Raw genomic sequence first — 138,105 nt, forward strand, 5'->3', positions numbered from 1 at the left:
CAAACAGGGGTGCAACCATACTGGATCTGGTCCACACTAATATGGGCGAATACTGCACGTCACCTAGTGTAATGTCTTCTATGGTAAGGTCAGACTAGAAAATTATCTCCTTTGAAGTAAAAATAAAACCTGGAACCGCCACTAACCATGGAATATTCAGGAACTACTGTAAGGCTAACTTCCTGCTATTAAGTGATAAACTAACAAAATTTCAAGCCCCCATCAACTCCGAGAACACTTATGCCTATGCAGAACTGTTAACAGAAACCCTATACAAGCATGTTAACAGCTACATAGAGCCAGCTGTACCCACCAGGAAAAAATACAGAACTAACTCAAAAAACAAGTCACCCTGATAGAATCACAAAATTAATGGGCTGTATAACAGAAGGAAGAAAATTATGGCAAAAATTAGGAGGTGCAGCACCCAGCAAATGAAAGCACTCTCATCCAACTATGACATAGTAAACCTCCAGACACTGGACCCAACACAACTTGGTTTCATCGAGGGCAAGTCATGCCTACTCAGTCTGGTGGACTTCTTTTGAGAAGCTCACCAGAGTAATGGATGAGGGCAAAATGATTCACACCGCCTATCTTGACCTGGCCAAGGCACTTGACACAACACCCCACTTGGGTATTGTTGACAAACTGAAGAAGTTAAGAACAAACCCTTATGTCACCCAGTGGATAGAGAACTGGCTGACAGACAAAATGTAGGAAGTTAGAATTAGGGAGGCCTCCTCTATAAAGAGGCCATTCACAAGCACAGTCCCTCAGGGATTGGTCCTGGGATCACTCCTTTTTGGCATTTACTTCTCTGAAGTCAAGGCCAATGTCTAAGGTTTCTGGCTGACTAAATTTGCAGATGATTGCAAACTAGGAAATGTCATTGAATCCCACACTGACACAAATATTCTTCAGGAAGGACTGACACAGACAATCAACTGATGTCAGAGCTATGGTCTAAAACTAAATGCCATGAAATGCATAATAGTATCCTTCAGGAAGCCATCCAACCATGGTAACTATCACATTGACAACACACCCCTAAGAGGTGACCCAGTAGTCAGGGACTTGGGGACACACAGAGATAGTCATCTAGCCTTTCACCATCACGTGTACAGTGGTGAGGAAATCATTCTAAGTTGCACAACTTATAAACAAAAGAATGGCATCTAGATCCAAGTAAGTCATTGTTCCACTGTATTTGGCATTCATCAGACCTATCATTGAGTACAATGCCCCCTGTGGTATGTACCTAACCAGGCATATCTAACAATTGGAATGCCCACAGAGATTTCTTATTAACAGAATACAGGGCATTAGTAACATGTTCTGTGTGGACCACCTCAAGGCCCTATCCCTGTCCCCTACAGGCTGTTGAAGGGAGATCTATGCCCGGCATGCAAGGCATTGTTAAACTCCACTCTGATGGACCTCCTGCATATCTGCAAGACAAAACACCAGAATTACTCATTCTAAAGACTTAAATCTTGCCTGCAATATAAATAGAATCTGCTGGAGAGACAAGTATGTATCATACAGACTACCTCATCTCTGAAACAGGCTCCCCATCCATGTGAAGCAGAGTTCCTCCATAACCCAATTCAAGTGTAACTTGGACAATTGGATAGGGAACAGGAAATTCATCCATGGTTTGGCACCTATATCTCTAATGGATACAGGCAGCCTATAAATTGTTCATCTCACAAGCCCCTGCTTACACTTATCAAGGTACCAGAACATGCGTCCATCTACCTACTTAACTGAATAAACTACTGAAAACTTCAACAAGCTATCTTTATTCCTCCCACAGTGAGGTTATCGAAGATTGAAAGTCTCCTAGATCTGCTAGCTAAAGTGATTTTATCTGGACTAATCCTTAATACTCTGTTTCTTGTTAGACCTGTCACCCTCTCGTTCACAGGTGGGATACCAGACTTCACTAGAGCCCTCTGGATTACCTCTGTTAACTTGTCAGAGATTTGTGATGTATGGCTAGGCTTAAAAAAAGCCCTTGTGGTCATTAGCCTAGTAAACACCTATGAACCTAAATAAATAAGAAAATGTAAAAACCTTGCAGTCTGCAATAGGTTATCACTGAAGCTAGACATTTTATGAACACACTTAGAGCAACGGATAACCCAAAGGGTAATGCAGAAAACTGATGATGTAATCAAGACAGAAAAACCTTAAAAAAGTTTGAAATCTGAGGGTATATGAATGTGATGCTAAACATCCTTTAAATCTAGAGTTTCCAAAAAAAATGAATGGAGTAATAAGTGGTAGCAGGGTATGAAGGAATAATATTTTGAACTTTTGGGACTTTCACAAATTGATTGAGAAAGGAAGGATCTGGGACTGATCTCCATGAGGCTTCTTTATTTTGTACCAGAAACATTCTTGAGTAAAAATAGTTCCCTGTCTATGAAAGGGGAACAGTGTATTTGACCTCCTGAGTCAGCAAATGTTGGATGACACAAAGGAAGAAGGAAGTTTTATCTAGTAAATTAATCCCCTGAAAAGAATGGACTTCCGCTGCCTTCTGTATGCCAGATAGATTACCCATAGAACCCATCTGCCTGATACTGTCTGTTGCCAGAAAGAAATGGAGAGACAAATTTTGCAAAGATTTAAATGCCTGCCAGGGTGGGAGGGGTTGTCATTTGAAAATAATCATTCAGGCTTGTTGGGCTTTTCTGTTTTTTGTGAGCCCCCTTCTTTATGGAGATCCCCTGCTATTGTTTTTTATGGTCTGGTTGCCAGAGTGTTGCTGGGTCTGCTTATTTTGCTTTCTGCAAAATGGTCCTGAGGTAGTTGTGAAAGTTTTCCTTTCTCACTACACTTTTTTATGACCTCAGCAGTAAATACGTGTCACCCTTGATCCAGTTTTCCTCTCTCACCACACTTTGTTTTTGGACCATCTACTGCTGAGGTCATAAAAAAATCTTCCTATCCAAGTGAAAATTTAAAATTTCAGCTTTAACATCCTCAGGAAAATTTTGAAAATGTAATCATATAAACCTTGTCATAACAGTTCCATTAGCACCTGCTCTGGAAGGAACATTAGTTAAATCATAAGCAAATTTCATAAAATATTTGGCCACTTGAGAAACAGAAGCAGTAACTACATGCAGAGAAAGTTTCCTCTCAGAAGAGGAAAAAGTAGCTATAATGCTCCTTATACTATCTAATGAAGCAAGCAAAAAAGTTAACATGTGGACCTTACAATTATGGATTCTAAAAACAAGTTTGGCAAAGCTATAATTTTTTGCATATCTATCAAAGATATGACAATGTGAGGTATTGTTAGCTATGCCAGGAGAAGTAGGGCAGTAACGTATGCCAGCACAGCTAGCTGGAATTTTGTAAAGAATTATATGTCATTTGTATATCAAACTAATTTATACAGATGCTTTTGTTGAAAATGTATTTGTAAAGTTGCTTGTGTTAAACATGCTATCAACAGTGTATCCTGCTGGACAGAAAAGAAAAATGCATTTATATCAGACTGTACTGCTGTAAATGAGGAGATGTATATATGATAATAGAGGATACTGGCAGAGAAAAGGTTTATCTCATTCTAGCTAACTTTGAAAAATAGTGTGAAATTAAATTACTTAATTTAGGCCATAAAGATTGTATATTACAGTTCTGATTGCAGCCAGAGACAAAATGTCTGGGAAAACAAGTACAAAGAAGTTTTTATATTGTCTTTAGCAGTGAACTAATTGCTAGTCTGGAGGGGTAGAAGTTTGAAATTGTTTTATGACTTCCAGAAGCTGCAACAGATATTAACCAAGCTCTATGTGTGTGTAATATTGACACGTGTGCAAGATTCTGGGTCAGTTGCAAGAAAAGGGGGTAGTATGAGAATTAGAAGTCAGATGACCAGATGTATGTAATGTCATTCTGTAACCCAGGGCAAAAATTATGTTGTAATACTAGATGTGACTGAAGTCTCAGAGTAGTCTGTTTTCAGAACCTGCCAAAGAAGGACCCCTCACCTACTTCATATTGACTAAGAAATAGTAATTATTTAGATCAGTCAGGAAAATATAGTGAGATTTGTTAAGTATTGTTTTTCTGTATGAATCTATTCATCTGTGTTATTTTAATATTTCCTGTGATTGAAACTCTGGTGTTTATTGTAAGTAGATATTTAGTATTTTCATGTTCTTTTATTAATTATTATTATTAAATATAGTTACACTTTTCATTGTGGGTTGTCCTTTATAGAATATTTTACCCTTTAAGAGTAATTACATCTATTTGGTGATTCTGTGGACATTCCTGAAAGCCTTACTGCACTGGCCAAACACTTCCACTGGTATTAATATTAATTTCACTCAGTCTATATATGGGTACCCTTGTAAGAGCCTTAGAGTAACTGGCTTTGGAGGGTCTGGTGGAAGTAACTACCTTATAGTCAGAAGGGGCATAGCTAGTAAATCTGTTCCAGCCTTTCTCGTGTGTGTGTGTGTGTGTGTGTGTGTGTGTGTGTGTGTGTGTGTGTGTGTGTGTGTGTGTGTGTGTGTGTGTGTGTAAATCAAATCTCAAAATGTGTGTATCAGCTGCTTGGAGCAGGGAAGTAAAGCACTGGTTTCACAAAGAGGGTGCTGGGGGGCTTGGCTTGGACACTCGGCTGATGTCTCAACTCTACAGCTGTGCCAGTGAGGAGTTTTACTGGCACCTGGAGAGAGAAATCCAAACCCTGGATTGAGTGTGTTCCCCGTGTACTCTTAAGGGAAATTGTGCTTGATGCAGATGAAGAGAGCTGCATCTGGAACTACTGTGTATCTATTTTTGTTCCAAGTGAATGTTACTCTCCAGTATAAGTGGTGAAAATTTAGGTTCCTTGGTTACTGGTCCAGAGGGGAGACATCACAAAAGGCTCTGCAGTCCTTATCTGGGGGAGATGGATTAGCATTTACCAAATTATTACCTGCAACAGGATTTGCTAATGAAATCACTATGGGCTGGTGTGGGATTAGAAAATAAAAATTTGTAAAAATTGGGGAATTTTATACAATCTGCCACCTTAGGTGCTGCTGGCTGATCCCCTTTGCATTCTTTGATATCCACCTCCACAAGACTAATACCCTATTCAGTTCCCAATCTAAAGACATCAATCTCCATTGTAACACCTCTTGACTTGTCAAGTTTATAACCCAGTATATCCCATGATTATGTAATAGACCACCACTATAAATCAAAGTTCATAGTAAATCCCCATCTGCCTTTAAAACTAACCAAAATGCTCTGGCCTTCATGGCATAAAGCGATAGTACACTATTACATGAGCAATCTGAGTTTGATGGATTGGGAACTGGAGAAGGTATGATATGGAATGGTAGACCTGAGTGGCATATGCTAGCTCACCCATCTCAGGGCAGTGGACTGAGGTTTTGTCTATATTTGGGATACACCCTGGCAAAGGTTGGAGCATCAGTCCTGTGGTAATAAAGACAGGTTGCTATATGGTAACAAGGGACATGAGTGGACCGACATTATGAGTACTGATGTTTGTAATGTTGGCTTTATTTACTTCATCAGGATTTCCTTCCCAAGTATAACTAAATCCCCTGCTTCTGGCTGCATATATGATGCCTGCCTCCCAACTCTCACACTTAGGAAAGTGGGGTGGCAAGATCACTAAGGGCAATGTTACATATGTTCTTTCCCTAAACAGGGGTTTGGCAAGATGTTGTCAGCCACATAAGAAGGAGTAAATGAGTTAATGAGGGATAAAGGCAGTTGTCTGTCAGCAGACAAAGATAGGAGCCCCAAATAAATAAATAATCAATCAATCAATCAATCAATGTAGATAACCTGATTTGGAAAGCATACATTTATACCTGACATATGTGACTCTGAACTCCTAACTCTGAGAAATCAATACACTTTGTGCATACCTGGGTGAAGAGGCTAAGATTTCAGATGGCCCAATGGTCATAAGCTTATTAGCAACCTATGAACCTATAGACTTATTTATAAATAGATGTATTGTTTGTGAATTTTGAAATCTACGTCTCATTCACTTAAAACATATTTTACAGTTTGTAGTACCCTACAGGGCTGCTTTCTGGGAGCATATTACTGAGCAGAATTAGTACTCCCTCATCATATATGTAGGTCAGTTATTCCCTGTTACTGCCTAGTGTATATAATGTACATTATATTGTTTTTATTTGTTGTCATGTTGCATTATCTTTTTTTTGTACAATGAATTTTGCATATTTTTAGTACTACTGTAATTAGGTTATGACTGAAATCCAGTTCACAAACCAACAAAATAATTAAAGGAAATGGTCAAACACTATACTGGAAACAGTGTCTCAAGATATGTTCATGTGTTTGTATTTATGGGTTTTTTTACAAATAACTGTGAAGGCTGCCAGTCTAGCCAGAGAGAATTTTATAGATAATTCTATCATTTGTAAATATCAATGTAAGACACAGGCTTGTTGTCTTAAATGTAAAGAAATACTGTTACATGTGGAACTGGAAAAAAATGTGACAGCGCACTCTACTGTAAGAAAGCTAAGTCAAGCATTTCATGACTGTCTTTGATATTTACAATTAGGCTCTGGCTGGGCTAGATGAAGGCTTCCTGCCTATTGTTTTAAGGCTAGAGTTAATGACCAGAATTTGCATACATAAATGTCCTTTATTGCTCTGGTTTCTGCCTAGGTGTAAAAGAATGTAAATGCAGTTACTGTCAGCCTGGGAACCCCAGGAAGGTGTAAAAGAAGGATGTAATGTAAATCAGGACTGCAATTTCAATTTAAACAGAGGGAATCAGAAGGCATTAAGCATTTTGTCTTGACCATTCAACTCACAGCACTGTCTTGCTCATATGGAACGTATCATCATGGAACTCATAAAGAAAGACATTGGTAACCTCCAAACTCTGGATTCCACCCAGTTCGGGTTTGTGAAAGGTGGATCATGCCTCCTGAACCTGATCGACTTCTTTGAGGCAGTCACCAAAGCCGTGGATAAGGGTAAGGTGCTTTACACATCCTATCTTGACCTCACTAAGGCTTTCGACACCATTCCCCATTCTGGAATTATAGCTAAACTCACTAAACTGGGTATAAATCCCTATGTCACAAGATGGGTTGCCAACTGGCTCACTGACATAACCCACACTGTAAAAGTTGCAGACTCCAACTCTGACCTCAAAGCAGTGACAAGTGGAGTACCACAGGGTTACATCCTGGGACCTCTCCTGTTTGGTAACTACTTCTCTAAAGTACAGGCTGACACAGAAGGCCTCTGGCTAATGAAGTTCGCAGATGACTGCAAACTAGGAGCCATAGTCAAGTCCACAAATGATGTGGACATCCTACAGAAGGGCTTTACTGAAACAGATGCCTGGTGTCAGAGACATGGCCACAAGCTCAATGCCAAAAAGTGCAGTGTCATCCCCTTTGGTAAAAACTCTGTACCCATGAACTACCACATAGGCAGCAATCTACTTAACACCGAATGCGTGATAAGAGACCTTGGACCCAGGTGGACAGTAGTCTCTCCTTTGATAGTCACATCGCCACAGTAGTCAGGAAGTCCTTCTACGTGGCACACCTCATCATAAAAGGGTTCTCATCCAGGAAAACAGAGGTCATTGTTCCCCTCTACTCGTCACTCATTAGACCCATTATAGAGTACAACGCCACTTTGGAATGTACCTCACAACACATCTGCAGCAGCTGGAAAGGCCACAGAAGTACCTCACAAAGAGGATTACTGGCCTCAAATTCTTCTGTGTCTCTGCTGGACAGTAGCACAGGAAAATAACTTTCTTTGGTGGCTTAAGCTGTGGAACTTTGCTGGCTAGGCTTATGTAGGCCCTTGGGCCGATAGCCTAGTACCTACCTATGAACCTATGTAAGTTATCTTAGACGTATGTTTTCTTTTAAAAATTGCTAGGAACTAAAAAGATTAGACTAAGTGTTTTTCTGTGATGTCAGAACTGTACTACTGAATTATTGTAAGTATTTCTGTGTGAGCTCTGAACTCTTGACTAGCACTGTATAGTAGAAAGTATTATCTTGTGGTTTTAATTATTTATTATTAAATATTTTAAAACCTTTCAACTGTGGCTGTTTTGTATGGAGAAAAGTTAAACTCTTAAGAGTACATTGCATGTATATAAGGATTCTACCAACTGGATAATAATATTGCACAATAATAATTGGACACCCTTTTAAGGGCCTTTGAGTAGCTGATAATTATTAGTGGGTGGTGGCAGGGTACTACCGTATAGTCTGGGAAAAGGGGGCACAGCTGGAGAACCTGTGCCAGCCTTCCCCAGGAGTCTCTGTGTGATTGTATAAACTCTTCTCAAAGTGTGTGAGTGTGTGTGTGTCAGCTACTTGGGCAGGGACACAAAGCACTGGCTGGACACAGAGGGTGGTAGAGGTTTTAGCTTGCCCACTAGGCTGAGATCTGGACCCTATAGCTGTGCCAGTGGGGAGTATTACTGGGGACCTGGAGAGCAAGGGAGCGACCAGCCCTGGACTGACTGAGATCTCTGTATGCTTCTATGGGAAATTGCACTTTACTGTGTGTATTTGTTATCATTTCCTCATATATGAGATGCCCTCTCTGGTGTTAGTGGTGAGGATTGAGGCTCCTTGATTGCTAGGCCAGAGCACAGGCATCACATTTGTGGTGGCAGTGGGATATCCACATCACATATTAATTAGCTGGCAAATACTAATTGGCTTGTAGTGGTGTGGGTAGAGTGAATCCTGTAGCTTGTGTACAGTGATCTTTGAAGGTGTTTTTGTACTCTAAAACAGCCATGCAGTGAATACTCAGAGTTCAGATCACAATTGTTTTATTTCTTTTGTTAGCTTAGTTAGTCAAAGTGAGCAGGCAGCATGTCAGCAGAGGAGTATGGAAAGCTGACAAAGAGCCAGCTGACAGAGATGTGCCAGGCTAGGGGACTGGTGCATGGAAACCTGACTAAGGCAGACCTGATTGCAGCCTTGGTTACAGCTGCATCAGAAAATAGCAACCAGGAAGACAATCAGACTGGCAGTGGAGATATAATGCCCTCAGAGAATGAACAGTTCAACCTTTCTGCAGTGGACTTAAAAATCCAGCTGGAGCTAAATAGACTTGAGTTGGAGGCCTGGAGTGTGGAATTAGAAGCAGTTGAGAGACTGAGGCATCTAGAGAGTGAGGAGAATGAGAAACTGCTACACCTAGAAGCTGAGGAAAAAGAGGCAGAGGGAGCATGAGAAGGAGATGCTGACTCTTTGCCAGAGTCATGGAGTAATGGGGAAGGGCGTAACTGGACCCCAGAAGCACAAAAGGTCAGTAAATTTCTTCCACAGTTTAAAGAGGGGGATAATTTTGATAGTTTCATTCATATGTTTGCAAGGGTATATAAACAGTATGAAGTTGACCAAGGGCTCTGCGTACGGTTTCTGACCCCCTTACTCCATGGTAAAGCTGTAACAGTATTATCTAAAATGTCTGACGTTGCATGTTTTGATTATACTCCTGTAAAAAAATGTCTATTAGAGTTTTTGCTATCATCTGAAACATATAGGAAAAAGTTTCATGAGCATAGTTGCAAGGCAGATGAAAGTGTGTGTGAATATGTTGCTGAATTGAGCACTTATTTCCATAAGTGGGTGAGTAGATGTCAGGTCGCCACTTCTGAAGGGCTGGCAGAACTTTTGTTGAGGAAACAAGCCCTTAGCACTTTGCCTGAGGGCATGAGGATCTGGTTAGCTGATAGACAATGTACTACTTCAGATGACTTGGGGAAGAAGGTAGACCTATACCTGGCAAGAAGGACAGCCCTGCACAGGAAGGGGACCCCCAGTACTGCTCATGGGTCTAAAGGAACCCATAGGTCCAAAGGAACCCATGGTGGGCAGGACAGACTGCCACAACAGAATCTGCCAGTAGCAGGGGAAGGCACTAGTCCAGGTACACATCCAGAAGCTAGGGTTAAATGTTTTGAATGCAACCAGTGGGGCCATGTGGCATACAGGTCTTCATAGAGGCAAAGTAGGGAACAAAAGGTGAGGAAGCCAGTAAGTGGGAAAGACAAAATGCCAATAGTAGGTTGTCGTGAGACAACAGGGGTACTAAACTACCATCCTGTAGATGTCCTGAGAGGGAAGGATTTGGATGAGGCAGTACCATGTGCTTATGCAGTTACATGCAGTCAGGCTAGGAGACAAGCATGCGGGTCTGGTAGCCTGGGGGAGACCCAGACAGACTGCATACTTGCAGCCAGGACTGGTAAGGTGGTTACTTCAGGGAGGAAGCTACCCTGTAGCAGTGAGACTGAAGGTGAGCCACAGCTGCTTGGGGGTACTAATGGTCCCTTGAACAGAGTGACTGCAAAGGCAGAGGTGAGTAGTGGTACCCAGGCTGACAGTGAGGCACCACCGTCAGTGGATGCCAGACTTCCTGTGGAAGTGGAGCTGGGAAGGGTTACAAGAAGAGAGTTGAGACAGGCTCAGATCTCAGACCCTACATTGCAAGGCCTGAGGCAGGTAGCTAGGGAGGCACCTGATTCTCAAGGAAGGGGGGAATCTGTATACTGAGACAAAGGATTACTATACAGAGAGTGGACCCCTGAGGGAGGGCTAGAAAGTGAGAGAGTACAGCAGTTGATAGTGCCTACAGTCTGGTGCTTCTAGCCATAGCCCATGATATTCCCTGTGCAGGTCATATGGGCATAAAATGTACAAAGAGGCATATTATGCAGAACTTCTATTTGCCTAGAATTTCCAGAGATGTAACAGGGTACTGCAGGACCTGTGAGCAGTGCCAAAAGGTAGGCAAGGCACGAGACAAGATGAGAGCTCCTTTGATACCTTTGCCTATGATTGAGGAGCCATTTCAGAGGGGTAGCTATGGATATTGTGGGTCCTCTGAGTACCCCAAGTTCTACAGGAAAAAAGTATATCCTAGTGGTAGTGGATTATGTTACACAATACCCTGAGGGCAGTGGCTTTGTCCTCCATTGAGGTAGAGGAGGTGGCAAATGCTTTGTTAGAGATTTTCAACAGGGTAGGTTTCCCAAAAGAAATACTGACTGACAGAGGTGCCAATTTCATGTCAGACCTGCTGGCTTGTCTGTGGAAGTCCTGTGGGGTGAAGCACATGAAGACCACCCCCTACCATCCCCAGACTAATGGTCTTGTTGAGAGATTAAACTCTACAATCAAGTCCATGCTACGGGCATTTGCGGATCAGTTTAAGAGGGAGTGGGACAAATATTTGCCCCATCTGTTGTTTGCTTACAGAGAAGTTCCCCAGGAATCCACAGGTTTTTCACCCTTTGAGTTGCTGTATAGGCATAGGGTGAGGGGACCTCTAGATTTAATTTGAGATGAGTGGGAAGGTGAGTGCGAGTCTCACAAGGAGTCTGTTGTGGCATACGTCCTAAACCTCAGGACACGGCTCTGGGAACTCATGGGCTTGGCCCAGGAGAACCTTGCAGAAGCCCAACAACAGAAAAAGGTGTGGTATGACAGGAATGCTCAAGCTAGAGAGTATGCTGTGGGGCAGCAGGTAATGGTTCTCATTCCTGTCAGACACAACAAGCTGCAAACAGCTTGGGAGGGTCCCTACAAGGTGGTAAGACAGGTAAGTGATGTTAACTACATGGTGGAACTGCTAGGCAGATGGCAGGGGCATAAATTGTAAAATGTTAACATGAAACCTTACCATGATAGGGAGGCCCTTGTGCTGAGCATTTGATTGCAGGGGGAGCAAGGGAGTGACCAGCCCTGGACTGACTGTGATCTCTGTGTGCTCTTAAGGGAAATTGCACTTTACTGTTTGTATTTGTTATCCTTTCCTCATATATGAGACACCCTCTCTGGTGTAGTGGTGAGGATTGAGGCTCCTTGATTGCTGAGCCAGGGCACGGGTGTCACAATAATAAACAAGGATTTTGAAATATTACACGGTCAGAAGCCTAGGGTTCAAATATACAAGTGGTAGTCCTTAATGCTTAACCTCCTTCTCATGGGAAAATTGCCAGGTCTTATTATTATGTAAATGGATATTTAGTGCCTACAAATGCAATGATGCAGATAACCATACCAAATCCAAAGTAAAAATGAACATTTTTGTAAGGACATGATCATGTTGTATAAACAAGAGAGTGCCCCTCTACTCATCACTCATCAGACCCATCATAGAGTACAATGCCCCATTTGGGATGTACCTCACAAGACACTTCCAACAGCTGGAAAAAACACAAAAGCACCTCACCAAGAGGATTACTGGCCTCAAACATATGTCTTATGCAGCCCGACTGAAAAAACTCTGGCTGTACTCAGTGGCATATTGCTTACTCAGAGGTGATCTCTGCATGACTTACAAAGCCATGTCCAACTCAGAATTGATGGACATGCTCCACCTAAAGAAATCCAAGTCACTGCGAGCCACGCATTCTAGTGAGCTAAACCTCACCACAACAATAAATAGAACATGCTGGAGGGATAGATTCCTGTCACAGAAACTCCCCATGCTTTGGAACAAAATTCCTAACTACATTAGGCAGAGCCCCTCATTAACACTCTTCAAGAGAAGCCTTGACGACTGGATGGGTAACAGAAAATACACCCCTGGGATCACTTCATTGGCTCTGCTTGACAGAAGCTCAGTTAATTAACCAATGGGGCAGGAAAGCCGACATACTCTGTCTATACTTATAAATGCCCTTGGGCAGATAGCCTAGTACCTACTTATGAGAGAGGAAAGAGCGTGAATAAATGGAAAGCTACTTTAGGTAGGTCTTTCACACCTGAAGAATGACATCAGGACTGCTGTGCATGTATAGATAAGAACTTATCTCATATAAATTAGATGTTCTTTTTTTTTTACCTGTTTGCTGACAAAGTAAGCCCACTGGAAACAGTTGCTCCTTTTTAGGGTCAGACCTGGAGTATTGCCTGCTAAAGTGACATGCTCAGTCACACACTAGTCAAATGAAAGTGAAGGAATCAAAACCTGCACATAACAAGCAGCTAAGATACAGTTCAAAGCTTTCGTGTTCTGTGCTAAATTTATTTATTTAACATTTGTTTTCCAGGAAAGTCTGAATGGGACAGAGCCCATTTTCAGCGGAGGCCTGGGGAGAAATGGTCCAGACGCATGTCTTTGGAATGTGTGAGGAAACCAGAGCACCCAAAGGAAACTCACACGAACACAGGGAGGGCATGCAGACTCTGTACAGAAGGCACCCCAGCTAGAAATTTAACCAGAGAACCTCTTGTTGTGAGGTGACAACACTAACCTCTGCACCCCCCATACAGTTGGCATGAGTTACTTGATAGAATGAAAGAGTATGGCCGAAGATATACACATGCTGCAATATTCATCACCACCTGCAGATTACGTGCACATAGTCTAGTATCACCTTGCAATAGATGGTGGTAGGATAGACTGACTTGAATGTATACAGTAGGCTTTAAGGTCTTCTTTCCTGACTAGAATGGATTTTTGGTTACGAGGGACTAACCCTTCAGAGTATGAATTCATCTGGACAAATGGAGCTCAGAACATTTTCAATCAATCAATTCTAAACTAATGGGTACTAAATTTTTCCAAATGCTGTAATCAATTTAAAACTTGGCCAAATAATAATTTGGCCATGAGAGAATTAACAGAATATTGGAACATTTTTGGTTTTGTGTGAACAGTCCTTAATTTTATGTGAAAGTACACAAGTTTACTTTGTTTTGTTATGAAATTTGTAGCTAATCTTTGTATTAGAATCACATCATATTTTTAGTATATAATTAGTTATTTGACTCCAGTGCTTGTAAATCACACACGCACGCACACACACACACACACACATATATATATATATATATATATATATATATATATATATATATATATAAAAGAGAGAGTTACAGATGCAGGTTAAAATAGCGATCACTCATGAGCAAATGCTTTTACTGCTGTAATTAAGAGTGAATGCAAATATGAGCGAATGTTCTTCTTATTGGTGTTTTAGCCAGCTGCTTTTTATTGCATTGCAGTGGGGTTAGGTAATTAGTTCTTACCCTGCTGTTGTGCAATCTCTGATTTGGTATATATAATTAGCAGAGGCTTTAGGGGAGCAGGGGGAGTTTCCTGCAAAAAAAAAAAAAAAGTTTTATTTACTGTTTTCAATCATTTTAGATTCAATCTAAAATTATCTTGTTTCTTTGTTTCCTCTTCTCTGTGTGTATACATAAACATATACACACACACACACACACACACACATATATATATATATATATATATATATATATATATATATATATACATATATATTGTTTGCTATCAAAGCTTTCTGTGTTTCAAACTACAGAAGTGTCATTTTCAGTGGCAACTTCGCTTATTTGCATTCCCTAGAATACTTGTTCTCCAAGAAGGAAACCTGGGTGAAAATTGGAAACTATGTTCCAGAAATTTAAAATTAAATGGCTCTACCATGAATCCCCAAAGTAAAATATCCCTGTAGAATAGCAGTCAAATGATGTATCCACTGAATCTACAAGTAAGATTAAAAAAAAATGGTGGCATCCTGTGTGACAGTGGCTGCTTCAGCTCAACAGGAAAATGTGCATTATCTGTCTGGTTTTATGTCAAAATCATCAAAAAGAACCAAATCTGGGGCAAACAGAGAAGGAAAACTAAGTTATGACAGAGATAGCTTACAGGAAATTTGACACCTATGCTCACAGTGCAGAAGGACTGATGGGCTGCTGTCTGGAGGGCCTGTGAGGCCTACAGCATTCCACAAATTACAGGAACTAGGAATTATACTCAAACATGGTCCAAATTGCTTTGTTCAAGCAAAGCTGTCTGCAACCCTATGCAGGAAGTGGAAAAGATGTGAAAGAACAAGGAAGCACAGATCTCATGCTGGACTCTCTGCCAGATTAAAAGCTAATCCATACAGGCCTATACTCTCATCCTTGCTACTGGCCAATGTTTGCTCCTTGGATAGCAAACTGGACTATATAACACTGGAGTTAACCACTCATAGCAAGGTGAGAAACAGCTGTGTACTTATGTTTACTGAGACATGGTTAAACTATAATATAAATTATAGTGCAGTCTATGTGGATGACTTACATTATTTACAACAGACGGCACTCTGCGGATAATCAAGGGAAGGGGGTGTCTGCATCTATGTCAGCAATAACTGGTGCACCAACTGTGAAATGGTTACTAAACACTGCTCTGAAAATATCGAGTTTATATCATTGAAATGCAAACCTTTCTATCTGCCAAGGGAGTTCAGTGGTGTGAGCATCACAGTGGTGTATACCCCCCCCCCCCCACAGTGCCAATACCAGCGAGGCACTGAATACACTTTACCAGTCAATCTGTGAGCTACAAAACCAGAATCCAGAGTTTGCTCACAAAATAGGAAGTGATTTTAATTAAACAAATTTGAAAACAGTTTTACCTCATTACTTACAACATGTGGTCTTTGCAACTAGGGGAGAGAACATTCTGGGTAAGAAGAAAAATAACAAAATACAAATATCTTATTTAGTTAATTAATTATTTAATGGTAATTGTTTTATTGATTGCTTGATTGCTGTATGTATATATATAGGGGAAGTTTTATTTAACTTATGTTACTCTTTGAAGGCTTTGTTTGGCCAAGGCGCTAAGTGCAATAAATTCTTCTTTGGATCTGTATTTCGTTGTTTTTCTTTATTTTTGGTCCATTTAGTGGTTTTGTTAATATTCTGGATAAGGTCTACACCAATGTCAAGCTAGCATATAAGGCAGCACCTCATCCACATCTGGGTAAGTCAGATCCTCTCTCCATTATGCTACTACCAGCATATAGGCCATTGTTAATCAAAGAAAAGCCATCCAGGAAACATAAGGGTATGGCCAGACGGAGCAGTCTCAGCATTCCAGGACTGCTTAGAAAGCATGGACTGGAATATATTCAAGGAGGCGGCTACTGTGGACCAGGAAATTAACCTGGATGAATACACAGAGTCTGTGATGGCCTATATATCAAAGTGTGTAGATGATGTGAAAGTCAACAAGAACATCATCACACGAGCGAATCAGAAACCCTGGCTCACAAGTGGAGTGTACGAGCTGTTGAAGGCATGCAGTGCTGCCTTTAGGGAAGCCAGAGTGAAACTAAATAGAGGAATAAGAGAGGCTAAGCAGGCCTATGGACAGAAAATTTGTGGTCACATCTTGGAACTGAGAGACTCCAAGTGTCTGTGGCAAGGTATTCAATCTATACGAGACTACAGGCCCCTACTTTCTCAATGTGATGATAACACAGAGTTTCTCAATGAGCTCAACATATGCTTCAGCAGGTTCGAGAAGTTAAACAATGCAACGGCGATGAAACTGCCCACCAACCAAGATGATGTAGTGCTCTGCCTTCACCCAGTGGATGTTCAAAGGGTGCTGTGATGGGTAAACCCAAGAAAGGCAGCTGGTCCTGAAAATATTTTGGGTCAGGTGCTCAGGGACAGTGCTGACCAATGAACTACTGTTCTCACTGACATATTCAACATCTTTCTGCATCAAGCCACAGTACCCAAGTGCTTCAAGAATACAACCATTGTACCACTGCCCAAGAAGTCTCCACCATCAAGCCTGAATGATTACCACCCAGTAGCTTTTACCTCCACTGTAATGAACTGCTTTGAGAGATTGGTCAAAGACTACTTAACATCAAGTCCTCCTGCAGCACTGGACCTACTCCAATTCTCTTATAGAGCCAATCACTCTACGGCAGGTGCCATCTCACTAACGCTTCACTCATCCTTGGCACACCTGGAGAATAAAAACTGCTATGTCCACATGTTATTTACTGACTTCAACTTGGTCATCCCCCAACATCTGGTTGAGAAACTCTTCCATCTGGGTGTTAGCACTCCTTTATGCAACTGGATTCTGAACATTTTTATTGACAGACCACAAAAGGTATACATAGGCAACAACACCTCGATGAGCATCACACTGAACACTGGAGTACCTCAAAGATGTGTCCTGAGTCCTCTGCTGTTCACCATGCTGACAAATGACTGCATTGCCAAGAACAACACAAACCACATTATTAAGTTTGCGGATGATAATACAGTGGTGGGTCTCATCAGTAATGGTGACAAAAAAGCCTACAGAGATGAGGCGAACCAACTGATTGGCTGGTGTGGCAACAACCTGGCTCTCAATGTGAATAAAATGAAGGAGATAATAGTAAACTTAAGGAAAAGACACAAGGCTCATTCTCCACTCATATTCAAAGGAGAAACAGTGGAAAGGGTGAAGAGGACCAAGCTCCTGGGGTGCATATCGCTGAAGACCTGTCTTGGTCACTAAACACTAATCGCATTGTCAGGAAGGTGCAACAGTGTCCACACTTTCTAAGAAGGTTGAGGAGAACAAAACTACCACCTTCAGTTCTCACAGCCTTCTACAAGGGTACCATCGAAAGCATCCTGACTAGTGATCTCTTTGTGTGGTATGGAAACTGCATGGTTTCAGATATAAAATCTCAACAGAGGGCAGTGAAAGTGGTGGACAGAATTATCAGGTCCACGCTCCCATCTATCCAGGACTTGCACTCTGCTCAGTGCCATGAAAATAGTCAAAGACTGCACTCATCCTGTCCATGGTCTGATCTCATGTTTGTCTTCAGGCAGGAGATACGATAGCTCACTTTGCAAAACTACCATATTTAATATAAGCATTTTCCCACAAGCCATCAGACTTCTGAACTCTAGTAATAACATACACCATGCTAGCTTGACACTGGTGTAGACCTTATCCAGTTACAACTCTGAAGTAATTCACAGAGATATGCAATAACTTTATGAAAGTACAATCTTATACGGTATGTGCAAAATTAACGATGCCAAATTAACATTCTGTGCAATATGCCAAGATAGCATTCCATGCAATTTGAAATCTGTTTGATTCTGATCTGTGTAATATTTTGGGTACCGACAAAGATATGTAAGTGGAATAGTCTTGGTGCATGTCATTGTACTTCTCTGCATAAATGTTTTACTGTTCTTGTTGGATTAGCATTAGAATATGTTGTATTAATATTATCATAAGTTCATAGGTTTGTATGTAGGTAGTAGGCTATCTGTCCAAAGGCATTTATAAGCCTAGCCAGAATGTGCTGGCTTTTGCTGCCCCCTTAGATTAGTTCCCTGTGCCTCTGTCCAGCAGAGCCACTGACATGATCCCCGAGGTAAACTTTCTGTTTCCCATCCACTCGTCAAGATTTCTTTTTGAAGAGTGTTAGTGAGGAGCTCTGCCTAATGTAGATTGGGATCTTGTTCCAAAGCATGGGAAGTCTCTGGAACAAGAATTTATCCCTCCAGCATGTCCTATTTATTGTTGTGGTGAGGTTTAGATCCCTAGAGTGTGTGGCTCGCGGGGATAAGGTTTTCTTTAGGTGAAGCATGTCCATCAATTCTGGGTTGGACATGGCCTTATATGTCAGGCAGAGATCACCTCTGAGTAGGCGGTATGCAACCGAGTACAGCTGTAATTTCTTCAGTTGAGCTGCATAGGGCATCTGTTTGAGGCCAGTGATCCTCTTGGTGAGGTACTTCTGTGGTCTTTCCAGCAGTTGCAGGTGTCTTTTAAGGTACATCTCAAATGGAGCGTTGTACTCTATGATGGGTCTGATGAGTGATGAGTAGAGGGGCACAATGACCTCTTTTGATCTGGATGCGAACCCTTTTGTGATTAGGTGGGCCACGTAGAAGGATTTTCTAACCACTTTGGCAATGTGATTATCAAAGGTGAGATTACTGTCTACTTGAGTCCCCAGATCCCTTATTACGTCTTCTGTATTTAGGGGACTACCACCTATGTGGTAGTTTGTGGGTACTTTGTTTTTTCCAAAGGGGATGACTATGCACTTTTTGGCATTTAGCTTGAGGCCATGATTTTGACACCAGGTATCCATCTCAGTGAGACCCTTTTGGAGGATGTCTGTGTCAGCCAGAGAGTCAGTTATAGCCCCTAGTTTGCAGTCATCTGCAAACTTGGTCAGCCATAGTCATCCTGTGCTTGCCTGTACCTGAGAAGTATATGCCGAACAGGACGGGTCTTAGGACTGAGCCCTGGTGAACTCCACTTGTAACTGATTTAGAGTTGGGCATAGATCCCACAACTCTCACCATGTGGGTTCTGTCCGTGAGCCAGTTGGCAACCCATCTTGTGATGTAGGGGTGTATGTTCAGGCTGGTGAGCTTGTCTATAATACCAGAATGGAGAATGGTGTCAAAGGCCTTTGCGAGGTCTAGGTAGGCTGTGTGTGCCACCTTTCCCTCATCTATAGCCTTGGTAACTGTCTCAAAGAAGTCCACCAGGTTTAGGAGGCATGATCTGTCCTTAACAAAGCTGAACTGGGTGGGGTCCAGTGTTTGGAGGTTCCCAATGTCTCTGTTAATGAGTTCCATGATGATGAGCTCCATAGCCTTGCAGACCAAGCTAGTCAGGCTTATAGGGCGATAGTTCCCAGGGTCTGTTGTGGCTCCACCTTTGTGAAGCGGAATAACCGCTGCTGTGCGCCACTCTATGGGTATGTAGCCTGTGGAGAGGTTGAGTTTGAACAGTGTGTTTAGGTGAGGGGTTAGCTCATCTTTGAGCTCATGTAGGACGCAGCCTGGGACACCATCCAGTCCCATTGATGCTGTGTTTTTGGCTTTGGAGAGGGCTGTTTTAACCTGAGTGTCTGTGATTTCAGGGACTCTACATTCTTCTGGTATGGTTATGGGCCCTCTTGGGGGTGAGAGGGGGGTGAAGTTTGCGTTGAACCTGTCTGCCAGGATGTTGGCAATATCAGTCTGTTCAGTATTTGTTGTATGCAAATTGAGTTCGAAGTAACACAATTTTGTTCAGTTGCACTGTTGTGCAGTCTGAATGACAGTAAAGTTCACTTTAACTGACTTTTTACAGGTGAGAAATCCTCTACACCCTTCATGTGGGGGAGACGTTGCTCCCACATCCTCTACTTATTTATGTTAACCCTGTAGTCACATAACTAGGGTGAGTACCTAGCTTATACAACTATGACCTTGCATAAACCAATATCAAGGCCTTCCAGGAATGGTAAGTTAGGGTGATGGTTTTGGGAAGATTGTTTTCCAGTGGTTATTCATCAAATGGTATATTTTCAGACTACTCCTTACTGCAACTAGATTAGCTGGCAAGTCTGAAAACATTTAGTGTGCTATATTCTTGAATGTTGTTGAGACAAAGCAATGAATGTTTTTAAATCTTTTCTTTTCTTTGTAGAAATAAAAAATAAGAACATTTGCAGAAAATTTCAAAGAATTATTTACAGCCCAGAAGGAATTTAAAGAATGTGTCATTTATTAAACATCTGCTCTTTATAAAGTATTGTGCTGTGTTTTGCAATGTAGTAGGTTTCCATTTTGACCTTGTTTGGCAGGGAATGTCCTGGTGAAAGAAGGCAAGCTACTTTTGTCCTGGATGAAATTTGCTACTACCTGCAGGACCTTTTTTTTCATCAGGACGCACCTACAACAAGCATGCCTGAGGTCATCTACTTTGATTTAACTTCAAAATCTGATTCTGCTGCACCTGCCAAGTAACTATTCTACATTTTTTTGCACTTCAGTATGTTAAAGATAGTTTTAAAGTAATCTGTGTTTTTTTACTGTGGTAGATTTTTGCATTTAGAATTGGTTTAGCTAGTGATCTACTGGTGGGGGAAGGACTACTACTATTGCTCTGAGCTGTAGGAGTGGTGTGCCATTTTATTGGCCTGTAGCTTCTGGTTTGTTTGTTAAAACTTAGTGCGTTTGCAGACATTGTCACTCATACTGGCTATATTGTGTGCTTTCAAAAAAAATGCTTTTGACATATTCAAGTGTTTGTGGCTTCTGGTATTATAAATAACTCCATAAATGCAGTCCACTCTGATGCTTATTCACTGAGTGCTAAACTGAGTTTCTTGTACAAACCAACATTCAAGTGAGCCCAGTTGCACATTTGAATACTATTGCAGATACCTGCTCCCAACTGCTACGGAGTGCACTTGCAGGAAGTAGTCATGTACATCTAGTGTACAGCTCTACTCATAATATAGACATATGTTACACTACCTGATTTCACTGATGTTACTGAGTACACTTGTGCACAGCTGTCACTGAGTACACTTGTGCACAGCTGTCACTGAGTACACTTGTGCACAGCTGTCACTGAGTACACTTGTGCACAGCTGTCGCTGAATACACTGGTCCATAGTAACCTTATATTTGATGTAGTGTTCTACTCTTACTGTAGGCATACTGTGTACTGTCTCATTTAATTTATTTTCTGTTTTTGGCACACCTGAGTCAAATCGATAGTCATTGCTTTTAGTTTATAGGTTCATGGTTATGGACTAGACCAGCTGTCCTTGCAGGCCATTCTAAGCCTCACTAATTTCCCTTTTTTTGCTTAAAATAATCTGTCCCATTTGGTTGTAGACGGGCCTTACTCATCCCATGGTCAGTAATTATATGTTACCCCTAAACACACCATAGATAATATGAGGGGACCCATAAATAGGATAAAGCATTTAGGAGCTGCTTTTGTTGACCAGTAGAGCAGGGGACAGTCCTGGGGAAAATTTTCTGTTTCTCATCCATGCATCTAAGTTGCACTTGGAAATGGACAGGGACGAACTTTGTTTTATGTGTACTGGGAGTCTATTTCAGAATAGTGGTATCCTCTGCAAGATATACCTGTCCCTCAAAACTATTCTTTTGATGTTGCAGAAGAGGTTTAGATCCCTAGACTGAGTATTTCTCATTCCATTTGACTTGCTGATGTAAAGTAAATCTGTCAATAGTGGGTTGGAGTATTCCTGCAATGGATGCAGTAATGGTCTGTTTCATTCCCTTGTTGGGTTTCTGTTTTCTTTTCCATGCTAGATCCACCATGTCTCTCCCTCTGCATTTTCTCATGTGTCGTATGTAATTTGGCTGCAATTTCTGTGTCTGCTTTCTCTTTCAAACGTGACCACTCTACTTTGAATTTCAGCCATGTATTTTTCACTGCTTTATCTCTTCTTGTTTCATGTATGCCACATTCTGTCTCTGCAGAAACTCACACCACTTCTGAGGAATTCAGAAGAGCCTGATTTATTTTAATAGTTACTTATCAGGCTTACTGGATATGGAGTATGAGACAATATTATTTTTATTTATTCATCCCTAATGCTATTGAATGTCTCTCTCTACTGCTGGAGCCTTACTGAGAACTCCAAAAGAATATATTAAGTCTGCTCAGTTTGAGTCCTGGACTTTGATACCCCTGAGTTGGTGAATAGCCAATCTAGAGTCCTGTATGAATACATTCTACAAAGTGCATATCTTGTCTGGACACCAGGGCCGGGCTCACATCCTGACCTTTGAATTGTCTACTTCAAAGGCTAAAATCTTCAAAGAGGACATACTTTCTCTGAAGCATTCTGTAGAAGAATTCTGTTCTTCCTGTAGTTTAGAGATTACCACTTCCTGGATCTGTTTCCTTCACTATCCTGAATGTGTGTGTGTGTGTGTGTGTGTGTGTGTGTGTGTGTGTGTGTGTGTGTGTGTGTGTGTGTGTGTGTGTGTGTGTGTATGTGTATGCATTTTATTATTTTAGGCTGTCTACCTCCTCCTCCAAAAGTAATTTTTTCTCTACATTTTGCTAACTTGTCTTCCTTTCAAATTACCCATCTATGGGTCTCACGATTGTTCCTGTAGCTTCTCTTAGCTTTTATTGTTCATCAGTAACCATCAGTTATTTCTTTTTCCTTTACTGTTTGTATATTCACCATTTGCTGATAACGATCCCATTCCTCATAAACAAACTCAAACCAAGCTCTACTTCAGCTGATGACCTTCCAAGTGACTACCTTAAAATACCAACCAATACCATTGCCTATCCTGTCTCAATCCTTATAAATAAGTCAGTCCAGGAATCCCACGTTCCCTCTCTCTGGAGAAAGTCACATATTATCCCTCTACAAAATGGAAGACATTCAACAGGTGTTATTACTTTAGATCTATAGTAATATTATCCCCTACCCCAAAATAATTGACAAATATATTAAAAAACTATTGCTAAACTGTCTCCTGCAGGAAGAACTCATATTCCCATGCAACACAGCTTCTGTCCTTCCCACAATACTAACACGGCACTTCTAACCTTTATAGATACTGTCAATAAAGCTAAAGATAACGGCAAACTAGACTCCTCCTTATTTCTAGAATTGTCAAAAGCCTTTGACACAGTTTGTCACAGCAAACCTCTAATACAAAATGTCCTCATTAGGTCTGTCTCACCCAACCCTTCTGTGGTTCAAAAGCTACTTGTCCAGTAAGTATCAGTCAATAAAATGGCACTCCTCCCTGTCTACATATCTCTCAGTCACTACTGCTGCATCACAAGGCTCTGCCCTTGGGCCCCTCCTCATTAACATACTCGCCAGTATTCTCCACGCATCCACACGACAGGCCTCCCCATTCATATGCATATCAAACAACCCAGCAGATCTACAAAACATTATTCATTCAGTGTGCTCATAAGGTTTGATTTTGTCATAAATTGTCCATGAAATGCAGTGTGTAATGTTAAGTTTAATGTATGATAATCATTGCAATTTAGTGTAAGCTCCATATATGTGCACGCACGTGTGTGTGTGCTCGTGTTAGGTTTAGCACATTTGATGACATTACTGAACTATGATTTATACTTCACTGCATTTTTAAATCATGAAATGTAACTTAAAACTGCATGTGGGGTGTACTCGGCACCCAGCACTTACTTATGTACTGACTCCATAGCTACATAACCACAGGTAAAAACTATCCTACAATGTAGCATTATTTTCCACAATTATATTACATGCTGTTGTGAGCAATCAGGAGTAAAATAACCCAACAAAATGTTGCTTTTATGTAAGTATGCTTATCAAAATGTAGGATATCCCATATTTTAACTTTCAACAGAAGGAAGTGGGTATATATGAATTCACAGAAAAAATGGTTGAAACTAATTCAAATGAAATGGTATCATTCCCAAAGCATGAAAAATTCTGAATAAAAAACTAAAAACATTTTTTCAGGGGTTCAAGTCTTTCTGCACACCAATACCCTCATCAGTAAATATATTAACTACAAGATTGCACTTTCGTTATTTCTGCTGTTCAGAAATCTCACAATTGAACACACACAGCTTTCAAAACAACAAAGAAGAGACAGAATATAACACCTCATTACTTTTTTGACAAAAGCTAAAATCAATGAACTGAATGATACACAAGTGGATGTCATACCTGGGTATGTACCTTTTAAATGCTAATCAGATGGATATAGTAATTAGCTTTTCATTTAGTGCCCAGACGTTCATGAGAATTCAGCTGTATTATAGACTTCATGGATTTTTTTATCAGCTGCCTCTTTCTGTCTGTTACCTGACAATCCCCTCACCCAGCACACCATAATCCACTGTCCTGCAGTCTCGCACCATTTCCTTTGTGTTTACATTCTTACCTTTTCATCCTACTCAACATTTCAGAGTGCTATGATTATGTTGGGTAATGATGACTTAACACACTGTGTTGGTTAGACCTAAATCCAGAGTTCCATCCTTTCAGGGAGGGTCCTGCTGCAGTTCGTTGAGCCCCTAATGATTCAAGAACTCACTCGGGTCTGACTCCCTCTCTGTCTTGAAGATTGAAATTTCCCAGTCTGGTATTGCAGGTTTAGGTCCCCCATGAGTACTACCATCTTTCTCCTATGCTATTCATTAATTCTGCCTTGTTTCACATCCTCTTATCCTGATTTAATGTAACATTACTCTAACTTAACTGCCAGGGTGTTTAAACTTGGCCTGGTCCTTCCTGATGGTTTTCCTTATTCTTGGTTTGCTGTTCTATCATTCATTATAACCTGAAACATGATGCCATCCTTTATGTAGATTGCTATGCACATCCATAACTCTCTTTTCTGTCACAAATGTCATTACTGTTACTGTCATTAACCAGGCACCTCTGTATCATACACATTCTTGTCAGTAATCTAGGTTTCTGTGATACCTGCAATGTCTACCATTCCGTCCTCTTTTTATTATTATTATTATTATAATTGCATTAAATTTTATATACAGAAACAAATATATTTAATAATAAAACACACCCATTAAAGCCTCTTTTAAGCACTTTCTTTTTTCCGAAAAGATCAATTACCCATTTTTAAGCTTAACTTTCTTTTGCCTCTTTTAAGCACTTTCTTTTTTCCGAAAAGATCAATTACCCATTTTTAAGCTTAACTTTCTTTTTTGAAATCCAGAGTATCTATACATTTTTATGTTAATGCTATAGGCAATAATGTAAAACACCATGCTTTTATCTCCGGGTATTTATATATAAAATGTATATTACATTTCTTAATGTGGTTTAATATTTTATTTATGTTAGTTGAATCTGTTGGATTTTTGGTGCTTATAAATATTTCTTTAACAGCCACTTTATATTATTATTTCAGATTCGTAAATGTTATTTTTTTATATGTTTCCCTTTATTTAACAAAATGGCTTAATGTATTTCTTTCTCATCTGGCAGAATAAACAGAATCTAGATGTAAAGCTATTGTCTTAATAACTAAAGAAAATGTTTTTGGGTCAGGAAATCCTAATCCGCCAAGTTTTCATTCTCTTACATGATGTCCAAAAGCTATTCTAGGTTTGTGTGGGTGCCAGTATATAGTATTTGGGGGTGGGGAATAATTGTTTTGATTAAAGCAATTCATCTTCCATAAAAACAGTATTCTATTTATTTATTATTATTTTAATGATTTTTAATTTTTTATAACTTATCACTGCTATTGCATTAAAACTGCATGTAATCCCAGATATTTATATTATTCTGATTGAACTTGAGACCAAACATCAGTGCATAATATTTTAATATTTTTGTTTGTTAGGGAATATGTGATATTACCTCTTATTAACAGTATCTCAACAGCAACCAACTGAATTTTGAAAATATATTGATCTTTTTTTATCCTACTGTATTATTGTTATGTAATTTGATAAAAGCTCAATAATGAAAAGCAAATAAGAAGCATCCTTGTTTTGTATCCTTGTTTATCTTTGTTAATTGAGAAACAAGAGATCCTTGTTTAGCATATGAGAATTAATTTTGGTAACAATGATTAAAAGATATAAAACTACTTGGAAATCTGACTACCGACCAGTTACAAGTGGAGTCCAACAGGGATCAGTCCTAGGTTCTATCCTGTTTGGCATCTACTTCTCTGAAGTTCAAGCCAATACAAATGAACTATGGCTGACCAAGTTCACTGATGATTGCAAACTAGGTGCCATTATTGATTCACCAACCGATTTAGACATTCTACAAAAAGGCCTCACTGAGACCAATGATTGGTGCCAGAACCATGGCCTAAAGCTCAATGCCAAAAAGTGCATTGTCATTCCCTTTGGGAAAAACTCAGTACCCTTGAACTACCACATCAACAGTAGTCCACTAAACACCAAAGGTGTGATAAGAGATCTGGGGACACAGGTTGACAGCAACCTCTCCTTTGATAACCACATTGCCACTGTGGTCCGAAAGTCCTTCTATGTGGCACATCTCATTACAAAAGGTTTTTCCTCCAGAAAGAAGGAGGTCATAATCCCTCTCTATTAGATATATTATAGAATACAATGCCCCATTTGGCATGTACCTCACTAGACACCTACAACAACTGGAACACCCACACAAATATCTCTCAAAGATGATCTTGGGCCTTAAACACATGCCCTACATGGACAGACTCAAAAAATTCCAGTTATACTGTGTCTCATATCACTTGCTTAGAGACAATCTCTGCTTGACCTACAAAGCCATGTCTGACCCAGAGCTGTTAGATATGCTGCATCTAAAGAAATCCCAATCCCTCCATGCCACATGCTCCAGGGACCTCAACCTCATTACCTCAATAAACAGAACATGCTGGAGGGACAGGTTCCTAACCCAGAGACTCCCCATTCTCTGGAACAAGCTTCCCAGTCACATCAAGCAGAGCACTTCACTGGCCCTCTTCAAGAGAAATCTTGATAAGTGGATGGGCAATGTAAAGTTCACCCCGGGGTTCACTTCAGTGGCCCTTCTCAATAGGGGCACTGGGAACTAACATCGGGAAGCATGATGCCAGGGAATCTTTTGGGCTAGGTTTATATAGGCTCCAGGACCATTAGCCTAGTACACCTATGAATTCATATAAAGAATCTTTGGAAAAAGAATTATTTTAATAAGCAACAACCTTTCTTCAAATGAGAAAAAATATTCCTTTGTGTCATTATTGAAGCAATATCATCAATAGTTTTTATTATAATTACCTCTTATAATAATATCTATATTACCATATAAGTAAATGCCTAAAAATTTAAAGCTCTATTTTAATAAATTATCATTTAAACTATTTTTATTATTATTTACACTTAACTGTTAACAAAGAGTAAAATGCCACTCTTAGTATTACATTTTAATTTTGATATCTATTCATATTTAGCCATAGTTATAACTCCCTCAAAGAATTACAAGTTACTATTATTAATTGTTGAAAAAATATCATCTGCAATAGTAACATTTTGGAGGAATAGCTATTCAAGGTATGAAATCCTTAAATATCATAATTTTTGCTTATAAAATTAGCAAATGGTTCTATAACTAAGGCAAATATAATAGAAGAGAAAGGACATCCTTTATTTACTTTGGTTCCTTGTGAGATGAGAAAACCAGTCTTAACATAAGCTAAAGAATTGTTATCTAATAGTTTTATTGAAGTAATAATTTCATTCAGGAAACCAAAAGTTTTAAGAGATTGAAAATGATAGTACCAATCAACAGTGTCCATCTCAATATCTAAACGTATTATTTTAGTACTAATCGACAATGTCAAAGGCCTTTTCAATATCGAAACTAATTCTTGTTAATCTAGTTTTATTTTTCTTTGCAAACTATAATAGAATTCTTTTAACATTATCTTGAGTTTATCTATTAATTATAAAGCTTATGTGGTCCTTCTGAATTAAATAACTTGCCATACTGTGCAATCTGTTTGAAATAATTGAAAAAAATGTCATAATCTAAATTTAATAATGACGTTCTTCAAGAAAAGCAATTTTCTGAATTGTTATTCGATTTCAGCACTGGAGAAGTTAGTGAATAATGCCAAGAAGGTGGAATATTCTCTCTTTTCTGTATTAAAAAGATAAACATAGCATTATATTTTTGAGAAAGTAATTAGTGGATCTCAGATATCAGACCATCCAAATGATGGGCAGTTAATGTTCTTTAGACTCTTAAGTTGATTTATAATTCCAATAATAGAAATCCCTTTTGTTAGAAAAGTTTTATGATGGGAGTATTTTTTGTCCATATTATCTAATAAAAATTATTTATCAATAGATTATTCATGTTCAATTAATTTTTCATATTTATTAAAGATTGAGACGATATCTTCTCTTTCCAACATTTTTTATATGCACAGGCAGGCAAATTAGACAGGAGGAAAGCTAAATGTTCATCGATCCCAGTTATTCTCGTTAGGGATAACATATAACTATCGACCATGGGATGGGTAATGACAGTTTATAACCAAATGAGATTTTATTTTAAACACAAAAAGGGGAATTGGCTAAACTTAAACTGGCTCACAAGGGCAGCTAGCGTAGCACTTACCTACGAACCTGTGGAGATTGGGAGGCCAAAACCACTTCAAAAACATATATCCAAGTAATACAGGTGCTGTACATTTAAATAATACGCCAGTAGCTGAGATTATTATTGCTTTACTAACATATTAATGCTTTACTAGTGGACGATTTCTATTCAGCTTCACAAATGAAATGCGATAACTTTGCATGTAAATACTAATAGTCTTACACTATTAACTAGACTTAGTGAGGTCAAGTAAATTTCATGCAGCCAAGCCATATTGTAATATTCAACATAGCTCAGAAATATGACTACGGATAACTAAACAATTGCAGTTGTAACTCACATGATATGATGCTTGTCCGCCTAAAGTCCTCATAGATTTTAAGTGTCTGAGTTCGCCAGTATGAATACCTCACTATTACTAGTTTGTAAAGGTGTTCTGCAGTCCATTCCTTAGACAAAAACAGCAACAGAGTTACACATATTTTATTATCTTATATTAATTAATCAATATCTCTTATTTCTCTGTATGGCCATGGGGAAGCCATCCTCAGCCCATTAGATATAGTGTAAAATCTTTAAATACTTCCTTTCATCTTAGCATCCTTTTGTAAATCATTAGCATTCCATAAAATCCTTTCATGTACTTTTCCTACAGAGACATGGTCTCCATTTGCTCAGTGCAGCTGGCTAATGTGCTTACTCATGAATAATAAATTGTATGTAAACAAGTCATATCCAATCAACTTTGTTTAATGCTACCCACCTCCCCTGAAAAATATATATATTTGCATGTTACATAATTTAGAGCAATGCATATAAATGAAATGAAGGATTTCCTTGGCAACTTGCTGTTATAATGAGCAGATGTTTCAAAGCATAAACACTACACAAATAAACAGTGCTTTATATTGTAAAATCATTGTAATATGTAAGGAGAAAGTATTCAGTATGTGCAAAAATGTAATTTTGTAGTTTAAAGTCACATACAAAATCACTCAAAGATATTTTATTTACATATGTTCACAAGCACCTGAGTAATGAAAACCTATGCATGCAATACTGAAAGAAGTAAAAACAGCAATGATGTTACCACAACAGTTTCAATTGCAGAAGTGACAAATAATGAGATTTAAATATTCTAAAATTCAGTTGTGTTTTTTATTTTTATATAATGTTTACAAAGCATTTTTAGAGAGGTAAAGGTTTGCCACTTGTCCACAAACACTAGCTCAAGATTCAGCAAAAAAATCTCGTTCATTTTCCATATGAGACTTAAATATGTAATTTGCTTTTGACTCATTCATTTCTTTACGATGGTTTTCAAGAACCTGTTCAAAATGTTTCCGGGAGCGATCATCCTTGTTGTTGTTTTTGAAGTTGATATATGGGCTTGATTCCTTGATATTCATGTTCTGTGCAAGGTATGGCCAGAGCTTAGAACAAGGCAGTAAACCAACAACAAAGTATAGGGGATCCTCCTTCAGTAAGGCATCAAAACTTGAAATATATTTCTTCATAGCTGGAGAAGGCTCAAGTGTAGGAAAAACCTAAAAAGTACAAACAAACTCATTAGTATCATAGTTGGTCAAAGCATAAAGGCAGCCATACATATTCAGCGAACTGCAAATTGTTATGAAGTGCTTAACACATCAAGAAAACCAAAAGAGATGCAAATAACTCTGTTATATAAATAGTCTGAGATGCCGGTCGCTTGTACAACATAGAAGATTATGAGTGGGATGGGGATTGTAACCACTTTATTATTTGTTCAGTATATGGATGCCAAGAAATTTACCTTGAAAGTGAAGATACTGGATTACTATCAGCTGACCTGCTTATAATTCTTTGTAGTACATGAAAAATGAGATGTGTTTTTCTGGCTTTAAAAGTCAGTAAAGCACTGGGGGAGTGGTTCAGGTTTTGTGTATTCCCTCTGTAATAGGTTCATAGGTTGGTACTGGGCTATCTGCCCGAAGGCATATATTAGCCCAGCCACGTTGTGCGGTATTCACCTCCCCTTTAGTAGTACCCTAGACCCTTGTACTAGCAGCTAGTACCCTTGGCCCATATCTAGTAGTGCTGTTGGTGTGATCCCCGGTGTGAACTTTCTGATACCCATCCACTCATCTAGGTTCCTCTTGAAGAGTGATAGCGAGGGGCTCTGTGTTATGTAGATCGGGACCTTGTTCCATAGTAAGGGAAGTCTCTGCGAAGGGAATCTATCCCTCCAGCATGTTCTATTCATTGTTGTGTTGAGGTTTATATCCCTAGAGCATGTAGCTCGAGTAGATTTGGTTTTGCTAAGATGGAGCATGTTCAACAGTTCTGGGTTGGACATGGCTCTGTGCATTAGACAGAGATCGCCTCTGAGAAGGCGGTATGCAACAGAGAACAGTTTTAGCTTTTTCAATCGTGCTGCATAGGGCAACTGTTTGAGGCCAGTAATCCTCTTGGTTAGGTACCTCTGTGGTCTCTCCAGCTGCTGCTGTTTACTGGTCAGTCCTATCTGCTTTTAGTTCATCTTGTCATTGTTATAGCCTCTCTAGAAAAACACACAAAGCATTCAGTTCACCAAAGCATGCATCATCCTCCAGTAACAAACTGAATATTCTGATGGCCTAATTTTCCATCACATTCTCCTTCACACAGGAAGGAAGGAAACTATCTGTGTATAAGTAAACATTTAAAAACCCTGGGTTCCTATATACAATAGAGGAAAAACATTTTTTTCCTTGTATTGTTTTGATGTTTAAATATATCCCAGTGGCTCGTGTTTTGTATATAAATACCAAAAAGTTGGTGCTTGTGTTCGTTTATCTATATAGCAATAACCCACGCCTGGGTGTGGGTAATGCTAAATTTACCCACGGTTGGCGTGGTTTGGTCCCGAGGGCGAAGCCCGAGGACCAAAAGCCAACCGTGGGTAAATTTAGCATTACCCACACCCAGAAGTGGGTTATTGCTATTATACCATGACATTATTTAAGAAAAGAAACTATTACTTTTCTTAAATAATGGCATAGTATAATGCCTGTTTGCTGCCCTTCCGCAGATGTCTGGCATCCGCGGCAGTTCTGATGTACTGTGCCTGCGCAGTACATCAGAGCTGTGAGCAAAAACGGAGAAAGCAAGATCTCCGTTGTTTTTTAGTGTTTCACTATGCTAAATGAGTTTAACATAGCGAAACAGTTTTAAAATAAGCAACGGAGATGTCCGTTGCTTATTTTAAAACTGTATCGCTATGTTAAACTCATTTAACATAGCAAACATAAAAGCAACGGAGATCTTGCTTTCTCCGTTGCTTTTAAAACACTGTCTCGCTATGTTAAATGGGTTTAACATAGCCAGACAGCTTTAAAATAAGCAACGGAGATCTCCATTGCTTATTTTAAAGCTGTCTCGCTATGTTAAACCCATTTAACATAGCGAGACAGTGTTTTAAAAAAACGAGTTATACTAATGGAAAAAAGTCCGGGCGACCGGACCTTTTTCCATTAGTATAACTCGATTTACAACGGGCACGCTGGCCAATCAGCGTGCACGTTTTGGGGGGGGTCATGGTATAATAAGAAATAACCAAGCACTCTTATCCCTTCTCCATAAAATTAAATCTTCAATGAAATTAACAGTATATCATGATTTTTTTCAAAGCCCACATTTTGTAAAGGCAATTGCTATCCATTTCTGCCATGACTAGGTTCATGAGTCTTATAAATGTCCCCATTGCTACCACTTGAACCTCTAGAAAAATATCAATCATCTTCAATTGTCTGGATGATAGAGTCTTAATTCCTTTTAGTTGCCTGTTTCCTGAGGATGTGCAGCAGTAAGAATGGAGGCAAGAAAGACTGCTACAAGAAAATCATTATATTGGCAAATGAAAACGGGTTTCTAGTTGATACTAAATACTAAGGCACTAGTTGATGTATATTCACTACATATAAAAGTATGAACCAAAAATATACCATATCAATGAAGGACGTTGGTGCTAGTAAATAAATGAGCACAAACAAACCATGTGAATCAGAATTTATTAGGATTGCGCACCATCATCTCTCCCTGAGAATTCATCAGAATAAAATCATCAAATACCCACAGTCATATATATATATATATATATATATATATATATATATATATATATATATACTGAAAAACTTAACCTATTTCAGGTTAATTAAAATTAATTGAATTAATTGTGTATATTAACACACACACTTGTAATTCCAGTTTGAGGAACTTAATTTAAACAATTATTTAAGTGAAATGTGATACATATAAAAAGAAATAACAAAAAGTCCCCACTGCTTATATAAACATCGTGATAAAATTAAAGCAAACTATGCCTAATAAATATTAAAAGTTAAAACTTCCTAATAAACACAGTCAAATAATAAATACGTCAATGTTTCACAACTTTTCAGCCCTTAATTTCAAAACAGGTTTAACTGAAACAGTTTTGTTCAACTCATTCAATTTAAGTTATCAAAGAACTCTTTTCAAATTCAAGTTGGTTCTCCCAAGTCACTACCCCTAGGGTTAAGAGTAATCTAATCAAGAATACCAAAGGTAAAACCTTCAAGTTAGAACATAAAGAAGAATGTCTGTAAAGAGCGCTAACCTTACTTTTAGTTTTAATATCATAGTTGTGCTCATAAATTATTTTTCTTGATGCCTTCTTTGTCTTTCCTATGTAAAATGATGGGCATGTTTTACATTTGGCTAAGTAGACTATCCCTGTAGTAGAGCAATTTCCTTTAATAAGTCTAATATTGTTGTCATTTATAAATACTTGTTCAGCCTCAGCAATATATTTGCACTGTTTGCAATGTCCACATTTCCCTGTTTTTCCATAGGTAGTACTCTCTCTATACATCCCCCCATGTTCAAAAAAATTATTTGAAACTTTACTATTTTGTGTTGACTCCCTACTACTGTGTATATATGAGGGTTAGATCTGATTATGTCTCATTCTCAATAATGGATCTAATGTCATAAAATTAATTATTAAATTCTAATACCATAACTGTTCCAAAGGTGGAGGCGGTGGTGTCACCCTGTTTACTTAGGCCTGTACCCAAGATAGGTTTAAATTTCAGTTCCCTGCTTTCCACAGCTTCACTTGCCACCTTCTTAACCATATATCTTGGTAACTCCCGTCATAAACCATGTTTTATTTAATTTTGATTTCCTCCAAAAATGTGTCCAAGTCCGAAACCATTGTCTGAAACCATTCTAGCCAACCTAATGGCTTGCCCTTTAACCAAACTGATCTTCTGATGATATGGATGTATGGGGAATTTCTACATGTTTTGGGGACTGTTTTGCCCTATATACTGTACTGTTTGACTGCTTGCTTTGTACTGTGTCATTTGCCCTTTGCTTAGGTTAATTACCGGCTTAGCAGCTATAAGCTGCTTTTTGGGACTAGTGGGTCTCTTTTTATGTTGTCACCAACTGCATTACTTTAGTCTGAGTATACAGGGCTCGACTGTTGCACTTTGCTGGCCTAGTCTGCTCTCCAGATGTCCTGTTAAAAGGATGCCAATGAACGTATATCGTTGAAGGCCTTTATTTCTCTTTTAAGGTGGATCAATGGTCCCACTAGAGCCTTTAGCTTAATTACTGGCTTAGCAGCTATTTTTCTTTTCTGTTTGTCTCTATAAGGGCACCACACTGCTCTTATATTGTTCTGAAAACTGTTTTGAAAACTGTTCAGCACAAGTTATTGCACAGCATAAACATTTCATAGTTTATTATGTTAGTCTGTTGAGAACTATATATTGCACTGTTTAGAAATTTTATAGTATTACTTTATCATTTACCCCTTTCTTTCTGCTGCTTATATTTGGCTCTACTGCTGTATAACCCTGTCCTCTCAAATGGACTAGGATCACTGATAGCATGCCAAACTGCTGAATGAATGTTTTGTTTTATTTGATGGAGCCTATATTGCCTAACTTCTATTGTTCATAGCATAATGTCTGCTGCTTTCCATTTTTAATCCCCTAAATCTAATCTTCCTCTACATACTTGCTTCAGCCTCATCTAACCATAGCCTCTCTCCACTACTGTGCTTTGTTACACCTTCCCTTCTCTAAACATCCCTTACCTGCTACCTTCCCCCTCTACATCAGCAATATTAACTAATTCAGTGTTGTCTCCCTCTCCTCTACAGTAATCCATCCCGGGTGCTCCCTCCCTGCTTTAAATGCAAAAGGAATACCTCCGGCCGTCCCCTGAAGACACCCTGAATTGGCCAGCTTGCCTGGTACTTAGAAAAATATTACTGAGAAGACCCCATAACAAGATTGTGTAAATGTATGTTGCTTAACACTAATAAAATGTAGACTTGATGTACTATCAATAGAGTTAGTCTGCCCTCTCGTGCACATTGTAGCAGCCTACCGCAGACCGTTTGCCCTCTCCCCCTCCTGTTATCACTGCCCTAGAACATATTTAAACCTAAGACTGGTCCAACTATCCCTGCTGTTTGCTATCTCCTTCTACCATTAGGTGGCAGCATCTACCAGTATAAATTCTAGATATTCTTTATAATCCCAACAAGTTTTATTTTTTCACAAATGGTTGTGAGTTAATATCCTTAGACTGTAAATATCCCCCCCCCCCCCACTAAACCACTCTCTGTAAAGGCAGCCTTCATTTTCTGGCTGGAAATATTTAGCTCATACCTTCCAACTACAGCCTTTAAACTGCTCTTTGCTGATACTTTTTCTGCCATACTCACCTTTAGTGTTCTTTCCCGCTCCGTTCGCCCTATGGGCTCACTCCGCTCCCCTACCCCCAATTCTCACCCACCCCCAGTACTCCTAGCTTTATTCCTATATTACCCCACCCTCTCAGCCTAATTACCCAATACCAGCTCCCCCCTCATCACTCCTCCCACCTATAGCCGTCCTTCTTAAACTCTATAATCTGTAATCCACCCAATAATTGTAGTCTCCTCCTCTTTCCTTAATTCTCTAGAATACCTCCATCACTTTTTAAACCCTTTCTTCTTCATAGCCTTCTCTATTTTCCTAACCACTCATACCACTCTCTCTTTGCGCCAACATGCTCTCCTCAAGTTATCACACCCTCCAGTCCCCCAGCCTCCTCCTTATGGTTCCTACTTCCCTTATACTATCTCATATTCCACCTATGCTTGTCCAATGCTACCTACAAAGACAGCTACCATACAAACCCACCTTCTCCCTCACTCTTACTCCCATTTCCACTCTATCTCCTTTTCTCTCATTCAGCCCAACCCTTTGCACCTATTTCACCCTAAACTCTTCTCCTCTAAAGTCAAGACACTGTCACCTGTTCCAATCTACAATCTACCAAAATTCATGCCTGACAGACCAGTATGGCTAAAGGATACCTCCTTCAACAACCTAGTCCAAGCTGGTGATATCCATCCTAACCCTGGTCCTACATCCTTTATTAACAACATTCATCCCTTACCCTCTTCCTCCTATCACAACACCCTAAAAATTTTTACAATTGATGCACAAAGCCTAAACAACAAAGTACACCAATTTCAAGCTTGGTTAAGCCATAACCAACCAGATATCTTAGCCATCTCCGAAACCTGGCTTGAGCTCTTTATCTCCAATTATGAGATTCTGCCCCCAAGATTTCATTGACTCAGAAATGACCAAATAAATAAAAAAGGTGGTGGCACTGCTGTAGTCTACTCCAACATTCTTACCTTAATTCCCCTTCAAATTCCAATTCCAGAACACTGAACTAACTGCTGGAATTCTAAAACTAAATAAACCTAAAAATATCTGTATCATTGCCCTATATATCTCTCCTTGTAACAATATCTCTACACTCGAAAATATTCTCCTATGGGCCTCTACTGAAATTAACTATGAAACTTATATCCTTGGTGATGTGAATATTGACTGGAATAAAATCAATTGCCCTACTCCCTCCCTATCCATTAACCTCTACAACTTTACTCAAATAATCCTCTCTATCACTCGACCTAACAAAATAAACCCTCCCGGATCCACTATAGATTGGATCCTAGTCTCAGATCCAACTAAAATAACCAATTCTGGCACAATTCCTGATACCTTTAGCGACCACCTCCCAGCCTTTATGCATCGCTCAACTAGTTTCTCACAAAAACTACACCAGCATCAATACATTCAAACTTGTAACCTCAGTAGCTTCAACCCAACTACTTTCTCAAATACTTTCAAACAAATGAACCGGCAAATAATAAGCATCCTTCCTCTTGACAAGGCTATAGAATACTTCAACTCTGTCTTCCTTGATACTTTAAACTCACTAGTCCCACTAAGAAACAAAAGGATAAAAACTAAAACTGCTCCTTGGCTATCCAAAGAGACAAAACAGATTATGCACCACAGAGACAAACTATGGAAGCTTTACCAAAACAATAAACTGGCCAATACCTTGCTCCAATATAAACAGCTCCGCAACCATGCAAAATGACTAATCACCAAAGACAAAAAATCCTACTATATCAGACTTCAGTCCAATAATAATAAAAACCCAAAAACATTTTGAAACTCAATAAACTCACTCCTCAATCCAGGCTCCAAGAATAATCCCTGTCCTGACCCAAGTAAATCTGACCTCGAGCTAGGCTCTGAATTTAACTCATTTTTCATAAAAACTATTACCACCCTCACCAAGACATTTCCCAATAATAACCCAACTGCTCTACACTCTCCTCCTTCTAACTCACCTCATCTGTTTGAACTCAAACCCATCTCCACTAACTTTATAAAAAAACTTTTGTCCAAACTTAAACCTTGCTCTAACTTTCCCGACAATATTCTCTCTTCCTTCCTAAAATGTGCTGCTGATGGCATTGCTCTCCCAATCAGCATCATTATTAACCGATCCATAAAAGAATCATACGTCCCCAAACTCTGATGCTCAGCTTATATTCATCCTCTTCATAAAGGAGGCAAAAATACCAGCATCTCAAACTTTCACCCCATTGCTTTGCTCTCACCAATCTCCAAAATCCTAGAGAAATGCATCCATCTCCAACATATGCGTTTCCTGACCCAAAACAATCTTCTCACTCCTACCCAGCATGGCTTCTGTCCAGGCTATAGCACAATAACCGCTCTACTCTCTTTCCTAGAAACTGTCAATCAAGCCTGAGATTCAGGACATTTAGTTTCTACTGTTTTACTCAATCTGTCTAAAGCCTTTTATACTGTTTCCCACAAGCAACCTTCTCTGTCATCTCTCATACCTTAATCTCTCACATAATGCTTTATCCTGGTTCTCCAGCTATCTATCAAACAGATCACAGGCAGTCAAATGGAAGAACTCCATCTCTTCCTTCCTACCTACCCCAACTGGCGTACCACAGGGATCTATTCTTGGGCCAGTGCTTTTTAACATCTTCATCAATAACTTTCACACTGGTATTCCTTATGCTAAAATCATTCAATATGCAGACAATTCAGCCTTAGTCTGCTCTGCTTCAAACCTCTCTGAATTGCTGACTAAAACCTAAACTGCCTTCTCAGCAACTGAAAACTGGATGAGCCAAAACCACCTCTCTCTCAATGCAAATAAATCAAAGATTCTACTATTCCTTCCCACAAAGACCCTCTCCTATGATAAAAACAACTATAGTCAAACCAACTCACCTATAGAAGTGGTCCCCTCTGCCAAACTACTTGGCATTACTGTAGATGAGCACCTCAAGTCTGATATTCATATTCAACAAAATATTAAGAAAACCCACCAAAAGCTAGGTATGCTGTATAGGAATAATCACTTTCTCTCCAAATCTATCAGGCAAACTTTGGCCTCGACTTATCTTCTTCCTTCCTTATTATACGGAGCCCCTCTCCTAACCAACCTGCCCTCTTCTATCACCTTTAAACTAGAAAATTGCTACAACAAAATCTCTAAAGTTGCCTCTAAATCTAAAAATACCACCCATCACTGCCTCACCCTACAATCCCTAAACTGGCTTGAACTCCCAAACTGCCTAGACTATCTCCAACTCACTACTGCATATACACTCATATTTCACCCAACAAAATGTCCCACTCTAACTAACATCCTTCCCCCTTATACACCCAACAGAGCTCTCAGATCTGAAAATCAGAACTTAATTACTATCCATAAACCTAAACATCCTGCTGGCCAACTTCTCCTATCTTTCTCACTAGGCAAAAAAATTGAATTCCCTTCCCTCCACACTAAGAACCATATCAAACTCAGAAGACTTCAAAACCCAACTATTCAAACACCTGCCCACTAAATGGAAATGTACCTGCCTTTATCCAACCTAATCAAAGGGGGTTCTCTCTCTGGTTCCCAAGCTCTACAGCTCTCATAGCTATCTTCCTATGAGCCTATCTAAGCTCTCAACAATTTCTATAGCTTCTCTCTTAAGCTCTCAACAACTCCTACAGCTATCCTCACACAGCCCAACCTTGTAAATATTGTAAATAGCATTCTACTGTTGATGCGTGTATGCAAAGCATATTTACATTTTCCTAAAAGGTTTGTATGTAAACTGTTTCCACACCTAACACATATCTGTTTTCCTCAAATCAAACTGTATGATCCCTACCTTCAAGCTTAATGAATTTGTTAACTATGCATGATATTGAATGGATTTATGAATAACTATTCTACATAATATTATCTTTAATATTAACTATCAGTTGTATCTAAATTGTATAATGCATCTTGGAGATTTTCTCCCCGGGCCTCCACTGAAAATGGGTCAATTCAGCCCAGTGGACTTCCCTGGAAATCAAACTGCAAATAAATAAATAATAAATGTGAGCTTGAGTCGTGTAAAGAGGTGTTACTGTACATAGGTTTTCTATAAATACTGGCCTTGAATCCTTGATCTAATTTAAAAATTTGAGCATTATTAAATGAATAAGTAAATCCTGTTGTAGTACTGAGGTACTCCGTGAAATTACTAATGCATTCTTCCGGACCCAACCATAAAATAAAAATGTCATCAAAGTAGCAAAGGTATATTTTACAGAATTTGAAATATTCACACTGAAATACATGTAGAAATTCCCCATACTTATAAAACAAAACTGGACATGCATACTGAACCCATCACTACACCAGAAGCTTGTTTAAAAAATCACCCTCAAAGTGTATAAAATTATTTTCTGTCACTAACAGCATATGGTCCTCAACTAATTTGATATTGTTATTGTGTAAAAATTGCAATTGTAAATGTTCCTCACAGAATAACTCCATACCTTCATCAATGGGTATACTAGTAAACAGATCAATGATGTCAACTGTCAGAAACCTAATGTTACTTTCCCACAAATTATTTTTGAGCCTCTCCAAAAAGTCCCAGGAGTCTTTTAAAAGGTGGCTGTCCATAGAAAATAATGGTTTTAACTGCCTATCAGAAATTACTCCTATGGCATGGGTTTTAGACCCAAGTGCTGATGCAATTGGGGAAAAGGATGGATTTGATATACTTTTGTGAACCTTGGGTATACCTAAAATTGTAAAAATTATGGAATTGCCTTTCTTTAAAAAATAGATTTATCAAGGTCTATTCTTCCATCAATCCTAGGGTCCTCTAACCGGTAATCTATTCTTCTATAAGGTATTAATCTGGTTCCTCAATATCTGTTGGCATGTATTACCATCCTGAGGTATATTTACCATGGCTCCTGAATAGATATGAGAATCAAAAGTACCATACCACAACTTTGTTGGGTTGCAGAAGTCTTATGTTTCTAGTGTTCAAATCATCCATGATTTTTCTTTCATTAGATGTCAAATTCCTATAAGTCAATTTCTTCAACCTCACAATCTTATGTAGGTCTTCTAAGCAGGTTTGCTCAAAAACCTGAATAGTAGGGTGTAGTATGGGGTTAAAGACACTCTTTTTTTCTACAAATTCCTGATGGGATAGTATTCTCATGATGGGTGGCCACTGTGGTGCAGTGGTTTGCATTGCCGCCTCACAGCAAGATGTTCTCTGGTTCGCTTCTTGTCTGGGGTGCCTTCTGTGTGGAGTCTGCATGTCCTCCCTGTGGTCATGTGGGTTTCTTTCTGGTGCTCTAGTTTCATCCCACATCCCAAAAACATGCTGTAGGTGGATTGGACATACTAAAATTGGCCCTAGGTGCAAGTGTGTGCCTTCTGTGGAAAGTTGGGCGCCGGGCTGGCAACTCAACACCATAAAACTCCACTGCCAGTTGTTCTGTGGACCGTTGTTCTGCTGTGGTGACCCCTAACCTGGATAAGTTGAAAGGAGATGATGATTATAGTATTCTCATACTCAATATTCTTGCCCTTAAGTAAAACTGCTAAATTTAACTCTCTTGTAAGCACTTTCAGTTTAACAGAGTTGTCTGCCAGATTGAAATGCCTGTTAGGTACAAATTGAAATTATTTCTGGAAAATAGAGAAATGTTCAGGGGTAACATCAACATTAGCATAGTTAAAGTGTTGTAGCCCTTGTAGCTTAAAATCAAACCCAAATGGGAACTCAAAATCATCTCCTCCTGTTCCCCCTCCCCTGTTGTATCTCTGGTGAAGGGTGTAATATCCCTGGGAGATCTCCTCTATTGTAAAATCCCACATCTGGGGAGGGGCTCATACCATGAAAATGTAATGCCTGGTCAGCTAAACTCTCTGACCTATGTAGTGACAGAAAATTATCTTCTGTAAAGTGTACCATGCCCTCATTGTAGTCTTTTCCAGATTCTTGTTCTAACACATTTACTTCCTCAAATCTTCATCTAGCAGTACTTTATTAAATACTTCATTACCCTGTGTATGAGTGTTGTTGGAATGTTGACAGACTAAATATGCCCTGTTGTTTTTATATTGTTCAACATCGAGTTTCAGGTTTCCTACCTTTTCTCTTAATTAATTCTGCACACTTAAAGTTTTGGAAAAAAACATTCTCATAAAAACTTTTAAATTGACAAAAGAGTAAATCCTTAGTAACACAACTATTTAAACATGTAATTTCTTTACTAACATTTTTAATAACACTTAAATTTCTTTTAATTAATAATTGCATAATTTCAGTACCACAGAGTCAAATAAAGAAACAAAGTCTTTAAAAAACATACATTCTTTAGTAATTCCATTTGGAACCAACTTGATTTCAAATAACTTCTTTGGCAACTTAAATTGAATGCCAGTACACCACCTGGGTTGATTGAAACTTTTTCAGTCAAACCTGTTTTGAAATTAAGGGCGGAAAAGTTGTGAAGCATGGATTTTTTTTATTTATTGTTTGACTGTTTTTTTTTTACGAAGTTTTTACTATTTTTAATATTTATAAAGCATAGTTTGTTTTAATTGCACCATGATATTTGTATAAACAGTGGGACATTTTTGTTATTTATTTATTATATGTATTGCAGTTCACTTAACTGTTTAAATTAAGGTCCTTTATACTGGAAGTACAAGTGTGTGTTTAATATACGCTATCAATTCAATTACTTTTAATTAACAAGAAATTGATTAATAGGTTAAGTTTTTCAGTGTATGTGTGTATATATATATATATATATATATATATATATATAATTGTGGGTATTTGATGATTTTGTTCTGATGAAGTCTCAATCAGACACAAAAGCACTCAATCCTAATAAATTCTGATTCACACATTTTTTTCATGCTCATTTAATTACTAGCACCAACTTCCTTCATTGATACGCTATATTTTTGGTTTTCTAATTGGTGCCAACAATATAAACAGCACCTATTCAGGGCTAGTTGTTCCCTGCTTTTACAGTATTTGTGTGAGTTGCTATTTTATAGCCTTTCTTATTCCACTATCAAAGTTCATTTATTGGTCATTTCTTAATAAGATGCCTCCAAGTAAACTGGTGGCTCATCCTTGGGTTTTCCATAAGGACAGGATTTCTTTGAAAGTGATCCTTTTTTATAACTAAAGTGGTATCCACGTTTACTTTAAGCCACACTATCCATCTCCCCATTTTCTTTCCTGAACCTAAAAATGAGGGAGAAAGGATATTCCATACCTTGGATGTCCACAGATAATTCAGGTACTATCTTGACAGAACTAATTATTTCAGATCTTCTGATCAAGTGTTCATTTCTTGTGAAGGTAAGAAGAATGGATAACTGTGTCAAAACAGACAATTTCCAAATGGCTGTCTAGAGCTGTTCCCTTTTGTTATACTCACCATAACAAATCTTTTCCAGGTGGGTTCAAGGCCCACTATACCAGGGCCTTGGCTTCATCTATAGCTTTTTGGAAAGGGATGGATTCTAAACGTATTCTAAATGCTGCTACTTGGTCTGCTGTACTTACTTTTACAAAGCACTATAAGCTTGATTCTTTCTATAGGTCTTGATCAAGTTTTGCTAGGACGATTTTCCAGGGACCCCTGGATCCTTCTCCCTCCTTCACCCAAACATAGTTAGCTATGGTAATGTACCCATATAGCTAAGGGGATACACACAAATAATTCCAAAAAGCTGCACATTGATCGTAAACTGGCATACAGCTATCCTTCCTGGAGAAACAGTGACATAATCCATGAAATGTAAATGAGCATTAAACAAAAGGGCAATTCCATTGAAAATGTCCTCTTCAAAGGACCGCAAAATACTTCCATAACAACAGTTTTGAACTGGTTGGACAGAAGTTAGCTTCCTGATATCTAATAAACTATATCAGAGCAGACATCATTACAAAACTGTATTACAATAATCTGTTTTTTATTACTTGCAATACTGCTCACATTTTAAATACAAAAAACAGTATTAACATTTCTCTTTCTCTTTCTTACTGGTATTTTTCACTCATTTAACTTTCATCTTTTAATGCTGGTACCAATAGGAATTGATTTATCATTTCCGTCATTCATAATAGCTCTATATTATCACTAACAACCATTCTTTGTTTGTCTGTCTCATCCAATTCTAATACCTCATTAACAATATCCTCATCATCTTTTTTTTTTTTTCCTTACAAAATTAGTGGTAGTAATAAACTGTTCCTCTGTGGTAATCTGTGCTGTAGTTAAAGATTTCTCTTCCTCTATTGCCATTATCCACAGACAATCAAACCAAAAATGACCTACAGTTTTACATTTTCTACAATACTTTTCTCAATTCATAATAGAATGACCAAACTCACCACATTCCTGGCACTTCCTTTTATCACAGTCAATTAAATGGTGTAGGGTTCTACAAAAAAAATTTTCAGTTGCCTTTTATATCGCAGATAAACTTTATAGTCCTTTATTGTAGCAATGTTAGGAATGTGCTTTAATTACCCTGTTCATTCCTCAAAGTTGCTAAGACATCCCACCCACAGCCCACACATTCCTATCATCAAATCTTTTAGTAATATCGTGAACTATATGGCAACAAGAATGAAAAAAAACAATTTATTTATTATTTATTTTATTTTATTTTACATTTGTTGACTGGGTTAGTCTGGCTGAGCTGGTAGCTCTTTTTCAGCAGAGACCAGGGGAGAAAAGCTCCTCGGTGTGCTACAGAGATAAATGACAATGTACAATAAGGTTACATAGATACATTTCAATTAAGTTACTTAGGTTCTTTAAAATTTTACAGTTTAGTAAGTCGCAGCAGTTACAACATTAAGTAAAAAAAAAAAACAGTTTTTGAAATGTACACAGAAACAGTTAGGATCTATTAGTACAGTAGTAATACAGATATAGGGGTAGAATAGAGGGGTGGGGAATTTTGATTTTGAGAGGCTTAGGACGAGTGGTCATGGTGGATAAGTACAGAGGCAAGTCCAGTTTTTCTTTAGGTACTCCCGAGTGGCAGATTTGAATTGTATAGGTTGATTTAGTAACCTAATTTCAAGAGGGAGTTTGTTCCAGAAAGTTGCTGGGTTATAACTATAAAGTAATTGACCTATTTTGGTTTTAGATTTGTAAATTTGAAGCAAGTCTTGGTCTGATCTGCGAAGTAGTCTAGATGGCAAGTATTTGATAATAATAGAGGAAAGACTAGGACAGAATGAAGGAGTGTATAGGATGGAGTGGATAAGGTGGAGCTGGTGTATTTTAAGGAGGTGTGGAAATTCAAGCCAGTCTAGTTGCTTAAGGGATATGCAGTGATGGGATTTATAGGATTGATTAGCTGCAAATTTAGTGACCTTGTTATAGGTAGTTTCCAGATTGGTGAGGAGACCAGAACTGAGATCTGTGAAAACTTGGCAGCTGTATAAGAGAGCGGGGAGAAGATAAGCATGGGAGAGGGTTATTCTGGCTCTGTTTGTTAGGGATTTCTTGTTTCGGTAAAGGTGTCCTAGTTTCTGGTGAGTTTTTTTAATACTATTAGTGATGTAAATATCAAATTTTAGCTGGTCATCTATGGTGGTCTGTTTAGCATCTTTTCTTCAACATCTGCAGTTCAAAACTGCACAATAAAATCCTAATTTATTATTTAGTCCCACAAAATCATAGTCAGTCAATGGTGAGCAGAGTTCCTCTGAATCATATTGAGCCAGAAAGTATTCTGCAGCTGCAGAAGTTTCTAAAGTCAAATCTCAAAATGTGTCTTTTCTCAAATGTAGAAAAACATGCACATCAGTCACTTTTGTACCCAAAGGTGTAATAACTTTGTCCCATACCTTATACCTTTTGAAGATAGTGTCCTTTTAGAGAGAATACGTACTTTCAGCAACTTATATATCCTGGATATCACTTTTGTCGATTCTTTTGACCAGGACTTTACAGCACTTGCATAAGTTCAATAACTTTGAAGCTGAAGATTAGAAGTCACTTTAGCTGCATCCATCCCATCGGACTGCCAAACAGAAGTACCAGGTATATAAAAAGTAATATATCCTCCAACATAATTTCCAGTCATGCATCATCCTGCGCATATATTCATTCAATATTTGGCTCCAAGAGACTTCTACAAAATCCTTAGTTTCAGCTTCATTCATCATATGAGTACATTTAGCATTTGGAAATGCACCTGGTGCTAGTCAGATAACAGAGACTTCATTTTTGATGGATACTGTATTTGCTTCCACATCAACAATAACAGCATCAGTCTCTTCCCTTTCCATACTGCAGCTGCATGGCATGCTGCAGAACCCAGAATCAAAAGGAGTAATGGAAATTACCAATGACCGCACCAAAGTCCCCCTAGTGGCATAAATACCACCTTGGGTAACTCCTAAAAAGAGGCCAGTAACTTAGTAAGACTAACCTGGTCATCACAGGATTAAAAAAATAATAATAAAAAGTTGTTTGTATTTTTCTTATTTGCTCCACAAGGCACTTGTCCTGCATATTCAACTATTGCCATTATTTCACTTTCTACTGTCCTCTTTTAATCTAAACAAAGGGTCTCCACTGAGAATGAATCACCAAACTGATTGCTAAATTATGAGCTGAACATTATAGAGGGCCTATTTATTTGCTGTGACAACAGCATATAACTTCAGACTAAACTAGAGGCTCTGCTGTGTGAATTTTTGATTGGCTCATATACTGACATATGAGCCAATTAAAATTCACAAAGCAAAGTAACTTCTGCTTAATGCAGAACTCCCTGCTATTCCACACAAATGAAAGACCTTTTTTGGGTCTTTTTGGTCTTCACATAACGTGAAAGACCTTTTTTTTTTTTTCTTTTGTCCTTACATGGTCCTTCAGAAATCTACCAACCCTGGTGTAACACCCATAATCAAGGAGCCTCAATTCTCACCACTATCACCAGTGAAAGGCATCCACATTGGGAGGATAACAAGTACACACACAGTAAAGTGCAATTTCCCTTAAGAGCACACAGAGATCACAGTCAGTCTGGGGCTGATATCTCCCTTTCTCTTCAGATCCTCAATAAGACTCCACACTGGCACAGCTATAGAGTTTAGATCTCAGCCGAGTAGTCAAGCCAAAACCCCCAGTACAGTGTTATCTCTGTCCAACCAGTGCTTTGTGTCCCTGCCCAAGTAGCTGACACACACGCACTTTGAGATTTGGTTTATATACAAATATACAGACGCTCCTGGGGAAGGCTGGCACAGGTTCTCCAGCTATGCCCCCTCCTGCACAGGCTATAAGATAGTAATCACCACCACCAACTACTCTTATAAGCTACTTATAAGGCCCTTTCCAAAGGATGACCAATTCCACTGTGTAAGGTTATTATTATTATTCAATTAGTAAGTGTGACGAACACCAAGACTATTGGAGTGGATTTGTACAGTATCACCAAATACATGCAAGTACTCTAGAGCTTAAATTATCTCTACACAAAACAGCCACAGTTAAAAGGTTTAAAAATATTTAATAATAAATAATAAAAATGCAAGACAATACTTATTACTTCAACATAATTACATTACAGAGTTCAGAAATCACAGGAAATACTTTAAAACAATATTGTAGGACAGTCTGACATAAATATAGAAAACAGCTAGATGAATCTGGCTAAAGTCCTATCTAACTCTAAGAGAAATCACTGTTCTAAATTCTACTTACATACAGAGCAAGGAAGTGCTGATGAGTGGATGTTCTTACTAGAGCCGAGACAAGACACAAAATGCTCTCTTCTTTCTTTCTGAGATAGCCCTTAAATTGATAATACACAGTACTGCTGAGTCATTTCAGATTACATCATTTTTGACACTTCTCTGATTTTAAGTTTCCCAGGCTCACAGAACTCAAAATGTAACAAATCTTTGTAATCTCACACCTGCCAGAAAGCCACAGCAATAAAGGACACTTTACGTGTAAAATCTAGTAATTATCACTGTCTCAAAACAATAGAAAGAATTTCCTAGCCCAGACATCCTGTCTCCGAGTTTGAGATCAAACACAATTGTAAAATTCTTTACTTAACAGCTTTCTTCCAGCAGGGTGCATTGTGGTTGCATTTTTGAAGCTCAGTACAACATATAGTTTAATCATAATGTATAGTTCTCTTTACATTTGTAAAACAAGCCTGTGGATTATATATTAATATTTACAAAGGCATAGAATTATTTACAAAATTCTATCTAGCTAGGCTGTCAGCCTTTCAGTTTATCACACCTGGGTACATATAATATCCACAGTGGGGAGGGAAGCTATAATTTGCTCATCCACATATTCCTTTCTGACCATACAGTTCCACTACTATGTGAAAAATAAGTAATTACCAATTCATGTCAAGGAGTATTGCCATAATATTAGTGTATATTAAAAAAATGGATGTTTGCAATATTTTATAATTGCAGGTAGCAGTGTTTATCATTTGAGTAGGCTAGATTTTCAGCGGGATGGTTAAAACTCATTGAGAATAGATGTATACATTTGCGTAGGCCAGATTCTCAGGAAAATGGTCAAAACCAGAGGCCACAGTAGAGTACCTTTTTTTTAGGATGGAGGGAACAGAGAAGAAAGTTTGAATATTTCCTGGTGGAAAGTGAGAGGCAGAGGTGCACCCATGGATATGATAATGAACAGGAACTTTGGGGTGATACAGTTGGAGGAGCTTGGTATATCGGAACAGAATTAGCATCAGACAAAAGAACTAAGTGGCCATTAAAGAGGAGTGAGAGTAGGAAATGAGCATTTAGAAAAGTAGTCATTGGAGAAAGTATGAGATGGTAAATTATCTACTTTGTTGACTTGTTTTTAAGCTGGAGCATGAAATAATAATCAACTGCCTGGGCATGTTGCTGAATGTTATACCAGCAGGAACACATGCAGCCACATGCTTTTTCTACTTCCTGTGCTTGATCCAGGGGTTCAATTCTGCATTTTGAGTAGGCACCACTGACACCCCATTACATAGTATTATTGTTCACAGTGTGAAATAGCTAGGAAAAGACTGACCGGGAAAAAAGAATTGGCTATTGTCCTCTAATGCCTCAAATTCCAGTCCTTCCCATTCCAATAGCAGATTACCACATATATGCGCACAGAAACCCACACAACTGTACATATTATTTCCTAGCTGTGGGGGCACATATATAAACACTAAATTACCTTTAATAATATCACTGCAGTCACTTTGCAGATATTAATATATCTCACACTGCTCTAGATATTACCAGGTCTGAAAGTGAAGGGAAAATATAAAAAGTTAATTAAGTATAGCTGGTGTAACTAAAGTAATAAGTAAGTAAGACAAAAGAATTGAAAAACTGGGACAAGAGAGCTGCCGAACCATAAGTAATAAATTGTACAAGTTACTTTAAAATCATTAAACCATCAAATTACAAAGATTGTTGATAATTCTGTCTACTAATAAAAGCTGCATTTGAAATCAGAAATTATGAAATTGTTGTAAATTATATTATACCCGTACAAGAGTATAGATTATTAATAATATGGAAACTTTATAAAATAACTTACATGAGTAAGCTGGAAAGAGTAGAATGGAAATATGCCAAGGACATCAAGTGATTTGAAAGTTTAAGTTACTTTGAAATATTAAAATATTTGAACTTGTGCAGTGTCTCATATTTAAGAGGTATCTTATCTGGTATATAGGGCATTTATGGGGTCTGAATGGAGATATAAGTCAGCAAATAAAGGAGAGTATTATTGCTGAAATTAAATTCATCCTCAAGACCTGGTGAGTACCTTCGCGAGGCGGTCCCTGTTTTTCACAAAATCCCACCAAGATGACACTGATATATAGACTGTATTTATATAGCATATGTCATGGACAGAAGTAGGTTAAAAATTAAAAAACATAGCTGGGTACACAAGACCCAGGATAAAAAAGTGTCCAATCCTGGTAGGCAGACTGGTACCGCGACTGGAAAAGATGACAGTGTAGAATCCTCAAAATACGGAAACATTCCTACAATAGGGCCAGGCCAGGCACAGTGGGAGGATGGTCCCCCTGTTGTAGAAGGATGTAGTAGTCCACAAAAAAATCACAAAAACTGATAGGCCAAAGAAGAGCCATAAAGATGATAATGTGATCTATTGAGGATAAGAAAGAAATTATGTATTGTTACTATTATGCAAAAATCCTAGAATTTCCAGACACAAGATATACAAAATGATTAAGACAGAAATTGGAGGAAAGAAAAATGCTTTCACAAACAAAACTGTCAGAAACTTCAAATAAAAAATTGTATTCATTAATACAACAGATTTGTGAAAAACAGTATATAGATCAAGAAACTTTCATCTGTTTAGAAAAAGAGGCATCTGAGGAAGTGTGAAAATATAAACAACAAAACCTAGAGATTTTTGAAAAGTATAAAAAAGAAATATGGGCATGGGAAAGAAAGCGAAATTTGATATGGTGCAATATTTATGCAAAGGAGAAAGCCAAATTAATCAATATAAAGAAGGCAGCCAGAAAGATATTTGAAGAGAAATACAGGCAAAGGCAACCAGATATGGAAAATTTCACAATAAAAAAATTGATATCACAAAGACGGAATGTACAAAAGAAGATTAGTAAAGCAGAAGTTAAAAAATAGAAGCTGAAGTTATGGAGTGCCTGCGAAGTGAAGGATTTGGTGTAGAAGGTCTAACACAGGTTACATCACAGCATGATGGTGTATGTCCCCAAAGTAAGGCGGAACAGGAAGATCAGGAGACATCTGAAGAAGAAATATAAACATGGGAAAGAAAAAGAGATTTAATATGGTGTAATAGTTATGCAAAGGAGAAAGCAAAACTAACCGATACAAAAAGAGTAGCACCAAAGATATTTGAAGAGAAATACAGGCAAAGGAATCCAGACATGGAAAACTTTACAATACAAAACATAATAAGACAAGGATGAAAAGTAAAAAAGGAGATTAGTAATGGAGAAGTTAAAGAAATAGAAACTGAGGTTTTGGAGTACCTGCGAAGTGAAGACTTAGTGTAGAAAATCTAACTCAGAAAGCACTACAACAGCATAGATCAAAGGACATCCAGATTAAGGGAAAATCAGTGACATGGGAAGCAATTGGTCGTCAGGTGCCATATGAAGATATTTTGGAGCCTTCCACAGAGAACCACTATAAATTTTCACTTGAAGCTGGACAGCAAAAGAAGGAACAGGAAACTCTGATGCAGTCAATGTTGAGGAGTGATAGGCCAGCGAGTTCCCATATGGCAGAGCAACGGATGGCACAGGATGAAACTGAAGAGAATGTGCTACAGGAAGATCCTGTAGTGCTTTCTATAGAATACCCACAGAAAATGTAAAACAACAAATGTGCCCTCAGTTTAGTAGAAAACGAGCTAAAAGAAGAGTTGCTTGATTTCATAGGCATAGACATATTAAGATCAATGAAAGAAATAGACTGCAATAAAACCAAAAAGTCAGAAGTGTGATAAGACAAATGAACACAATAATTAGGACTCTCCATTGGCTGCATAACAGCTTACTTAATAGCTAGATGGAAACAAAAAGGTTGTGAGGCATGAAAAAATAAATTACTTTTTAAATACATTACTGGAATGCCAGTCAAAATCAAGTATAAAAAAAACAAGCAGCCCTCAACTCAGACCACATCTCCTTGCACTGCAGTTCTAACTATAATTTATATTCAGCTTTATTTAAAGTACCAAGTAACATGCTGAAAGTAGCAATCTCTGTGATACCCCCCCCTTGTAAAAAGGTTTCTTATCCAAAAAAGACCTGCTGCCTTTCAACTATCTACTTGTTTCATGGGGAAAACATGATCAAAGTAAAAAACGAAAAGCAAACAAGAAACAAGCTCAAGATACATTGCTTAAAGGATTACTGCACAGGTTATGGACCACACATGATAGATTGGCATTCTGTTTGGTTTACAGGTAAAGCCTGCAAAGATGACTGTAAGTCTCCAACAAATGTAATGAGCTTCTTAAAATAATGTAATCCTGTATTTTATTACAAATACTGTCATATGCATTTCAATACCCAATGCTTATACATTATCTAGTTATGTAAGTATTCTCTGCATGGCAACAACAGAAAGGCTTTCAATGTTGGCAATTCTTTAACAGTATGCTTATTAAAGCTTACTTGCATCTTACAATCTCAGACAAGCTTACCTGATGGTCATTAAAACATTGTTACTTAAACACAGAGCAACAGGCACTTTCTGAGTAATAATAAGCATAAATCAACCGTATAAAAATATGACAGAAACCAGAACATTCTGCAAAATAAAGGACAGAATAAAAGTAGCACTTGTGTCTACCTTGGATGGGGGGATACTCTGCACATTTATACTGCATAACTGCTCCCTGCCTTGCTTGGACACATCCAGAGTCACTACATGGAGGAGTGGGGTGCAACAATTATGTCACAATTTGAAATGTCTCTGGCTGATTGTGATGGCCCTGACACATTTGTTATACCTCTCAACCTCAGAACAAGAAATATGGACAGAGCCATACATAGAAGTGGGACAAAGTCCCACAAATGAGGACAATTTTTAAATATTGCTCTTATAAACTTAGAAAGATAATAGAATAGTAGGTCTTGCATTAGTATGAATTTTCTGAAAGGTATGAAATCTGAAACTCAAATGTCTGTCATTATTTTCTAACTTCAGTCTTTAATGATTGCCACTAATTTGCCAAAAAAACACAATTCTATGAAAAATGGACCAAAAAATGTGATACAAAAATATAAAATAGCCACACAATACAGCTGGGAACCTATCAAAGAAGGGACACTTTTTTAATATTAGTACTGCTAACTTGAGCAGCTGACAAAATAAAATAATCTACATGGATTTCTGAAATAAAAGTAATGTATAACTCTGATTATTGAAATGCAGGACACTGTATTCGGTACAATAAAGGCTGTCTTTAAACTTTACCAGGACTCGAATAATCCAAACCGATGCAAAGTCGTCACAAACAAGGTATATTTATTACAAAAGCCGACAGGCTAAAAATAAAACAAAGCAATACACGAAACATGTAATTCACTGATACTGATTTAGCACTTTCATCTCCTATTCAGGAGACTTCTTCAGAATCAATGTATCTTAACAAATTTCATAATTTATACATTTTCAAAAACTTATTAAGCTATGTAATTGGCTGGCATTTAATTACCTCCTAAATTGAGGTTTCAAGTTTAAAGGTAGAATGTCCACATCAATGCAAAAGGTGTCCTGCATTTCAAAAGTTACGTTTTTGTGATTTTGGTTACAACTCTGATTATTGCATTTATTTCTTAATTGTAAGCCCTCCACATTTTTTTCCAAAATTGTCATTTTGTGGCAGGATTATTAGGGGAAGAGCAACATTTTGAGCCAAAATTGGGGACAGTTGAGAGGTTTGGCTATGCCTAATTCTATAAAGCAATTTATTTGTACGTACCTCTCAACCTGTTAATGTAGGAAATCTTGACAAGGCCAAATATACTGGGGGAACATATAAACAGTACTATAAATTGTTGTATAAACTGAGACAATTGATAGAATAACAGATCTTGCTTTAGCATGCATTTTTCTGAAGGTTATGAAGTCTGAAACTCAGTGTCTGTCATTATTTAGTGACTTAATTCCTAAATTGTTTGCCGGAAAACCACACATTTTATGAGGAACAAACCAAAAATAAGAAGCAAAAATCTATTCATTCTGTGAAAATCTGGACAGTTGAGAGGTATAGTTCAGATGGGGCTGTCTTTGAGTTTGCCGCCCTTCCCCCTCACAAAATCATGGTCGAATGGAGCCTCACCCCTGCAGCCATTCCAATGAACCATGACTTGGCTATTTCACCCCATTTACCATAAACACTAATGTGCATACTGCTTTACTTCTACGATGATTTGGACTTCATTTGAAAGTTTTATTTTGCATTTTACAGCACAAACACTAAGACATCTGCTAAATAAAGCAATGCAATCTCACTGTGAAAACAGACTTAGCATTAAAACTTCTCTGCCCTTGAAACTCACATTAATCGAAACAGCATTGAAACCCACATTCAAAGAAAATACATTTTGCCAGTGGCAGATAAAGATTAACTTTGGGCTGTTTTCAAATCATAGGCCCCTTGGACACGAAACATACACATGGTCTTTGATACACCTTTCTGACTGTATTAAATTACATTCCTTGTACAATAAGGTACAGTTGTTAGAGGGTGTTTGAAATTTGTTTTGAACATTTTTCCAGTAAACAATGCAACAAAATGCATGCACCATTGACAAAATTGTCCAATTCAGAAAATTTTTCCAGTAAACAATGAAACAAAATGCATGCACCAATAATGATAAAACTGCCCAATTCAGAACATTTCTACCATAAAAGTCTACTCAAACGTGTACAGTCCAAAAGTATCAGTAAATATGCACAATCTCTGAAGAAGTAAAAGTCATCAAAATAATTCCACATTAAAGAAATCTGTAATTAATGAAGAGGTTGCTGCTAGCAAACAACTTTATATTTCATTGTTTCATCTACAAATAAAGTGCCTGTTGCCCTTGAGGAATAAATTGCCTAAGTTGCATTAAAAAAATGATAAGCTAGTAATATTGCAATAGGGAATGGATGGCAAACTGATAACAAGTTTATAGTTACTAGGTATCTTTACCAAAAAGGACTGCAGCATCCACCCCCTTTACAATACAGTATAGTATCAGCAATGCATCTACCTACTGTGGGAGTAGAACCCACAGCCTTTTGCATCAAAAGCAAGTACACTACCTGTTGTGCTATTAACAACACAAACAGACTTGGCATAAGCAGCACTAAACTTTTGTTCCCCTGCAGCTCTCAGCTTCTTTTGAAATCTACTTGACACTCAGCTGCATCTCTGAACTCTGCAGCACAAGAAATCTGGAAAAATCCAAAGTTTGGGGGGGGGGGGCAAAAGACCAAAAAACAGGGACAAATTTTAAACATTTCTTGTATAATGTTGGAAAGTTGTTAGAATAAAATGCTGTGTTGCCACCATACATTTCACTGCCAGGTATTGAACCCAGGACCCTGTGCAAAACAGTCAGAGCAACATATCACTATGCCAGATCATTTGTTTTATGAAAGAAAGGAAGACTGAAACTTAAATGGCTACCATTTAGTGAATTCAGTTCTCACCATAGCTGTCAACATCTTAGCACAAAACACCTGAACAAAGATGGGGGAATACAGAACCCAAACATATTCAATGAATTCAGTTATTACCATAGCTCTCAACCTTGGCACATAAAAACTGGACGAAGCCAATAATGGGGGAATACAGTCCAAAAAAAAGGGACAAATATCCATTGAGGACACCAGAGCAAACCCACACAAACACAGGGAGGACATGCAGACTCCACACAGAAGGCACATCAATCAAGAATCAAACCAGACAACCTGTAGCTGTCAGGCAACAATGCTACCACTGCATCACTACACTACTGGCTGTGTTAAGTAACAAAAATACAGAAACCACAGATTTTATGAGGAACAGAAAAAATATGAGGCAAAAATCTGCAAATGTTTTACAAATGGTGGTGGGTAGGGAATTCAGGCTCTTGCCAGTTGGGCCCAAGGTACAGGGTTCAAGCCTTATCCTCTACCCACCACCATATAGCAAATGCCCGATCACCTCCATAACTCTGCAAGCTACGCCCACAGCCCATGCAGGCTGTCTCTGGGTTTCCCCATGAGATGTGAGTAGGCTGGAGCCTCCAGCCTGCGAGCGATATAGTCCAGTGTGCTTCCAGTCTGTGCAATCATCACTGCACAGACCTCTGGGCTGGCAGGGAGGAGTTCCCTTCCTTCCCTATCCGGACTGCCTAACTGAGCAGTCTTGTGTTCAGGAAGTAAGCATGTATGCTTGCGTGGAGTTCTGGACTGCCTAATACAGCAATCAGAAACTCAGCATGCATGCATGAGTTCCAAGACATGAAAGAATTGTTTTATTTTTGTATTTACATTTTCTACAGTGGGGGACGCAATTATTTTTCTTTTTACAGGTGGGGGTGCTGCAATCCTATAGCATGAGCTGTCCCTGGGGAAGAGACCAGTCACCAATGGAGTCCCCCAGGGTTCAGTGCTGAGACTTTTTCTGTTTGGCATATACATCTCAAAAGTAAAAGGAAATATCAAAGAGCTTTGGCCAGCTAAGTTTGAGATGACTGCAAACTAGAAGTTATTGAATCCCCAAATGACTTAACCATCATGCAGGAAGGTTTGTCCCAAATAACAAAATCATGACAATGCCCTCTGAGACCTGATCCAATTGTTTGGCATTTGGGAACTTGTGTACAGTGGCCTAACATTTCACCAACATGTGCCCGAGTCATAAGAAAGCCTTTCTGTATTGCACAGCTTATAAACAAATTGATTGTGACTAGATCTAGAGATGTTGTTGTCCCCTTTTACAAAGCTCTCATTATGTCAATCATTTTGTATAATGCCCACTTTGGCATGTATCTGTCCAGCCCCATGCAACAACTGGAATACCTTCAGAGATACATTACTAAAAGGATACAAGTCCTAAACAATAGCTCTTCAATGGACCACCTCAAAGATTTATTATTATACTCAGTATCCTACAGAGTGCTTAGAGGTGACATGTCTGGCATATGAAGCATCCTCCAACATAATACAGAAGGACCTACTAAACATCAGCAAGTCAAATGGCATCAGAAATGCTCAGTCCAGGTATCTAAACTGAATGTTGTGGAGAGATGGATATATAGCACAGAGGCTACCACTGTTCCATCCATAAAAATAAAGCAAATCTCATCCATCCACATTCAAATGCAACTGGGATCTAAGGATGGGTAATAGAAAATGTACTCCGGGATTTCCCCTCATGCCACTAATGGATAGAGGCAGTTCCTAAATGCTGCATCCCTTACATGGCCCCCATAAATTATCTATGGTATGATCACAGTTGCTCTCACTAGGGCTAATATGCAATTATCAGTCATGGGGATAGCTAAGACCAATCAGAAAATGTCAATTCAAGCACCAAAAGGGAATTGGCTAAGCTTAAAATGTCCTCCAAGTGAACTATGTTGTGGTAGCAAATAGTTATAAAAAAAATTACCCTTTTTAGTTCACTAAGTGCCCCTGTTACCCTCCGCCCCTCCCCCCCATCTTTAACAGATTCTGGCACCTATGCCCAGGCCCAGATGCAGTACGTAATTCTGGTTAAAAGTATTAGCATCTTTGCATGAAGATTTAGCCATGAGTATGAACTGTTTATATGCACATCCCGAACAGACACCAACCTGGCTAACAACAAGAAAAACAATGCTCCTACTTAAGAGTGAACCTGCAAGCTACCCTAAAAATTATAGACCAATAACTTACCTTCCGACAACGTATAAGCTATCCACAGGAATTGATGCTGATAGAGTTTATAGTCATTTAGAAGAAAACTCAATTATGGCAGTAGAACAAAAGGGCAATAAAAAAGTCATATAGACCAAAGGATCGTTTGTTGTTAAATAAAGTCATAGTGGAGAACTGTAAAAGGGGAAGAATCTAAGTATGGCATGGATTGACTACAAAAAAGCATTTGATAGTATCCCACATTCATAGATAAAAGAGTGCTTAAAAATGTATAAGATACACCCTACACTGACTGACTACATTAAAGTGACCATAAATAGTGGCAGACCACTATGCAATTAAGCCATGAAAAAGGACAAATTATTATTTAAGCCATGAAAAAGGACAAATTATTATCCCAGGGATAAAAATTCAAAGGGGGATATTCCAGGGTGACTGTCTGTCACTGCTACTATTCTGCCTTGCCCTTGACACACTAAGCTGTCCACTTAACAGCTTAGGCCATGGCTATAATTTGGATCCTTGAAAATAGCAGTGTAAAGACTTCTCATCTTCTCTTTGTTGATGATTTAAAACTGTTTCGCTCATCAGATGAGGAAGTGAAAGCACAACTGCAAGTTGTCAAAACATTTTCAGATGATATTGGTCTTAATAAATGTGCAAAAGCAACCTTTAAAGCAGGAAAACTGCAGCCAGGAAAACATCAGTTTGGGACAAGAATGTGATATAAAAGAACTTGAGCAAGAGGGAGTGTATAAATACTTGGGAACTGATGAAGGATCAACAGTAAAATATGAACAAATGTGAATAAAACTTAGTAAGGAACACTTCAGAAGACTTAAATTAATCCTGAAAACAGCATTGACATCTAAGAACAAAGGCCAAGCTATACACCAGTTTGAACTTCCTGTCCTAACTTAGTTTTGGAGTGGCCCAAAACATGCTGGATAGATTAGATAGGAAAACAAGAAGGATGGTTCATGCTCACCAAATGATTTATAAAAAATCAGTGCATAGCAAGATTATATATCCCCTGTTCTGAAGGAGGTATGGGCTTCCTTGAAATTGATTACATGTATAGATCTGCAATCATGGGACTCCACACATCTGCTGACCTCACAAGACCTAAATGTAGTGAAAGTTTAAAACATGAGGAGAATAAATCTAAGACAACTTCTCTGCTTAATCTACCAGAAACATATCAGCATGAAGCAGGAATGGACATCAGACCAGAAGTAGATAAAAATCAGGCAGTAACTGAATGTGCCAAAAAAACAAAAGAATATAAGGTGAAGGACCAGATGAGAAGGCAAGAAATGTGGAAAATGCATAAATATAGTTGCAAGTATATTAAATTTCTGTAAGATCCTCGTGTTGATCAGGAATGGCTGCAGGAATGGTTAAGAAGAGGCAAATTCAAATCAAGAGGTGAAAGGTTAATATCGGCGGCCCAAGATAGTGGGCTATGTACATGCTGGTTTACAAAGTCCATTGAACATGTGGGAGAAACAGTCAAATGTAGGTTTTGTAAAACTGAATTGGAAACAGTCACCCACCACGTTCCTAGTTGTAACATATTAATGGCAGAAGGACTGTATACTGAAAGGCATAATAATGTAGCAAGACTATTGCACTGGGTACTGTGCAAACATTATGGTACTGAAGTGGCTGAAAAACACTGGAAACATGAGCCACAAAGTATCACTGCAAATGATGAAGTTTACATCATACGGGATCACCCATTACCAACAGTTCAAAAGATAGATGCTTGAAAACTGGATGTAGTGGTCCATGAAAAGAAGAGAAAAGTATCATTGATCACTGAAATCACCACACTGAGTGACTACAGTGTCTTGTGTACAGGGGGACACAAGGTCATAAAATATCAGGATCTGCAGCCACAAATGAGAGCAATGTGGAAGAAAGATACCCAGACAGTTCCAGTAGTGGGAGCTATGGGTCTTATAAAAAAGAATCTAAAAAAAAAGAATCTAAAAAAAAGAATCTACAATCATATTTAAACAGGGCGGCCACAGTGGTGCAGCGGTTAGCGTTGCCACCTCACAGCAAGAGGTTCTCCGGTTCGATTCTCGGCTGGGGTGCCTTCTGTGCGGAGTCTGCATGTCCTCTCTGTGGTTGCGTGGGTTTCCTCTGTGTGCTCCGGTTTCTTCCCACATCCCAAAGACATGCAGTAGGTGGATTGGACACTCTAAATTGGCCCTAGGTGTGAGTGTGTGCCTTCTGTGGAAGGCTGGCAACTCGACACTGTAAAAACTCCACTGCCAATCATGAGCGGACAGATGATCCGCTGTGGCGACCCCTGACTGGGAAAAGCCGAAAGAAGAAGAAGAAGACCAATATATGTAACTCCATACAAATTGCAGGAGGAGTCATTACTGGGCACATTGTGGGTGCTGCGAAGAGCACTTTTGGCTGACATCAAAGATTGAAACATTACTAATTTCATGAACTTTAATCATATTTTGACTTAGGAATGGAGTCCATTCTCATCATGGTATTAAAAACCCAAAAGATTTGGAGAAATTAAAAAAGGCATTTAAAGACAACTACCTCTGGAAATGCTTGGCCTCATCAAAGAGAAGTAGGAAAACATTGCACAGCCTTTGTTGGATACTGTAATGGAATAACAGATGCCCTGTTTGGTTCTCCGAGACAGTACCTGAAGCCTTGAATAGATAAAATTATATGAAAACAAGACTTGTTTGGATATTGTTAAAAACAACATGGGCTTTTATTATGAGAATAACTGTTTTGATACATTGACAGGATAGGAGATCATTATTGCCTATGCACAAATATGTGTATGCATATGTGTAAATAGGTATAGAAGAGCAGTGAACGGGATAAAACAGGTGGAGGCTGAAATAATGTAGAAGACGGACATAGTATATAAGTGGTAAGGTGCTAGGGAGGTACAGGAAGAAGACTGCTAAAAGGAATATTGGTGTGGATGTGATCTGTTAAACTTTGGAGGTAAGAGGGTTATGATTCAAAGACTACTTTTACACTGAGAGCTGGGGATATATATATACATATATATAGACAGCTATTGCATAGGTGGTGTAAAACATCCAGAAGATTGAAAGACTGAAGAAGGAGAGATGGTGGATTGGCACAAATACTGGAGGTGTGGGAGCATTATGCAGATCAGCTTCACATGTATGTTTCCCAACAAAAGCAAATCCTGTAGAAACTGAATATGGGGTTATGGAGTATTAGCTATTGATAAAAAATGGAGGAGAGTTAGGCATTCGATTTGTTTGGAGCAGAGGTTAGTGGGAGGAGTGGAACCTAACTGACAGTTGATGTACACATGGTGCCTTTAAAGGTTAAAAATAATGGTAAAAGGTTTGGAAAAAAATAAAAAGTAGAGTTGAAAAGCAGTGCATGTAAAAGGTAGGAAAGAAAAAAAAACATTGAAGGGAAGTAGGTAAATGAATAGATGGGGATTTCAATGTGAAATAGTGGATGGACATGGAAGATGGGATAGTGTGAAGGAAGTAGAAAGGGAAAGAGGATGTGATGATATAATGTGGAGGTGTAATTGGTAGGCCTGTACATGTGGTATTTTGTCTGTTATTAGTAGGAGGACCCTAGAGTTGAGGTGCCTAACAGAGTTGAAGGGAGGGCTTTGGGAATGTGTTTTGGGCTCCATTAGTTTACTGTCTAAAAGAGGTTTGCTGTTATAGCTCAGTGGTGTAGAGCACTGGATAGCTTAATTAGGGGTGGAGGGATGGAGGGATGCATGGATATTTTCTTATTTGAAATGTTGGAAAATGCATTTCTTTAATTGTATTTCAAGCATACGCTGACGTACTGAAGTTGTTTAGTGGGCTGGCTTTGACATTTTTGTTGTTTTGTTTAATATTATTTTCACAGTTGTAAAAATAAATAAAATAAAAAAAAAACTTCCAACAGGACAGTCTGTATGCTTTTCCATTCACACTTTTCATTCGTGGTTACAACATAGCAACTAAAGATGTGGTACTTAAATTCTCCTGTGAATTACTGTTCCAAACCGATATGCTGCTCATCAGAGTACAAGTAATGCAAGGTGCATGTACATGTGTGTATGTGTGTACATGTGTGTACAGCAGTCCAGGATCTTTTATAATGTCATGAGATAAGCTGCTTACTTGAGGGTCTGTCAGCCCGGATAACCCTCAAACTGATGTAGATTCTTGAGATTTGTTGCCATCATAAAATCCATATAAATTGAATGCATTTCGAGAATTGATGCTGTAATGCTTCAACCTTGATGGCTATATGTGGGCTGATAAAAATCATCAGTAATTGATCAGCATAAGGATTTTTTTTCTGTGGAACATTATGCCACCCAGTGTGACTTCACTGTCCCAAAATGAAATGGCCTTCCCGAGCTTCTGTCTCCATAGAAAGTGAACACATGCTGTGATGTTCAACAGTTTGGCTTTGCCAAATTTTTTGTCAATTGACTTTGCGGTGACTAGCTCAAGTGATAACACTGCGTCATAAATAATTACATTGGGGCTGCACAGCTGACTCCAAAATCTGTTTTCTTGTACAGAAATTGAAATATTTTCTGACAGTACTATGCTTAGCATTTGGTAGTGATAAGTGAATAACACTAAGGCATTATGATCTTACAATGAAATCTGCAGATTTATCTCAGTTTACAACATACTAAATATTAAAATGAAATGCCTGTTGACTATATCCATTTTCAATTCTGGCGTCCTGAAAACCGCTTCCTGTGAAGTATGACAATATTTTGGTTAATGTTTACTGTGGAAAAATGTCATTCTAGGTCAATAAAAAAGCAGTTTCATCCTGTTGTGTTCAGGAGTAAAGGTCATAAGGTAATTATGTTAAATATTTGCTGTAAATCATGTTGTGACTGTTCATTTTTATTCACATTTATGAATATGGCCTCAATTTTCCATTTTCAGCATTTTCATCTCAAGCCTGGAATAAATGCATGTTTGGCTGAGTACTTTTTTTTTTTCTCATTGTGACCAGTTTATTTATCTGTGTACATTCATCAGGGGAGTAACTCTGAACACACCTGACATTTCTATAATCTGTGCTGTGATCTGTTTATTATGTAACAGTTTGGGTAAAGTGCTTTGCTAGATGAGGAGTACTGTGTTTTACTTCTGCTATTTCTAAGAATACTGGCTTTATGATGTGAGCGATATGTAATTCTGTCAAAAGCTTTATATTTCATACTGCTTACAAAATATGGATAAATTAAAAAAAAACGTGCACACACCTTAAAATGAAATTCAGTGAGCAAGTCATTTGCAAATCTTGTGTAGCTGGCATTTCTGCCATTGAAAAATTCACGTACATCTTTTCGTGGGTCACTTTTTTTGGCTTGGATATTTAGAAGTTCTGTCACCTTCACAGCATAGTAGATGTCCTGCAGAGTGAAATTCATATACCGTTCAGCTGCCAGGGATCCACCAGCCATGAGAACCAAAAAATTAGTATTTAGAGCTTCCTGGGCAATATTACTATTGTCATCCCAAAGAGTATCATAAAGACTTTTCTTCTCAGTACCTGTTAAAAAAACATATGTAGCATAACAAGCATTATTCTCACATCTTGGCTGCTAATATAAAACATTAAATATGGTAGGATGCAATTAAAGACAGTAGTATTAGATTCTGTTGAAGAGAACTGATGTAGTCTGTTGGTCAGAACAAAACAGAAATTAATTACTCTGTGATGCAGAGTGCACCTTATTACTTGTCAAAAGAAAAGGTTGACATTGGTTTCTTGTGATTAATCATGTCCCAGATCATTAACCTTGATCCAGCAAAACTCAACAAAATGAATCTGGGACAGGTTTAACATGGGTCTTGCAAGAGGCCAAGTCCAGGCTCTTTCTCCTCCAGCAGTCAGTGAGACGGGATTGGGGGGATTAATCTTGGTAATCTGGGATTTAGTGTCACCTGGTTCTACACCCATACATATATGTATATATACAAACGCATCTACATAGAGACAGAAAAAGAAAGTCAGAAAGAGGGAGAGAAACGAGCTGCTGAGAGGCTCTGAAAAAACTATGAAATGAGATTTGACTGAAGGAAATTCCAAAAAGTGCAGACACATAGCAAAATTAAATGTTCTGGAGAGTATCATGTAAGGTACCCTGTAAGAGCCAGCTAAAATAATGGACAGAGCTGTTTATTTTATTTATTTTACATTTGTTGACTGGGATTGTCTGACTGAGCTGAAGAGCTCTTTTTCAGCAGAGGCCCGGGGAGAAAACCTCCAGGATATTTATACGATTTTCATTATAAATTAGCATTAAACAGCAATGTTACAGGATTATTACAAGGCATTAAGTAGCAATACAATGTTATACAGTGTCAATAATCAGGAGTATAGAATAACAATTCAAGATGTATAAAAAGAAATATGTCATTAAGATGAGTATAGTTTTTGGGGTAAGTGGCTACAAAAAACAGTTTTACCATGATGTAGTTGCATGAAGGCAAGACAATTACAATAGAATGTTTCTCTGAGGCAATTTGCTTAATAGATTTTAGAAGACAGTAGAGTTAAGGAAGATTAAAGAGAACTAGTGAGAAGAGTGAGTTAAGGGCAGAAAGTAGATTAAGGTATGAGAAGCAGGAGATGTTAAGGAGGAAGAGTGCAGTGGTAGGACCAGTGACTTTTAAAGTGCTCTTTGGTGGCTGTCTTAAATTGTTTAGGATGTGTAAGGGTCCTGATTTCTAGTGGGAGCCTATTCCAGGCAATAGTGGGGTGATAGCTGTACATGTTGTGTCCAAATTTAGACTTGGGCTTGTAGATTTGTAGTAGGCCTTGGTTAGAGCTTTGGAAAGATCTGGAGGAAGAATAATGGGAGATGAGAGGGGATAGTGCTGGATAGTGGGAAGGCTGGTATAGGATAGAATGGATGATCTGGAGCTGAGAGAGAAGAAGCTGGTGGGGTAATTCAAGCCAGTTTACGTGTTTTAGAGAGCGAGTGATGGGATTTGTAAGTTTGTTGGGCAGCAAATCTATCTACCTTGTTGTAGGTAGATTTGAGTTTGGTCAGAAGTGCTGAGTTAAGATTTGTGAGAATTTGAAAATTGTACATTAGACTGCGTAGAAGGTTGGTAAGAGAGAGAGTAATCTTGGCTTCAGGGGTAAGGAATTTCTTGTTATGGTAAAGGAGCCTTGAGTCTTTCTGATGACGATGAGTCTTTTTGATATAGTTATTAACATGCCAGTCAAATTTAAGCTGATTGCCGATGATTATGCCTAAGCGCTTAGTACTGGATTCTACCTGAATGGGAGTGTTATTAAGGGACTGTATGGGGAAGGAGGGTTTAATATTGTTGAACTTTTTAGGTAGGAAGAGTAACAGCTTTGTTTTTTAGGGTTAATGATGAGCTGGCTGTTGGAGAGCCATGTTTCGACTAAAAAAAAAAAAAAAAAACGAGTAAGATTCAGTGTCCAACCCTCTTAATATGGATTTAATAACACTGTTTTCATTTTGCTTGGAGCATTCCTCTTGGAATCTGGTTTTCTCTAGTTTTTTTTTTCCTTATATGTCTACAATGCCTAACAATCTCCAATACCAAATCAAACCTCTCTACCAGTGTATACCCAGGAATGAGTGCTAACTTGGGTTCTGTAGAGGTGTTGTGAGGATGTCTCATTGCGAAGTTCTGTACCACTACAACTGAAGAGAATGCTACTAGCAGTAATGAAAAAACTGGAATGCATTGCATAAATTAAGTTGTCCCCTGAGAAGTTCAGTAAATCAACTAAGCCAGTGAAGTGTACTGTATAACTTCTGGAAACATATCTCTCAACTGCTCAGATTTTCACAGGATGTCCAGATTTTTTGCTTCATATTTTTGGTGTGTTCCTCATAAAATGTGTGTTTTTTTATATAGCACTTAAGATTAAAATCACTGAATAATGACATACACAAATTCTGTTATTCTAGCAACTTTCTGAGATTTTAAGAGCAATATTTAAAATCTGTCACTATTTATAGACCTTTGTCCCACCATTACTTTAGGCTTTGTCCAGATTTCTTCCACTATAGGTTTGTGATGTATGCCTGGAAACATGATTGCTGTTTCCAAGGGTCCCCTGGAGTATAACCATAAGAATATTAACAATCAAAAAGTGGAGGTAATATGCATGCATTATGATGACACACAAAAGAGCATCTTCCTACATGTGCAGAAATTCAGACAGTAATAAGACAACTGATATATTTCCTGTAACTCTTAAATTGATTCATTATTTATTTATTTATTATTATTCTATGTTTGGTTACCGGGAAAGTCTGACTGGACATCGGTCCTTTTTCAGTGGAGGCCCATGGAGAAAAGCTCCACAGATAACATTTACAGAAACAATAATATAGCAATAACCCACGCCTGGGTGTGGGTAATGCTGGATTTACCCACGGTTGGCGTGGTTTGGTCCCGAGGCGGCCCGAGGACCAAAAGCCAACCGTGGGTAAATCCAGCATTACCCACACCCAGAAGTGGGTTATTGCTATTATACAATGACATTATTTAAGAAAAGAAATAATTACTTTTCTTAAATAATGGCATTGTATAATGCCTCTTTCCTGCCCTTCCGCAGCTGTCTGGTATTCTGCGGCAGTTCTGATGTACTGCGCGCCTGCGCAGTACATCAGAGCTGTGGGCAAAAGCAATGGAGAACGCAAGATCTCTGTTGCTTTTTTTTACTGTTTCGCTATGTTAAATGGGTTTAACATAGCGAGACAGCTTTAAAATAAGCAACGGAGATCTCCGTTGCTTATTGTAAAGCTGTCTCGCTATGTTAAACCCACTTAACATAGCGAAACAGTAAAAAGCAACTGAGATCTTGCGATCTCCGTTGCTTTTTTTTTAAAAAAACTGTCTCGCTATGTTAAATGGGTTTAACATAGCGAGACAGCTTTAAAATAAGCACCGGATATCTCTGTTACTTATTTTAAATCTGTCTCGCTATGTTAAACCCATTTAATATAGCGAGACAGCTTTAAAAAAAAAAAGCAACGGAGATCGCAAGATCTCCGTTGCTTTTACACTGTGTCGCTATGTTAAAGGAGTTTAACATAGCAGGACAGCTTTAAAAAGCAACGGAGATCTCCGTTGCTTTTTAAACCTGTGTCGCTATGTTAAACTCTTTTAACATAGCAAGACAGTGTTTTATACTAATGGAAAAAGTCCGGGTGACCGGACCTTTTTCCGTTAGTATATTGAGGGATTTACAATGGGCACGCTGATTGGGCTGGCCAATCAGCGTGCACGTTTTAGGGTAGGAATTGTATAATAATTTATAATTTAGTTTACACAGTCAAGTACAAATAATGAGTAGCAGTATTTATCATATAACAAAATGTATATAACAGGATCAACAATTAGCAATCTTAGTTTCACTTTTGAGTATCTTTTACATTTTAGCAGTTGCAAAAGGGTAAGCAAGGATAAGACATGGATAGATGTAATTATATAAGAAATGTGAGGAGAGAAGTCGGGTGAAAGATTAACTGATGGTCACATGAAAGGAGAAAGAGGGTAGGACGGGAGGGTCTTAGCCTGTACTATCACATTTACTGAGCCTTGAGTTCAACAAATATGATTTTAAGGACTTATTAAATTCAAGCATAGAAGCTGTGGCTGTGATGTGGGGGTGGGAGTTTATTCCAGTGTTTTGCTATATTGCTAGGGTAGAGGAATGAACCTGCTGTATTATTATCTTTAGGTACTTTGAGGAGAAATTTGTTAGTGGGGCGTAGTTGTCTGTTACAGGAGTATGGAAGTATCAGGTCTCGTAGTGAGGGGATTTTCTCGGGATGATATAGAATTTAGTGTGTCAGGGTATGTTGATTATATAGTATTAGATGAGGAAGTTCTAGCCAGTTGAGCTTTTTGGGAGCTAGACAGTGGTGTGATCTGTAGGAGCTGTTGGTAGCAAATTTAGCAACTTTGTTGTAGCAAGCTTCTAGTTTGGTTAGGTCAGATTTTCGAGGTCCCTATTAGATGAACAAAAGATCAAGATCTCGACTGGCTTAAAAGTAAAAAATGCCGTTCTTCGAGATCGCTGTTGTAAGATCGCGGTACAGTGAAGATTGGAAAATTTGCCCTTTCCTCACTGTAGTGCGATCTCGGAGTTGGCATATATAATTAGCGGGGGCAATTTTGAAGATCGGCATTTTCTACTTTTCAGATTTGAGATCTTGATTTTTCGTTCATATAATAGGGATCCGATTTTTGAAGGTTGGTTAGGACTGGAGAAGCATATAGTAGTGCAGAGATAAGAAGTGAGAGTGCAATAGTGGCCCTAGTAGTGTCTGTTAAAAACTGTTTATTTCTATATAGAGTACTTATTTTTTGTGGACTTTCTTTATGATAAGAGAGATATGGATATCAAATTTCATGTTTGAGTCAATCACAACACCGAGAAGCTTTGTGTGGGTAACAGTAGATATTATAGTCTTGTTACTGGATATGATGTTAAATGAGAGGTCAGGATTGGTATGTTGTGTGGGTTGGAAGATGATAAGCTGTGTTTTGTTTGAGTTCAGTATTAGCTGGTGGTCAATGAGCCAAGATTCAACAGAGAGAAAGGTGGCTTGAGTTTGTTGGTGAAGTTCCTGAAGTGAAGAGGAGGCACAGACTAATGTAGAATTGTCTATGTACTGGATGATTGAGGAGTGGAGAGTAGAGGTTATTGGTAAATATAGTAAACAACACAGGCCCAAGGATGGAACCTTGTGGCACCCCTATTTTTACTGGGAGCAGAGGAGATAGTTTCTGTTGCCATTTAACTGCCTGGTGCCTACCTGTTAGGTAACTGATAAACCATGCTATAGTGTTTTGGCTAAGACTGAGTTCTGATAGAGCTTTTAAAAGTTTATGATTAACCATATCAAAGGCCATGGAAAGGTCCAGGAAGATGACTGATACATATTTATCATTACTTCTGTGTCCATTAACTGTCAGTGAATGACATGAGTGCAGTAGTTGTGCTATGGGAAGGCCTGAAACCTTGTTGAGTGTTAGTGAGTAGTTTATTTGTGCTGAGGTGTTCCATAATTTGTATATGAATACACCTTTCCAGTCTTTTAAAGAGGCTAGATATAGCTATGGGGTGGTAATTAGTTAGTTCTTTTGAGTTGCCCCCTATATGAAGGGAGATAATATGGGAGATTTTCCAAAGGTCAGGGACTAGCTTTTTGGAGACAGAGCAGTTGATAAGGATGGCTACTGGATATGCTATTACGTCAGCAGATAATTTTAGGAATTCAGCTGGGAGTCCATCTGCGGTAAGTGTAGTTGGTTTTAGCTTTTTGTGTAGTTTTCTAATCATGTTTATAGGGACAAGTTGAAAGGTAAAGCTATTTTCATTGTTAAGGTGTATGTGTGTCTCATTGCGGTTGGGTGAGTTTTGAGAGTTTGCTAGTGTGAGAATAAATTCAGTAAAGAATTTGTTAACTTGAGTAGCAATATTATTTGAGGTGTCTGTAGTAACAGTGGGGGAGGGGTTTTAGATGTTCCTGGCTGAAGAACCTTAATAGCTGTCCAGAATTTTCTTGGATTATGTTGAAATTTCATTTGTATCCTGTGATAGTAGCTTATTTTGTCTGTTCTAAGCCTTTTTTTTATTCATGATAAAATACTAGGAAAAGACTTTCCCCCATTTTAAAGCATTATGGAAGAATGTCGAAGGAGGGAGAATCTATAGACCCAGTGTGGGATGCTGATATACTGAACACGGAATGGTACAGCAGTAACTTGATACACCTTTTCAGAATGGGAAGAGCAGGGGGGGGGGCTAGATTGTGGCACTTGCACAGAAATTCTGAAACAAAACCATGAGAAAGGAATTTGTAGGGAAGCTACTAGCCTTAGAAGTAGAAAGGATTATATTAGTTATCAGAAATACATCCCAATGACAGAGAGACAGAAACCCAAAACTGCAAAAGATATCAGACATATGTCTACATAACACTTGTAGTAATAATTTCTCTTATAGCTCACAAGAAATAGAGAAGGGCTTTTTGGGTGTTGACATCCTTAGAAAAGATAAGGCTCTGCCATATTTTATGGCTAGAAATGATACCATGCTTGAAGGGAATGATACCATAGGTGAGTTGGTAAATCCCATTTGGGAAACTAGAGTCTCGATTTATTATACTCAGGATGTCAGAGCCATCAAAGACATTTATTCTAAACATTGGGATCTATTAACAGTTGATCCCTATATTCATGATATAGTGGGCCATATGCCTAGGTATACGTATAAAAATTGTCTTAATTTATATAGAATTTTGTGCAACTCAAGCAGAGTTGATAATTATTACTTGCCAAACTCTACTGCAGGCACCACCCAGCCTTGTCATAGGTGCAGTTATTGTTCGCTGATAAACAATACAGCCATGTTCATTCATCCTGCCAGACAACGCTGTTTTTATTTCCATCCTAAGGCTAGTTGTGAGAGTAAACACATTGTTTACCTTGCCACCTGTAGGTCTTGCCCAGCTTTTTATGTGGGCAAGACCGACAGGAGATTAAAGGACAGGATTAGGGAACATCAGTATAATATTCGGATTAAATCTGATAAAAATGCATTATCGAAACGTGTTAGAAACATCAGCTGAACACATATTTGATTTTCTAGTTGTACAGATGAATAGACCTACCATTAGGAGAGGTGATGTGATGAACCACACCGAACAAATTGAAACCAAATGGATCATTAGGCTGAGAGCAGATCGGCCCCCAGGGTCAAATGAGAGGGTGCCCATAAAGCCTATGCTGAAGGGAAGAAGGCTGAAGGTTTAGTGTGGAAAGTATTTTAGGTCTGCTCTGCTGTATAGCTAGTCTACTTATTCATTTATTCATTTTATATGCATTTTATATGTAATTTATATTTAGTGTTTTATGAATGAATTTTGAAAGGAAACTGCAAGTTTTATAAGTGAAAATATTTAGTGATGGTATGTGTATTTATTGTAATATACCACTGATCGAGAAATTTATATTGCTTTTGATTTTATGCTATTTTAACTATGTTTCTGAGCACTGAACTTTATATTAGTGATTAATTAATTTATAGGAAGTGATGTCATTGTTAGGAGATTATTTATTGGATACTTTGAATTTGTTTTTCTTTTTGGCTTGAAGAAGCCCAGTAGGGTGAAAGCGCTTGCCGAGTTTGTACATGGACCAATAAATAGAAAGTTTTATATAATTGAAGCCTCTACTCGTATTTTATGAACTGATAACTGCCTCTTCTTGTGGCTAGAAGTTTTTGGGAACTGTGTATGTGGACTGTATTGTTCTGCTGATATTGGTTCCTGTGTTTGTATGCTAGTTTAGTTTCATGTAAAAATATATGAAATAAACAGTAATCAAAAGGAAAAACAATTAAAATTTCTGAACGTTTGCACAAAAGGCGCTGACCTGACTCATTAATATTCTTATTTTCCTGACTTGGTCGAGTGTACAGTATGTAAGCCGTGATGCGTAAATTAATTTCTGCAGAGTAGCATTTTCATAACGAAGTGACAATGTGTGCACCACGTCAAATGTTATGACTACCTTGAAGAATCAGTTTCATAGAACACAGAGTGACTTTTGTCCTGAGCACAACATAGTTGTGGTATGTGTTCTACAACATGAAACAATTCATGTAATGGGAAACAAGGAACTTAAAGTGAAAAATTATATCTACTCTAGTAAACACAGTAAGTGTATTCAAAGTAATATGCACTGATTTATTTACTGAACAAAATTATAGTTTTGTGAAAGAATGCATTATGCTCTACTATTATTATGTATACTATGTGTGCCATCTGCTTGGTATTCAGAATATATACAATACGCCAAATAATATGAAAGGTGGAGATTACAGCACAGCACATTGTAAGCTGACAAGCGGCACTACTACTTATGCTAGGGTATAGTGTAAACAGACACATTCAAACACACACACACATGGGTAATTATAGGTGCATCATCATCATCATCACCAGTTTTATATACAAAATCATGCAACGTATCATAGCAAAACTCATTGATGAAGAGAGATGCAGCTTTGCTGATCTGGACGCCAATTAGATCTGTTTAGTGAAGGGTAGATTGTAACTCCTGAACCTTGTTACCATCTCTGGAAAGGTAATAAGGCTGTAAATAATGATCACTCCATGCGTGCTGCACCTCTCAAACACTCCAAGGCTTTTGATGGTATCTCCCTGCTCGTAATATTGAAGAAGTAGCCTGCTTAGTGTAAACCCCTATGCTGTTCAGCTGGATTGCAAATTGCCTAGCCAAGGTATCCCAATATGTGAAAGTTGCTGGTACCCTTTTAAACATAAATATTTAACAGTGGGGTACAACAGGGATCTGTGATGGGCCATCCCCTGTTTAGTATTCAAGCCAATATTTCAGGTGTGGGGTTAACCAAGTTTACTGATAACCACCCAATGAGACCAAACAGCTCCAATAAGGGCTGGAATATGCACATACCTGGTGTACCAAAAATGATGCAAAACAGTGTAGTGTAGTAAGATTCAGCAAAAAAGTATCTCTCATATGTTATAAATGGAACTCCTCTTCAAGCAGACATGGTCATAACAGACATGAGTACTGATGTGTCAGAGTGTTTCTTGCATTTAACACATCCTGTCACTCATACCTTTCAACCTCTTAGTGCAAGAAATCTGGACAAAGCCCAAAATAATTTGGGGACAAAGGCCCAAAATAGGGACAGATTTTAAATTTTTGTGTCTTTCGGCTTTTCCCGGTTAGGGGTCACCACAGCGGAACTCCGGTCCGCTAATGATTGGCAGTTGATTTTTACATACCGGCTTGCCAGGCCTGATGCACAACCTTCAACGAAGGTACGCCCATTCACGCATGTCTCCATGCAGAAGACACTCTAGCTGAGAATCGAACCGGACAGCATCTTACTGTGAGATGACAACACTACCGCAGCACCACCACAGCGTATGGTAGGGACAGATTTTAAATATTGACCTTATAAACTCAGAATGTTGCTATAATAACAGGATTTGGGCTAGCATGCATTTTCTGAAGGATATGAAGTCTGAAACTCAAATGTCTCTCATTATTTAATAACTTCAATCTTCACTGATCTTTTAGAAAACCACAAATTTTATGGAGAACAGAATAAAAATATATGGCAAAACTCAGGACATTCTGTGAAAATATCGACAGTTGAGAGGAATGTTGCAACTATACCTTTCCTATATCAGACCCAGCACTGAATACAGAACCACCTTTGGTATTTACAAATACAAATATACTGCTCAGCTGAAAAGACCCAAGAGATTTATAAACAAGACAATTAAAGACCACAAATCCTTCAACTATCCCAATACAGGTGTGCATCGCTAAACATCCTTCTGCACAATGTCCAACTGCATATACGTCCATATAGTTCATTAAAGAGTATTGACAATTTAGTCAGTAGAAGTAGTTCAGTATATTACAATATGCCTGTACAGTATAGTACTGTATACAATGTTCACATAACATCCTAGTCACCTAATGTCCTAGTGCACTGAACTCATCCTGGAGATTGTGATGCACACCTGCAGATTATCACAACTTTCCTTAAGCTACACTGCCTCCCTCCTATTCTGAGGTGATCTGTGTCTTACATTTTGAGTCATGAAAGACCTAATAGTATTTGACCTGCTGTTTATTCACAAAGCCAGTGGTTTTACAAACACCCACCCAGGCACCAAAGTCTACACAAGAGACTAAGCAAGATTTGCAGCAGGGGTAGGTTCCTAACGTAATATCTTCCTAGCCTTGCAGAGTAAGTTTCTAATAAAATACTTGTTTGGCTACCGTTAAGGTTGGTCCTGATGAATGTATACAAGTTTACACCAGGGCTATCACCTACTGGCCTGCTCTATCTTTGGGGTAAGTGCTGTTACGTGGTTCAAAAGGGTAGAAAGAAATGTTAAATGTGTGTACTTAATGATGTATATGGCTAGATATCGAATGGTTACCATGATTGCTTGCCTAGTATTGTTCTTATGTTTCTATAATACTTTTAAAATAATCATTAAAATGCTTTAATAGCCAGAACTATTTCTCATAATCTTCTGAAATAGATAACACAGCAGTTAATATCTTGTGCTGCTAAGTCTAGTGATTGTAATTATGAATGTTCACAGGAAATATGAATTGACTGTACCTTCTACACTGTAATGACTATGTAATTCCACCTGTCTTTTTCTTTGAACACCACCTGTTTATTGTCTGAAATTATCATGTATTAACTTTGAAAGTCCATGTTACTATTTTAGCTTACTCTGTATGTTGTTGTACTGCTTGTTCTAAGTGGAGCTTTTCTGCCCGGGGCCTCCACTGAAAAAGGACATGTGTCCAGTCAGACTGTCCCGGTAACCAAATGTAAAATAAAATAAAAGTTGTACATCACATGCGCTCATATGCAGAATGAGATGTTACATCCATGGCACACAGATTTGGAATACTTCTCAAAGTTATGAAAGTAACAGACTTAAAGACAATCCGAATGCATAGTCCTAATAAATGGAGGGGTACCCTGAAAAAATTAAAGTAAAACAGAAGCACGTCACAATTTAGTAGTCCAGCTTGCTTCGTTTATTGCTTAAGAGGCTCTGTGAAGGGATAGGAGGGGATAAGGATACTTTGTTGCAATCATTAGATGAGTGTACATTAGGGATTATGTATAAGATGCACCAGAAAAGAGGAGAAATGAACCTATAAAGCTAGATATGTGACCAAGAGATGAGCAGTCGATATTCCAGGAAAAGTAAGGCTATGTGGGGAAACAAAACTCCTGTCTGGGATTTAACAGCTGAACAAGAGATGCCAACATTACTGGAAAAAAAAACTGATTTTTATAAGCAGACACCAAATGGATGTAATACAATTCACAAACCAGTTTTGTTGTGAAAACCATCTGCTTGAACGCAGTCAGTTATAAAAGCACTTCATCCAATGCTGTGGCATGAAGGGATAAAGCCCTGACTATGGCTCAAGTGACCTGGGATCATTTAACGGCTTGGGCTTCTTAGGCACTGGAAATTGGGGATGGGTGTGTCCATACTTAGGGGAGGGTGTGCACGAGTGCACTTCACATTTAATGGCTGGTGACCCTGAACATGGGTTGGAGGAAGTCCAAGGGAGACTTGCTGGGTCCCATGGAAACAGTAAATGAGAGGATCTTGGAAGCAGCTGATTGTCAGCTGCAAGGGGGGGGGGGTAAAATACTAAAAAAATACTTTATTGAGGTGTAAACAAACAATAGAATGTATTCCATATGTGGGATAAAAGACCCAACATGTACCAAGTGGGGATGACCTCACTGTGCCTTCCCAATTATATGTAACAAACTCCAGAATTACTGTACCTTGAGTGTGAGGATAGAGTGACTTCAAAGAATTCTGAGTTAGCAAATCGGGCACAATGAGTCATGGTTTGTAAGAAAGGCTGTAGAGACACACTAAGACAAAAGATTATTTACAATTGGTATAAATAAGGACATTATTATTTGTTTATTTCAGACTGCTGCTGTTAATATTAAAACAGTTGCTGTGAATATCTCTCCTCTGTCTGGACTGATATGTACAAACCTAGACCCCAGTCCCCAGAAGAAAAGAACAGAGGCTGTCCTGAAAAGGCAAATGACATCTTGTAATATCTGCATCAGAAGCCATGAGTAAAGCAAGCGAGATAAAAATTAGAGGAGATGGTTATCAGGAAAGAAGATGGCGTAAGTAAGCAGGTATGTGAAGAGGAACTTGTGAAAGCGGAGAGTGTATTAAGTTTCAAGAAAGGTCTGTGCAGCAATGTGAACACACAGTTTGGAATCAGACCCTTGGTGACTCACAAGGAAAGTGAAGATTTTTTTTTCTTTTTACAATGGAAGCATTGTATACAGAACTACCTTCACAAGGAACAAACCAAATAATAAAATAAGAAACCTAAATCTGAGGAAGTAAATAAAAATAAAACTCTCCTGACTTGCGGTACAAGTACAAGTCTTCAAGTCACAAAGGTTCAAACACTGTGCTCTGGAAAAAACATTTTCTCCTAAAATCAAAAGATAAGACAGACAGGAATGTTATTGATTTACCATGCAGATATTTGCCCTACATTCTTTGAGCTGCAGCCACTGAGCTGATTATATACTTCAGCGTGCTGCGTTGACTGATAAAGCATTGTCCTGCCAAATAAGGATTGTGAGGCCATGCCTCAGTGTAAAAACTTTATTTCATCTCTTTGTACTCACAAATGTGTACATCTGAGAAAAAAACACAGCTTTGTCTTTCAAACTCAGTAGCTTATTTAATTGACGGGTAGATGGACAAAACATATGGGCAAAACATTCCTCGTGTGCTTTCATATGTTTTTAGGCCACATTTCTTCTTTAAGTTGTCACTGTATATGAGTCATATTAGAACCCTCATATGGGCCGCCTCCTCTGAAGTGAACCAAAGCATAATCCTACAGGACAAGTTTAAAAAGAAGTAGAAAACTGGAAATAACACTTTCCCTCCTCATAGGTTAAAAATATCCAAATATCTTTCTGCAGTACATCAACCAGCCATTTAGTCAATGCAGTTTAAAATGCAGAATATAAAAGAAAGGAAAAGATCTTCCGCTCAATAAAGTAAAAAAATACAGATTTAGTACATAAGTTCTACAAAGAAGTAATGAAATATGCTGCAGAACACTAAAATGTACTATCATTGGACAGATTTATTCTTGCATGTAATATTTGCTAGTACAGTACTGCACTATTTTACAATAATTAGATTGGTTAGGGAATAAAATAGCACAGGGTTTTCACGTTACAATTCCAAGCACTTCGAAATGTGCAGTACACACATTACAAGCACAGGTTTTGAAATAAGAAACAAAGCACGATATGGGTTTTCTGGGTTTCTTTGTTGAAAAGGAGACATTACGCTTACAATTTCTGAAGCGTGTGTGTGTGTGTGTGTGTGTGTGTGTGTGTGTGTGTGTGTGTGTGTGTGTGTGTGTGAAATGTCCCAGTCAGTCAAAGGTGTCTGGTTAAGTGCCTTGGTCAGAGTCACACAGCAGACAAATGCAAAGGTATAAAGAATCAAACCTTCTACCCTACTTCTTCATGGTATGAAGCCTTAATCCTCAAAAGCAACTGCCAGACCTCAATTAACTAACTCTTGATTTTTGGGAGGGGGATAACTGCAGGAATTTCATCTGATGTTAAACTTTTAAGTGAATTATCTGGCACTTAGCTGAGCTGTTAATGGATTGCTTCATATGGTAAAAAGTACAGGGTTTGATTCCTCCCACCTCCATTTACCTCTCAGACAATGCTTCTAGTTTTCCCCTGGAAAGGGACACTTTCTCCTGTGGGTTTACCTGGTTAATAAAAAAAAAAAATTTGGCCCTCTTGGGAACTGTCTTCACCTTCAAATTATTAATGACTTTGTCGAGAATTCTTGAGTAACAAAACTCAGAATTACTTTCTTCTGTTCCATGTAAATTCTGTGTCTTTTTGGAAAGTTGTTGCAGATTGTAGTCACTAAAATAATGGTAGTCACAGGAGTTTCAGATGTATCTTTCAGAAAATGATAGTGCAACGTTTGTTATTCTATCAACTTTCTGAGTATATAAGAAAAATATTTTAAAGCTGTTACATTTGTTATTCTATCAACTTTCTGAGTATATAAGAAAAATATTTTAAAGCTGTTCTAAGACATTGAGAGGATAGAGGGGTGTTGCACTGTGTGGTTCTGATATGAGCAAGATTTCTGGAGTGTTTATGAATTCATGGAGTCACCTGATTTCAATCAAATATCCGAGGTGTACAGTCATAAAAGTGTCTGTAATGTGTGTGTGTGTGTGTGTGTGGGGGTCTTAGCCATGCAATGGGTATAATGATGCAGCAAATGAGGCTGGGAGAAGGCTAAAGTTGTTTGTCACTGACAATTTGTCAGATAATAGTTTGCTTATTTTGTGAGGGGGTGTCCCAGACTTTTCAACTTACACTCAAGTCTCTACTGTTTGAAGTGCTGGATGAGTGGTAAAACAATACATTACAATTTGTGTATAACTTTTTTATCTCATAAATAATGCAAAAAGAAAATTTTATGTTGGAACCAAGTGACTGTTCAGGCAAGCAAATAGAGACTGGGGTTATTAAAGAATCTTTTTTAAGTATTAAGTCCACAGCTTAACTAAGTTGTGATCTTTCTTTCTTGTGGTTAGCAAATGTGTAATATTTTATCCATTTGTTCCAATTTTCCAAGATAGTGTAATATTCTGCATTTTGAAGATGAAAGGTTAACAATGGCTGTTGTTTCTTTAATTATTTTGCTTGTTGGTGCTATAGCATGACATTTATGATGTTGCAAGCCTACTCTTACCTGTATTCCTTGATGCTGATTGGATTGAAAATTTTTTGTTTTGTTTTGTTTTTTTTTTTGGGGGGGGGGGGGAGCTTGGCTTGCCCACCTGGGGATTTGGACTTTTCCAACTTGAGTTGTTTATCCAGAGAATCTCTAATGTTTAAAAACTGGCATGCTGTAAAACAAGTGTAATTTAACATTTATCCATGCTGTGAACTGTCTCCATAGCTGTTAGTAAATGTGTGAGATTTTGCCCATTTTTTCTACCTTATGAAAGGTAGTACAGTGTTCCATATTTTGAAGAAGAAAAGTTGACTATGGCTGCATTTTCTTTAATTCTTTTGCTTATTGGTGCTACATACCTGGTGTACCACAAATACCCTCTAGCTAAATGCAAAACAGTGTAGTATAGTAGCATTCAGCAAAAAAGTGTCTCTCATCTCATATGTTATAAATGAAACTCCTCTTCAAGCAGACGTGGTTATAACAGACACGAGTACTGATGAGTCCGAGTGATTCTTTCATTTTAAGGCATCCTTTTACTGATACCTCTCAACCTCTTAGTGCAAGAAATCTGGATAAAGCTTAAAATCATTTTGCGCCAAATGCCCAAAATAGGGACAGATTTTAAATATTGACCTTATAAACTCAGAATGTTGGTAAAATAACAGGACTTGGGTTAGAGTGAATTTTCTGAAGGGTATGAAGTCTGAAACTCAAATGTATATCATTATTTAATAACTTCAATCCTCAGGGATCTTTTAGAAAACCACAAATTTTAGGAGGAACAGAATAAAAATATCAGGCAAAAATCAGCACATTCTGTGAAAATATGGACAGTTGAGAAGAATGCTGCAACTAAACTTTTATCAGACCCAGTACTGAATACAGCACCACCTTTGATATTTACAAATCCAAATATACCGCTCAGCTGAAAAGACCTAAGAGATTTATAAACAAGACAATTAAAGACTTTAAATCCTTCAACTATCCCAAAACAGGTGTGGATCGCTTAACATCCTTCTGCACAATGTCCAGCCGCATATACGTCTGTATATTTCAGTGAAGAATATTGACTACTTAGTCAGTAGTAGTAGTGTAGTATAGTATACTACAATATGCTTGCACAGTATAGTACTTATACGATGTTCACATAACATCCTAGTTGCCTAATGTCCTACTGCACAGAACTCATCCTGGACGTTAAGTGATGCACAACTGCAGATTATCACAACTTTTCTTAAGCTTCGTTGCCTACCTGCTATTCTGAGGTGATCTGTGTCTTACATTTTGAGTCATGAAAGACCTAATGGTATTTGACCTGCTATTCATTCACAAAACCAGTGGCTCTACAAACACCCACCTAGGCAGCATAGTCTACACAAGCAAATAAGCTAGACTTGCAGCAGGGGTAGGTTCCTAACGTAATGTCTTCCCAGCCTACAGAATAGATTTCCAATAAAGTTCTTATTTGGCTACCTTTAAGGTTAGTCCTAATAAATGTGTACAAGATTACACCAGGATTATCGTGTACTGGCATGCTCCATTTTTTTTTGGGGGGGGGGGGGGGCTGTTAAGTGGTTCACAAGGGTATAAAGAAATGCTAAGTGTGTCTACTTAATGGTGTATATGGCTAGATATTGAATGGTTGCCATGATTGCTTGTCTAGTATTGTTCTTATGTTTCTATGATCCTATTAAAATCATCATAGAAATGCTTTAATAGCCAGAACTATTTCTCATAACCTTCCGACATGGATAACAACACAGCAGTTAATACCTTGTGCTGCTAAGTCTGAGATGTACATCCCATGAGCTCATACACAGAAGGACATGTTACATGCATGGCACACAGATTTGGAATGCTTCTCCATGTGATGAAAGTAACATATGTAAAGACAATCAGAATGCAGAGAGTCCTAAAAAATGGAAGGCACCCTGAAGAAATTAAAGTAGAACAGAGGCACATCACAATTTAGTAGTCCAACTTGCTTCATTAATTGGTTAAGAGGCTCTATGAAGGGATAGGAGGGGTATGGATACTTTGTTGCAATCATTAGAAGAGTGTACATTAGGGTTGCTGTATAAGATGCACCAGAAAAGGTTCGAAAGCAACCTATAAAGCTAGATTTGTGACCAAAAGATGAGCAGTAAATATTCCAAGAAAATTAATGCTATGTGGGGAAACATTACTGGAAAATAACCTGATTTTTATAAGCCAATACCAAATGGATGTAATAAAATTCACAAAACAGATCTTTTGTGAAAACCATCTGCTTGAAACCAGTCAGTTAAAAAAGCACTTCATCCAATGCTGTGGCATGAAGGGATAAAGCCCTGACTATGGCTCAAGTGACCTGGGTTCAATTAACGGCTTGGGCTTCTTAGGCACTGGAAATTGAGGATGGGTGTGTCCATACTTAGGGGAGGGTGTGCACATGAGTGCACTTCACATTTGATTGCTGGTGACCTTGAACATGGGTTGGAGGAAGTCCAAGCGAGACTTGCTGGGTTCCATGGAAACAGTAAATGAGGAGAGGATGTTGGAAGCAGCTGATTGTCGGCTGCAAGGGAGAGATAGAAAACTCTAAAAAACACTTTATTGAGGTGTAAACAAACAGAATGTATTCCATGTGGGGGGAAAAGCCCACTCTATCCTCCTATCCGATCTCCTCTTAACTTTTTCCCTACCTTCTTCACATTACTAATTCTCTTTTTAATAAATCTCTTCTTTCCTTATCACTTTTCTTTCTACTTTTTACACTGCAGAGGCATATTACACGTATCTGCAAAAAATTGTGTTGTATTGTTAATCTTAATTGTGATTGCATTATTTTTGTTAATCCTGTTAATAATGTTAATTCCTTATATTGTATATATACTATTTATTCTGTATAGTGCTATTTCCTATTTTTGTAGTTCATATGCTTGTCATTTTTCTTTTTCTTGGGGCTTTTCTTCCCGGACCTCGCTGAAAATGGGCTGCTGGCCCAGTTGAATTATCCCAGTAAACAAATGTAATAAATAAATAAAATAAATAAGCCCCATCATGTACCAAATGGGGATGACCTCACTGTGCCTTCCCAATTATATGTAACAAACTCCAGAATTACTGTACCTTGAGGGTGAGGATAGAGTGACTTCAAAGAATTCTGAGTTAGCAAATCAGGCACAATGAGTCATGGTTTGTAAGAAAGGCTGTAGAGACACACTAAGACAAAAGGGGATGCATAATTGATGTATATATAATGGCCATTATTATTTTTTTTATTGCAGACTGTTGCTATGAATATTAAAACAGTTGCTGCTCCTCTATCTGGACTGATATGTACAAACCTAGACTCCAGTCCCCAGAAGAAAACAACAGAGGCTGTCCTGAAAAGGCAAATGACATCTTGTAATATCTGCATCAGAAGCTATGAGTAAAGCAAGTGAGATAAAAATTAGAGGAGATGAATATGGTTATCAGGAAAGAAAGTGGTGCAATGGCGTAAGTAAGCACGTTTAATGTATCAGACTCACTAAATGGTTATCATCATATCTCAATGGACCTGTCACTGTAAAGTGAACTTGGGAGGGTTTTTTTCTATTGAATCCACTTATACAAGAAATGCTGGACCTAAGGAATTCATTTTTTTAACTTCCATATAAATGGAATGGCAGTAGTGTGTTCCACAGGCATCTTGCACACCTCCTGGAACCTATTTTCATTGAATTACTTTGACTTATTTTTCTTTTCTTAGAGCAGTTCTTACCCTTTTAACAGTAATAGTAAATGCTCAGCAAAATAAACTAACTCAACGGGTCCCTATCATAAGATCGAAGTTTTAAAACTTCGAATCAGTAAAGGTCGAACACTAATGATCGAAGTTTTAAAACTTCGAATCTTATAATGGAAATTGACGTATAGCACAGAAAGGGAAGATTTCCCTTTTCTGCACTGTAGTGTCATCTCAGAGTTGGTATATTTAAGTAGCGAGGGGTGGGGGTGCAGGGGGGCTTGCCCCCCATCTTAGAGCATTTTTTTTTTTTTTTTATTTTCGAAGTTCCAAGACTTTGATCATTAAAGTTCGACCTTTAATGATTCGAAGTTCTGGAACTTTGATCATGTGATATATACCCTAAATGAACTGCAGGTTTGAAGGTTTCCAGATTTTAGTCCAAGTGCTGACAGACCCTTTCCCACAGTCTTCCTTAGGTGTCAAAACTATCATTGTAATCCAGGAGCTGTTAACTGATCACCTTGCTTCTAATTCAAAGAACTATTAACAGACATTTCAACTTCCTTGCCATTCACCAATGTCGACAATGGGAAGATACTTGTTTTATCTTGAGCACTGGCAAAATATGCTATCATTTAAAAATATTTCCTTACAATGCAGCACAGAACAAAGTAAGTCTGACTTTTTGTCCTTCAGTTTGGGTTAATGATATTTTTTCTCTGTCTGCTGAAGCACAAATGTCTTCTTACTTGACATTTTCCCACCTCTTTTGTATTTGTAGCTACACCCTTGACTTGTTACTCTGCAGCATACCAAAACTTCATCAAAATCATAATCGTTAAGCATGACACTTTAGTAGCTTTTCTATGTTGTGAACATTGGCAGTATTTATATGATTATGACATTCAATGTTTTTTTTTTTTTTTAATACGGAAATGGTCTTCAGTTTTTAGCAGTGGATTATGGGTGAGTTGCTACCACATGATATATATTTGATACTTTATTGGTATGGTGTTTAGTTGTTTATTTTCACATGTTATACATGCCCCACCAGCTAGCTAATGTGCCCCTATTATTTCCCTGCAAGAAATGGAGCCTAGAGCCCCCACTGCCCTAACACTAACCCTAATTCTATACATTACCTTAAAAAAAAAGCTTTCCTCACCAGTGCCATTTTTCAAACAAGTTGTACCCATAGGTAATGCTAGGGTTTAGGTTAAGCAATCTTAAAGATAAACTATGTGTTTTCCTTCTGCAATCATTTCGTGGATCAGTGTTTTTCTTTTTCTTTGAGTATGTAGCACTGGTTTTAATCTTTATGCTTCTATGATTTTGCATATTTGATTTTGCATATTAATGGAAAGTCCAATAATCATTTGCAATTAGTCAATTATGAAAACATTTTTTTTCTGCAGATTGTATATTTTTCTGTAATTTATTGCTTGGGGTGTCATATTTATTATACCCAACCAGCTGTGGTCCTGACCTCTCTGCTTTTAATTACATGAATGAATTTTCTGGGGCAATGGACTGATTTCAAAAGTACCAAATTAATATAGTAGCCATAAACTAGTAGGATGCAAGTGTTTATTATAGACAGACAACTACATATCTTCCGTCTTCACATTAGTTGGCAGCTTTGATTTTATGTGTCGCACACACTTTGAATTTTGTGTAAGTCACAGCAATCAACATTTAAATTTTTTTTGGAATTCTACAGTTTGTAGCAAAGCCTCCTAATAATTCAAAGCAAACAGCTTTGAAGATCTCCAAGGAGCAGAAGTTTTAACATCTTAACAGATTGTGCAATGAAAGGAAACAACTACTTTACCATCTATAATAAAGCTAGATCTTTAAACCACAGAAAGGAAGTGAGACAGGTTAGCAAAAACCTCAAGTGTACCATTAAAATGTGCAAGGCCGAATACAAATTTAGGATTTCTACCTCCACTAAAGACAATCAACAAATCTTCCCCAACTGCATAGGGAAACTTAGAAATAATACACAACTGTGCTCTGAGTTTATTTATACAATACATATACTCTGATCCTAAGCCAATGACCAATATGTTAGCAGATATTTGACTCTATTTCCATACTACCCACCCTGGTGCCCCCCCCCCTTTTCCCAGTCATCATCTCCACCAAAATTACCCTTGATCGTCTTGTTGACCCTATGCAAAGCCAAGTGCACTGCAGTCATGTTTCCTGATAATGTTCTAGGCTGCCTCCTTAGCAGCACTAAATGCCCGATCTGAATCTCTCCTTAACGTTTAAATATCACCTTGTCTACAGGATATGTCCCTGATGCTTAGACACCTGTCACATTAATGACAGTGCTTAAAGATGGCCCACCACTAATCCAGGCAACTATAGATGTATTAGCCTCACAATGGGAGGGGTTGACATAGTGGTTCAGGTCTTTACCTCACAGATACAAGGTAGAGGGTTTTAGCCTGACCTCTGATTATTGGCTAGGCATATTAATAGTGTACAGAATGAAAGCCTAGCATTTACTTATAGGTTCATAGGTGGGTACTAGGCTATTGGCCCTAGGGCCTATATAAGCCTAGCCAAACAGTACCCTGGCTTTTGCCACCCAAGAAAATTATTTTCCTGTACCCCTGACAAGCAGAGTCACAGAAGTGATCCCCAGCGTGAATTTCCTATCTCCCATCCAATCATCAAGATTTTTCTTGGAGTGCCAATGAGGAGCTTTGTTTGATATAGATAGGTATCTTATTCCAGAGTATGGGAAGTCTCTGAGACAGGAATCTATCCCTCCAGCATGTTCTGTTTATTGTGGTGACAAGGTTTAGGGTCCCTAGAGTGTGTAGCTCAGAGGGATTGGGATTTCTTTACGTGGAGCATGTCCAACAGCTCTGGGTTTGACATAGTTTTGTATTTTAGGCAGAGATCGCCTCTGAGTAGACAATATGCGACAGAGTAAAGCTGGAGTTTTTTGAGTGGTCTGCGTAGGGCATCAGTTTGAGGCTAGTAATCCTCTTTGTGAAGTATTTCTGTGGCCTTTCCAGTTGTTGTAGATATCTTGTGAGGTACATACCAAAAGGGGCATTGTACTCTATAATGGGTCTAATGAGTGATGAGTAGAGGGGAACAATGCCCTCTTTTTTCCTGGATGAGAAACCTTTTGTAATGAGGTGTCCCATGTAGAAGGATATCCTGTGTACTGTGGCGATGTGATTATCAAAGGAGAGACTGTTGTCCACCTGTGTCCCAAGGTCTCTTATCACACTTTCGGTGTTAAGTAGACTACCGCCTATGTGGTAGTTCATGGGTACAGAGTTTTTACCAAAAGGGATGACAATGCACTTTTTGGCATTGAGCTTGAGGCCATGGCTTTGACACCAGGCATCTGTCTCAGTGAGGCCCTTTTGTAGGATGTCCACATCGTTAGGAGATTTGATTATGGCTCCTAGTTTGCAGTCATCTGAGAACTTCGTTAGTCAAAGACCTTCTGTGTTAGCCTGTACTTCAGAGAAGTAGATGCCAAACAGGAGAGGACCCAGGACTGAACCCTGTGGTACTCCACTTGTCACTGGTCTGAAGTTGGATTTAGAGTCTGCTACTTTCACAGTGTGGGTTCGGTCGGTGAGTCATTTGGCAGCCCATCATGTGACATAGGGATTTATACCTAGTTTAGTGAGTTTGTCTATAATTCCAGAGTGAGAGATGGGCAAGTATTATGCAGAAGGTGATGCAGTACATCATAGGCAGCAATCCACCAAATGGCAACAGCCTTACCCTCCTTTCCTCAGTACTTCCACAGGGGTACCCCAAGGCTCAATACCTGGTCCTGTCTTATGTAGCATCTTTATTAACAATTTTCACAACACTCTCCCACAATGCTCAGTAATCCAGTATGCTGATGACTCTACAATAATTTGCACTGCTAATTCCAGCTCTGAACTCCAGCAGATCACCCAGAATGCCCTAATTTCTACTAAATCTTGGATGCTTAACAATCATCTTGCCCTAAATCCAAAAAAAAACTAAACTAGTAATTTTTACCCCTAAGAAAACCAATCCCCTAGATAAAAAAAAAACTCTTCAATAAACACGCCCAAGATAATACCACTATAGAAGTTGTCCCACACACTAAATTACTAGGCATTATTATAGATGTAAACCTAAACTTTGACCTACACATAAACAGTAACATAAAAAAACACACACAAAAAGCTTGGTATGCTCAACAGACACCAACACTTTCTTAGCCTCTCTACTACACAAATCCTTGCAACTACATTTTTATTACCCTCTCTCCTTTATGGTGCCCCTCTTCTCACTAATATCCAGAATTCTACAAAATCCAAACTTGATATGTGTTGCAACAGAATAGCCAAATTTGCCACCAAGGCCAAAGTCTTATCCCACCACTTTAACTCACTGAAACAATTAGGCTGATTGGCACTCCCCCACCATCTCTCATTCATCCAGCTAACTACAGCGCATGAAATAATCTACAGACACACAGAGTGTCCTGCTCTCTCAACTCTACTTGCCAAATACCAACCCAGCAGGCAACTAAGATCTGAAAATCATCTACTTCTAAAAGTAGGAAAGCCCACCTTTCCAGCTGGTCAACTGCTCTACTCCTTCACCGTCGCCAAACTATGGAACTCGCTTTCACCTTCTATAAGAAACACCGGCAGCACCACCACCTTCAAACAAATACTGAAAAATCATCTCAACTCTTCCTGGCTATGTACCTGCTCTATAACCTCACCTCTTCCTTCTCCTTATATTATAACTAAATTCCTATGCTTTTTACAACTAGTGACTGATTATACTTTCTCCATATTTATTTTTTTTTCTTTCATCACTTGATACTGGTACAATAATGGTGATTAATTTATCTCTGTTTTTACCACTCTGAATTCACCTGGCAACAAACTAAATTCCTGCTTTTATGTATATATTCTGTATATATGTTACTGTAATCAAACCAACTAAATTCCTGACTTATGTATATATTCTGTATATATTATTGTAACCAATATGTGTAACACTGTTTCTACTTTTGTACCAATTAATGTTTATTTTTTTTTTCTGCATCCATGTTCTTCTTGGAGCTTTACTCCCCAGGCCTCCACCGAAAATGGGCTATTTTAGGCCTAGTGGACTTTCCCGGTAAACAAATGCAATAAATAAATAAATAACCCAGACATAGGTGATCTACTTACCCCAACCCTAAACAATTCAGCTTGGTCAGAATGATATCCTGTCCACTAAACCTGGTTACCTTCTCCAAAAAGGTTGCTAAGACCATGGACAATGGCAATTCTCGACATATACTGACCTAGCTAAGACCTTTGGTACAGTCTCCAGTGGCATTATTGATAAACTAATACTATGCAGCACAAGACCTTATTTTATCCACCAAATAACTAATTGGCTATCAGGGAGAAATCATACAGTAAAGATAGCCAGTGCTTCTACTGAATGTAAGAATGTTACTAATGGTGTTCTGCCAGATTCAGCCTTTGGTCACCTGGTCATTGGCATTTACTTATTTTGATATCCAACCCCAAGATAAAGGTCAATGGCTAACAAAAGCTGCTGATTATTGTAAATTGGGAGCAATCATCAGTTCTCCTGTTGACTCTCAGATACTCCAATAAGGGCTTGACTGTGCCAATGCCTGGTGTACCATGGTTTCAAACTAAATAAGTAAGAAATACAGTGTGGTGTTATTTTGGGAAACATAATTTCCCCTGCTGTCTTACCATATAAATGACACAGTTTTCCAAACTGACACAGTTATCAGAGACCATGGTACTTAGTTGAGTATGGGATGATGTTGAACACCTTGATATGTTGTGTACACTGACATGTACTTATCCATTGCTTCATTACACTTCTAAAAGAAGTTAACCAGGTTTAAGTAGGTGGGCTCTGCCCTTAATGAATCCAAACTGGTTTAAGTAAGGACTTTGTAGATTGCATATGTCCTTATTTATCGGTTACATAATGATCATTTCCATGGCCTTACATGTGGGGCTGTTAAGGGTGTATATCTTCCTGGGTCCATTGATGCCTCACCTTTGTGCAAAGAGATGACTCTTGCTGTCCTGCATTCATCAAGCATGAAGTCTGTTTGGAGGTTAATATTGAACAGCCTCTGTGTGTGTGTGTGGGGGGGGCTGACAAGTCCTGTTTCAGTCTGACCAGTGGAAGTAGTGTTCGTGGTCTTGAATAGTGTCATGAGGACTCATACCTGGGAGAATTGGAAGGATATAGATGTGGGTTTATAACATGGGAATATAGGAGATAAGAGGGGGTGAAGATGGAGCTAAATTTGTCTGCTAGTAAATTGACTATGTCCCCTTTGTAGAACTATATGCTTTTTTTTACTGTTAGCTTTACACAGTGCTGGGTAATTTCTCTTAGGCTTCTATCAAAGTTAAAGAAGGCTTTATGGTTATCCATTACCTGGGTAACTATTTTTACCCATAATCTGCCTTTGGTTGATTTGATCAGGGTCTGGAGTTGCTTATTAAGTTTAGAAAGAACATCTTTAGCATCTTGAAAGTTACATTTATTTTTGTATGCAATTATTTTTTTTTTTTCTTTTACTATAGAGCTTTTTGGATTTATTCTTAAATTTAGCATTGCATTTCCATTGGATGGGGGATAGACTCATCTATACAAAAGGGATTTTGAATTTAGATCATCACTCAGTTGTAGTAGAGTAGCCTTAACATACACTCTGAGTGACAAGGTATTGGAGGATACATTTGTCTCCAGTCTTATGATGAATGTGACGGATTTGTGGCCTGATTTGATCAGGGAGGAAGCTGTCCCATATAATGATAACAACCAATTCCAGGATTTTTTCACCCCCATTAGGGGTGGAGACTAACTGATCCAAAGAATTTGTACTGATGAAGTTCAAAAATGTCTTTATACACATGTTTGAGGATGTATAATTCTACCAGTTAATGGAAAGGTTGTTGAAGTTGCCTAACAGAATAATGTTTGGCTTAATGCGTAGGGACTTCATATTAGTTAGGTAGAAGGTATGGACAGAGGGGAACGTAGAGTGGGTCATATAGTTAGCTATGATGTCAAAGGGGGTTGGTTAAGAATAAGTTAGACATGAAGGAGTTCTAGATCATTATCTTGTCTAACAAGACTGGTGTTGAAATGTTTTTAAGACTAGAGACATCGCTGCCTCTAGGGACTTCATCACATGTAGTGGGCTGAACCTTCCATTGAGGGAGTGCTCTCATTGGTCTTGAGCCAGACTTTCATGACAGTGCAGATATCGGTGTTTTCTGAGGTACCTCCATATTATCTAAATTATGTTTTGTTATGTTGGAAACTTTAGAAGACTCACATTGCCAAAAAAAAAACACTATGGGGGTTGACAAGGATTTAGCCAATGTAAAACAGCTTTAGATAGATAGGTGTAGGCCATTCCTGATTCAGCATTTAGGACTGCCTACCATCTCCTCCTAGGCAGATATTTATTTACTCCCTTTGAGTGACACCAAAAATTAATCCAGTTATTGAAATCAATAATATTGTGTTTGTATTGTAACATCATTGTTAGAGACGGTAGAATGCTGGTCAAGGTTCATACTGAAAGTTCCATCATGTCTCTCTTCATATGGTCCAGGGAGGTGCATCTGAAGTCATTTACACCCTCATGTACTATGACTGTGTCATATATGTACTTGTGTTGTTGGAACTTTGCTGCATGTGTGATGTGGTGAAACCTGGCACATGGTAGCAACTGACTGTGACCTTCTCCTTGCCTAGCCTGGTGAGTGATGCGTTGGTGTGGCATGGAACACCTGCATGTAGGGTATGGGACTATGTGGTGGTTTGCCTTATGGGCTTTCAAAATGAATCAATGTGTCTGTGTGTTTCATGGTGGGTACTGCTTGGGTTGTATGTCTGTATGGTTGCAAGGGGTATTTGCTTTTTATGTTGAATTTAGGAGGCCATTATGGCTTAGATAGGTTACTCTTAAGAGCATCAGCATGTTTAGGTCTGTGTGCTTGGTCTGAGCTATGAGGAATTAAATTAGTGTTCTGCTGTTTGTTACTGACAACCTACTTGTTGTTTTGAGTGGATTTGTGTGAGAGCTTTGCCTCCAGTACCATTATATAACTACATCTCTCACAGACTGTGTCAGCTTGTTGAAGTATTAGGTGTTTATCAGTACTATGTCTAAGGATGCCAATTTCAGCCAATGGACAGTAATTTATGCTTCCAAAAACTGAAATTCAAACTACATGATATGACATGACATGAAATCTGAAAATTATTCTTGGGATTTGTAAGTGTAATTTACCTTCAGACACACGGACACACACACACACACACACACACACACACACACACACATGTATGTGTGCATGTTTGTGTGTATAATCACATTATAATATAATCTATGATAATATAAGTGATACTATAGATATTTTCTATACAATATATGTATACATTGCATTTTTTCCATTCACTCTATATATAATGTCATGTATTTATTGTTTTTTCTGTGGGCTGAAACTGAAATGGGTCCAATGAGATCATTGCTCTATTCCAGTTAAATTCAAAATAAAGATAAAAATAAATATGCAAAATTAAAGGACAGTCTAAACACAAAACACTCAATAAAGCAAGCTGACATTCTAAGTAATAAACATCAGAAGTAATACACATTGTGCTGGATGACTGCTCATCCCTAACAAGAAAATCCAGCACATTTCCAAAAATCATACAGTCAAAATTTGTTATTTACTAGTATTTTTTTCTCAGAAAAATAGTATATTAATTTTGATAAGCTTTGCTCTGTATGTTTTGAAATGCAATCTTAGAACATGGAACAGTGTAAAAAAGGGCAGGAGTAGGTTTACTTACACTTCTCACTGGTCCATTTATTTTCCTCAGCAGTGATCACTAGCAACCTGTGTAATGAAGAAATTAAAGATATTTGTCATATAAAAAATGTCATGACATTTTATTTGTAATTATGGCTTGTATTCCTCATAGTAACAAAATGTCATTGATACAGGTATTAATCATGCAGCACTAGCCCTATCCTATATAGTGGAAACTATGCAAGTTGTTTTTATAAATATGTATAGAATAAATAGGGAAATACAAGTGATTAAATGTTATTTTTATTTATTTATATTGCACTTGTTTAACAGGAGAGTCCAACTGGGCAAGATGCCCATTTTCAGTGGAGGCCCAGGGAGTAAAGCTCTATAAAGTACTACGGTTAACAATACAGAAAACATGCACATAAAAATATACATGAAAAATTATACATAAGAAATTTGCAGATATTATATTTAAAAGGAAATAACTGTTATATCCATTAAGAAACTAAGTTCAAGTGAAAACACTTAATGACTACACATAGCAAGTAGCTGTAACACAATACATTGCACTGGAAGTAGTAGGTATTACATACAAAATCTGTACAGGGATAAGTACCTGGCACAATGCAAGCGAGTTTCTAACATACAGCAAAACTGTGAGATGATAATACAATAGAAGAGGTTGATGAATGGTACATCTTTTGAAAGTTTTGCCTGTAGAATTGGATATGTGTGTGTTGCATTTGAGGAGAGGAGAGTCATGGTATAGGAATGCCTATGTTATGTTAGTGGGGAGTGTATATGGAGTAAGAGATATTTGATTTGGTACAAGGTTATCCTAGGTCTGTGTGGGTACATTTCTATGAGGTGGTTAAGTGGGACTGGAGAATGTCTATTAACTTATGTTTACTGTCTAGGATCCAGATTTCTAGAGGAAAGGTATTCCATATTTTTGCTATAACACTAGCGTAGAGGGAGTCACCTGAGCAATTCCTGCTTTTGGATATTTCAACTAGTGCTTTGTTGGAGGATCTTAGTAGATGATTGTTAGTGTAGTGACTTAGTAGGTCTTGTAGGGCTGTTTTTTTTTCAGAGTGATATAGGATTTGGTAAGCAATTATAAGTTGGTTATAGGTCAGTAAGTTTGGTAATTCCAACCAGGATAATTTTTTGAGGGCTACACAGTGGTGGGTGTGAAAGCTGAGTTGGTAGCAAACTTGGCAATTTTTTGAGTGACCTATTATTAATAGGGAGACAGCATATGAGATGGCTTTGGCTGTGATTTTGAGGTACTCTGCTGTGAGTTTTTTCAACTACTAGGGTTGTGGGTTTAAGTTTTGACAAGTATTTATAAATTATGTTGGTTGAGACTGGTTGAGGCAGAAGTAATTTTGGTCTGATGTAGAGATGTAGAGGCATTAGGATTAGGATATGCTGTGGGGAACTGGTGTTTTGTGAGGTTTAGAATGGATTTGGTGAAGTATTGGTTAAACTGAGTGGCAATATTGTAAGTGGTGGCAGTATTGTCAGTGGTGGTATCGATATTTGGGGGTGGATTACTGTTTTTTTCCCGGCTGTAAAATTTTATTGCTGGCTGCCCAGAATTTTTGTGGGTTAGTTTTGTGTTTTGCTTCATTCATTCATACATACACACAGCTAACCCCCACATGACTCAAGGACACACTCACCGACACACACACACACACACACACACACACACACACACATGCACACATTCACACCCCACCCATACCAATCCCCTGATTAACCCTTCTACTGTGACCATCCATACAGACACAGTGACACGAACACAACAACACACACTCATCTGAAGCCATGTTTCCTTTTGCACAGACATTTATTCTCACCCCACCACTACCTAAACTCTGTAGAAATGCCTCCAAAGAGATCTCACCCTCTGAAAGCAATGGGTGAACGTGAACTTTTGACTGATGTAATTAATTTAGCTGGTCAGGCTAACTTACATAGCTGAGCAATTCTCTGAATCACTCAGCTGCATAAATGCCTTACCCAAGCAATTTGGGGGAGAGAGCACAGAGCTAATTACAATATGCCATTAACCTGGAATGCCTCATTAGCATATAGCTCTGCTTAGGATGCAGCCAATCACAGGGATCCTACTTGACCATGTAGGATTACTATGTTGGACCTGTTCTTTTATCAGAAAAGGCCACCACCAGGGGTAGCAGCTTATGTTAATGCTTACCGTTGGTGATGTCCTTTCTGAATTCAACCCAACAGTCTTTTTAACAGCAGTATTTTGTATGTTTTTTTTTGTTCTGACAAAGTCAGATAATGAAAGATCTTAACCTTTTCAATAAAAACTGAAAGGGTTCTATGGGCATGAGTCTAACCTGCTTTATTGAAAAAAAATAACGGATATATCAAAATATTTCAGAAATAATTACTACACCTTAGAAACCTTAGTCAAGCCCCTGTTTATGCATCAATTCTATGAAAATGTTCTCCTTTCTCTTTATATTACATTACATTTTTAAGGAAACAGTAAGCCTGTCCAGTCTCCCCTTTAATTGCATTTAGTACTCTGCTTTTCCCTCCAGCACTGCGCTCCTTTCTACATCCTACCACCACATGTCCCATGACATTTTTATGCTTCTATGAATTTCTTCTTCATCACCCATTCTAGTAGTCCATTCCTTGGGCTACAACCATTTCCATGAAAAAGCATGTTTGAAGAAACAGAGAATATTTTCCCTCTACAATCTGCTGCCTATGCCCTTCCCCCTCCTCTGTTCCTCCTATTCAAGGTGACCCTCTTCATATCCTCCTGACATATTTTGCCCTAGCATCATTGCCCTTGCCACCCTCACACACACACACACACACACACACACACACACACACACACACACACACACACACACACACACACAACTTTGGGTCTTAAGTCAAAAAGTTCTCCAACTCTTCTAGATTCCAGCCAATCATTACCACTCCACTCCACACAAACTTCAGGTAGATAATCTCTGAACTCCTTGTTGTAGACTTATGTCTTTCTTCCTGTAAGGCCTCCAGAACTACACACAGTGCTCATGGTGTGGTCCAGACAGGGTCCTGTAGAATGGAAGTCTTAACTGTTTGCCTCTGTATTTTATCTCCCTGTAGTTCCACCCCAGCATTCTTTCTGTTGCTGTCACTGTCCTGTAACTCTTCTCCTGATGACCTGTATCCTGTAACTCTGTTCCTGATGGTCCATTTCAGATGTAATCACCATGCCTTCTCCTTACTATTGCCATCAGTTTTACTGCATAGCTGCTGCTTTCCCACCAGGGTTGTTGTTGGCCAAGTGAAGTGTTTTGCATTCATCTTCCCAGGACCTCAGTTACAACTTTTCTACTGCCTCACACTTCCTCATCCTCCACTATTACACTTATCTTTGTGTCGTCAGTGAAGGGGGTGATCGTGTCGTCTTCCCTCAAAATTGTCGGAAACAAACACCTTGAAAAAGTACTGATCAGGTAACTGACCCCCTGCAGTACTCCACAAATGACTTCCTTAGTCATCATATCATCCTCATCACAATTCTCAGGTGGCCTACCTATTGACCAGGTAGAAATCCAGTTCCCTCATTTTGGAGGTAGACCAAGCTTAATAATACTTCCCTGTAAAGTGTTGTCTTCCTGATCATATCAGAAAAATGTGCTGAAGGTTGACTGAGAGGTCCTTCTGTGCTGACCATGAGTCTATGCAGTTTGCTATCCTGGAAACTGTAGGAAAGTATCTAACTTTTCCATCAGATTTTTCTGCATTATGTTCCCTGCCAATGCTGTTAAGCTAGTAAGTGTGCAGTTCTCCAAAATTGTTCCTGCTCACCCCTGCACACACAATACACAAACACACACACACACACACACACACACACACACACACACACACACACACACACACACACACACATTACACAACCATATCATGCTTGCTGTACTCCATTTCTCAGACAATATTGCACTAAAATGCTATCCATTGAAGATCTCCATCAGTGCATCTGTTAGCACATTAGCTAGATTTCTTTGGACCACAGGAGGGTGTTTTATCCTCCCTAAGAAACGTTACTATATATCCTTGTGTATGCTGACTATTTTTCCCCATTCTATCTTATGTCCCATTGTTTTCTCTGCTTTGCTAGGGATATCCCTCCATTTTTTCTTATATACACAAAAAAAGCTTCATTCCCTTACTGACACCTTCTTCCCCTTTAAGCTTGCATCTTTGTTGCACTCACAACCTTTGTTGCATCTCTTCCCTTTCATCTTGCATCTCTGTTGCGTTCATGACCTTCATTGCTTTTGTGCTAGTCTCCTTTCATTGTGCTCAATCCACATAAATGTTATGTCTGATTTTTGCTCATTGTAAGCCTGACACTTCTAGGTATCAACATTTGCCTTCTCTTTGTGCTTTTTTGCCTCTTTGTCTAACCATGGGGCAGTAGCTAGAAGTACTCCATCCCTTACCCATTCACCTAGTTTGTTTACTCTTTGTTTGGTTCCAGTTCCCTAATTAATTTCTGACATACTCCCCAAGCTTATCTTTGCATTTTATTCATACCTTTCACCCCACATCAAACTGCATCATGGCATGGCTACTGCTGGCTAATAGCATTTACCTCAATATCCATGCATCCTCTGCACCAGTTAGGACCACATCCAGAATATTGTCCTTTTTGTTGTAATCCTGCACCAGTTGACTGAACAGCTCCTTGTCTCTGACACATATAAGCTCCCTCTCTGTTTGGGACTTGGAATCTCAGTCTACTCTAGCGTGATTGAGATAACCCATTAGTATTGATATTAATCCCTTCCTCCTATCCCACTGCTTTATGCTCTCACTTAGTCATTCCTACTCTTCGTTTGGTGTGTCTTGGGTTGTATACCCTCTATCTATTCAACAGCACTCCTTTATTCTTCCTAACTACAGAGGCACTTACTCTAGAATCTAGTCCATAGTGTCTCACCTCTGTGACCTCACATTTAATGCCCTGTTCTATAAGGTTGCAGCATTTATTTTGTTTGTTTATTTATGTATCTATTTTTTTTCTTTTAAGGTTTGATTAGTTTCAGTAGAGTAGTGTACTCTTTTCAGTGGAGACCTGAAGTGGTATTCATACTACTGGGGAAATTTGACCAAGGTATCATGGAACCTCCCCTACTCTTGGTAGTACGGTGAAGCATTGGTGTGTGACACAAAGAACTTCCTGTTCCTATTCCAGGCATGGATGTGGCCTGGAGAAACAGGGAGGAAACATGGCTGATTCAACTTGTGCTGAAACTGGAATGAAAGGTGCTGAAAATGTAGTCAAAATGGTAGAATCACTTCCAGAAGTGTTTTTTCTGATGACGTGGGTGCAGAAAAAACAGTGACATTGGAGAAAAAGGAGATTGTGAAGGAAAAGGAGACTGTAGCTGAAACAGAGATGGATTCAGAGGAGATTGTTTGAAAGAGAGACAGTTGCCCCTGAAAAATGGATAATTACAACCCTCCAACTGGGGGGGGGGGTTGTGGGATGATTATTTGGAAGAAATGGTAAACCAAAGTGGGCCAGAAAGTGGAGCAGCAATTTCATGGAGTGACATCATGGAAAAAATTAGAAGAAAAATGAGAAGAGGAGACTGTGCCAGAAAAAGTTGCAGAGACAAAAACTTATACACAAACCATTGGAGAAGGAACAAAGAAGAAAAAAGAAATAAAAGAAACAAAAAAGAAGTGTACAGTACATGTGAGCAGTTAAAAAGAAGAACGTTTGGACAGGTATGAGGTTTGGGACTCTGTCATAGCACCTCTGGGTGTCAAAGCAAAAGAGGTGAGAGCATTTATTTTAAATAATAAAGACACTTTTTGTGACTTGATATTTGAGACTGGTCAGGCCATGGAAGAATTTTTGGGTGCAAAACAAAAAAAAATATTTATCCATGGGCAGAATATGTGGTGCAAGCTTTTTACAAACAAACAAAAAAAGAATAATGATCCAGTTCAGAACTGAAATTGAAGCAAAATAACTGAAAGAACATTTCTTAAATGTATGTAAAGAAGTAACAGACATTACAAAAATATATGATGAAAGGAGACTATGGAGTGGGGGATGGGAATGTGGAGTAATACTGAAAATGAAAAATGATAATGTTATGCATGCACCTAGTATTGTTAATGTTCATGGTAATAAGGGTTTTGTAAAATACAGGGGTCAACCAAAGACTTATTATTTTTGTGGAAAAAAATATCATTTCATCAATGAATGTGCTACGATGTTATTTTATGTGGTAAAGCAGGGCTTAATGTAAAAAATGTGATTTAAAGTATAAAAAATGTAGTGATACTGGTCATTCATGGCTAGAATGTGAAATGAATGTGCAAGAAAATGAAAATAAAGTTGTACAGGAGAAAGAGATAGAAGAATGTGTTACACAAGAAAATGTACAAAAAGATGCGACTGATAAGAGGTCATACATGAAGTTAAAGAAAGTAACAAGGAAAAAGAAACAGAGGAGGCAAGTTGGGAACAAGTTCACTGGTACACAGTAAGAAATAAAAAAAATGATAGGGAAAAGAGGTAAGAAAAAACAATCCAAAAATATAATGCCTAGAAAAATAAGAAAGAATGGGGATAACATTTTATGATACTAACTGTTCTTAAAAGCTGAAAATATTAGCTTTAAATGTGAACCGTATGAAAAATCTTAAGAGGAGAATTAATATATTATCATGGGGTGCTGCAGTAGATGCACATATTATTGTTTAGAAGATATCAGATTATTAGCAGAGGAAGAAAGAACACAAACTGAAAAACTTTGGAATATGGCAATAGTCTGGAAGATTCAACCATAGTGGAACTAGGACAAATTATGGTGACAGACTTGAGATGGAATACATAAGTGTATAGAATTATAGCCTTATATGCACATGTAATAAAAAGAGAGAGAAATGATGTTTAAAAATATTCTTGAATATGTCTGTGTAAATATGGACATTATAGTGCTAGGTGATTTTAATTGTAATTTAAGAAAAAAAATAAGAGCAATTGTGATGTTAAAATGTTTAAAGAAATTGTGAGAAGTGAGAAGTTAAGTGTATGGGAGAATAACCACTGGACCTAGCGAACCATGTTATGTCTAATGGTCATTCTCATTCTTTTAAGTTTTTTTGTTTTGCAACATATCCATAGGAATATTAGAGGTGGGGATATAGAAAACATCACAGAGGGACATGAACAAAAATGGAGTTTGAAGCTTAATGCTGAAAAGTATCCTGGTCTGAATGCCACTACCTCTTTGATTCCTTTTTTAAAAGCTAGACACCTTAATCATTAAATTAAGCCATAGCTGGCTTTTAGTTATTTCAATTTAAGATGGTGTTTCAGTTCTTTAGGTTACATAGTAACTTTTATATAAAGTAGATACAATGTCTATATATTAATGTTTTTATCCTTGTTTTTTTATATTTTTTATATGCATTTCTTATATGTATTCTATATCATTCTTATTTTATATATTGTCTTAGTATTTAGAGTTTGAAGTTTAATTAATGCTTATTTATACCATCATACTATTGGCCAATGTTAATTAATTAATTGATTGCTCTTTTATCTACTTATTTAAGCATTTGCTTGTCTTTCAATATTGTCTGATGAAGCAACGCTAGTTGCGAAAGCGCTCACCATCTCTGTACTTTTTGTGAATAAACGTCTGCTGTGTGCTATCCTGGTGAATTATTTCAGATAATTTGTTTCATCTATATGGGGTTCTAGATTGAACTCAATAAGAGGAGTTTTAAATATAAATAAAGAGAAAGGAGGTTTAGGGTTAATTAGCCCAGTGGTACTGCTGCTTCATTAAATTTGTACATTGTGTTAAAGTAGATAAATTAAAAAGATGAGAGATTAGTAGTAAAACTGTATAAATATAAGTGTGACAAATATTGGTTTATGGTAAACAAAAGGGAAACAGAAAGAGTGTATAAACAAAGAAACAAAATGTTACCAAGAAAAAACATACTTTTGTAGAAAATAAAAATTGATGTTATAGAAAAAGATATGCAAGTATAGTTTAAGAATGTAATGATAAAACATTACTATGTAAAAACATGGGAAAAACAGAAGAAGAAAAAAACTAAAGCTATAAAACTAAGAAAAAATGATGTAACCAGAATGTCAAGATTTTTTGTGGAGGCTGGCAATGGATAAATTACCAGTAAAAGGAAATATGCCATATAAAAAGAAAATTATAGAATATGTTTACATTGGCAAGAAGAAATAACTATGGAACATGTTTTTGAAATGTAAAATTGAGAAAGTATGGACAATTATGTAAAGAATATATTTTGAAGCTATAAAAGGTGGATAAAATAAACATGAATATGATTAAACATTGATATAAGAACAGACGTAAAGAATATGTTAAAGGAATTGATAACATGTTTTATGTCATATGGGTTATATGGAATGAAAGAATAAATAAGTTTATGTGTAATGGTTAATGGATTTTAGCAACAATATTAAGAAAAATCAGATGGTGGTGATGGAAAAAGGAGTGATGGTCTAATAGGGATGAACATTTAGTATGATTGTAAAGGAAATAATGAATATTTGCAAATATATTTATATATCTATATATTTGTACATTTGTAAATATGCAAATATTTTGTAAATAAGAGTTCTTTTTTCTTTTCTTTTTGAATATAAATAAAGAACCCCTACTCTTTTCCATAGGTGGAATTGGATCGTTTATACCCACCTGAGATGCCACATACTTAAGCAGATGGGACCTTGATTTAACTCATATAAAGAAAGGTACATTCAGGAGTGCAGAACCCACCATTGCTGCACTGAAATATCAGCAATACAGTCACTTAGTGTGGGACTAGAACCCACAGCCTTCTGATCTTCCAGCACCAAAGCTAAGTTTTCCACCTGTTTAGCCACTGACATTGACACTGTTCTCCATCCCAGTGATCCCACCCTTCTTTGTCATTCCAGAACAACCCATACCTAGACACCTCCATATTCCAAATCCACTATTATGTGCCAACAACAATGTCTACCTTCCACTTCCACATCACTGCTTACACCTCCCTATCTTCCTATCTAGACTTTATGCATTGCATGACAATACTGGCCAACGGTGCTCTTAGTCACCTGTTTTTGTTCCTCTGCTAGATTCTGCATCAGTTTTTCTTCTTTGTATGTGTATAACTTTCTGTGGCACTGTCTACCTCTTCTCTCCCTAGTATCCTTCAAATTAAATCTGAATTATTGAATGGATATACATAAATTTACTTCTGAAATGGCTTGCTTTGCCTTCCTGTGAAGGGGGAGTACAGCATTAGGGTAGGTGTAAATGGCCTCATGACTCAATCGCCTTGCATGTGTATGATCCTATGAGCCTGTGAGTAAACATTAAGTAACCAAAATCACATTCTCTGCCCTGTCTTATCTCCTTCATTTCCTACCTCATTCTAATACCCTTCTGTCTGTAATCTTCCTTCCTCCATATGAGAACCCAACATTCTCCACAAGTTTGTATTAATTGCCTCCTCCTGTGTGCTACACCTGATAATTTTACCTTCCCTTCCCTTCCTTTCTGTATTCTTCCTGCAAACCATCTCGACTATGCTGCCCCTTTCACTGTCTGCCTGTCCCTTCTGGTTTATTGTCCCTTACTGCTTACTTGAATTCTGCTTTCTCTTTGTGGTGTTGCTCCTGCATAGTCACATGTGGTATCATACATTCCTGTAAAACAATAGTGGATAACTGCAAGAAGAATTAAATGTACTTAGTTTGGGTAAATTAAAAAAAATCCACCCTTCTGTCCATCCATTGGAGTCCCACCATCTGCAACCTGAAGAGAACACTTTACACTTCTTGATTTGGAGGTGGATGTTTTCAGCCCAGCTGTTTCTTTCTCTGCAGGAAATGCAACAGCTCACATTTACTTAAAGCCAAAAAGACAACCCGATATGCAAATAACAAAGATGTTGCCATCATCTTCCTAAACTGGATATTGTCAAAGACCATATCTATGTCATGATATCCTGTCTGTGAAAGTCATGATCAAGACCACCCAAGGAAGAATCCCACACCCACCCTGAATATATTTACATTAAGGCTGACAATGTGGACACAACTCTTATTCTGCAAATACAGGGATGGAACTGCAAGGTATCAGAAGTCCAGGAATACAATACTTTTTAGCACCTCCATATGACATTCCAAGTGCACAGATACATGCCTTTTGCCAGGTCAAGAAAAACATGCAGACCATACTGTAAATCTCCAATAAGAATGGAGGATCGCTGTAAAGACAGAGAGTGGATTCAGTGCTCCAAACCAGGATGGAATGCATGTTGGTCCTCCTGATTCAGAGTCTTGTTTATTTCATGGTCTGCTTTTCATCATCCAGGATTAGGCTTCCCCAGGAAGACTGAAGAGTATGATATGTGCTTAACTGGAACATTTCCCACTACCCCTTTTTGCTAATTAAGCTAGCACCCAAGTTCCCCAGTCCCAAAGTACTGTCATTGCATTCCACGGCATGTTTAAAAAGAATGGTAACTGCAACATCCCAACTAACATTCACCTTCCACATTTATAACTGGAGCTCATCTACTGCAATGGCCTTGCCCCATCTGAACTACTTAATTGCCAAAGTGACCTTACCTAATACCCCCTTACTTTTGGCATTGTATCCACAAAGAAAAACATGTATATAGTGTTCAAGAACTCATCAAATTCTTCCTACAATCTTCTAGTAAAGTCAACAGGCAAGGTGAATGTTGCCATACCTTTACTAAGAAAAGTCTTAGCAATGTCCACACCATACCAAGCTGAGAAATGTTTTGTCAAAATCTCTTTCATTCTGTCTAAAGGTTATTTTTCATTACATTGCCAAGCTCTTGCCACACTCATGCTTCCACTTCAGTGGCTACTGAAAATGCAGCTTTCTTGACCTTTCAGTAAAAACTGGGCATCTGTACAGACCAATAAGAAACTTTTGACACAGAGAACCTGGTATAAGGTGCACTTAGATTAGCCTTGTGCTTAAGCATAGTGATTGTTATGAGCAGTTCATGACTAATGCCAAAGTCCAAGAACAATTTACCAGTGAAGTTCTGAACAGGTAAAACATTCCTTTTAGATTGAGATTCATAGTTAGCAGCTCACCTGAGCAAGATGATCTCTGCTCCACCATTTAGGGATTCATAGTAAGGCACAGTCTCACTGTAACAACATGTCAAGTGAAAATCTGCATGACTGTGAATTGTTCAACTGTAGTGGTTCTGCACTTACTCCACTGAGGTCCACACCAGTCTGTTCTACAAAGCATTGTATGTATTAGCATTAGGGAACCACACAGATGTCCACATTCCCGCACCACATATGCACACACTCACATTCACACAGAAACACGTGCACACGCGCGCACACACACACACACACACACACACACACACACACACACACACACACACGCACACACACACATCTACAGGATAATGTTTGTTTTCTGCTGAGTCACACTTCATCAGGTTGCAATAAATTGCAATAGATATGTCAAATACAACTTAACAACACTTCCTTTCTAGCACTATCATGCAGGGGACCAAGTCCTATTTTCCCCATGCTAGGCTTTCATGAACAAACTGTGCTGAATTCTGTCTCGACAAATCTTCTGCAATGCCTCACATAAAGAAATGAAAGGGAACTATCTACAGACATGTGTCTACACAACACATGTGTACACACATGCACAGAGTGTGCAGGAGACAGTACTGCAAAATAGTACCCTTGCAATGGTACATGCGATCCTGCCAATCATGGGACTCGAACAAGCCTCCCTCACTAACCATCTTACTAAATCCATTTGCTAATTCCCCAACCTCAAACATATACTGTTGTGTGGCAGGGATAATCAGCCCTGCTCTACCTGTTAAACTTCCCTCATCCCCCCACAAACATAGCCAATCCATCCTTCATCTGACACTAGGGTGGTAGAGGGATAAAGCACTAATTACAGACCAGGTGACCTGAGTTTAAATAGTGGCCAAGGTACTTGACAGCACAGGCAGACATGATGGTTGCATACATCCTGGGGAGAGTAAGGAGGCACATATGCTCAGGGCACAATTATTCAGTCTAATTTTGGTGGATATTGGGGAAACAAGTGCAGAGTGTAAAAATGTGTACAATAGTCATGGCCGTTGTATACCCACCCCCTAGGATGTTACTGGCTAGAAGCAGTGATGAGGAGTAACAGGAAAAATGTTACTTCAGGAGCAGAATGATGCTACCCTCAGACACAGCAGTCTTTTCATTGTTGTTGGAGTAAGTTTGGGAAAGGTATTAGTGTTCTTTAGATTTTGTGATCAGGGAAAGGCATTGGTAGCAGCTGACGATCAGCTATGAGGGAGCTAGAAATAACCTGCACCAAAAATATAGGTCTACTGGATGGCAAGTCTCCTGTGTCACCCACTGGTTGCATTCAGGGCACACACACACACACACACACACACACACACACACACACACACACACACGGGCAAATAGAGGTATATATACAAACAAACATACATACATACATTCAGTACCTTCACTGTCTGATCCATGATCATAGCAGCCACGGTAACATCAGTCAAGGGTCAATGTCCTTTTATTCATATTTTGCAGTATTCATAAGATGAGGGAGTCCACCACCGGTTGACTTGTACTCCTGGCCAGTATACAAAAGTCTAATGTTACTGTAGAGTACATGCTACGTCGCGCACAGTTCGAGTCCTACGTTGGTCATAAAATGGCATTGGGTATAAAGTGGATGTCAGCATGTACCAAGCCTCAGAACATTTCTGCCACCAGTCAGATTGTCTTCTCCAGTCATTGCTCATCAGAGTAGTTGCAGATTCCAATCAGATAAGTGACCCAATGTTTTTTTTTCTTATCTGTTTACTTGCTACTGTTATCATTGAGGTTACATGTCAGCTAGGAAGGGCAAGTGTCAGTGTGGAAGGCAAATTCCACATAAAGTCTCCCACAACCTTTGTTTCTTTTACATAGACCCAGACCATGACCATACCTCTTGCTCAATTTGCCTTTGTCCCTAAAACCCTGTGTAGTCATTTAGCTTCCCTTAATTTGTACCTAGCAAACCAGCAACTTATGTGCCTAGCATGCAATATGAAAGGTATGTCAGGTCCTTCAGGTGAGCCACTAATGAATAAGGCCAAGAAATCTAGATCTGACTTACCCGCTGCTCCCCAAATCTGGACATCTCTCCCAAGGACAATGTTGGCCTGGAGACTGTCTCGGAGTCTGTAGGCGAACCTTCCACATGTACCAGTGTGGAAGCCATGAAGGATCCTATTATAGGTTCATAGATTAGTACTAAGCTAACTGCCCTTGTGGGCCATTTTCAGCCTAGCCAATTACCCCATGTGAGAATCAAACCCTGCACCTCATGTTTGTAAGGTAAATCCCTTAACCATTATGCTAACCTCCCACCCCTATTTTCATGTCCTCGGGGGATATACAGGCATCCACTCTGGATGTAAGGAGGGAACCCAGGCTCATTGTTACTGTAGGCCCACATGGCATTGTGCAAATCATTGTTCAAAAGGATGTCCATACTAATATTGTAGAGTGTAGGCCGACGTTGGGCCCCTCATCCTTCCACCGCATGGATGTTCCACAAAAGAAGAAGCTGAAAACTTAGCACGCATCTGCTGCTTCCCAAGAACAGCCTATTGATTGTCAAGGCTTCTACCAAGTGTTCTTCAATGCTTTCATGGCCCTGAGGCAATCTTCAGGTCTCTCTCTCCCTTCTCCTTCCTTTTCTCCTTCTATTCCACATGAGGGAATTTCTGTAGAGGTTTCATCAAATGTTGATTATTCATTTGGGTTGAGTCTTCATCATATTCCGCCCAAATTTCATCACCTTTTGGATATGCTTCCCTAGAAGAGGAATCAAATGGCACAGATTCCCCAGGAGAGGATATTTCCTTTGGGGAAACCATTGATAAAATGTAGGAGTTCTTTAAATAGGATTGTTCTCAGGTGTCAGACATCCAAAAAAGGTATTTGACTTGTGCAGATGGATTCCCTTCCCCATATGCCATATCCCCTATCCCCTCTTCTGCCAGCCTTTTTAGATGCTTTCTCAGAAACCTCTAAGTGCCCTGACTCTGTCTCCTACCCCTAAAAGGCCAGACAGGTTCTATAAGGTGCCAGATGATTCTAAATTCCTGTTTAAATGTCCAATGCAGACCCTGCCACAACTTATGTGTCTGCTGATAAGGCCTCCAAGATGTTGCCCTCCACTTCCCTTCTCCCATCAGACAAGGAGAGTAAAGTTATGGAGAGGCTGGGGAAGAAAGTTTATACTTCTGAAACTCTGGCATTCAGGGCCATAAATTACCAAATCCATATGGCTAAATATTCCTTGGCCCTTCTCTTAGATGCTTGTAATTTACTTTCAGACCTTCTAGATTCTCCTATGAAGGCTCAGTTATCATCCATTCTAAACTCTTCTGCTCAAGGTACACTCCATTCCATTAAGTTTAGCTACACTGCTGTGGAGGCATCAGTCAGAGCAGCTGCTTCTGGGTCAGTTCTCAGGATGTACTCATGGCTCAGACTACAGCCCTTGCCAGATGATATAAAGGCTAAAATCATGGATGCCTCCTGGACAACAAGGCATTGTTTGGTACCTCTGCTGCAGAACTCTTCACGTCATTACAAGAACAGGGAAAAGAGCTGCAACACCTTATGCACATTTTTGTTTCCCCAGTTCCAAGATTTCAGAGGAACTACCCTTCTAAAACACCCTTTGTTAGGAAACTTTTTAGGCCCCAGTCTTCCAAGGGTGAAAGATATACTAGGAAGTGATTTTCATCCAAATCTTCCACATCTACTCTGGCTGCTCAGAAGTAGCCCTTTCAGGTTAAGCCAGGTAGTGTGTCTACCTGTCCATGACAGCCAGACTCCTATTTCCTTTCACCTTTCCCTTCTCTCCCTGCTTGGAAACAGATCACACAGGATTCTTGGGTCCTTTCCATTATCCTTCAAGGATACTTCATGGTGTGGGAAGCTCCACCTTCCTTCAGGCGTATACTACAACCCCCAAAGGAGCAGGTGGATTTCTTTCCCCAAGTCATTTTCAGTCTTCTTTCTCAGAACACCATTCAGGAGGTGCCACCTTCTCAAGTAGGGAAAGGGTCCTATTTCAGGATGTTCCTGGTCCCCAGGAAGGATGGTCCTTGGAGGCCCATATTAGACTTATCCCACCTAAATACATTCCTGAAGATTCCCATCTTTTACATGCTATCCTTGTCCATTCTTCTTCTCCTCATCCTTCTTCAGGCCTACATGTTGTCTCTGGACATCAAGGATGCTTACCTCCACATTCCCATTCACCCTTGTTTCAGGTAGTAGCTTCACTTTGCTGTTGCTTTCTCATATTTTCAATTCTCTGCCTTGCCTTTTGTATTGTCTACAGTCCCAAGGGTCTTCAAAAAATGCTTAGCTCCTGTCATAGCCTTTTGTAGACTAAGGGGTATCCAAATGTTCACATACCTGGATGATCATCTTCTCCAGGCTCAGGATCCAGACACCCTCCAAGATAATCTACTCTTCATGGTGTTGCTGTTGGAGGGTCTAGGATTCACTATCAACTACCAAAAATCTACCCTGGTTCCTTCACAAGACCATGTCTTCCTAGGATGCAGAATCCAGACAGACAGGATGTTGGCTTCTTTGCCACCTGAAAAGGTTCTGTTTCTCATCACCTACTTCCAGGCCCTCTTGTTCCTTCCATCCCTGACTGCCAGGGAATTTTTCCACCTGTTGGGCTTCATGGCATCCACTATTCCCATGCTACCACTACCCAAGTTGCACATGAGGAAATTCCAGTAGTACCTGAGGTCAGTTTGGGAGCAATACTCCCATCCACTGGAATTTGTGATCCCCCTTCTCCCTTGCTTGAAAAAGGAACTAAACTGCTGGATTCAGCATGTTTCCTGGAATCCAGGCTTACCTTTACAGCCAACCCTTCCCAATCAGGAGCTGTACATGGATGCTTCAGACTTGGGATAGGGAGCAACCCTGGCTTTATGGAAGGTAAAAGACATGTGATGCCCCTCCCAAAACAGGGAACGCACAAATATAAAAGAGATGAGAGCCCTGATTTTTGCTCTACAAATCTTCAAACCTTTTCTTCTTTCAGGTGCCCTGAAGTGGCACTGATGACTTGTTCCTCCTTTACTGTTTTCCACAAGGATAGGGTTTCCTTACACACTAATCCCTCTTTTATGCCCAAGGTGGTAAATGAGTTGTAACTCAGTCAGTCCATTAATCTTCCCACCTTTTTCCCTTCTCTGCAGTCCTCTAGTGAGATGATTTTACACACTTTACATGTGCATAGACAACTCAGATTTTATTTGGACAAAAACAAACCCATTAGGAAATCTGATCATCTTTTTATCTCCTATCATCCAAGAGCCCCGGGAAGGCCTGTTTCCAAGCAGACTGTTTCCAAAACCATTTCCTTTTGCTGTGTGTCCCATAGGAAAACTCTTCTTTCCCCAGTTAAGGCACATTCCACCAGAGATGTGTCCTCTTCTGGTGCCTTTTTCAAGGGTCTAGACACCTGCTTTACATTAGAAGCAGCTACCTGGTCCTCTGTACACACTTTCACAAAACACGATAAGTTGGATGGAATTTGCAGGTCTAGAGCTGGTTTTGCAAGGACTATTCTTCAGGGGTTTGTACAGAGTGCTTTTGACCCCTCTGCCCAGCTCTTCCTCTGCATGAGCTTTGGTATTCTCCCTCATGTTATGAATACTGCAACATATGAAAAGAAGGATATAGAACTGTTGTGTAAAATCTTACTATAACCATAGATGTCCTTCTCTTCTATATTTTGTAGTATCCTCCCCTTCCCCCCTGATGCTTGCCTGTTTGCTGGTGGTTTGTTTCCTCACCTTTGTTCAGTCTGGTGCTCTTCTTACGGCATTCAGTTCTGAGGCTTGGTACTTGCTCATTTCCGCTTTATACCCGACGTCATTTTATGACAAAAGTAGGACCTGAACTGTGTGCGACATCACACAATGCCCTACAGTAGTGTTAGACTTTTGTATACTGGTTGAACATACAACTCAGCCAGCAGCAGACTCCCTCATGCTATAAATACTGCAACACATAGATGAGAAGGACATCTATGGTTATGGCAAGATTTTACACAACAATTCTTTCTCTATACACACACACACACACACACACACACACACACACACACACACACACACACACACATGACAGTAACAGTAGTATGTATGCGCAGACACGCACTGAGCCACACACACAATCCCTGCACCGACTCATATGGACATACACTTGTACATATACAGCACCACTTTACCTGTTTTCCCATTTTGGAAAGGGTGAGCCAATTATCTCCCACTGAAATGTAAAGGTGTATATTGAAAATAATGGCATACACCTCACATTTTCTGCACTACTCTTTTGGATGACTTGCATGGTCCAAGCATGACTAATATCGGTATTATGCATGTGTCTCTACAGAGCAGCGCACTGCGCTGTGTAAGAGGCTTCATTAGCACAGGCCCTGCTTCCTGACTACTGCATTTAAATATGATTCTAAAGCATTGTGATTAGTAGTGACATGCTACATTCCTGATCAGCAACCTAACTCTAAGTCAAAAAAGACTTGCTTAGTACACAGAGCACCTTGCCCACCTTGATTATGAATCCTAGCCTCAAGCATACCCAAGAAGGCAATGTCATCATTCCTCAAATAAGCATTGATGACTCCTGTAGAACTGTAATCTGTAGGCAGTGCCCTATACCAGCTCTAACAGAGACTTGCCAGCCCTCTACTTTGACAAAGTCACAGTCCCAAAAGGCATCCAGAAAACATAGCTATAAGAATCATGGGATTTGCAAACAATATACATTAAACTAATCACCTTTAGAAGATTATGAAAATGGTAAAACTATTTACTTATGTATTTATTTAGTTAGTTTCTTTTTATTTTTATTTTGGCAATCAGAGTGGAACAATTATCAAAGTTTCTGCCCAGATTAAACATTTCAGGTTACAGTCAGAATTATAACCAGAAAGTTTTAGCTGCAAACAATGTCACTGAGCAAAAAATACTTCAGGTATAGCAAACATAACATGTTTTAGTTAGAACAAACATTGCTTCAAGAACAACTAAATGAGAAGTTATGTACCTACCATAACGTTCCATGTTAGTTGTCTTCTCTCGCCTTCTTTCTTGCTGGATGGGTTCAGAGCCGATCCTCGGCTCTGACTCGGCCACTTACTAAAGCTTGAGAGCTTATTTTACCGGCTTGAGGCAACCCTATATCCCACGATGTTAGGCGATAACTCCCCAGATCTCGTTTGGAAGCTGAAAAACCTAGCATAGGCCAATAAAACAAAATCCTCCAACTGGAAGGAGTAGGAAGAGGCATAAAACCCCCAAAGATAATTATCTACACTATATATATCCTCGGACACCTAGATGGTGAACAAGGGAATAAAAGGACCCTTCAAGGAAGGGAAGATCGTCTCGGTCTGTCCAGGCTAGGGGGATGGTGAGCGGGATGCAAGAAAGAAGGCGAGAGAAGACCACTAACATGGAACGTTATGGTAGGTACATAACTTATCAATGTTAAGTTGTCAATCTCGCCTTCATTCTTGCTGGATGGGACTGCGTCCCTAGCACCTTCATCCTGGGTGGCTTATTGGAACAGACTCTTAAGAATGGTGGAACCAAAAGTTGCTCTGTCCCTGGAGGCCATGTCCAATTTGTAATGCGAAACAAAGGTATGAGGAGAGGCCCATGTGGCTGCCGCACAGATAGTGTCTATTGGTAGTCTAGCTTGAAAAGCTGTAGATGTAGCTAGTGCTCTAGTTGAATGGGCTTTTGGCTTAGAAGTTAATTCCCTGCCTCTGAGTTGATAAATAGATGTAATCACAGAAGACAGCCACCTAGATAGGGTTACCTTGGAAACAGGAAGGCCTTTCTTATTTTCTGCGTACGATAAAAACAGTTGATCAGACTTCCTTATTTGTTTGGTTCTATCTAAATAGTATCGGAGCTGGCGGTGAACATCTAGATAATATAGCTTTTGCTTCGCTCTATTAGTATAGTTTGGGAAAAAAAATGGGAGATCAATTGATTGATTTAAATTTGTCTGCGAAGCCACCTTGGGTAAGAAGGATGGATTAGTCCTTAGAGAAACTCTGTCTTTATAGAAGATTAAGTAGGGAGGATGAATGCAGAGGGCGTGAAGCCCAGATACTCTCCTAGCAGAAGTAATGGCGACTAGGAAGAGTGTCTTCCAGGAAAGAAATTTCAATGAACAGGAGACCGCAGGTTCAAAGGGGGGAAGAATCAAGGATGTTAAGACTAAATTAAGATCCCACTGAGGTGGAGGGTCTTTGATCGTAGGCTTAAGTAAATATGCACCTTTAAGGAAAGCTTTGCAAAGCTTATTGGGCATGACGTTGTGGTCCGATAAGCCTGTATGAAAATTCGATATGGCTGCCAACTAAACCTTTACTTTAGAGGCAGAAGACCCTGAATGACAAATTTCGGCTAGGAAGTCTAAGACTGAATGAATTGGGGCAGTAAAAAGGGATCTATATTCCTTGCCTTTGCCCAGAAGGAGAAACGTTTCCATTTACTAGTGTAAATCCTTCTGGTGGAAGATTTAAGGGAAGCTACTATGATATCCCGGATGGGATTAGAAATCATAGGAAGCCTGGCTAAGGACGGAAGTGGAGCAACCAAGCAGTGAGGTTGAGAGAATGTAGGGATTGGTGCAGCTGCCCCGACTGATGGGTCAAAAGATCTGGAGCTGGGTCCAGATGCCAAGGCTGTACCAAAAGATAATGATGTAGGAACGGAAACCATATCTGTCGAGGCCAATAAGGGGCAATGAGAATCAACTTGACTCTCAAAGTGGTTGCTTTCTGAATTACTTGTGGGATTAGAGGAAAGGGTGGAAAGACATAGGGAAGTCCCCGAGGCCAATCTTGGACTAGAGCGTCTCTGAGGGTATGGCCTGGTAGGGGGAAGAGGGTGAAGAAGTCGGGGCATTTGCTGTTTTGGGGTGTAGCAAAAGGATCGCAGCAAGGAAGGCCCCACTTCTGAAAAATCTCTTCCGCTACAGATTGTTTGAGAGACCACTCGTGTGGCATGAGTATAGCTCTGCTCAACCTGTCCGCTATGATGTTGGACTTCCCGGGGATATGCATTGCTATCAGAAACTGCTGAGAGGAGATCGCCCATTGCCAAAGTCTGAGTGCCTCTTGACACAGGGGATAGGACTTGGTTCCACCTTGCTTGTTGATATACCACACTACGGACATATTGTCCGTTTGGATTGCAATAGTTCCTAGGGGAAGAGAGTCGTGGAGGGCTTGCAACATTAAAAGCACTGCTCTCATCTCTAGGACATTTATGTGCAGGTGGCATTCAAAAGGTTGCCAAGTGCCATGGACCATCCTGCCCTGAAAATGCCCCCCCACCCCACCCGATCAGGGAGGCGTCCGATGTCACCGTGGCGACCGGGAGAGGAAGAATGAAGGGTCTGCCTTGATGGACTTGAGGGGACAATATCCACCAGGACAGATGACTTTTGCAAGTTGGACTTATCATGATCTTGTGGTGCATGGGGAGTTGCTGAAACGACCATTGGGCGAAAAGCATCCACTGTAGAAGACGCATGTAAAAACGTGCAAGGGGAAGAAGTGTTATGGTGGCCGCCATAAGACCCAATACTTTCAGGACATACCTGGCCTGAATTTTGTCGCTCTGAAGAAGAACATGGACATGGTTTTGAATATCTAAGACCCTTTGATCTGTTAACTTTGCTGAAAGTTGTACGGTGTTCAAGTTGGCGCCTATAAAGGTAATAGACTGACAAGGTGACAAGGCAGACTTTTCGAAATTTATAGAAATTCCTAGCCCTCTGCAAATGCGAATGGTGTAAGCGCTGGCTTGGAGAAGTTGATGCCTGGTGGTGGCAGTGAGGAGCCAGTCGTCTAGATATGGAAACACCTGGAATCCTTGCCATCTCAGGTGAGCCGTAACTGCTGCCATACATTTGGTGAACACTCTGAGGGCTGTAGTGAGACCAAAGGGCAGGGCTCTGAACTGGTAGTGACTGGCCCCCAGCCGAAAGCAGAGAAACCTTCTGGAGTGCCTGTGAATTTTGATGTGATAGTACACATCCTGAAGGTCCATGGAGCACATCCAATTGTCCTTGCCCAGAAAGGGCAGAATGGACTGTAGCATGACCATCCGGAATCTTGTTCTCTTTACAAACTTGTTTAGTTTGCTGAGATCTAATATTGGTCTCCAGTCCCCTGTCTTTTTCGGTACCAAAAAGAACCTTGAGTAGATTCCGGATCCTAGTTGGTCTGCTGGGACTGGCTGGATGTCTCTTTTTGCTAGCAGTTTTGATATTTCTGATACTGCTAGTTCCCTTAGACCGGGTGGAACGTCTGGAAGGGTTCCCTTTTGCTGAATTGGGGTTTGGATAAAGGGAATTTTGTAACCCTCGGATATGATCGACTGTACCCATTTGTCTTGAGTAAGGGAAAGCCAGGCTATTGGGTACAGCGACAATCTTCCCCCAACTGCCTCTGAAGTGGACAATCGGGCAACATCTCAGGGATGCTGGAAGGGTTTGTCAGAGAGAGGCTCCCTGCTACCCTAGTTCTGCGGACCCCCTCTGCCCCTAGGGTGGCATCTGTTGTTGTTACTCCCTCTGCCTCTGGGGGTAAACTGACCTCTTGCATCAGGCGTGACTCCTTGAGATTTGCGGAACCACATTTTCCCACCCTTCTGACCCTAAGGGTATGGTCTTGAAGGGGTGGAGAAATGGACTCCTACAGCAGAAAGAGTCTTGCCATCTTGTTCGCATCTGGTCAAGGTGTCTTTCACTTGAGGTCTGAACAAAGCCGAACCATCAAAAGGGGAATTTGTGAAGGACGCCTTGAAAGGGTCCACGAAATTACACAGCCCCATCTAGGCATGACGCCTTAAGGCCACTCCTGTGCCCACAGCCCTACTCGCTCCATCGGCTGCATATGAAATTAGACACATGGAGGAGTTAACAATCGAGTTCAGGGTTCCAAGCTGTGAGTTTATTTTATCCTGGGAACCAGCAGCTGATGGATCCTGTAAGACTTCTCCCAACTCTTTAAGAATATCTCTCTGAAGGCAGGTGAAGTGACACAAGGAATTCAGCGACTGCATGGCAAAGGTCGCTGAAGAAAACATCCGCTTACCGTACCTATCCATGGTCCTAGAATCCTTATTAGGAGGATGGATAGGTACTGAAGGATCAGCTAGTTCCTTCTTGGTGGCTGCAGCCACCACCATGGCATCCGCTGGTATACCTTTTGTTAGGAATTGCTTGTCAACTGGTGCTGTGATGAATTTAGATGGCCTCCGAGGGGTGGGTTCCACTGAATCTGGGGCCGACCACGCCTTCCAAGCCACTACTTCCATAAGGGGGTCGAAAGGCGGAGACACCCAGGAGGTGGAGGGCCGAGAACCAAATGCCTCCAGGTACACCGACTCATCCTCGGAAGGATTAAGGGAAGACCAGTTCCCCTTCTGCTTTAGGATTTCTAGGATGTCAGAGAAAGAGACATCCTCAGAGGGGGACTTTGGGGATCCCTCCGACTCATCCAAGTCGGTGTCAGATGTAATGGACTCAGGGGAGTCCACATGCTTCCTCTTACATGTCCTCTTATGCGGAGGCTCCGCTGACAGGTCAGGAGCAGCCTCGGAAGAGGAAGAAATTCCCAGTGGGGAAACCTGAGGTGTTGGATCTCTGGGTCCGGGAGCAAGAGAGTGGGAAGAGACATCAGCAGGCACTGTAGTGGGAGGAGCTGATGGAGCTGACCATTGACTAAGCCTTGGGGTTAGTACGCTCCTCATCACCTCGAAGGCTCCCCTATCAGAAAGGCCAGAGGGCCCCCGCTCCGAAGAGGTAGGAACCCCAGGCCGCACCGACAGGGAAGGCTCCGAGGCCGATGGGGCCGAGCTCACCAGCGCTGATGCTCCGAGAGGGAGAACGGGGTCGGACAATGGTTTGATGCCACTCGCCCCCTCGGAGCCGACGAGAGAGATCAGGCACCTGGATCCGTCCAATGAAGGTATCAAGGAGGAGATCAGAGCAGAAGATGAAGGAGCCGAAGGGGGAGGTATCGGCTCTGACACCACAACAGTCACGGCTCCGAGGAGGAGCTCCGGCTCTGAACTCTGAGGGAGAGTCGAAGGAGGAAATATAGGTGGAGTCGTAATAGCTACCGTCTGATGAGATGGGCTAGAGATCATCTGGGCCAATGCCTGAGACTTTAACAGCCTACTTACCACTCTCTCTAGGTCATGATCTGAAAGTCTGGATGACCGAGAAGATCGGCTCCGAGAGCAGGGGAGATCTCTGAGTCGAATGGATGGACTCCAATGAAGGGGATCTTGACCTCTTCTTGGATGGAGCCAACGAAGCCGAGGACATGTCAGCTCCGGCCGGAGCCGACAGTGAAAGCATGGGCTCAGAGGTATCGGCACCGAGTGGTGCTGAGACCGGAACCTGTGACTCAAAGAGATTGGCTCCAGCCGGAGCCGATCTAAGCACAGACAAGGAGGCAGCAGCCGAAGGCTTAGTACTTGGAGCCAACGGTTTTGCTTTTTTCGAGGGCCTCCCCGACACAGACTTAGTCGGGTAGCCCTCGGGCTTTAACAAGCCCCTCAGTATAAGTTTGTTCCTGCGCTCCTGCAGGACTCTTGGACTGAATGCATGACATACAGAACAAGAGTCCTGCAGGTGCAGGGGTCCCAGGCAGTAAACACAAGAAGTGTGACCGTCTGTCAGAGACATTTTCTGACAGCACGAGTCACACTTCTTAAAGCCTGAGACCTTAGTTTCCTTTGGTTCCTTCGACATAACAGTCTCGAGGGTTCACAAAGGTAAGAAAAAAAAACACACACACACACTCTCAAAAAATTATAAAATAACAATAAAAATGTTAAGGGATACTGACACATCCAAACACTCCACAGGATCCTTAGAAAAATTAGGAAAGGGGCAGGCTTAAGGCCTAACCTAAGAGTGGAGGGGGAGGGATATAAGGGATAAAAGGTAGTTGCTAACTATTGAAAAAAGACAACTGGGTGAAAAATTAACTCAAAGGGGTGACTGAACACTATAAATATAAAGACTTACCAGGAGCCGGTAAAAATACGCACATCGCAAGCGAAAGCGGCAAACGAGATCTGGGGAGTTATCGCTTAGCATCATGGGATATAGGGTTGCCTCGAGCCGGTAAAATAAGTTCTCGAGCTTTAGTAAGTGGCCGAGTCGGAGCCGAGGATTGGCTCCGAACCCATCCAGCAAGAATGAAGGCGAGATTGACAACTTAACATTACATATTTTCCAAGCATAATAAATTATAAAAACAACAATAATCCCCAGAGGAGCTACTGTCTATAATATTTACAACAACAGCAATGAAGACTTCAGGCAATAAGGGAGTACAAGATATGTTAAAGGACAGCAATGGAATTCTATTATTAAACTCTCATCTTCTGTCTTTTTTCTCTCTATTTACTGTCCCTGCTATACAACAATACAGCATTTAATTTTTTTTTAAATTGACTGTTTCTCTCCACTAGAACACTACCTTACTGTACTGTGGTGGTATCACTTTCAAAAAACTTTTGTCCCACCCTAGAAAATTTTGCTGCAGTCTCCAATTTGCTGATGTCATCAAGGCCACTGAATATGGATAGTTTTCTGACCATTTCCCTCCCCAAACTGACATCAACAGTACCTTCCTAAAAACCCACTCATGCTATGATGTTACAGCTCCCTGGTGCTTCCCCTACCCACACAATAGTAAAGTCTAGAACAAGAAAACAGTACATGAGTCAAGTCTCCTGCTGTGAGCTGTCAATCACAGCAGATAAGAGCTCAAATTACCCTTAGCACTTTGACAGCTAGGGACGTTAGGTGTGAAGTGGGATGGGAAATGAAAAGTAGTATAATTCAGGCTTCGCAAAAGACTGAAATTTAGTCATTCTAAAAAGAAGTAGCAGTAAAAAGTAATTTGAAAGTTTGTTTTGCGGCATTTGCACTGTTTGTGTTTTAAGTAGTTATTGAACAGAACAGTATGAAATGTTATTAAAAACTGACTGAACGACAGCAGTGTATGCGTGTAAAATCAATGCAGTGACAGGAGCTTTAGGAAGAAAGAGGCCTGTCTGATGTAATTTTTTACAGATAAGAATTACATTGCAGGATACCTAGAGGCAGACTAAACAATCAGAATTACTTCAAGATGCCAGATTTCATGTGGTCAGACTTAGAAATTACCTATAAAATATTTAAAAACCTGTAAATAGTCCCAGAGTGATGTTAAAATGTAGGAAACACCAAACCACAATGAAATAAACATGTGTTTTGAGTCTGTGGGTGCGGTTCTCCTTTAATAGTTAGAGTAAGAGTTTCATTGGATGGAGCACTAGTTAAATAATAAATATATATATATATATATATATATATATATATATATATAAACTGATAGGGAGGGTGTGGACCTATTTGCAAGTGGGAGAAATGTATTTCATATTTCATAAATATATTTCAGCTGTACTATCAGTTGTTCAAGGAACATTCATTTGTGCACCACAAACGCATACTACATTTGAGTAGAGGTACCCTGGGTTATTTGAAGTATTTGTTCAGATGATAGCTGTGGTACAAATTCCTTGAAGCTTTTGAAGTTAACTGTCCTGAATTAAATTTCTGTATCTCAAGTACAGCTCTTCTGTAGTATGATAACTTTGGCATGTAAATGTATTTCTGTTAATTGAAAGCAGGGTAGCAGTTTCTTTATAAATGTGTTATGATATAAACAAAGGTCATAATGGGGATGTAGTTAGTGCAAAATGCTACATTATGCTTAAAATGTTATGTTGTTGTTGTTGTGTCTTTCGGCTTTTTCCTGGTTAGGGGTCGCCACAGCGGAACTCCGGTCCGCTAATGATTGGCAGTAGATTTTTACATGCCGAATTGCCAGCTCTGACGCACAACCTTCAACAAAGGCACACCCATTCACGCATATCTCCACACAGAAGACGCTCTAGCTGAGAATCGGACGGGACAACGTCTTACTGTGAGGCGACAATGCTACCGCAGCACCACCACTGCAGTTATGCTTAAAATGTTATGTATATATTGATAATTTGATCTTGCTAGAACAATCATTGTGAATATTGGTTCTAGATGATTGCCACTGTTGAAGTGACACCCTGACTCTCAGTGCAAAAATGGGATAAAGGGATTGTGGATGGATGAATGTAATGGATGAACGGGTTACTTAATGCTGATTTATAAGCTAGTGTGGCATACAGTGGGAGCACTCTGCACTATACTGGAGATATAATTCATGAGGAAAGTAGATGTTCAACTTAAAACATGCAAGTGCATCAAATTAATGTACAGTGTACATGTGGGTAAACTCTTTCAAAAAATATAAATAAACAGATACATTTAAAAAATAGAATAAAAATGAAAGGATGCAGTCTGAAGACATAATATGGCAGGCTCAAGTGAGCTAGAGGAAAGTATATTTATATGAAAAAGGTAGGGGCTGGAAAAGGATTTGTTCACTGACAGTTGAGCAGGATACTGAATACATAGAAATAAGCAGACCATTAGATCCCAGGTGATCACAGCCTCCTATAAAACGTTTGTTTCTCTGATCCTAAATCTTTCATTCAATATTCCACGTAATTATTTTGCCTTTAACCTAACTTTGTGTAGAGCTCTTTTAAAATAAATGCTGCTGCATTCATATATTATGTAGTCATTCATTCAGTTTCAAACCATTTTATTTGCTTTTCTGAGTCCAAATAATTATTATTTTCTATTTCTTAAAGACACCATACCAATGTCAGTGGTAACTATAATGCAAGAAAGTGAAAGAAAATTATTTGATGAGAGATGATGCTTCATACTGCTGGATGTAAAAGTCATTCAAATCAAATATTTAAAAAGTCCTTGCATGTTTATAATGATCATTACTATACATTTAAATTGTTCTGTAAGAGCATAATGGTCTTAACATATAATTAACATTTTCTCTTAATATGCTAAAGGCATTTACAGCTTATCTGGTTGTAGAAAATTCAAAACTCCACAGTATACAACATTTACAGAAAAAAATAGTTGTTTAATCATAAAGAATCTCAGTATAATACATTCCCTCTATATTTTACAGACTTTACATGTGCATAGACACAAGTCTGCATTACTTAAAATCCAGATCATAGAAACATTTTCTTCTCTAGGTTTTTTCCCTCACTAATAATCAGTGAGAATAAGGCATATCCTCTTGACTGTTTATTGGAAATGATATGTACAGAGAAAGACCAGGCTTACAAAAAGTGAAACAGAAAGTAATATATTTACCACATTATAACGGAAAAAAGGCTGTTTTTCTTATCTTGGGTGCTTACATGGCTATACTTTTCCTGTTGCAATGGTTACAAAGACAGTTTCCGGTCTACATGTAAGATATTATATTTGCCACCAAAATAATGTATGCAGAAATTATTTATCTGGCATTTTTCTGTAGAAGACAGAGGAAACATACTCTCAAAATTAGCATTTCTGAAATAAGTAAAACCCTGTCATTATAGTCTGTATCCTACAGACTGCTAAGAGGTGACCTGTGTCTGGCATACAGGATATCCTCTGACCCATTACTGATGGATTTACTGCAATTCAAATGGCATCAGAAATACTTGGTCTAACAATCTAAACTTCTTCTGTCAGGCATTATATTCATAGATTTCATAATCCTCATAAATTCATACTCATGCAAATTATTCTAGTCTATCAATTTTGTGAGTGATTTGTATTCTTTTCTCCACAGCTGCTCTAGCATTATGACTAATCCTTAAGGTTAAGAACTTTCCACCTAGAGTAAATTTCCATGTTTTGTCTCTCTGCACTTATTATACTTTTCTGAATTAGTAGAGGCAGCAATAGCAATGATATTATTGATTGCTGATTAAGGATTCCTCTTGCTGTAGCAGTGTTACAAGTTCATAAACAATTAAAACCAAAATATTAACAGAAAAAAAAAACATTCTCTTCCTCACCACAAAGAGTAAATATAATTGTCCTTACCCTGCGAGAAGTACAAGGAATCTCAGTGAAAAAAACATAATTCTCCTTTGTTGAAAGATTGAAAAAAAACCTGTTGTCTCAACAGTTTGTGTACTCAGTAAGGAACACACTCCTTCTGAATGTGTGACAGAATGTATTGCAGAACCAGTCAGCTTCACAATGAAGAAGCTGAGTATTTAACATTTCAGAAAAGGGAGTGTCCTTGCTAAGGAAGTTGCTTTTTTTTTTTTTTTTTTTTTTTGCATGTGTTTGAAATAACTGGAGGAGGGGAAATTCCATAACAAAATGTAGTTTGTTAATGATTACAAGTAATATACTTTATACAACAATGATTTGTCAATTCTGTTTTTTCCTGTAATTCACAGAATAAACATGGGGTTACCACCTGTCAGTCTATACACAGAGCAGTTCCAATTTGTGCAGTTACGTCCTCTGAAAAAACAGGAAACATGGTAAATATCCTCAGATCTTTAAGAAAAAACTTTGCCTAAATTGTCTCTAATTGTTGAGTAAAGCAATATTTTTTTATCTGAGGTACCTTAATATTACATGTAACAACAGAAACAACCGCCAAAAGTGAAGTACAGTCCTTTGCTTTAGTTGTGGGTATGATTTCTCCAGCAAATCTTTGTTTCTGTAAAAACAACTTACTTGAGGTACTTCAAAGGTTCAAAGATGCTAATTAGGTTATTGATCTGTGCGGATCCTAAGAAGTCTAGCCTTACATTCCAAGGGTAGTTTTTTTTTGTCCTTATATTTTGCATACATAACCCAGAGTGAGGCAGAGCAAGGATATGTTTAGATATTTACTTGTTCCCCTATCCATGAGGGACATGGGTGCTAAATCAAAGGTGGATTTGCAGTTTGCCCTCCAGTTGTCCAATTATATTTGCTCTATGTGGAGTGAAAGACAGTTCCAAAGAAGAAGTATTCTATGTGATACATACCTATCTCTACAACATGCTCTATTTATATTGCAAAAGACATTGGGATCCTTTAAATGGGTGTTCATGCTAGCACTGGACTTGTGAATGTTTAATAGGTTTGACAGGACAGCACCTGTTGATGCTATATACAAGAGACAGAGATTGCCTTTTAATTGCCTGGATGATACCCGAAGGAGGGACAAGGCTGTAAGGCAGTCTGCACAGTTTTTATTAAGTCATGGATTTTTTAGTGAGAAAACTTTTCAACCTTGGATAGTACCATGAGAATTTGTTCATGGGAGATTTGGGGGGGGGTCTTGATTTAGGTATGTTATCAGAGAATATAGGAGGGGAAAGGAGGGTGAAGTTTACCTAAATGTGTCCTGTAGTAGATTGAATATATCCTCTGGGTCTGAGTATATGATATCCTTTACGTTTAGCTCTGTGGAGTGCTGGACATTATTTCTGAGATTTCTAACACATTTAAAAAATGTTTTATAGTTAGCTTTCAAATCTGTGTCCATTTTTATCTTGTATCTTGATTTGATTAATTTGGTCAGGGTCCTGAGTCACTTGTTAAGTTTAGCAAGAGTAGTTTTGGCATCTTGAGAGTTAGTTATTTTTGTATGCAGTGAGTTTTTTAAAGCCCTTCCCTTTCCCTCTACATAGTCTCCTGTAGGTTGCTGAGGGGTGCTATATGCCTGGCTTACAAGGCATCCACAAACCCCACACTTATGAATCCCCTATATATTCCTAAGTCAAACAGTACTAGAATTACAAGCTATAAGGTCCTGAATGTTGTCTCTGACTTAAACAGAACATGCTGGAGAGACAGATATGTGTCCCAGAGACTGTCCTTTCAATGGAACAGGCGACCCATTCATGTGAACCTGAGTTTGTGTATTATCCAGTTTAAGCACAACCTAGACCAGTGGATGGGGAATAGGAAATTTGCACCAGGCCTAGCATCCATGTCTCTTGGACAGAGGTAGCTTATGAATGCCTGGTCCTCAATGTCCTGTTAGGATGCAGGACAGCATTATTCTTTTGGGAAACATTTAGATCGGCTTAGAAAGGCACCCTAGGTTATTAGCCTTATAACAGTCTATGAATTTATGAATACCTCAGTTCAACTGTATGCTGTTATGAAAACAAATTCTATCACTGTAAAATATCACAGAGAAATGTAACACAATATCTACTTTAATGTCATCGTGCAGTATCAAATATAAACCAGAAGCACTTACTTTGGGCTGAATCAACAAATATCCCATTTCATTTGTGCAAAAAATAATGCTTCCACTATCACAGGACAAAACTTAATGCCCCAAGGACTGGAATCCCCAAATTATACTTGCCAATGGTGGTTAATTTATGGCCCATAATTTGTCAGGATGAGATGATAGGTAAGATTTTTCACAAAATAATAAGTTGTTCATATGGGAGGTTTTTAAACTTAAAAGAAATTTTGAATTTAAGGAAGCCACAAGTGAGGGGGGAGCCACTTGAGCCCTTTTCCCTGTGGGAGGTGTAAAGTCTGTGGAATAATTAAACATTTAACTGGCAGCAAAATTAATGGAAGAAGGTATACAGCCTTTGATCGGGCTGATTGCCGTTCTTGTGGAGTTATATACATCATAGGATGTGGATATACACCTATTAAGAGGAATATGTAGGGCAAACTAAGAGGAGGTTAAAAAGAGGATTTTGGAGCATTTGGGGAATATTAGAAACTGCAACTTAGACAGTCCTGTTGCTCAACATTTCCATTAATTGCATGTGGGATTTGAACTACTTTTTTCTTTAGTGTCTTAGCTAAACCCCATAATAATAGGGGAAGTGATTTTGCACATACTTTACTAGAAATGGAAACTAGTTCTATTATTAATTATAGAACTTTACAACCTAATGGTATGAATTTAGATTTAAATTTTAATGTGTAATTTTAAAGTTTAGATGCTGTTTGAAAATGTTATGCTACTGTTTTGACTGGGATGGGGTTAGTCTTGCAGGTGTTTTTATTTTGTTGCATGGGGATAGTGAAATTATCGTATTGATTTCAATTATTTAATCACAAGGTGCAAATTGTTTATATTTATAAAGGCTGTATGATGGTGTAGAAGTTATTCCCTGAAGTCAGTTTGGCTGAGGTACCAGAAGCACCAGTAAAAGGTTAATGTACAGCATCTTTTTGTTGTTGTTGCCTCTTATTTTTATGTATTTTTTTTATTTTTCGTATTTATTGCTGAAGTGTTTGTTATTGTTTTATCCAAATACACTTTACTCTCTGAAAGTCAGAACTAAAACAATAAAACACAAGGGACAATCATTTCATTTACAAACCACCTCCATGCTTATATTCGACCTAAAGTATCTACTTTGACCCTGACAGGATTAAAAATAATAGTTTCATTGATGTATTTTTTTTTGCAAAAAAAAAAGTAGTCACAACTCGTCTTCTGTCTTTCTTCACAAAATTGACATTAGTTTTGCAAATTCAGAATTACAAAAAATAAAAATTCGGTCAGTCATTTCATCCACATACAGCTTCAATGCCCACTGCCTATCAACAGTATCTGGGCTGGCCATTCTAGGATAAAAAATAATTTTTACTGTTTTTGAAAAACCAAAAATGCATTAATGTAATCTTAGCTTGTATTCAATCTTGTTTACTCAAATACACATTAGTCCTGCAAAGTTAGAACTACAGTAACAAAGAGTGGGTCAGCCATTTCATCCATATACAGCCCCCATATTCACTGTCTATCTGCAGTGTCTAGTTTGACCCTCGCAGGTTAAAAAAGAAAAAGAATGATTGTGTTAATTTATGTTATTCATATAAATAGTGGTCATCATTTGTATTCCATTGCACTTCACACGAGTATACCTTAGTCTTGCAAACCTAGAGTTATAGCAACAAAACAGCTGGGACAATAATTTCAGTCATAAACAGCCCTCATAACCATGACATAAAAAATGCATTAAGGTATGTTATTTTACAGAGCAGTAATTACAGCTAGTATTCCTGCTTGCTTCACCCAAATACATATTAATCTTGCAAAACCAGAATTACAACAGCAAATAGCTAAGGCCACTCATTTCATCAATAGGCAGTCCCCATGCCCAGTATCTACTCACACTATCTGCTTTGGCCAGGCTGGAAAAAAAAAACTTTATTTACTCTTTTATTGACTCTGCTAGAATACAAAAAATATATATGACACTAATGTATGTTTTTTGTTTCACAGAAACAGTAATCACAGCTTGTACTCCAGCTTGCTTCAGCCAAACATACATTCCTCCTCCAAAGTAAGAATTAGAACAGCGAACAGCAGGGCTGGCCATTTCATCTAAAGAAAGCTTCTAAATTCAGTCTGTACTTATCGTATCTGGTTTGATCCTGTAGGATAAACAAAACATATGGTTACATTAACGTATTTTTGTCTCGTAATCTGTATTCCATCTTGCTTTATACCCATTGCTATCCACAGTATCTGGATTTACCCTGCTAGGTTTAAACAACAAATAAATAATGGTAACACTAATGTATTTTTGCACATAAACAGTAATTACAAATTGAATTCTATCTCTCTTCATCCAAGTACACATTAGTTTGGTAAAGGCAGAATTACAACAGCAAATAGAACCCACAATTTCATCCACAAACATCCCCTTATACCCGCTGCCTACCTAAAGCATCTATCAGGTTAAAATAAGTAATAACAATTATGGTTACACTAGTGTAGATTTGCTGCACAAAATCAGCAGGTACAGCTTGTATTCCAACTGGCTTCATCCAACTGCACTTTAGTCTTGCAATGCCAATGTTATAATATCAGACAACAAAGGAGGACCAGTCATTTAATCTACAAATAGCCCTAGAACCTTTGCTTTGCTACTCATAGTATTTGGTTTCACGCTGCCAGAAATAAAAAATATATATATTTACCTGATATTATCTAGAGAAACTCTAGTAGCAACTTTTTCTATACAAGACAAAAAACAAAAACTCATTCAATATGCTCCACTTTGTCATAAAAATAACTGCGTCTAGGAACTGGTAGCAGAAAATTAGCTCCTAAGTCTTTACCAAAGTAATTTATTTGGGCTAGAAGGTTGAACAATTGATTGGAGTGTACATTTAATAGGGAGGGAGTATTTCCAGGACAAACTAATGGGAAAAGTAAATAGATGTATAGCATTCATTTGGCAATAGGCACGACCAAACTTGAAAATAACTGTGAGAATAGCGCTATTGCATTTGCAAGTACCGAAACCAAAAACCTTATGGAAAGCAGGACTTCAAGGTGCGGTAACATATTTTAGGATGACATGACAGTTAAACAACCTTTGTATACATCATAGGTAAGTAATAGTCTATCCATCCTTGTGGGACATTTTAAGCTTATTCAGTTTTCCCTTAAAGGTATTCACTACACTGCACTTTTAAACTGTGTACTACCTAATTGTCACCTACTTTTAACTATTTTTGCTGTTTTAACTGTTTTCCTGTTTCACTATGTTAACTTTTTGGTGTTTGAGACGGTTTCTCCTGCACTGCTGTATTTTCTAGTACTTGTGTATTTTATAGCATAGACTAGACTCAGATTTGCTGAATTTTGACCATTTGGCATTATCTGAGCACTAAAACCAGCCATCTTACATTAAGAAGGCCCTCTGCATCCTTGTGGCAGAAGAGCATAGCCAAGGACCCATATGAGTTGGGAATTGTTGGAATAGGGCTCAGTATTGAACATTTCCTTTGGCCAGCTTGTTTGAAAATCGCTTAACTTAGCTTGTATTTAAGCACCAAGTTTGTGCGTAGTGCAATGTGGGCTTCTATTGCCCATTATAGACGAAAAGGCTTAGAAAGTCAATTTTTGACTAGATAGCAGCTTAGGAACCATGCTAGGCTTCCCTGTTTCTCTGTGCACTACACAATTGCACACTGCTGCCAGGAGAGCAATTCAGTGGTGCATTTTTTAGACATTGACGCAGGCACCCACTCCCAAACGTCCATAGTTTATTTGATTTTGCTAGTTCTACAGCAGAACCAGTTCCATCCAGCCCTCGCCTCACTACTTGGTACAGAATAAACCTGACATAATGGACGAACATTTTCTCACTGTTTCTCCAGCCAGCCAGATGGACATGAGCATCCTGAGAATCCAAATGACAGAATCAGGGACACCTAATTAGCATTAGATATGCATGTTTTAAATAAGCACATTAATGGACTCAAGCAGCTACAGGGTCCACAGTTAAATCCACACAGCAGTAACATGAAGTAACTTGAGGTAAAACTTCCATGCAATAAAGCCACAAAGTACCAACCAACTGTTTAATGAAGCGCTTTTCTTCCTGCAGATTTCAAGAACGTCTTCAGATAAAATAATACAACTTTACCCTGTGTTTAAAATTCATTCCACTTACATCATGTGTTCACTCTGAACCAATTAGCATTCCTTCCTTTATACAGGTTATGTTAACCCCTCACTTCCCTTTCTTTTCAAGAATTATCCAAATGTATATCATTGTTGTTCAAAAAGACTTTTGTTGTAAAAAATATTTTATGTTATACCTATTAAAAACAAACATTATCTCCTTAGACTTTTTAATTTTAAAATACATAACCAGTATCCTATGTGGGGAAAACTAACCAAAAGCTGGGAGAGAGAGAGTGTACAAACACCTTTATAGTATAAGTAGGGGGGGGACAAGAAAATGCACTAGCAAGACATATTTTTGAATATCCAGAACATAGGTTCAAGTTTAGAGCCATAGACCAAGTTATGATAGATATTAGAAGAGGTCCAGATTCCCCTATTTTAGAAAGACTTGAACTTATGTGGGAGTTATGTACAAATGCGTGCCAATATCCTGGTGTCAATGAAATTTGTTATATTTTATGTATTTTAAAATTGGGATGACTCAGAAGAGGATGAAAAAGAAGAAAAAGACAAAGGTGCTTTCATCAGTGTTAGGATTGCACCACTGAATGCTGGCATTATGGGATTCAGTGTCACCAATTAGGGAACAGATGAAAATGCATTTGGCAGTCTGGAGAAAAGAGGGGCTGCAGGCAATGGTACCTTAGCTCCAGCTTAGAATCCAGCTGAAGCACATGTCTTGGCCATTTGCTTTTGGTACCAGCTGTACAGCCTCCAGCAACTTCTTGTATTTTACATTAATGACTATGCCTGTGGTGGGTCATTTCAGAATCGGTAGGACTGGTGCAGGTGACACACACAATATATAAACCATCTCATCTGACACTGGTTCAACTGGAGATGATGTCAGGGGTGGAAGGGATACTGGCTGGCAAACTTGGATAGACATAGGTGGAAAAGGTGAACTGCTGACCACATATTTTACAACCACTTCTTATTGTGAAAAGTAGCTGCAATAAAACCCTTACACGTTTTACAACTATTAGTTCTATGACCCTCACCCAAGCACATCAGAAAACAGATATGAATGTCCTACGCTCACAAAGTAAGCAGTGTAACCCTTGCCCCATTTAACAGGAGCTAGGCCCAACAAGTTGGCAAGAAAATAAACCAACTGCCACAAAAAAGGCCACACTAAAGGGAGAACTGAATAAAGAAACCAGAAAGAGATTCCTGGATAAAGACAGGAATGAGCCAGTAAAATCTTGGCAAATACTGATATTCTGTGAAAGGAAGCAGCCAAAAAAAGTAAAAGTATAGATTGTCTGATTAATGTAAGGAAACTGCCTGGAAAAAGTTAACATTTTAAGTACAAGTTTTTTTTAACCCCACAGCAAAGAATGGAGAACAGAAGGAAGTTAAGCTAAATTTCTGTAAATTATGAAACACACACACACTAAAAGAAAGGGAGAGTCACACATTTGTCATTCATGACCTGAATTTAAATGAAATAGTCAAAACAGGCTAAATAGCCAGGGGCTGTTTAGGAGGCAGATGTTTTTAGCAAAGGCATGGCAATGAAGACCTAGAGAGTCTAGTCTAGTCTTGCAAACCTAGAGTTATAGCAACAAAACAGGTGGGACAATAATTTCAGTCATAAACAGCCCTCATAACCATGACATAAAAAATGCATTAAGGTATGTTATTTTACAGAGCAGTAATTACAGCTAGTATTCCTGCTTGCTTCACCCAAATACATATTAATCTTGCAAAACCAGAATTACAACAGCAAATAGCTAAGGCCACTCATTTCATCAATAGGCAGTCCCCATACCCAGTATCTACTTACACTATCTGCTTTGGCCAGGCTGGAAAAAAACAAACTTTATTTACTCTTTTATTGACTCTGCTAGAATAAAATATATATATATGACACTAATGTATGTTTTTTGCTTCACAGAAACAGTAATCACAGCTTGTACTCCAGCTTGCTTCAGCCAAACATACATTCCTCCTCCAAAGTAAGAATTAGAACAGCGAACAGCAGGGCTGGCCATTTCATCTAAAGAAAGCTTCTAAATCCAGTCTGTACTTATCGTATCTGGTTTGATCCTGTAGGATAAACAAAACATATGGTTACATTAATGTATTTTTGTCTCATAATCTGTATTCCATCTTGCTTTATACCCATTGCTATCCACAGTATCTGGATTTACCCTGCTAGGTTTAAACAACAAATAAATAATGGTAACACTAATGTATTTTTGCACATAAACAGTAATTACAAATTGAATTCCATCTCTCTTCATCCAAGTACACATTAGTTTGGTAAAAGCAGAATTACAACAGCAAATAGAACCCACAATTTCATCCACAAACATCCCCTTATACCTGCTGCCTACCTAAAGCATCTATCAGGTTAAAATAAGTAATAACAATTATGGTTACACTAGTGTAGATTTGCTGCACAAAATCAGCAGGTACAGCTTGTATTCCAACTTGCTTCATCCAACTGCACTTTAGTCTTGCAATGCCAATGTTATAATATCAGACAACAAAGGAGGACCAGTCATTTAATCTACAAATAGCCCTAGAACCTTTGCTTTGCTACTCATAGTATTTGGTTTCACCCTGCCAGAAATAAAAAAATATATATTTACCTGCTATTATCTAGAGAAACTCTAGTAGCAACTTTTTCTATACAAGACAAAAAACAAAAACTCATTCAATATGCTCCACTTTGTCATAAAAATAACTGTGTCTAGGAACTAGTAGCAGAAAATTAGCTCCTAAGTCTTTACCAAAGTAATTTATTTGGGCTAGAAGGTTGAACAATTGATTGGAGCGTACATTTAATAGGGAGGGAGTATTTCCAGGACAAACAGTAATGGGAAAAGTAAATAGATGTCTAGAATTCATTTGGCAATAGGTACGACCAAACTTGAAAATGACTGTGAGAATAGCGCTATCGCATTTGCAAGTACCGAAATCAAAAACCTTATGGAAAGCAGGACTTCAAGGTGCAGTAACATATTTTAAGATGACATGACAGTTAAACAACCTTTGTATACATCATAGGTTCATAGGTAAGTAATAGTCTATCCATCCTTGTGGGACATTTATAGCTTATTCAGCTTTCCCTTAAAGGTATTCACTACACTGCACTTTTAAACTGTACTACTGAATTGTCACCTACTTTTAACTATTTTTGCTGTTTTAACTGTTTTCTTGTTTCACTGTTTTAACTGTTTGGTGTTTGAGACGGTTTCTCCTGCACTGCTGTATTTTCTAGTACTTGTGTATTTTATAGCATAGGCTAGACTCAGATTTGCTGAATCTTGACCATTTGGCATTATCTGAGCACTAAAACCAGCCATCTTACATTAAGAAGGCCGTCTGCATCCTTGTGGTAGAACAGCATAGCCAAGGACCCATCTGAGTTGGGAATTGTTGGAATAGGGCTCAATATTGAACATTTCCATTGGCCAGCTTGTTTGGAAATTGCTTAGCGTAGCTTGTATTTAAGCACCAAGTTTGTGCATAGTGCAGTGTGGGCTTCTATTGCCCATTATAGACGAAAAGGCTTAGAAAGTCAATTTTTGACTAGATAGCTGCTTAGGAACCATCCTAGGCTTCCCTGTATCTCTGTGCACTACACAGTTGCGCACTGCTGCCAGGAAAGCAATTCAGTGGTGCATTTTTTTAGGCGTTGACGCAGGCACCCACTCCCAAACCACCATAGTTTATTTGATTTTGCTAGTTCCACAGCAGAACAAGTTCCATCCAGCCCTCGCCCCACTACTTGGTGCAAAATAAACCTGACATAATGGACGAACATTTTCTCACCATTTCTCCAGCCAGCCAGATGGACATGAGCATCCTGAGAATCCAAATGACAGAATCAGGGACAAAGGACCTTAAAATCAAGGACGCCTAATTAGCATTAGATATGCATATTTAAATAAGCACATTAATGGACTCAAGCAGCTACAGGGTCCACAGTTAAATCCACACAGCAGTAACATGAAGTAACTTGAGGTAAAAATTTCAAGCAATAAAGCCACAAAGTACCAACCAACTGTTTAATGAAGCGCTTTTCTTCCTGCAGATTGCAAGAACATCTTCAGATAAAATAATACAACTTTACCCTGTGTTTAAAATTCATTCCACTTACATCATGTGTTCACTCTGAACCAATTAGCATTCCTTCCTTTATACAGGTTATGTTAACCCCTCACTTCCCTTTCTTTTCAAGAATTATCCAAATGTATATCATTGTTGTTCAAAAAGACTTTTGTTGTAAAAAATATTTTATGTTATACCTATTAAAAACAAACATTATCTCCTTAGACTTTTTAATTTTAAAATACATAACCAGTATCCTATGTGGGGAAAACTAACCAAAAGCTGGGAGAGAGAGAGTGTACAAACACCTTTATAGTATAAGTGGGGGGGGGGGGACAAGAAAATGCACTAGCAAGACATATTTTTGAATATCCAGAACATAGGTTCAAGTTTAGAGCCATAGACCAAGTTATGATAGATATTAGAAGAGTTCCAGATTCCCCTATTTTAGAAAGACTTGAACTTATGTGGGAGTTATGTACAAATGCGTGCCAATATCCTGGTGTCAATGAAATTTGTTATATTTTATGTATTTTAAAATTGGGATGACTCAGAAGAGGATGAAAAAGAAGAAAAAGACAAAGGTGCTTTCATCAGTGTTAGGATTGCACCACTGAATGCTGGCATTATGGGATTCAGTGTCACCAATTAGGGAACAGATGAAAATGCATTTGGCAGTCTGGAGAAAAGAGGGGCTGCAGGCAATGGTACCTTAGCTCCAGCTTAGAATCCAGCTGAAGCACAGGTCTTGGCCATTTGCTTTTGGTACCAGCTCTGCAGCCTCCAGCAACTTCTTGTATTTTACATTAATGACTATGCCTGTGGTGGCTCATTTCAGAATCGGTAGGACTGGTGCAGGTGACACACACAATATATAAACCATCTCATCTGACACTGGTTCAACTGGAGATGCTGTCAGGTGTGGAAGGGATACTGGCTGGCAAACTTGGATAGACATAGGTGGAAAAGGTGAACTGCTGACCGCATACTTCACAACCACTTCTTATTGTGAAAAGTAGCTGCAATAAAACCCTTACACGTTTTACAACTATTAGTTCTATGACCCTCACCCAAGCACATCAGAAAACAGATATGACTGTCCTACGCTCACAAAGTAAGCAGTGTAACCCTTGCCCCATTTAACAGGAGCTAAGCCCAACAACTTGGCAAGAAAATAAACCAACTGCCACAAAAAAGGCCACACTAAAGGGAGAACTGAATAAAGAAACCAGAAAGAGATTCCTGGATAAAGACAGGAATGAGCCAGTAAAATCTTGGCAAATACTGATATTCTGTGAAAGGAAGCAGCCAAAAAAAGTAAAAGTATAGATTGTCTGATTAATGTAAGGAAACTGCCTGGAAAAAGTTAACATTTTAAGTACAAGTTTTTTTTAACCCCACAGCAAAGAATGGAGAACAGAAGGAAATTAAGCTAAATTTCTGTAAATTATGAAACACACACACACTAAAAGAAAGGGAGAGTCACACATTTGTCATTCATGACCTGAATTTAAATGAAATAGTCAAAACAGGCTAAATAGCCAGGGGCTGTTTAGGAGGCAGATGTTGTTAGCAAAGGCATGGCAATGAAGACCTAGAGAGGAAGGGTGGTATGGTGTGCAGTGAGAGGGCGGAGATGCATAGCAATCTGGAAAAATGTAGTCCTAATGCCTGTGACCTTAGTCCCAGAGGTGACAGAGGAATCAGATGTACCAACTATCGTTAGATCAAGTACTTCAGTAGTGCACAACTAAAAAGAGTGACACATCTTGTTGCAAGCTGTGATATATTTATTACTGTGACAGTAATTTGGGAAAACGAGAAATTGTGCAAATATGACAATAAATGACTAGTCAGAAAGCACTGGAAACAGAAATCACAAATAATTACTGAAAATGAAATAATGATCAAATGGAGTCATCTAATAGCAATTGTTAAAGAGGAAGGTGCAAGAAAAAACAGACATTAAAAGTAAGATCGTTTGCTGAAATTGCAACACCTAGTGACTACAGTGTTCTACATGCTGAGAAACATTAAATGATAAAACATTAAGACGTACAGGCTGAAGCTAAAGAAATGTGGAACAAAGACATCAACATAGTTCCATCAGTGATTAGAACAACTGTGTAAATGATAAAGAATTTCCAGATGTATTTAAATATGAAGGCTGGTTCAGGTAACACAGTGTGCATTGCAAGCAGCAGACATGGCAGCATCAGGGTTTGAGATGATGCTGATTCCATGTTATAACTGTGCACTGACGTAGGAATGTGGCATCACCCTAGCTGGCATTGACATACCCGCAGCATTTGACACATCAGAGTTTGAGATGATGCTGATTTCATGTTATAACTGTGCACTGACGTAGGAATGTGGCATCACCCTAGATGGCATTGAAATACCCGCAGCATTTGACACATCAGGGTTTGAGATGATGCTGATTTCATGTTATAACTGTGCACTGACGTAGGAATGTGGCATCACCCTAGCTGGCGTTGACATACCCGCAGCATTTGACACATCAGGGTTTGAGATGATGCTGATTTCATGTTATAACTGTGCACTGACGTAGGAATGTGGCATCACCCTAGCTGGCGTTGAAATACCCGCAGCATTTGACAATATAGTCTTTCATTATTTTCTCTCTCTCTTTTTTATGGTGTGGCTTCCTTGTAACTTGCATTCAAGAAACTGTGATTCAGTTTTCCATCATACTTTTTTGAGGTACAAACTATTGCTTTTAAATAATATGGAACTTTACATATATACAAAGATCACAGAGGGCATGTCCCTTTTTGATCAAGCTAAATGTTTATGCACTTAAAGCTAATAATATGCTTGCTTGCTTGTGTGTTGGAGCTCTAAAGTGATTTCTGACTTTAAGCTGTTCCCAGAGTATTACTCTATCGTTAAATTACTGACTTTTACCTTTTACTTCTTGTACGTACGCTATGCTTCCCTTTTTAATGGTGACATTCATTTTTCAGCCCCCCCCTACCCCGATGATTCGGACTCATTTCTTAATATCTAGCTTCACAATTTCCTTTTAAACCTCGGCTGTAGCTTCCCTTGGAAGTGTGTCAGTCAGAACCTGCAGAAGCCTGACCCTGTTTGTATTTGTTGCTGCGGGATGTCAGATGCCACTCTTGAGAGTAAGGGTTCAGTCTTGTCCAGAAAAAGGGATATTGGTTACGTGTCTGAATGAAGAACTAAGTGGATGTGAATGTCTCAAGTCATTACCGGCATCACCATCTGCACAAACACTAGTTAGCTTCACTGACTCAGCCTTGGTTTGGCACTTGGTAAGGGTAGTCCTTTAAAGACAAAGTTATTCTAGCATGTATCAGTTCCAGTCCTATGAATTGATGTTTAATTGCTGGGATAGCCCTCTTTTATCTCAAGATGAGGGAATGTCTTATCTCAAAGGGGATGTAGGGCTGAGGTTACACCCAGTGTAACGCACATCTGTATGGAAATAAACAGTTTTAACTATGTGAGTATATTATCATTTGCATCATTATTGTATTGCACACACAAACACACATGCACACAGATTTATATACATATATATATTTATATAGATGGATATTGATAGCCTCCACCTCTCTTGCACAGAGCTATCAGACAGTTGGTAATCCATAACTTTTTACTGGTCTTTGTACCTTGAGTCATGGGTGCGGTTTTCAATGTAAGGGGATGCAGGGTGGTGGATGAATATGAACGTTTTGATCCACAACATAATGGCATAGAAGGTACGGCCAAGCTGACAAAACTAAGCTTAAAGATAAATTATGATTCGATGAAAATGACTTCTGTATAGCTACCTGGCCTCAGTTTTCATAAATTGTTAAATTTTGCAGAAAACAGAAATGCTGTAATTTGAGGGAAAAGCTAGTAAAAAGGGGTCTACTCTAATTAAATGAAAGCGGAATCCGTCGAATACGAATCTGTCAACACATAAACAGCAAAACGCGATAATGTTGAACACACAAAACCACGAAATTTAAACATCGAAACCGCAATAGTTGGCCAACCCCACCGCCCATAACATACTACCTACGCAAACACAACAACAAAAAACACATACATACACTAACCAAAACCCTACTACTAACCCTAAATTAAAGCACCAAAACCCCACTTGTAACCCTACACTAAACCTCACATACACAACTATCTATGCACTACCCTTAACCCCTTCCTAACCTTAAGGTCCATAACTATCACACACTTACCTTACAGAGCTATACCGCAGACGGGCCAACTATGACAATTCGACATTTCCGATTTCGCTATTTAGTGAGTTTAACATTTCAGTGTTTCGCTGTTTATGTGTCGACGGATTCATATTCAACAGATTCCGCTTTCGTTTAATTAAAGTAGACCCAGTAAAAAGTATATGTCCTTCCATCTCAGTAAGCTGTTAGTGAATGCCCTTCAGATCAATATAAGTCTTTGTAAATTGCTGTGGCATTCCTTGCAGAACATTTCAGGAAGACCAACATCCCATCTATCTGTTCCAGGGCAACATCAAAATTGAGGCCGGTATGACCATGAGTGGTTAGCAGTTCTGTTTCTTTTATAGTTTCTTCAGTCATTTCAACTAGTAGGATAAACATCTGTAATCTGCAGGAAGAAGGAAAATCATAGATTTTAACTCTTAAACCAAAGCTACCATTTTTTATATCCCTTTGTGTGAGTGCAGAAGATGGATTGCTAGATTGGAAAGGTAGTTAATGCACCATGCTTCCCTGCTTGTCCAAACAACAATCTATGTAGGTCCCTGCTTCTCTCATTATTGGAAATGCTTTCAGTCTGTTATGGGTTGAAATATACTTCAAGGCTGAGAACCACTGCTGAGACCTGCAGGCTAATGCCCTAAACTTCCACATGGCTGGTACTTATTCTGTCCTTTGGTTCTTCTGACCAAAATCCTGATGTTGAATGATATGGGACTCATAAGAACTTACTAAGCGATTGATCCATGAAGATCTTTATAAGCCTACACATGCATTCCCCATGGAAGTTTTATCCCTAATATATTAAGTACCAATAACCCAGAGGCATCAGGACATTTACTTGTTGCATAAAGAATAGGGGTGCTGAACCAAGGGTGAATTTGTGATTACCCATCCATTCATCCAGATTGTTTGAATAGTGTAAGAAAAGTACTTTACATTATGTGGTGAGGAAGACAATTCCAAAGAAGACGTATTCTCTGTGAAACATATCTATCCCTCCTGCATGTTCTATTTAAATTGCAAAAGAGATTGGGATCTCTTGAGTGGGAGTTTATGCCCCCTTTGGAATTGCAAATATGCAGTAGGTCTGACAGGATAGGGTTTATTGAAGCTTTGTACATGAGACAGAGGAAACCCTTCAGTGGCCTGTATGACACAGAGAAAGCAGACACTTGTAGAGAGTCTGCATAGTTCTTATAATTTAGGCCCTTGATTTTCATAGTGAGAAAGTACTGTGGACATTCAAGTTATATCAAATGTTTGGAAAGGTACATATCAAAGAGGCACTGTACTCAATTTTTGGCCTGATGAATCTGGAATGCAGTGGAAAGTACAGTTGTGTAACAGTAGTTTGATTAAATCACTGCTGCGGAAGTCTTTCCCTATATGGATTATATCTTGCCAAGGATATCTTGCAGGGTGGTCTTGTAAGGCCTTCAACTGCCTCCACACATGCACTCAGGCTGCTACTGATTGAACTCCAAAAGGAGAAATCAACAGCCTGGGCATCAAAAACCTTCAGGACTTTTTTGCCAACTGAAATGAGGTAGGCTCTTGTCCTGATAAAATAATAAAAGAAATGTACAAAAAAAGGGGAACTGAGGGAGGGAGCAGCTACTGCAGCATTGATTTCAATCAAATATTTACTGCTAAGTTCACGTACACAACTGTACTATGTTCATCATAAATCACTGGTAGTTGCCTTCATTACACATTCTAAATTGGCCCTAGGTGTGAATGTGTGCTTGTATATGCCTCCTGAGGAAGGTTGGGTGCTGGGCTGGCAACTCAGTACCATAAAACTCTACTTTCACTTGTTTTGCAGACTGATGATCTGCTGTGGTGACCCCTAATGGGAGCAGCCAAAAGGTGAACAAGATGACTAGCCTTTATAGCTAGAGAGTCACATATAATTCAACCAAAGAATACACAGCCAGCAGCACAAGACCTATAAAAACCTATCACATTTTGTCTGTTTCCAGCAACTAAAATTGAAAACCGGAAAATTATTTTAAATAGAACATAAAAATTGTCAAGACAAAAGTTGGTTGATCATATATCCACCCAAAGAGTCCTGCTTGGTCAGTGGGTTGGGGCGTTGGGTGTTAAACCAATAAGTGGTTAGTTCAATTCCAATTGATGGCAGTATGGAGAACCAGTGCTGTTTACTATATGGCAAGGTAAGGATATGATCTCTAGCAGGCTGGAATTGTCCCAGCTTTAGTGGTGAGAGTCTCACGGTACCAGGGCAGGGCCAGAGTCTGGTCATTATTAGCTTTCACCTGCTTGCAGTGCTAAAAAAATGAAGTGAATTATGCTCCACACTAATTCTAATGTTCTATTATGAATCATACCTCTCAACCTAGAGACATCAAAAATACAACTGCCCAAAATCTGGACACTAATCAGCATAAAATTTGCATGCATAATAACATAACTCTGCCCACTCCATTGGAATTGTGGGATACCAATGTTCAAATAATTGTGAAAATGTTCCCCAATTTAACATTAACTCTGTAAATATACATTCATCCAGAAACACCATTTAAAGTCCTTTTAAAGCAGTAACAAAAATCTTAAGTGAAGTAATAGGCAATAGGCCTGTAAAACACTTTTTATTCTACCTTCTGCCCTACCACACTTCTAGCATATACATTGATGTCACATTAGCTGCACCCTTACAGAAATTAATTAAAATAGCATATATCAATAACTGTAACATGTTTAAAAGAACTATGCACTCTATTAATATTAATATGATACTAACGTCTGCCATAACAATCATTGGTATAACAAGCCACTGTTGTTGTCAATATGTGGGTATTGGGTCAATCTAATCAGTGGATAAAATAAATCTGATTCAGAAACCTTCTGTTCTTGTAATTATGTAAATACCAATCTGCATTAGTAGGTTTTGTAAACAAATCTGGGAGCTGTTGTTGCTGCACACTGACTCATACCGCTAACTGTCATCAAAAGACAGGACACTGGTGAATTGACAATCCTCAAAACTCTCTGTGAGTATATATAATATGGCATATGTATTTGTGTGTGCATGTAAGTCTGTGAGTGTGTGTGTGTGTGTGTGTCCTCTTATACATTGGCACTGTACCCATGATTTGTTTGTCTGCCTTGCACCCACTGCTTGCTATGAGCGGCTCCTGCTCCCTCACAACACTGAACTGGTTAAATTAAATATCAGAGAATGACTGAATAAGACAGGAAAGTAATGTTTCTGGAATGTATAAAATAAATTGTAAAGCAGTGGTGTTGTACTCATTATATATGTAGAAGCTGTAGCAGTATTGTTCTTTAAGAGTACAGCAAAGTGTGCTTAAAATACCACGTTAAAATGTTGTAAAAAGTTTCACAGTGGGATGTGATGCACTGTTAAATGTCTTGTTTAATTAAATAGTACAAATAATACCACATATATGTAGTGTAACAGGTGTGATCAACACTAAAACATGATGGCCAACACTTGGTTGATAAGATGTGTATACCAGCATCAAGAGTGTGGTATCTTGGGGGATTAAATTTATTCTGTGGTACAGTTATCTCAGACTTAATATAATTAAGTAGCATGGGTGTGGAGGAGGCCCTTGCTGTTTGCAGCATTCCTCTTTGATAACTGCATTACTTAGAGTTTAATGCAGCTTCAAAACAATAGAAAATACCAGCTTTTTAAATTTAAAACCTAATAAATTGGTACTTTCTAAATTCTGGAGTACCATACCTCTCTATCTCTTAGTATAAGAAATCTGATCAAAGACTAGCATAATGGGAGGACAAAGGCCCAAAACTAGGAACAGAATTTAAAATCTTGCTCTTATATACTTAGAAAGATGAATAACAGGATTTTTGTTAGTATGTATTTTATGAAGGATATGATGTGTGAAATTCATGTATATGTTATTTAGTGACTTCAGTCCTCTGTGATTTACCAGAAAACCACAAATGTTATGAAAAAGAGACCAAAACTATGAGACTGAATCTGGACAGTTAAGAAGTATATTACACACACACACACACATACACACCTTCTTTCTGCTTTCTCTCTGTCTCTTAAACACACACGCACACGTGCACACATACACATACACACTGTCTCTCTGCTCTTTCACACACACACACACACACACACACACACACACACACACACACACCCCTACCTTTTCTCTGCTCTCATACAGCCACACACTCAAACGCAGACTCTGACACAGTATCACACACACACTTGATCTGTTATATGAATGGCTAGTTTAAATTATTACATAAACACACACACACACACACACACACACACACACACACACACACACACTCACAAACACTATCTTTCGTGTACAGAAAAATGAACCGTCAGTTTAACACACATACTTGTACACTAGTACACTCATACACTCACTCACACTTACCTTGACATGGCTAGATTAAATTCCACAGTAAGTGTGGACTGAGTATACATCTGTAGCATGCATTAGTAATCACACTAGAGTTGAAAAAAAGACCTAAAATAGAAGTTAAATGCTGGATTTCATGCCGGACGCTTTTTATTAATGTTGCCACTTATGATACCCAGTATTTACAAACATTAATTATGACACGTACACTTGTAGAGGACAGCTAAAATATTTTCCCATTCTACTCATGGACTTAATAACTTGCAGCTGCTCTATTATGACTGGGAGAGAATGCGTGGCTCTGTTACTTTGTACAATCTATACGAGCTGCACTTATGTTATTTTAACAACACCACGCTTGTGCAGAATTCTGTGATTATGTCAGTCAAGCACATCACTAATTGTTTTCATTATTAGTTGAATGCAGTGTATTACTCTCTCAAAAATGTTTTAATTCTTGATATCCTTCAAAAAATGCACGATAATGCAAAATGTGTCATTCCAAAACTTTTCTAAGTTTATAAGGGTCCTAATGAAAATTTGTTCCTGATTTCAGACCATTGTCCCCCTCCACTCATTCTGTTTGGCTAATGGCTATATTTAAAATTTTTTATGTGATGCTGAGAGGTATACGAGTTCTGAAGGCAACCGGCTCTTAAACTGCATTTCTTTACATCGGGGAAACATTTAAAACACAAACTCACTAACATGATAGCCACCTTACAAACAGCAGAATAATATGCGATCATACATACCAATTATTTATGATTTTGCCTTCAATTTTTTGCCCTGCTTCTGGCAAATGCTTGATTTTCCGTTAAACTGTTGAGGATTTCAACAACT

At 38.7% G+C, this 138,105-nt stretch overlaps 1 protein-coding gene across 1 annotated transcript; it reads right to left on the reverse strand.

The window, feature by feature from the left end:
- Positions 1–29,877: 29,877 nt before the first annotated feature.
- LOC122811049 lies at positions 29,878–118,334 on the reverse strand. The gene is made up of 4 exons (XM_044082591.1): positions 118,178–118,334; positions 89,948–89,994; positions 62,194–62,483; positions 29,878–30,285 (listed from the first exon to the last, which is right to left on the reverse strand). The coding sequence occupies exons 1-4, from the start codon at positions 118,213–118,215 to the stop codon at positions 29,968–29,970; spliced, it is 693 nt and encodes a 230-aa protein (XP_043938526.1). The 5' UTR covers positions 118,216–118,334; the 3' UTR covers positions 29,878–29,967.
- Between the last annotated feature and the right edge of the window lie 19,771 nt (positions 118,335–138,105).

This window comes from Protopterus annectens, chromosome 9.part0, assembly GCF_019279795.1.
Source record: "Protopterus annectens isolate FY-2018-M chromosome 9.part0, PAN1.0, whole genome shotgun sequence".
NCBI classification, from domain to species: Eukaryota; Metazoa; Chordata; order Ceratodontiformes; family Protopteridae; genus Protopterus; species Protopterus annectens.

Bases quoted from the DNA above. Each gene is read 5' to 3' on its own strand.
- LOC122811049 (XM_044082591.1), bottom strand. From the start codon at position 118,215: ATGTTTTTTTCACTGAGATTCCTTGTACTTCTCGCAGG. The intron at 89,995-118,177 runs GTAAGGACAATT...TTCATTACACAG, and splicing joins TTCCTTGTACTTCTCGCAGG to GTTGCTAGTGATCACTGCTG. The intron at 62,484-89,947 runs GTAAGTAAACCT...TTTTTTTAACAG, and splicing joins TAAATGGACCAGTGAGAAGT to GTACTGAGAAGAAAAGTCTT.